Source organism: Gopherus evgoodei, chromosome 4 (assembly GCF_007399415.2).
Source record: "Gopherus evgoodei ecotype Sinaloan lineage chromosome 4, rGopEvg1_v1.p, whole genome shotgun sequence".
NCBI classification, from domain to species: Eukaryota; Metazoa; Chordata; order Testudines; family Testudinidae; genus Gopherus; species Gopherus evgoodei.
The window spans coordinates 29,405,039-29,549,217 of NC_044325.1; the positions used below are offsets into that span (position 1 = coordinate 29,405,039).

Consider the following 144,179-nt stretch of genomic DNA (forward strand, 5'->3'; position numbering starts at 1 on the left):
TGTAATCCGGCGGTTCTCAAACTTCATTGCACTGCTACCCCCTTCTGACAACAAAAATTACTACATGACCCGAGGAGTGGGGATGGAAACCAAAGTCCGAGTCCCACTGCCCTGGGTGGGTCTCAGGCTTCAATTGTAACCCTGGGTGGTGGGTCTCAGGCTTCAGCCCTGGGTGGTAGGGCTCGAGCTTCAGCTTTGGGGCCCAGCGAGTCTAATATCAGCCCTGGCAACCCCATTAAAATGGGATCCCAACCCACTTTGGGGTCCCAACCCACAGTTTGAGAACCACTGATATAATATTTACAAAATATATGTGTGAAATGAATGCATTTGATGAGATGTGACTGTGGCACAGCAGAAGGATAAAGATGGATTCAGTAACAAGAAATTATGTTCAATACAAACCTTGTTCTGGCAATCTTTCCAGAGTCAGTTTTTTTGGTGCCATGCCTCAGTCAGCTAGAATTCCTCCTGGGAATTATGGTTCTGGAGCTGCCCCCTCCAGCAAGCTTCAGGGTACCAAAGGCACAAAGTGGCCCATAAGGATTAAGCGTCAGAATAGAGCCTCCAGACAAAATTCTCCTCTCCAATTCTCAGGGTAGATCTCTTCTCTGGAGTATCTCTGCGGTTACTCTGCAATTCTGCATGTGGGATGTGTACAGAATAGGTAAAGAGAGAGAGATTTGCAGTGCAAATAAAGGAGGAGAATATTTGAGTGAACTTGCACCAAAGAATCATGCTAAATAATAGAGACTTAACATGGTGGCTTTCTTCCTGCTTGCACTGTGATAGAATGGGAACTTGCAAAGGATCTAACAGGAGCATTGTCTTCTTTTTATGCTAATTTTACCTCCCTAAAAATTGTATACAAAGTGGTGCTTATTTTGTTTAAAATGTACTTTCTTCAGTGCTTCCTTTCCAATTAAAAATTGGTGCATTGCAGCAGAAGATTTTCACTGAACAGATGTGAAGAAGCCCCTGGTAATTTCTCTGCATTGACTCATGGAAAATGTATAACTTTCCCAATGAACAAATCTTGTAATTTTCTCAAGCCGAAGACATTATGATTTTTGGTTAAGTTATGTCTGTAGAATATTTTGGCAAACAGCTGCTAAGACAAGGTTTGGAGGAGGACCATTATGCAATTGCTCTTTGGCACAGCTAGTTCCTGAGAAGGCTACTTTCCTTAGAACTAAATAACACACAGGAGAGATTACAGAGAAATTGGTTGAAAAGTGCAATATAATTCAATTTAGCACCTGGGGGAAGAGATTTATATCAAACACTAGTACTAAAGTTGGTCAAAATTATTCTGACAATGTTTTTCTGCTGGAAAATGCTGATTTGATTAAATCCAAACATTTCATGGGAACTTATCGAATGCATCAGAATTTTTAGTGAAAATCTATCAAAATGATTCATTTTAACCTTATTGAAATATTTCATTTTGACTTTATTATATTTTTGATTTGTTATATTACAATTTATAATACAAAAGTCAAATAATTTCAATTGTCATGTGTGATGGTGCTGCCTGTGGGAGCCAGCTGAGGTCACTCAATTAGGGTTAACTGCAAACAAAATGGGGCAGACAAACCCAAACGCTGGTGGTTATTCCAATACTTAGATTTACCAAGCCAGCACAAAACAGCTTCTATAGCACCTCACTGGTTACTTAAAGTGCCCAGCCTCAGGCCTCCGTCCAGATACACCTGTCAGATATGATGATGATTCCTGAAAATCTTACTTCATCATATAAAAGATGGATCAGCCACATACCCAGGTTCAATTAAAACTTAGATCTTACCCAAAATACACGCTATAGCCTATTGTTATTAATTAAGCTAAAATTTATTAGAAAAGAGAAGGGAGAGAGAGTATTGGTTAAAAGATTAATATACATATAGACTTGATTTCAATTCTTGAGGTTCAGATACATAGTAGAGGTGACCTTGTAGTTGCCAAAAGTCCTTTTAGAAATAGTCCATAGGTTATAATTCAATGTCCATATTCAGGGTGACTCCAGTCAGTGACTGGAGATCTCAATCCTTGTGGCTTAAGGTTTCCCCCTCTTGAAACCCAAAGCAGATCTGAGATGAAGAAGGATCGTGTCCCAGGCTTCTTATACATTTCTAGCAGCCTTTCGGCCTGAGAAAACAATAGGCTTAACTCCTTCTCCCAAACATCCTGGCAATTAGCACAGAGTAATTTATTTATTAAACAGTTCAGATACAGGTTACCACAACCTTCAAAGAGACACATAGACAATAATACTATTTCACTCAAGTATGATTAAATGCTAATATTCCCTTTTTTGATCTTTGAATTAAAACTATAGCAATAGACAAGACTTGTTTGCTGGCATCCCAAGACCTGAGCAAACATCTACCCTTCTACCCCTAACAATGCAGACATGCATTTCAAAGCTCTACTCATTTACATATCTTCCTAACCAGTTCTTAAGGTTCACCTATGGGTCAGGTCAGTCGGTGAGGTGAGTTAATTAACTCTTTCTGGCCCTGTCACCTTTTAATGAGATATTATATTATACTCATAACGTCACATCATGTCATAATATAATGTATATAATATATATATATATACATATGTAGCTCATGACATGACATAATATAGTAGTCAAGCTGAGAAAGTCAAAACTAAATGTTTCTACCTTATCTAAGTGATTTCAACCTTATAAAAGCAATTTTTGAAAAGGTCAAAATGAAATGTCATTTCAGTTTTTCCCAAACAAAATTTCAAAATTGATTATTTATTTGTTTATTTATTATTGTTCCAATTGAGAATAACAAAAATCAAAACGTTGGCATATCCTGTGGGTGGGAAATCTTGGCTCTGGCCAGCTCTAACTAGCACTGTGGCACAAAACTTTAGAGTTGAGAATTTAGAGGGGAAAAAAGAATGAAGCAGCTCACTCAAAACTCCTTAAAGTCAACAGTGAGGAAATCAGAATCTGTATACCTAACATGGAGGCTACTTAATGCCTTTGATAATTAGGTCACAGAAAGCATTCATACCCCTGTACTGAAAAGGAAGTGGTAGAATATTTATGATACTGACACTATCAAACTAAACTGGCGTATGCTACTCAGATCTGACAGACCTTTCGCTGTAAATGGATTGCTATTTTCCTCCTTGACTATTGAGGAGAATTCTCACTGCTACCTGAAATTAGCCTTCACACAATACATACCTTTGTTTATTTGTTTTATTTCAAATTTTCCACACATTTGTAAAAATTCAAATATGCAACCAGATTTCCACAATGGCAACAGCTAAATGAACGATGACTAGGCACTGCCTCCTGAAATGTAGTAACTCTAGTCCATTGAATGACATAATTCACTCCAGTGAGATTCATACTCACTGTGCCTGATAAGTATGAGCTGATCTGGGTTTTTATGAGTTTTAGCCAAATTTACCATCCATGCAGATTTGGGAGCAACAAATTAAGATAAATATTTATTTGAAACCATGTAAGGTGAGTTTCATAGCACTCCTTTCTGCCCTCAACAGAGTTGGACTTCCTCTCAGCCGGAGGACCATTAAGTCAGCCTTCTACCTGCCCTATCACTAACTCCTCTTAAGAGAAGATGGCTGGGCCACTTTCCACTTCATCTTGGCTCTTCAGAGAATGTCTACATTGCAATTAAAAACCTGCGGCTGGCTCATGCCAGCTGACTTGGGCTCAGGTTGCAAGGCTCTTTAACTGCAGCATAGACATTCGAGCTCAGGGTGGAGCCTGGAGTCTAGGATTGTGGGAAAGTCCAGAGGCTCAAAATCCTAGCCCAATCCCAAACCTCTATACTGTAATTAATCAACCCTGCAACCTGAGCCCCATGAGCCTGAGGCAGCTGTCACGGGCCAGCCGCAGGTGTCTAACTGGAGTGTAGATATACCCTTAGAGGCCAGCCTATAGGTCTGCTCCCCCATCGAGTATCATTGGCAAGTCAGAGAGCTACCCTTGTCCCATTCTGTAGCACCAAGAGAAGGACATGTTTCTTTAACTGTGCTACTGACATAGCTCAAAGCCCTTTATCTCACTCCTGGGATAAGAGACCCAAGAGTGCATCACCATGGCAGTAACTATAGTGAGGCAAAAGACCTTGAGAAGTGGTAACAGCATTGCAGGAGGAGCAGAATGGAGTTTAAGGACTGCAAGCAGGATTCCTATTACAGTGAACACAGGGTTGGTGGATAAGGCTAACCAACTTTCCAGACAGCTGGAGAGAGTGATCATCTAGCTGAGGTGTAGGGTGGGGATATAAGTGTGTTTACCTGTTACAGGGTAACACAGGGGCCGCGCAGGTCTCTGCCCTCTTAGCTCTGTGCCCTGTGTTGGCTGGTTAAATAAATAGTCCTCACACCTTCTTCAGTGCTTCACCCTTGTGTCTTTATTTACAGTACAACAGTAATCCACATTTAGACCCTCCCCAGGGTCTGCTGGCCCATGAGGTTCCTTTCCTGGGGTGAGGAGACAGAGAGGGTTGGTACTCACATTCAGGCCAAGCGAAAACGTGAAGAGCTGAGCAATGTTCTGGCAGCCATGAGGAAGGCTGCTGCCAAGAAGGATTAACCTGCAAAAACTCTTGTAACTCATTAAAGTATGTTCAGAGAAAGAAAAAAACAAACAAACAAACAAAACCCCTCCTGTCTCCTCCCCGGCTAAACGTTCCTCAGGGCTTTTATGGCCCAGCTGCTGGCATTCAACTCGAGTCATTGCTGTGAGTCAGCCCTCATTAGGGCCTGCAGCTAGGCGCTCTGCCGGCTGCCTGAGCCCCTGCATTGGCCTCCTTACCAAAAAGCTGGGCTTAGCAGGCATTTTAGCAGGGAATTCAAGGGGCTTACCCCGCCCTGCAGGGCCGGCTCCAGGCACCAGCCGACCAAGCACGTGCTTGGAGTGGCACCTTGGGGCAGGGTGGCACTCGGGGTTTTTTTTTTGGTTCGTTGGGGCAGCGCTGGAGGGTTGTTTTTTTTTGTTTTGGTGGCACGGCGCTCGGGGGGATGGGACTTTGGGCAGTGCAGCACTCAGGGGGGTGGGGCTTCGGGCAGCACGGTGCTCAGGGGCGTGGTGTGGTGCAGCGTTGGGGGGGTGGGGGCTGGCACAGCACTTGGAGGGGAGTCATGGGCTTGGGGCAGTGCAGCGCTCAGAGGGGAGTGGAGGCGTGGCATGGTGCTCTGAGGGAGCGGGGCTTCAGGTGGTATGGCGCTTGGGGGGGCTTTGGGCAGCATGGTGCTCGGGAGGGCGGGGGTTTCGACAGTGCTGGTGGGGGGTTCGGTGGCATGGCGCTTGCAGGGGGGTTACGGCAGGGCAGTGCTCTTCTTTTTTCCTTGGCGCAGCAAAAAAGTTAGAGCCGGCCCTGCTGCCCTGCTACATAGGGTGACTGGATAGTAAGTGTGAAAAATTGGGACACTTTTTTTAGGGGGGAGGAGGGTATAGTTGCCTATATAACACAAAGCACCTAATATCAAGATGGCCCTGATAATATTGGGATGTCTGGTCACCCTATTCTGTTATCAGTGTTGATCTACAGCCTTTCTTCTTGGTACTGTGTGTAACAGATAAGTAGTGCATTTATTTTAAATTGTTTTTTATTTTTAATAAATTCTCAGAGATTAACAAATAATGGAGATCTGTAAATTATAGGTGATTATTAATATATTGATAGACTCAATTTTAATTATAATCCAATCCCTTTCAAGTTAACTGAGAGCATTAAATAAAAATCATCCTGCTGTGGTCAATTTCAAGAACTTTATCAAGAAAAAGCACAAATGTAATCTTACATTAACAAATATTCTCATCATAGTAAAAAGAGTAAACAAGTAATAAGTAAATACATAGTGAAGCCAGTTAAATAACTAGGAAATGAATGCAGCAGAAGCTTAAAGGAACATTTTTCTGTTTACTATACCAGTAAGGATTACAAGAAATTATGAAAAATCCAATTAGACACAGAACAAACTTTATCTGTACAGATAAATCCACATTTCAAGAACAATTCATTACAAGAATAAAGTTTCTGTAAACCAACCCATACAATATAAAACAGTACAGTGAAGCCCCTTCAAAGCAAACCAAGCAGAGAAAAAACTAGCAGAGAGAAAGAACATGAGTGTTATATTGTCAAAGATTCTTAATAAAGATGGTACGAAATACCAAAGGACTCTTGTGAAAGCCTGTGACTTAAATAAGATTAAAAGGAAGGTTTAACTTCCTAAAACAGTGAGAGTTTGGGTGAAGTTTGGACAGCATCAATGGAATTAGTTTGAATTTTTGCAAAAATTCTGCAAGTGGTTGAAATGAAAAGCTAACCAAAATTGAAAAAAAATAAATACATTGCAAGCTAGGTAACAAAGCTACCTCTTTGACCTATTTACATCACCTACAAACTCTATTGAGATTTTGCACCCAATTAAGGGCTTGTCAACTTCAGAATTGAAGCAAGTCTTCACTTGATTAAGTTCAGACACTCCTCAAGCAAGCAGCAAAATGGAAGAAGGCAAGTTACAAATTTGCTATATTATACACCCCTCTGCCCCATCTATCAAAATTTTCAGATTTTCTATTAACCATTCATTTAAAAAATACATTGATCGGATTTCTTTTTAAATAACAAAGATTTTAGAGCTATAAAAGAATTTAAGGCCCCAGTCCTGCAAGCTATTCTGCACAGGCAGACCCATTTTATCAGCAAGAAACCTTTGTCAAGCCAATGGGGGCTGCACAAGAGGGCAAGGACCAGCTTGCAGCACTGGGGCTGTAGGCATTCTTGTGAAGGGAGGAGCCTAATAACCCAGTATGAATTTTAGGCTTAGATCTTGCAGTTTAATTTAATTCATATGAGTAATTCCATTGACATCAAAGAGACTACTCGTGTGAGTAAAATTATGCATATAGTTTAGCTGTCTGATTCCACGGAATCCAGTTGCAGCAGGATGAGTTTGTGTTTGAAGGTGTTTAAGGGGTTTTTCACTGCCTCGCTATTAAACTTTTTTTCAGTTCTGTCAGAAAGGTTCCAAGCAAGTTCCCACATCTATGGTTTTTGGTCAGAATTTGATTTAGGAATGATCACATATCATCTGCTGGAATGGAACCAAAGAGGCTCCAGGTTAAATCTCTGAATGGCCCAATCAATGCCCAACTCCCACAAAGGGCCCCAGAGATTCCAAGGTGGGGGAGGAGCTACCAGCTGTTCCTCTGCGAGTGTCTCCCTCCCTTGCTGCTAGGATTGTTTCTCTTCGCTTCTGGGCCCATGATGTTCCCCCACGTGTTGAAGCAGGTGGGTGGCCTTAGGAATGTTCATACATCTGCTTCAATCAACACCTGAAAGCAAAAGAGATCCCCAGGTTTTAAATATCTGTGGCTTAGGAGCTGCTAAGGTCAGGGATCATCTTTTTGTTCTGTGTTTGCAGAACTAGCACAACGAGGGCTTGGTTCATGACTACGGCTCTGAGGCACAACATTAATATAAAAAATAAATGATAATACTAGGACTGCAGAAGTATTTCAATTCAGGTTATTTTTCTTTAACTGAATGATACATGAGCCTTTTCTGGCCTCAATCCTGCCCCCATGTCAACATGAAGAACAGCCAAGAGGACAAGAGTTCATAGATAGCAATATCTGTATCAAAACTGGCTCATTTTTGGAAGAGGCAAAATTAAACACACTGTAAAATGGAACCATAGGGAATATTTAGGGACAGGTCCACATACCAAATGATGACATACAAAGACGTGTCTGATTTCACTACATCACAAAAAGTGTGTGTATTGAAAAGTCACCCAAAGAGACTGACATGATAGTTTCGTTGGATATGAGTGCATGGTGCAGTTTAAATCCATGACGATGGTTTTAGCATAATGCCGTATACTGGTATAAGGTCAGTCCTGCATCTTTGTCTCTGTTATGGAAAAGGTCCCATAGAGTCTGTCTGATCTATTTGTGCTACCCGCGCTGATTACAGCACAATGAAACACAATAAAGCATGAACAGTCTCTTCAGTAGCTTTCCCATAATGTTTTTTTTTTAAATATCACTTTGCCAGACACCTGGAAAAAAAGTCAAGATGACAGGGTATTAGACTTTGGTAGAAAGTCTCCATATTCTTGGGGCTCTGGATTCTCCTACTCCATAGGAGCAAGTCTGGATCGGTTTTTTGATACATAAATATTACCCCAACCTTTAACAGAAAGAGTTCTCTCCATATCAAGAAAAAATTGTATAAACTGTAGCAAATTACTGTATAAGTCCAACATTACATTAGCTGTGAAAATATGCATTTCCAGTGCTTGGTAGAATATTTAAATGCAGTATGATATTGGTCAATATTCAACAGTATTATATTGATCAGTATTCAACATCCAAAACCATTTAATCCTGGGTGCTAGAGTTCTGGTACTTATTGGAGATAAGATGGGCCACAAATACCCTGACAAGTGAGCTCCAAACACCTGCTCTGACCACAGATACACTGAGGAGTATGAGTTCACATTGGGTAAAATTCTGGCCCCACGGACGCCAATGGAAGTTTAGCCATTGGCATCAACATAGTCACGCATTAGTCTTAGACCAACTCTTACTTCATCAAGAATTTTATCCTCAGAACCCTTTAAACTGAATTGCTTGATGGGGAGCTCTTTTAATCAGTGGCTGTGTCTTTTTTTTGGTGTATGTACAGTGCCTAACACATTGTTAATGCTACCAGAAACAAACAAATAATAACAACAACAATGTGCGTATGCATAAGATTTATCCACTTTCTGGGATGCGGCTCTTAGTGCAACACCATCAGCCTCCTTTTCTCCTCCCCCCACCCCGTTTTCTATTAGTAAGCTAATACCCTAGTTCAGCTGTATAATTACCCGAGGACTGGGTTTTGAGGTTAAAAGGAGGCTGGTTACTAAAAGCTGGCTAGGTAGGAGCTTGCACTTGTGGGTGCCAGCTTGCTGTTAAAGGCTGAGCTTCTATTGACTCAGGCAGCCGGCATATTTAAGCTGCACAAGTATTGATGAGCATAGACGCTATAAATGCGAAGGTGTAGGAATGTAAGCCTGGCTTGATAATAAGTAATTAAATATGGGGAAAGCCTCATTTCTTGGAAGACAGGATTAGAGAGGGAAATTGATCAGCAGGCTAAAGATGAAATATTTGTGGTAACTAAGCTAAATAAATGGGTCAGTAGGCTAAGAGAGAATGTCTGAGATAGCTCAGATAACTGGGGGAACACCCAAGGAATCATTTACTATGAACAAGATAACAATGAACAAGATAAGTCAGGAATGTGAAGATGCAGTAAAGAGTAGGTTGAGCATGGACAAGACATGAACAGCGCATGCTGTCCAGGGATGGCTTCTACACAGTAACCAAGCCAATATAAAAATGCATGGTGCAATGTATAGTAAATACAATGGGAAGTGTAAACGTATAAAAAGGGTTTCTGCATAACTTTAGATCAGTGATGTACTCTGCATCCACCCCTGCTGTTTGAGTCTGATCAACTCGGCATAGTGATGCTGTGCCACATACAGATACCTGCATGACAAAGGTTGGAGTTGAACTAAGTTCTTGGGAAGCTGAGCAGAAAGAGGTCTCAGAGGGAATTGCAACATAGTGGTGCCAAGGCCCTCAAAGTATTGTCTGGCTTGCAGAAATATTGGGTAGTTTTGTATGGCCCTTGGTAACTAACACTTACCTCTGAGAAGGGAAGATGCTCTTGCTCCCCTGGACTTTCTCTAGCAGTGTTTGGAATGTCTGCAAAATTAAGAGAAGGGAGGAAGACTAGTTCTGGTTCTCAATCAACTGGATGGCTTGATTGGGAATTAACTCATGTGCCCCTAAGGGAGATTTTAAAAAGTGCCAATGGGGGAAGATAACAAAATAAAGGAATTGTGACATGTTGTGTTTGATTTGTTGTAGCCAGATACTTTAGAAGAAGGTGCACTTGAAATAAAAGAGTCAAGGAAGACAGTATGGCTTAAAGGACTGTGTCCTAGACAAGGAATTGTGAGCTCTCAGTTCTAGCCCTGGCTCTTCCACTAGCCTGCTGGATGATGTTGGGTAAATTGCTTCAGCTGTCAGAGACTCAGTTACCTCCTCTGTAAAATGAAAATAACAACCCTGACCTCCCTTATAAAGCACTTTGAGAGCTACCACCGTAAAGGTCTATATAACAGCAGGTGGTGTTAGCATTATGCAAATAATGCTTCCTCATTAACTATTTATGAATAAGAGATCCATCTGTTATACAATTTTCTATTGTTGTCTATATCTCTTTATATACAACATAGGGCTTTACATAATAAATTGTTCCTCAAACATTTTGCCAAAATTGGGAGGCCTCTTTTGCCGTTTCTGTACCTGAAGATCTCCATCCCCTACCCCGCCAGACACACCCCCTGGCATAGGAAGTACAGGACAGATCTAACAAAGGGGGCCTTTGGGGATTTTCCCATTTTGTTAAATCTTCCAGATGATGAGAGTACAAGGTTGTACTCATGTTAAAGGGCTAGTTGCCTTGGCAACATCTTGATAATGTCCATGAACCTCAAGGTGAACCTATCTTTGGGGCTGGACCCTGCAATAGGCTACGCAGACCTAGTGTGCTCAAAGGCTTTTCTGTTACAAGCAGGTTTTATTATTTAGGGGAGTCTTCCTGGCTAAATGTTATGATAGTTCCCAAAATGAGTGACTGCAATCGCAAGATCAGGAGAAAAAGAATTAATAAAAGAGGGAAAAAGATCAGTTTAAAGTGGCCTAAACGCCAAGCCATTCAGAAGTAAATATTTTCTTCCCTTTCACTGACTATTCAGCAACAAGTAGCTCTGATGTAATAGGCAGGCCTCAAAAACCATAGCCTGCAGGTTAGTTTTGACAGAGGTAAATAGTCCTAGTCAAATTATCGATCTATTGTGTAAACCTGTCAGGTTTGTTTTGGCTTCTTTTAGCCAATGCAGACATGACAGGCACACACAACCCATCACAAAATTGACTAGGATAATTGACATCCTCAAAATAACCTACCTGTTGTCACAGGCCAAGCCATATTGAATCAGTCTAAATACTCTGGCATAGGCTGGAACCACATAAAAATGTCACCCACTTCATTCTGTGAAGGCACTTATCACTCTTGATGTGGAAGGGTAGATTCTTGGCCTCACTCTATCCGCTTTGTGACTTTCAGCCAGCGCAAAGAGAGCAAAAACAATCTGCTGGGGATTCCTGATGTCTGTGGGAATCCACAGTCAACACAGAATCAGCATGGTTGCCTCTGACACCACCTCACCCCGCAGCCTTTGGTGCAGGGGCTATGTCAGAGAAAAAGAGGGATGAGGGAGATGGGCATGAGGAGCTCAATGTACTCCAGCAATGCCCAGCTAGGGGACCATGAAAGCTGGCATAGTTTAAAGCAGGCCACAGGATGCTCCAACCTGTGTAGGACATGCCCAAGGTTGGGACTAAGGCGGGACAACCCCTCATCTTCCATGCCCCGGATAAATTCTCCTATGCGTTTCCTGTGGTGACTAATCAAAGTGCACATAGCTCAATCTTGATCCCTGGCCACAGTTGCTAGTGCCAGCAGAGTGAATACAAGTGCTTCCCTCAGGAGTCTCAACAACAGAAATAGGGAGGAGCTGCTGTACACTATGTCCTCCTGGCATGTCCAGCTCTTGTGTGAACAGAGATCAGAGTAAATGAATTGGGAGCATAGGAACAGGATGCTAGTTAACAGAGCTCAGAATTCTGCATGGGACTTTATACCATTAGGTGAAACACGGGGTGCCCTTTATCTTCCTTAGCATTAGTGAGATGCAATTCAGTTATCAAAACCCAAAAGCTCAGAAGTGTTTCTACCAGGGGTTTTGATTTTGGTCAATTCTTTTTATTAATAAAAATCATATTTTTTTAACAAAATGTCATTTTCCAGATCTACTTCTGTGATTAACCACAGGAAACTCAGTAAAATTATACTTTGCAGGGACATGGTGTGAAAAGCAGAGCTGTGTTAAATTAATAGTTACTAGCTCCCTGCAGGAAAATGCAAAGAGGATATTAAGAATTTAATAACGGCAAGATATTAAACAGAAGGCTGCCAATAATAGAGAAAATATATAATGGCTCACTGAACAAAGACTGTGGCTGTATTTGGATTGGACTCAACCACAGTAGAAGCCTTCCAGATGTTTGCAGATGTTTGTCTAGCTTGTATCCTCTCTCATCTCATTCTTGAATGGTGCTGAGCACTCCTGCAAGATGCTGAGTGCCCCCAGCTCTCACTGAAGTTGGGAAGAGTTGAGGGGGCTCAGTGCCTGACAAGAGCACTGTTAAATGGTGATCTATATTGCTTGTAACACACAAGCCATCTCTTTCCTCCATTTTGCTTGTTGTTAGTTTGTTAACAAAGGGAAATAATTGATTTCAAACCACATTTGCTGGGAAACAGGCATGTTTTCCACTTCTCTCATTTTGTTGTAAAGGAATGTTAGTGCTGGGGGCATGTACTGGATTAACAATGATGGAGGCCAAAGAGAAAAAGGACAGCAGGGGCAGCTCTGTGAGCTTCCCCCATCACCTCTCCCTACTAACATGCCTCCTTCCAGACCTGGAGGAACCAGCAGTCTCCATACCTGTTCAATCCTTTGTCTCTTTGCTAAAATGCCAACAGCATTGCTCAGTTGGGATGGTGACTGCTCATGGTCAAATCATTCTAAAAATAGTGAAATACATGAGCACAGAGCCCTAGAACAGTGACTCTCAACCAGGGTACATAGAGGTCTTCTACAGGGACCATCACCTCATCTCGATATTTGCCTAGTTTTACAACAGGCTACATAAAAAGCACTAGCAAAGTCAGTGCAAACTACAGTTTCATACAATGCCTTCTTTATACTGCTCTATATACTGAAATGGTAAAAGGAAGAAAGGAAGCCATTTTTCAGTAATAGTGTGCTCTGACACTTTTGTATTTTTATCTCTGATTTTGTAAGCAAGTTGTTTTTAAGTGAGGTGCAACTTGTGGGTACTCAAGACAAATCAGACTCTGCAAAGGAGTACAGTAGTCTGGAAAGATTGAGAGCCAGTGCTCTAGAAGTTATGGAAGATCACCAGTCCATCTCCTTGCTCCTCTCAGCACATAAGCTTGAGGTACATTAACGACCTTGAACAGGCCAGATATGGTTACTACATGCATTTACCAGGTGTGGCATTTACACAGCTAGGGGTCTTATGCTAGATTTAAAAAGTATTCTGCCTTTTCCACTACAAAGGCCTAATACAACTACGAACACTCTCTGCGTGTCACTGAGTATCCCATTGTCATTTGCTTGTGTTACATGCCTCTACTTTAATACTGACCTAAACTAATCTTTGAGCTGACTCCTGCCTTGGGCGAGGAAGGGGGCCAAGGGAGAAGTGCAGAGGGGCTCCTCCGCCCCTGCCAAATAGCCATGTAGAATGGCTCCCCAGCATGCACAAATGCACAGGCAGAAATTCCTGATTGACATGCCGAAGCTCATACCACATCCCAAAGACAGTGAGGGCTGTTGGAAGAGGGGGCTACACAGTCCACAGGGGGCTAGTGGCTATTGTGCAGTAGGCAGTAAGTGCTAGCTGGAGGAGGTCAGGGCATAGCATACACCTGCTTAAGAAGAGCACTAAAATGCAGTCAAAAGTACAAGGATCCTAACAGAGTTCCTGATGCAGAAGCATCTGCCATGGCCCTACTTATTGTCCCAGAACTGCTGCTTTCACCAGTTAAGATTGGGAGGTGGGTCCATTTTGCAATATTTGGATGCAGAATTGAATCCAAACCTGAAATTCCCCAATACGAGGAGGTATTTGGATTCCGCCTTCCGGTTTGGCCCAATACAGAGAGAGGGCCAAGCACTGAAGTTCCAGTCCATAGCTGGATCTTAGGTTCAGGTACCACACAGAGATCCTGTTACAAATACCTAGACAGCTATCATCTAGTTCTGGAGCTACATATCCACCTAATTTGATGAGATTCAGCCTCAGAGCAAGCCCATCTAATATGCTTGAAAACACACTGCCCAGACTTTTCATTCAATAGTCCATACGTATCCCTGGAAAAGGCTATTTTTAATCATAAAGTTCCCATCATACCTGCCTTTATTTTGTAGAAATCTCCTGAATTCACAGTGCTAACTACACATTTACAATCTTTTCAAGTGTGAGATGTGGCAAGAGCAAATGTTTTCCTTAGATACCCTACTTTATATGTCACCCTCTTAAACCAGTTACATTAAGTTACATCAGGCCCCTCCTGGCAAGTCAACTCTGATGATGAAAAATATATATGAAGAGGACAGGGGGAGAACGTGTTCGTTCCAATCTTTCCTGCAATTCCTGTTGACTTCATATGAAAGTAGGGCATCTCTTTGCACAAGACTAACATGGCAGTGTCTCTCATTTTAAAAAAACTCATTCTCAAGTTTTTTTTTCATGGTTGACTGTACCTTTTCAATTTGGTCCAATACTTTGGGAGATTAAAGATAAACTTTGCTAATTGCAGTTAGATTAAAATCCTAAAAAGTTGAAGCAAAGCATTCTACTGGCAAATTCACAGAGCAGCAAAAGATTCCCATTAGATAAACACAACAGTGTCTAACTTATTTTAATTAGGGTGAAAATGCTTTACTATTAACCATGCACAAATAGTTTTACTGCACGAGGTAGCATCACTACAGAGCCTTATTGAGGTACTGAAAAATCCTATAAGTAACTAATTGATGCAATTATGATGCTAGTGACACACCTGAAATAGCTGAGAGCATGAAATTAACCTGTTCTACCACACGAGTGTCTTAAAACGGAAAGCCGAGGAGGCATACACACTTAGGACCAAATCTTTTCCCCTGCCCAAAGCCTGATTAGATGGGCCTTGCACTAAGGACTTCACTTGGCAATTGCTATTGGTGGTGGGGTGGGAGGTTGAAGTCTCCTTCACTAGGCTGCTCCATGGAGGGCTGTGCTCTTCCACTACATACACATGTACATGGGAGCGGGGAGAGGGGACTACAAATGCACTGCTGACATAACCCATCCTACACCCAAATGCCTCCTCTTTGAATCAACTGTAGAGGCTCTTCTGCACCCTGTCACACTAATTTCACTGCATTCAGGGCTTTACTTGGGCTACAGGATTTAGCACTTAATGGCTTATTCTCTTACCAGAATGCAGGGAATTTATGTATGTAACTCATATGAGCATTAATAGATGTTCCCCCTGCTAAATCCTCTGTCTATAAAGGAGAGAGTAGACATAGTAGCATGTCAATCATCTAAAATACCAGCTTCACAGGTGCCTGTCACAGATACTACGTGACTGAACATCCATACAGTCTAACCAGGAGTCTGGTTCCAGAGGTTCACTGCTATGGAATGGTACTGCACTTCCCTCCTGAAGTGGTAGCCATACAGAGTATGGTACGGCCCCTAGAAAAGGGCCTTGGGAATCCTTTCCTGTGAGTTCATGCATCAAGGATCTTTGCAGTTGACTGACAGTGAGCCAGCTGCAAAAGAACCGGGGCAGCTTTACAGGCCAACACTTTGACTAACAATAAATAAATGCAAAAGCTGAAATGCTCATTTAGGACATATTGTCTTGGATAGTGTGACTTATTCACCAACCCTGCAGGAAAATTGGTTTAGAGAGAAAAATAAAAGCAAAACCTCTCCATACATTTGCCAGCTCTTACTCCAGCCTTGAGCTGAGTGACAGAGAAGTGTCAAAAATAGCCACCATGCCTGCAGACAGGGCCTTCTGAAATCAGGGTAATAGATGTAGGGGACAAGAGTAGAGGGAGAACTGTCCAATACACAGAGGTTTTGTGTAAAGTATTTATCTGCTGCCATTTCTCTATGTTCACATCCATCACCTTTTTTAAAAGAGAAGGAGAAATGGGGCAGACTTTTACAGCTCAGATGAGCTTTGGCTGAAGATTCCTTCCTTTGGCAAGGAAGGCTACAGATTATTTTGGATGGATACAGTCCTTATAAATCATTGTTTACAAGATTAATACAACAAAGACATTACCCATTAATAGAACACTGAATACAAATATTTGTATAAAATTGCTACCACAATTGATTTTACATTTCCCCCCTCATTATAAGGCCTTAGAAACATATTAGTGCCTAAATGTAAACAGTTGTCAAGGTCTATCAGCAACTTCCCTTAAGCTACTGCCCTCCAATGCTCTGTATATCCCACCACTGTATGTAACTCATGTACCCAATTCACCATGGGAGGTTATGTATGTGCACAGTAGGGCTATCTGGTAAACCTTGTGATTCATTTATTCCCATAGATGAATCATTGGCAGTTAATTAGGCTGCAGAATTATTGCACTTTAAGTCATTTCTTTCATTCATAAATAAAGCTTATTTGACCCCATGGCTTTTGTGGGAAATTTGGATTTCAGCATAACGAACCAAAAAGAGCCACAGTCTTTATTTTCTAGAAGGGGTCAATCCAATGAACTATAATCATTATCATTTCTGGCTGTAAAGAGTCTGATGGAAATTGGAGCTTTTGCCCCTCCCATTTAAAACTCACTTGCCAGCACTTCATCCTCTGGAGTACAGGTTCTGGAAATATGAAGCAGATTCAGTATTAACACTCAGATTATTGTATCTGCTCACTGTCTTTAGAAGGGAAGTCCTAGTTAAACCAGCCATGCATCCACCTGCATGCCACTGCTTTAAGATTAATATCTATACTTTGCACATTGCCAACTGATCATGGGTATTTTAGTTCAACACACAAAAATCCTGAAAATCTGCTAATTACAATTGAGCCAATGCCCACCATCCAATGCATCTGCACATCTAGATAACTAGATTTCCATGGAGAATAAGATACAGAGCATTTTTCATATAATGTGATAGAAATACCAATCCCAAAAGCAGATTAAAAACTCAACAAAAGGAACAAACAAAAAACAGAAGAGCTACTAGAAAATCTAACCAATAGGAAAATAGCATTTTCTACATAAATCCCACTTTCATTTTGTATTTCGCATATCGGCATTGGCCTTTCACATCTAATTTATACATGACATATATTGACTGTTCTTGATTAAAGCTTTTGCCTCCACAAAATTTGCCAATGCATCCAAACTTTGCTACTGAAGTTCAAGTTTAATAACTTGCACTTCATTTCTAGTACGGTGGCAGCTTTTAATGAACAAAATGTGTCTACCTATATATATTTATATAGCTATACATGTATATATACACAAACACACACAACAAACACGCTTGTAGCCATCCACTCCTGCAGTATTCCAGTCTCCGGTCTTCTTAAAAGGTGAAGGCATACACCACTCCCACAACCACAATGTTTCCAATTGTTGCTATGATCGCAATCCATAACAATATGGCATCGTTTGAGGAGCGGGATGTCTCTTCTGGCTGGTTCTGCATTGAAGCAGCTGCATGGACATTGGCCGATGAATTAAACAAGGAGTATTCTGTACCAAAATCCTCATTGGGTGAGTCCATGAAGGCTCCTCCCATAACAGGAATCTGTGAAGAAGAAATTGACGACATTAGATTAAAGTTCAGGGTCAACTTTTTGGGGGGTCTTAATATGTTATTTATCTTTTCATACAAAGCAGTAACTACCACTCATTCTGTCAAAACTGCAAAGCTCTCACATGCACGATTTTGGGATCACATATGGAAGACTGTCCTTTGCCAGGCTGTTATAACCTTATTCCCAGATTCTGGACCTTAGCGTCCAAAATTTGGGGGTTAGCATGAAAACCTCCAAGCTTAGTTACCAGCTTGGACCTGGTACTGCTGCCACCACCCAAAAAATTAGAGTGTTTTGGGGCACTCTGGTCCCCCTGAAAAACCTTCCCTGGGGACCACAAGACCCAAATCCCTTGAGTCTCACAACAAAGGGAAATAATCCTGATTCCCTTCCCCCCTCCAGGTGCTCCTGGAGAGATACACAGACACAAGCTCTGTGAAACTACGCAGACTGAGTCCCCCTCTCCGTTCCCAATCCTGGAACAAAAGCACTTTCCTCTTCACCCAGAGGAAATGCAAAATCAGGCTAGCAATCCAACACACAGCTTTCCCCTGATTTCTTCCTCCCACCAATTCCCTGGTGAGTACAGACTTAATTTCCCTGAAGTAAAGAAAAACTCCAACAGGTCTTAAAAGAAAACTTTATATAAAAAAGAAAGAAAAAATACAAATGTTCTCTCTGTATTAAGATGATACAACACAGGGTCAATTGCTTAAAAGAATATTGAATAAACAGCCTTATTCAAAAAGAATACAAATCAAAGCACCCAGCACTTATATTCATGCAAATACCAAAGAAAAGAAACCATATAACTTACTATCTGATCTCTTTGTCCTTACTCTTAGAAACAGAAGACTAGAAAGTAGAAAGTACTTCTCCAAAGCTCAGAGGAAACAGGCAGACAGACAAAAGACCTCTTACACAAACTTCCCTCCACCCAAAGTTGAAAAAATCCGGTTTCCTGATTGGTTCTCTGGTCAGGTGTTTCAGGTGAAAGAGACATTAACCCTTAGCTATCTGTTTATGACACGCCCCCCAAATTGCAGACAGTGGGGAAGCTCACTGGCGGCAATTTCTTCTAGAACTTGAAAATAAACAGATTAATACAACACATGCACCTTTACATATACTACTAAGTATATAACTAACAGACTTTAGATTTTAAGAACACTTTTTAACTACTGGATTCTGGGAAACTTTCACGGGAGAGTGCATCAGCAACTTTGTTAGAAGCTCCTGTGATGTGTTGAATTTCAAAATCAAAATCTTGGAGAGCTAAACTCCAACGAAGAAGTTTCTTGTTGTTCCCCTTGGCAGTATGAAGCCACTTTAGTGCAGCATGGTCAGTTTGTAGTTGGAACCGCCGTCCCCAAACATATGGGCGTAGCTTTTCCAGGGCGTACACAATGGCATAGCATTCCTTTTCACTGACTGACCAGTGACTTTCCCTCTCAGACAGTTTCTTGCTGAGAAACACGACAGGATGGAAGTTGTGATCTGTTGCTTCCTGCATGAGCACTGCTCCTATACCACGCTCAGATGCATCTGTGGTTACTAGGAATGGTTTGTCAAAATCCGGGGCCCTGAGTACAGGATCAGACATGAGCGTTGCCTTAAGCTGGGTAAAGGCTTTTTGACACTCATTAGTCCACTTAACGGCATTTGGCTGGGTCTTTTTGGTTAGGTCGGTCAATGGGGCAGCGATTTGGCTGTAGTGTGGTACAAATCGCCTGTAGTATCCGGCCAAGCCTAAGAAGGATTGGACCTGTTTCTTTGACCTTGGGACAGGCCACTTTTGGATAGCATCCACCTTGGCCTGTAGGGGGTTTATGGTTCCTCGACCCACCTGGTGCCCCAGGTAAGTCACTTTGTTTTGGCCTATTTGACACTTTTTGGCCTTAACAGTTAGTCCTGCCTGCCTGATGCGCTCAAAGACCTTTTTTAGGTGTAGTAGGTGTTCGGGCCAGGAGTCTGAAAAAATGGCCACATCATCGAGGTAGGCAACTGCGAATTCTCCCAGTCCAGCTAGTAGACCATCTACCAGCCTCTGGAAGGTGGCGGGTGCATTTCGAAGGCCGAAAGGAAGGACATTGAATTCATACACCCCCGTATGGGTGACGAATGCTGACCTCTCCTTGGCAGGTTCATCTAGCGGTACTTGCCAGTACCCCTTGGTTAAGTCTATGGTAGAGATGAACTGGGCACGTCCCAACTTTTCCAATAGCTCATCAGTACGTGGCATTGGATAGTTGTCCGGACGAGTTACAGCATTTAGCTTACGGTAGTCCACGCAAAAGCGTATTTCCCCATCTGGTTTGGGTACCAGAACCACTGGAGATGCCCATGCACTGGTAGATGAGCGGATTATACCCATCTGTAGCATGTTCTGGATCTCCCGTTCTATAGCAGCTTGGGCATGAGGAGACACCCGGTAGGGTGGGGTTCTGATTGGGTGAGCATTACCTGTATCAATGGAGTGGTATGCCCGTTTAGTCCGTCCTGGGGTGGCTGAGAACAATGGGGTGAAGCTAGTGCACAGCTCCTTGATTTGTTGCCGCTGCAGACGTTCCAGGGTGGTTGAGAGGTTCACCTCTTCCACGCCACCGTCTTTTTTCCCGTCGTAGTAGACACCGTCAGGCCACTCAGCATCATCTCCCTGGACTGTAAACTGACAAACCTGTAAGTCTCTGGAATAGAAAGGCTTGAGAGAATTAACATGGTACACTTTAGGCTTTAGTGAGGAATTGGGAAATGCTATGAGGTAGTTCACAGCTCCCAGGCGCTCTTGGACCGTGAATGGCCCTTCCCATGATGCTTCCATCTTATGGGCCTGTTGCGCCTTCAAGACCATAACCTGGTCTCCTACCTTGAAGGAACGTTCTCTGGCATGTCTGTCATACCAGGCCTTTTGCTCTTCTTGAGCATCCTTTAGGTTCTCTCTAGCAAGGGCTAAAGAGTGTCGGAGGGTGCTTTGTAGGTTGCTTACAAAGTCCAGAATGTTAGTTCCTGGAGAAGGCGTAAACCCCTCCCATTGCTGCTTCACCAACTGTAATGGCCCCTTAACCTCGTGACCATACACAAGTTCAAATGGTGAAAACCCTAAACTGGGATGTGGTACAGCCCTGTAGGCAAACAGCAACTGCTGCAACACTAGGTCCCAATTATTGGAGAATTCGTTGATGAATTTTTTTATCATGGCCCCCAAAGTTCCATTGAACCTTTCCACCAGGCCATTGGTTTGATGGTGGTACGGGGTGGCAACCAAGTGATTCACCCCATGAGTTTCCCACAGTTTTTCCATGGTCCCTGCCAGGAAATTAGACCCTGAATCTGTAAGGATGTCAGAGGGCCAACCTACCCTGGCAAAGATGTCTGTTAGGGCCAGGCACACAGTGTTAGCCCTGGTGTTGCCTAGAGCTACTGCTTCTGGCCATCGGGTAGCAAAGTCCACTAAAGTCAGTACGTACTGCTTTCCTCTGGGCGTCTTTTTTGGGAAAGGGCCCAGAATATCCACAGCTACTCGCTGAAATGGGACCTCAATTATGGGGAGTGGCTGGAGAGGGGCCTTGACCTGGTCTTGAGGCTTACCCACTCTTTGGCATACCTCACAAGACCGGACATACTTGGCAACATCCTTGCCCATCCCCTCCCAGTGGAAGGACTTTCCCAACCGGTCCTTGGTTCTGTTCACCCCAGCATGGCCACTGGGATGATCATGGGCTAAGCTTAAGAGCTTCTCCCGGTACTTAGTTGGAACCACCAACTGTTTTTGCGGCTGCCATTCTTCCCGGTGTCCACCAGAAAGAATTTCCTTGTATAAAAGTCCTTGGTCTATAACAAACCGGGATCGATTAGAAGAGCTGAGAGGCGGTGGGGTGCTCCGTGCCGCCGCCCACGCTTTCTGAAGGCTGTCATCTGCTTCCTGCTCAGCCTGGAACTGTTCCCTTGAGGCTGGGGTCACCAGTTCTTCCTCAGACTGTGGACTTGGGCTTGGTTCCTCTGGAAGCGATGTAGGTGATGGGGTTGTTTCCGTTGCTGGTGAACCGCTCTCCGCTGGTGCACCTGAGGGTATTTCAGGCTCTGGCTGAGCCTTTTGGGTATGGCTGTCGTGTGCTTCTGCCAGTTCTGGCTCGCTGGCGCCCTCTGGCGTTGAGTTTGAAGATGTGGTTGCACTTGCTGGTGCTGGTTGCTGTTCCAGTTCCGGGCCTGGGACTGGAGATGCTGTGGCTGTTTCAGTGGTAGGCATGGAATCCGGGTCCACTACCTCTGTCTGGGTCTCTGGTAACACAGACGGGGCCTCTGTGGACGGCTCAGGAACAGGAAGGGGTCTGGAAGCTTGCCTGGTTTGGCTACGGGTAACCATTCCCACTCTCTTAGCCCGCTTCACTTGGTTGGCCAAGTCTTCCCCCAGTAGCATGGGGATAGGATAATTGTCATAGACTGCAAAAGTCCACATTCCTGACCAGCCTTTGTACTGGACAGGCAGTTCAGCTGTAGGCAAGTCTACAGCTTGTGACATGAAGGGGTAAATGGTAACTTTGGCCTTTGGGTTGATGAATTTGGGGTCAACGAAGGATTGGTGGATAGCTGACACTTGTGCCCCCGTGTCTCTCCACGCAGTAACCTTCTTTCCGCCCACTCTCAAATTTTCCCTTCGCTCCAAGGGTATTTGAGAGGCATCTGGGCCTGGGGATCTTTGGGGTGATGGTGGTGTAATGAATTGCACTCGCATGGTGTTCTTGGGACAGTTGGCCTTGATATGTCCCAGTTCATTACACTTAAAGCATCTTCCATCTGATGGGTCACTGGGCCGAGGTGAGTTACTGGAGACTGGTGAGGTTGAAGAGTAGGGTATCTGTGGCTTTACTTGGGTGGTATGGAGGGTCTTTGGCTGTCCTCGGTTGTAGGGTTTATGGTCTGTGTGCCCCCTGGGGTAATCGTTCCCCTTGACAGTAGCTTTTTTGCTTTCTGCCAGTTCCATCCATTTGGCTCCAATCTCCCCCGCCTCAGCGATGGTTTTGGGATTTCTATTTTGTATGTACCGTGTGATGTCTTCAGGAACACCATCCAAGAACTGCTCCATTTGTATGAGGAGGTTCACTTCTTCCAAGGTTTGAATGTTGTTTCCTGTTAACCAGGCCTCATAGTTTTTTGCAATGTAGTAGGCGTGTTTGGGAAATGACACCTCTGGTTTCCATTTTTGGGTTCTGAAGCGCCGACGGGCATGATCTGGGGTTATCCCCATCCTGTATCTGGCCTTGGTTTGAAAAAGTTTATAGTCATTCATTTGCGGCTTGGGCATTTCAGCTGCCACCTCTGCTAAAGGTCCACTGAGGTGTGGCCTTAATTCTACCATGTACTGGTCTTCGGGGATGCTGTACCCAAGACAGGCTCTTTCAAAATTTTCCAAGAAGGCCTCGGTGTCATCACCTGCCTTGTAGGTGGGGAATTTCCTGTGCTGGGGAGCAATAATTGGCGCCGGGTTGTTAGGGTTGGCTGGCACATGCAGCCCAGCTTTTGCCATCTCCAGTTCATGTTTTCTCTGTTTTTCCTTCTCTTCATTCTCTTTTTGTTGTTTTTCCATTTCTTTTTATTGCTTTTCCATTTCTTTTTGGTGCTTTTCCATTTCTCGGCGGTGGGCTGCCTCTTCTTCTTCTTGCTTCCTTCTGTGGGCCACCTCTTCTTCTTCTAGTTTTCTTTTGTGTGCTGCCTCTTGGGCTGCCTGTTCTCTTTGGAAGGCTGCCAGTTTGAGGCTTTCTTCCTTTTCTTTCATCTCCATCTGTCGCCTGTGTTCAGCGTCTTTGATTTGTTCTTCGGCGTCAATCCTTGCCTTAGAAGTCATGGTTCCTGTTTTCTTGTGTTGGGGTGCCCTCCGGTGTTTATCTTCTGAACTGCAGGCTCTCTGTTGCCTCCTGAAGTCTGCCTAGCAACAGTGCTTTTTTCCTTTTCTCTCTCTAGCTAATGTTCAATTAAGGGAAACCAGAAAAACCACTTAATTTGCATGCATATAAGTGCTGGTACTTGCCACCTAATGGGAGGGCTATTGCATGACAAAAGACCCTTAACAGTCTTCTCGCTTAATATGCAAACCACAAACTGCTAGAGAGAGCAGAAAAAAAAAAATTCTCTCTGGTTCCCTTTTAAAACCAAACTGTTTCTCTCTGCTAAAAAGCCCTTAGCAAAGAAAAATATAATATTCCTACTGGCTTCTGGATTCTGTCTATATCCCGCCGCTGCACACCATGTTATAACCTTATTCCCAGATTCTGGACCTTAGCGTCCAAAATTTGGGGGTTAGCATGAAAACCTCCAAGCTTAGTTACCAGCTTGGACCTGGTACTGCTGCCACCACCCAAAAAATTAGAGTGTTTTGGGGCACTCTGGTCCCCCTGAAAAACCTTCCCTGGGGACCACAAGACCCAAATCCCTTGAGTCTCACAACAAAGGGAAATAATCCTGATTCCCTTCCCCCCTCCAGGTGCTCCTGGAGAGATACACAGACACAAGCTCTGTGAAACTACGCAGACTGAGTCCCCCTCTCCGTTCCCAATCCTGGAACAAAAGCACTTTCCTCTTCACCCAGAGGAAATGCAAAATCAGGCTAGCAATCCAACACACAGCTTTCCCCTGATTTCTTCCTCCCACCAATTCCCTGGTGAGTACAGACTTAATTTCCCTGAAGTAAAGAAAAACTCCAACAGGTCTTAAAAGAAAACTTTATATAAAAAAGAAAGAAAAAATACAAATGTTCTCTCTGTATTAAGATGATACAACACAGGGTCAATTGCTTAAAAGAATATTGAATAAACAGCCTTATTCAAAAAGAATACAAATCAAAGCACCCAGCACTTATATTCATGCAAATACCAAAGAAAAGAAACCATATAACTTACTATCTGATCTCTTTGTCCTTACTCTTAGAAACAGAAGACTAGAAAGTAGAAAGTACTTCTCCAAAGCTCAGAGGAAACAGGCAGACAGACAAAAGACCTCTTACACAAACTTCCCTCCACCCAAAGTTGAAAAAATCCGGTTTCCTGATTGGTTCTCTGGTCAGGTGTTTCAGGTGAAAGAGACATTAACCCTTAGCTATCTGTTTATGACACAGGCACATTCCTTGTCTTAATAATTAGACCACGGGTGGGCCAACTACAGCCTGCAGGCTGGATCCAGTCCATCAGTGGTTTGGATCCGGCCTGCGGGATTGCCAGCCCCATGGCACCACTGGGCTAAGGCAGGCTCCCTGCATTCCCTGGCCCCGTGCTGCTCCCAGAGGCAGCTGGCTCCACGTCCCTGCGGTCCCTGGAGAGGAAGGGAGGGCAGAGGGCTCCACACATTGCCCTTTCCTGTAGACACTGCCTCCAGCAGCTCCCATTGGCTGGGAATGAGGAACCATGGCCAATGGGAGCTTCGGAGGAGGTACCCGCAGGTGAGGGCATCACACGGAGCCCTCTGCCCCTCCTCCCCCCAGGGGCCGCAGGGACGTGGTGCCGGCCGCTTATGGGAGCAGCATGGTGCCAGTGCAGGCAGGGAGCCTGCCTTAACCTCACTGCGTGCCGCTGCCACTCTGGAACTGCTCCAGGTAAGCAGCGCCAGGCCAGACTCTGCACCTCGAACACCTCCTGCACCCCAACATCCTGCTCTGAGCCCCCTGCCACACCCCTCCTGCACCCCAACCCCCTGCCCTGAGCCCCCTGCTGCACCCCACACCCCTCCTGCATCCCAACCCCCTGCGTTGAGTCTCCGCCACACCCCTCCTGCACCTCAACCCCCTGCCCTGAGCCCCCTGCTACACCCCACACCTCTCCTGCATCCCAACCCCCTGCGTTGAGTCTCCGCCACACCCCTCCTGCACCCCAACCCCCTGCCCTGAGCCCCCGCCACACCCCTCCTGCACCCCAACCCCTTGCCCTGAGCCCCCTCCTGCACCCTGCACCCCTTCTGCACCCCAATTCCTTGCCCATAGCCCCTTCCTGCACACCTCACCCCCTCCCATACCCTACACTCCCTCCTGCACCCCAACCTCCTGCCCCAGCCCTACATTCATGGCCCTGCATGCAATTTCCCCACCCAGATATGGCCCTCAGGCCAAAAAGTTTGCCCACCCCTGCATTAGACAATGGATTTGTCCATGCCTTGCATCACCTTCATGGGATCTTTGCACTTTTTGATAGTATAGCCAGATTTTAAATGTGTACATCATAAAGTTTCCATCAGCACTATTAACTTCATTTCAGGGAACCTGTGATATTATACATGGATCTGAGAAAGACAGTTTTCTTTCTGTACATCTGGGTACTTATATGATTCCCATCCACATAATTTCTGAGTGGAGGTGACTGAACTTTAAATTCAGTGTGTGATTGGGGAAACAGGCACTTTTAAGACCATGCCTGCATTTTTACTTCTCTCAAGCAGGATAATCTTATACTGTAAAGTAGCTGCTCAGCTCCTTTCTTTTGCTACTTGATTTTGCTCCTCTCTTTGGACAATCATCCAAAATGGGAGGGCTATAAGACGGGAGCAGCTGAAGAACCACCTTCCCTGCTGAAACAAGCCTCCTTTAAGGGCCAGCCAGCCCTTGTGACTAAGTAGGTACTTCTGAGCTTGGATAGGGTGATTCCACTCTAAGAGCAGCAGGAAGCGGTAGAGAGAGGGGCGACACTCAGAGAGAGACAATGAGATGAAGCTGTGGCAGAGGCTGCAGTCAGAAGAGCTGCAGTGAGCAGAAGGCTCTTGCCAGGTACCCTTGACCAGGTGGAAGGGTTTGGTCCTGGAAGCCAGAGGGCTGAAGAACTTTGAGGTCCAGGGAGAACAAACTCCATGGGAATAGAAAAAGACTCCAGCCAGACAGGGCTGACAGAGGCCTGCCAAGCCAGGGAAAAGCTATGGAGAGCAGACACAGGGGGAGAAGAGAAGCCCTAGCAGTGAGTTTTGTATTGTGTCTTATGGCAATAAATCAGACCTTGGGAGAGCGGGCATTGTTGGACCAAAAAAAAGAAAAAAAAAAAGCCTGTATGGAGTTTATTTAAGAAGCACCTGGAAGGGGAAAACACAGGCAGGCTGCCTGCAGAGCTACCATAGTCCATGAGCTGGCACTCAGGAGGTGACCGGCTCATTTACACACCCTACAGTGGGGTTGTGCAGTGGAAGGCCTTGCTAGGGTATCCCCAGCATAGGAGCTAAGGGCAATACAAAAAGAGTGGAGCAGGCCAGAGAATATGGTCCAGTGAGGCAGCACTAGGAACATAACTGAAGAGATCTGTGTGATGAACTGGGAAAGTTCTTAATGTTTTCTCTGAATACTGTGTTGGTGCCTCAGTGTCCCCATGGCAGTTCTTAAATATCTGGCAGAGCAAAGGGCCAGTGCACCTAAATGCCTGACACTCTGTCTCCTAGCAACTGATGGCCTGGGCCCCTCCCCTGCAAAGGTGCCAGCTGAAGGTGTTGGAGACAAAGGGATCAGGTGACCTCCTGGCCCGGGAAAGGGGCTGAGGAGAGAGGAGGGGCTGGGAGGGGTTGTTAGTCTGGAGCTGGCTGGGGTCAAGGGTGGAGGGCAGACCTGGGGGTCTGGCTCACTGCCCCCCAGAATGGACCCAGCCAAGGGGTCTGGTTCTCTGTACCTACAAGCTCTGTTTTAGACCCTGTTCCTGTCATCGAATAAACCTCTGTTTTACTGGCTGGCTGAGAGTCACGTCTGACTGCAAAGTGGGGGGTGCAGAACACGGTGGCTTCCCCAGGACCCCGCTGGGGTGGACTCGCTGTGGGAAGTGCACGGAGGGGCAGAGGATGCTGAATGCTCCAAGGAGAGACCCAGGAGGTGAAGCTGTGTGAGCTTCTTGCCCTGAACAAGTCTGCTCCAAAGGAGAGGAGGCTCCCCAAAGTCCTGACTGGCTTGGTGGGGAGCAGTTCCAGAGCATCGCCCGGTGACTCCGTGACAATCTGGTAGCCACTCCCATGTTCTAAATAAAAGATAACATTCCCTTCCTAGACAGAGAGAGATTATAGAGAAATATGTTCACTGGCATCATTGATATATCACGTAAGTAACAGTGTATTCAACTCCTTAGACAATTCATAACACAAACAATCTCAATCAAGGCAAAATTGTGTGTATGAAACCCACGTGATCTTGATGATCAACTATTTTAAAGACCTCTCACGGCTAAACAAACTCTACTAAAAAAACAAAATTAAAGTTATATGGACTTTTGAAGGAAGGCAAATGACCTTTCTAGTAGGGCTGTATATGCCCTCCAGCCACCCAGACGTCAAAATATAGGCAGTGGCTTACAGAATGGCTGTCACTTCATAACTAAAGTAAAAACTGTCAACACCAAGAAACCTAGCAGAATTGTGCTGCTTAGAGGAATTAAACAAGTGGAAGGCAGAAATAATGCAGAAAATTATATATGGTGTTCTTCCCCCACCTGATTTATAATCAAACAGTGAACAGGTAAATCACATGTAATAAAAGAGAACACAAAAGTCCCTACACATTCATAATTCATCTTCTTTTACCAGGATAGCTATTGACTGAAGTTCGTGTTTTGTCCTCCTGTGAAAGAAACCTACAAAAGCTTATTCATATACGCTCCCACTGGAAGTGGAACATACCCTTGTGGAGACAGAAGATTCATAAACTCAAACAAGTACACTAAAAATTCACTGAACAAGTTGCAGAAGACTTAATTGATGATAAAGGACCAGAGCCGTCAGGTAGTGTGAATCTGAGTAATTAATGGAGTTATTTTGACATTCTGGCCTAATATGTTCAGAAAGCAAACAGGACTACAGCACTGTCTGCTGAAAACATAGTCGGGGATTTCATGCTCCACCTTTCCTCCCCACCATATAGATATCCCCGATGCAGAAGACTTTGCATAGACAGGTCTTTTGCATATCCCCAGGTTCTGCCATCAGTATCCCCTGCTTATTTCACAGGGTGGGGTGGGCTGGTGCATGAGGCAAATTTGTCATTGACACCCACTCTTAACACTCTTTGGGGAAAGTATCATGAGGGGAGTCTCACTGAGATTCCCCACCCCCAAATCCCTCCAGTGGTTTTTCTGTGGGAGAACTGACTGATCACACAGCATCAAAACATGCTGTGCCCTGTGGATCAGACACCAAGTAGCATTTACATACATTTCTCTATTAACAGTTTATTACATGTGGGAGTAAAAAGCTCTATTCCAGAACTTTGTATCTGTTCTGACCTAATAAACATGACTCTGAGGCAAGCCTCAGAAAATGCAGTGCTTTTGATTTACTTGAGAGGACAGCAGAACCAAACCACATAAATAAAAACACTATTAATCTTTAGCTGGTTTTTGATTCATTGTAAAGAACCCAGAGCTTTAACTCAGCCTGGTTATGGGTCCCACCAAATGCTATCAGATAGGACCCACAATTTAAGAATGGTGGAAATTTTGTAATATTTTGATTATTAAGGCCCTGATCCTGTAAAAAGTATGCACACACTTAACTTTAAGCAGGGGAGTACAGTAACTCCTCACTTAAAGTTATCCTGCTTAACACTCTTTGTTGTTACATTGCTGATCAATTTGTTGTTGCATTGCTGCTCCCTTATAACGTTGTTTGGCAGCCGCCTGCTTTGTCCACTGCTTGCAGAAAGAGCAGCCCATTGGAGCTAGTGGTGAGGGTAGGGTGACCAGATCACCCAGGTCAAATATTGGGATGTGGATGGGGGCGGGGGCAGAGGAGAAAAAAATGGCAGCAGAGCAAAAAAAAAAAATCCCCCAACCCCGATTCCTCCTCCCTCCGCAAGCGCTGGAGGGAGGGCCAGGAGACTCAGGGGTGCGCGGGGCCGGGGTGAGTGTGAGTCCAGCCTGGCCCCGAGCAGGCAGGACTTGGGCGCGGTACCTGGAGGGAGAGTAGGGGGTGACCTGCGGGGCCAGGCGGCGGCTGTTCTCCTCACATGGGCAGTAGGACTGAGGAGCAGCCTCTGCTACAGCTTCCACTGCTGCGGGGGGAGGAAACGGCCGCTGGCCAAGCTCGGCTCTGGTGCCCACAAACCCCTCGAGCCCGGGCCTGCTGTGGGGACCCAGCGTGCATGCTGCGCGCGCCCAGCCCCTGGCCAGTCGCATCTGAGCTGGCTGCCCAGCTGGTGCAATCCCGCGGACGGCCCTGGAGTGGGGGCAGCAGGCCCCAGTCCCCTCATCCCGCTTGGGTCCCGCAGGGGAACGAACGGGGCTGGGCTGCCGATGCCTCCGCCGCGGGATTGCACTAGCTGGGCAACCAGCCCAGACGCGACCGGCCAGGGGCTAGGCACAGCGTGCGTGCTGCTGGGTCCCCACAGCAGGCCCAGGCGCAGGGGGTTCGGTCCCGGGCACCAAAGCCGCAGCCGCCAAGTGCCACGTGCTTGGCCACTTCCTTCCCCCGTGGCAGTGGGAGCTGCAGCAGCGGCTGCTCCCGAGTCCTGTTGGCCAGGTGGGGAGACCGGCTGCCGCCTGGCCCCGCGGGACGCCCCCTACTCTCCCTCCAGGTACCGCGCCTGAGTCCTGCCTGCTCAAGGCCAGGCTGGACTCACACTCACCCCGGCCCCGCGCTCCCCTGCATCTCCTGGGCATGGCATGCTTGGCAAGAGGCGGGGATCTGGGGAGGGAGCCAATGGGGGAAGGAAGGGGTGGAGTCAGGGCGAGGGAGGGCATGAGCCCTTCCGGGCTCGGGAGCCTTTGCATGTTTGTCGAGTGTCCCGATTTGGTCGGGAGGCGGGACAAACAAGCAAATATCGGGACAGTCCCGATAAAATCGGGACATCTGGTCACCCTAGGTGGGGGCTTGGAACTAGGGTGGACCGGCAGTCCCCCCATAAGCACCCCTAAGTTCACCGTGCAGCAGCCACCCAGCAGGCTAGCAACTGCCAGCAGTTCAGCTGTCGTCCCCACCCCCCGCAGTGTGCTGCTCCTGCCCTCTGCCTTGGAGCTGCTCCCGGAAGCCTCCTGCTTGCTGTGCAGAGGGCGGGGGATAGGGATGCTAATGTCAGGGTGTCCCCCTTCCCCCGCTCCTGCCCTCCAACTCCACAGAGCACCGTAGGGAGCATGACAGGGCTCAGGACAGAAGGATCTTGCTGGCAGTAGTTGCTGTCTCAATTTGCTGATCTAATTAAAAAGGCAGTGTACTTAGAGTGGAGACAGCATTCTTAAAGGGGCAATGCATGTCTCTCTCTCTCTCACACACATGGTGTGTCTCTCTCTCGCTCTCTGCCATGCTGTTTCCCTTTCCTCCATTCGTGCTGCCGTGCAGAGTGTGAGGCTACATTAACAATATGTTAACCCTTGAGGGCTCAACTGAATGCTAGTTCATCATTTAGCAGTAAGGCATTCCCTGGGAAATATCCCACCCTCTGACTTCACCACCTCAATCGAGCTTCACAATCATCATTGCTATGTACAGTATTAAATTGTTTGTTTAAAACTTATACTGTGTATATGTATATATAATATAGTCTTTTGTCTGGTGAAATTTTTTTTCCCTGGAACGTAACTCTCCCATTTACATTACTTCTTATGGGGAAATTGGATTCACTTAACACTGTTTTGCTTAAAATAGCATTTTTCAGGAACATAACTACAACATCAAGTGAGGAGTTACTGTAGTCTCATGGGCTTCAAATTAAGCACGTGCTTAAGACTGCATAGAAGAGTTACCTGAGAGTGAGCGACAACTTGGGTGGAATATTTTCCACGATAGAATGCTTGAGTAGATTGGGTCGGTTACTGGATAGAGAAAAGCCATACCAGTGAGAGAATAAGCTTATGCTATATTAATTAGTACCTAACTAATAACAATGAGACCAAATGCACCTGTGGTGTAACTACAAGGACCGCAAAGTAACTATTATACCAGCAATATATTTAGTTTAGTGTCTCTGAACTAAGACGTGGTATTATCCACAACTTCTCTCCTGGAGCAGCATGATACACAAATCTGATGTATGGGATAAGGCTGAAAAACATTAAAACATATGCTTCTTCATCCTGACTTGGAGAAGTGAAATGATCAGTTATAGCCTTTATATATCCGAGAACTTTAAATAATATTACTGTTAATGAATTAACCCTCAGGGCACCATTGTGAAGGAGGTCAGTGTGGCTATCCCCATTTTACATCCGTCTGGCCAAATCAAGGCAGAGAGAGGTGTGACGCTGGCAAACCAGGTGCCCCTAGGCCTCACTGAACACTGACAAATGCACAGCTTGAAACTAGACTGGCTGAAGAGTGTGTTAGTATTACTAAAACAGTTAGTATTATTAGAACAGCTTTAGTGTTTAGACAAACATTCCATAAAGTCTTAACACTAAAGCACGTTCTGATATAAGAGTTATCAGAATGTGCTTTAGTGTTTAGACTTTATGGAATGTTTGTAGGATGCCTTAAGCAGGGGGTTGGACTAGATGACCTCCTGAGGTCTCTTCCAACCCTAATCTTCTATGATTCTATGATGCTGCATGTTTTAAACCTACTTATAACATCAGTATCCCATGTTACAAGGTAATGTTTAAATGTCTGCTCAGTAACTATAAAAATGTTTGCTTTGGCTATGTCTACCCTACAGACCTTACAGCGGCACATCTGCAGCACTGCAGCTGCACTACTGTAAGGTCTCCCATGTAGCCACTCTTATGTTAATGGGAGAGCTCTCTCCCAGCAGCATAATTAAACCACCCCCAACGAGCAACCATAGCTATGTTGGCAAGAGAGCATCTCCCGCCGACAGAGTGCTGTCCACACCAGTGCTTTTGTCGGTGAAACTTATATCTGTCAGGGTTGTGTTTTTTCACATCCCTGACTGATAAAAGTTTTTACTGACAAAAGTGCTAGTTTATAAAGAGCCTAAAGCCTTGTCTATGCTACAGAGTTTTGTCGACAAAAGGCAGCTTTTGTTGACAAAACAATGAATGTGTACACACTGCGATGCGACTTTTGGCAGCAAAGATGCCCTGTTTTGGCAACAAAATAAAACTGCCCCAACACGAGACATTAAAGCTTTCTGCGCAAAAATTTTGTCAACGAAGTGCTAGTGTAGACATCATCCTTGATTTTATCACTTTAATTGGTCTCCAGGAGGTGTTCCACAATGTCCATCCTGACCCCTCTGGTCAGCAGTTTGAACTCCACTTCTGATGAAGTGGGCTGTAGCCCACGAAAGCTTATGCTCAAATAAATTTGTTAGTCTCTAAGGTGCCACAAGTACTCCTGTTCTTTTTGCGGATATCAGACAAGCCATTATTGACAGAAGACTTTGTTGACTGCTTCCCCCTCGCCCCTGAAGAGGGTACGTGCACAAGCCCATGTCTCATCACAGGTTGAAGCCATGGGAAGGGAATAAAAATGCCTGTTAAGGAGAAATTCGTATCTTTTTGCTGTTTGGACTCTGAGGGGCAAAGATTCCTAAATATAAGCAAGAGGTCCCCAAGCTGCTTGGCCTGGGTTAGCCCTAACAGAAATAAAAGCTTATTATAGAAGCTTCTATTACCTTTTGAACTTAAGATTGTACCTCACTTATATGTATGTTTACCTGCTTTAGCCTTGTAAATAATTCTTATTTCTTTTTCCTTGTTAATAACCCTTTAGTTAGTTTGTTACAGGATTGGATACAAGTGTTGTCTTTGGTTTGAGATCTCAATACAATTGCTCTGGCATAACTGACTGGTCCTTCGGGACAGGGAGTAACCTGAATATTGGTGTGATTTTTGGAGTAAGGAGCCATCCATCACAGAAGGCTTGGCTGGGTAGCAAGACAGATTGGAGTACCTAAGGGGACTGTCTGTAAGATCCCTATTAAGGCTGTTATAGGATATCACACTTGTTACTTTGCTGATGAAATCTAAGTATAGAACACACGACCAGACTGTGGTTCATGCCCTGTTTCTTGACAGTCTGTTCTGGGGTTGGCACTTATGGCACTGAGCCACACCAGACAGTGTGACAACAGGCTAAGTGACTTGCCCAAGAATACAGAAAAAGTGAGTGCCAGAGCCAGGAACAGAACCCAAATCTTCTGACTCAGTCCTGTGCTTTGAACACCAGAGCCAAAGAATGTAAACATGAGAAAGGCACACAGATGAATCAACGTGAGAGTATGGAACCTGGTTCGATATCACATATGTATAAACTGCTCTGTGCTTTTGAAATGAAATACCACAGCGATAAGGCAATTCAGATGTGTTTGGCTATGCCATATTAAACATCAACAAAGGCAGCAAAATACATGCTATAAAACACAATTCCAGAACACATTTATTATTCAAAAGGAGAAATAGCTCAGTGGTTTGAGCATTAGCCTGCTAAAGCCAGGGTTGTGAGCTCAATCCTTGAGGGGGACACTTAGTTGGGGATTGATCTTGCTTTGAGCAGAGAGTTGGACTAGATAACCTCCTGAGGGGGCCCTTCCAACCAAGAAATTCTATGATTAAATAACTTGTACCAAAACTCTGCTACTAACTTGATGACCTTTTTTGGGTCTAAGCAATCGGGGTAGCAGTGGCATATTGCTGGTCTGGATTGAACAGAAAGCAAATAAATGCTTTGCTCAGGTCCAACCCTGAACATAGGCTCCAGTGTGGATCAAGCCTTTTGCATTCTGCTGGGCTCTTTGAAAACACACTGCTGTTTAGGTAACTAATGTCAGGATACAATATCTTGAAATGATATATGACTAAACATTGTGTCTAGATCAGGGGTTCTCAAACTGGGGTCGGGACCGCTCAGAGGGTCGAGAGGTTACTACATGTGGAGGTTGTGAGCTGTCAGCCTCTACCCCAAAGCCCGCTTTTCCTCCAGCATTTATAATGGTGTTAAATATATAAAAATGTGTTTTTAATTTATAAGGAGGGGTCACACTCAGAGGCTTGCTATGTGAAAGGGGTCACTAGTACAAAAGTTTGAGAACCACTGGTCTAGAGCCATAGATCAAAGAGGCTATTAAACATTAACCTGCTTCATCATAGGTGATCCCTTTCTTCCTTTATAGGAATGAAAAGGAAAGAATAGATTTATTCTGTGAAGGAAACAAGAATGGATATTTATCTCACTGTACTGATCCTATTTCTTAAAGGATGATTACCATTAGCATCAAACAGGCTGATCCTGCAAGGTGCTGAGCCTCTCCCACTACCCTCAGCTCCCGATGGAGTCATTAGGAGTCGAGGATGCTCAGCATGTTGTAAGATGGCCACATAAAATATAACTCTTTCACATAAGGAGAATGGACTACAGCAAGGAAATTTAGTAAAAGGCACTTTTCAAAAAAATTTGTAATGAACTGAGTATTTCAGGGACAGAAAAATATTTTTATTACAAAAACGGTACCTAAAACCGATCACCAGTCATCCTCTGATCCTAAAATAAATGATTCACAAAATTCCAAATCAAGAAGCAGACATTTACAAATGTCTTATTATATTATCACTCCACAGTCTGATTTTCGTTCAACCCATTTAAAAATGTGGGGGCAAGATCATTGTTTGCTTTCCTACACATTTCCAGAGCATAATTTAAAAACCAGTCAGAGAACACTTCAACCTCCCTTGACACTCGATAACAGACTTAAAAGCGGCAATTCTTCAACAAAATAACATTAAAAACAGACTCCAACGAGAAACTGCAGAATTGGAATTAATTTGCAAACTGGACACCATCAAATTAGGCCTGAATAAAGACTGGGAGTGGATGGGTCACTACAAAAACTAAAAATTAATTTCGCCATGCTAATTTCCCCCTACTGTTACTCACATCTTCTTGTCACCGGTTTGAAACGGGCCACCCTGATTATCACCACAAATGTGATTTTTCCTCCTGTTGATAATAGCCCACTTTAATTGAATTGTCTCGTTAGCATTGGTAAGGCAACTCCCATCTTTTCATGTACTATGTGTATATATCTTCCTATCGTATTTTCCACTCCATGCATCTGATGAAGTGGGTTTTAGCCCATGAAAGCTTATGCTCAAATAAATTTGTTAGTCTCTAAAGTGCCACAAGTTCTCCTCACTGTTTTTGTTGATACAGACTAACACAGCTACAATGCTGAAACCTGTCCAATAATCATAGCTTCTTGGGTTGAGGCTAGAATGTTTGAAAAAGCTCTTGGGAAAAAAAAATCTTTGGTCAACAAATGAACCTTTACTTATGGGGGGAGGAGGGAATTATGTTTACCACAAACACCACACATCATTTGCAGGGGGAACTGGTGCTTGCTGTTCAACAGGCTCTCCAGGGCCTGATCTAGTCCTCTTTAACGTCAATGGAAAACATCTATTAACATCAATGGGAGATGGACTAAGCTTCAGTAACATGTCTGCTGCACCTTCCACCTTTTCGTTTTCAACAATAAATGATCATTTATTTCTGAATCAAGAACTTATTTCTCCATTATTTGAGCAGGGATGATTAGTGCATTATCCACCTTCAAAAGATGAAATGTGCAGTGAAGTCAAAGCTTTGAACAATCCTGTTATTCTCATATTAATCTTTACTCGGGCCTGAGCTTATACAGACAGATTTCTCAAAACGTCCCCAGGGGAGCATTAGCAAATGATGCTATAAGTATCAAGCAAGCCTTGAAATGGGGAGAGTGCAGTCTCAGGTTGGGATTACATTTTAAACACCTACTTTATTCAAGGCACTTCAGAGACAATCTTTCAGAAAACAAAACCATAGTGTTTTTAGCGAGAAAGGACCAGAGCATTAGAGTCTGCACCAAGAATTTGGAGCAAACACAGCTCTAACCTCTGCACATCCCAGGGAAAGAAGAGGCTAACAACTTCTCAAGGAATCCCATCCATTTTTGTGGGAACAGCCTCTGTAAAATCAATTATCTTCTAAAGATGATTTGGCTTCCTTTGCTCCAAAGAATACAGGGGCATATGCGGTTTAACAGGCTCTCTTCTGGGTGGCTGAACAGCATCGTGGGCCAGAGAAGAGTGGGAGGAGTGAAGTGATGGCCCCTGATGCTTATGGAGCAGGGCTTTATTAATCGGTTACCATGTTTCACTGGGAAGGTGGGTGCAGTGTACTTGAGTAGTGGGCTAGTGATTACTATACACGGTACCAATAGTTTATAGACTGAGGATCAAATTTTCTCCTTCACCACACCATAAAAGACTTAGAAGGGCAGGGCAGGCTTACACATCCTGCTGCTGTTAAACCATATCATCTCTTGTGGGAGGTGAGGCTTGCAGTAGAGTAGTCTTGCCATGGGGAGTGACCATCAAGAGGTGAAGAAGCTGAGATGCAGGGATGGACTGGTGGATTTCTGGCCTTCCATGTGTCAGGGATCTGTCTCTGGGAGTCCCCTGGCCCCTATTTCTGCTCTGCAGCATTGTCCTATAATGCTCTTGCCCTTCACTGTGCACATATTCTCACTACTGCACCACAGAGGGTTATTGCTTCTAGCAGCATTAACTTGCATTGCCTCAAATGTCCAGTCCCACTTACCTGCAAGGGGAACAAGGTAACTCTTCCCCCTCATTTCCTACCTATGTGGATTTAACTTCTCACCAGCACACCTAGCCACACCCCTCTTCGTCATGTACCGCTGAGCTCAAGAGAAGCAGCTTAGTGTGGAGGATAACAGAGCATAGCCACTTTTCCCCATGACAGGACCTCTACTCAACTCTGCTTTGCAGAATTTGGCCCATCATTTGTAAAGCATGTGAGGGACCTTTATGAAATGTATTTGATGCATGTCAACTGTTATCAATAGCACTCAAAGCTGTAAAAGGCAGACCCCCACCCCCGCTTCAGTGTGGCCTGCTCTAAAGGCTTCAAGTGGAATGTAAAGCATATTTCATTTTTAATGGTAAATAACCAGTGTAACATTTATACTACATCAGTGGTTCTCAAAATGTGGGTTGGGACCAATGTTCTCTCTAATTTTTTTCACCCATGTGTGGAATACATTTTATTATGTGCACCAAGTTAATGTGCGGATGTGCGCCACCAGTAGAAACAAAAAACCTAGATATAATATATATATTTTTAAAAGTGACCAATAGGGATAATTTCTCCAGCCAGAACAAACTAGGCATTTTAGAACTCACTACTCAAAGAATTAAATTTAAGTGTAAGAGAGAAATAAAAATTATGAAATGCATAGACCAGTCAAAAAATTAAAACACACTTTGAAAGAATAAAATTACAGAGAATATATGTGGATTACAGGAAGTACCAAGAAGTAACAACAACAGTGTTGTGAGGTGTGTGACACAGACTGTGTGTGGTCTGTGAGAGAGAGAGTGTGTGCATGTGTGTGACACACAGACTGTGTGACACAGAGACAGTGTGTGTGTGTGACACAGAGACTGTGTATATGATGGCTGCTGGGGAAATTTCTGAGAGACGCCTGTCCACTGTCTCTTTAAGGCACTCACTGAAAACTCTCCTCCTCCTGAACCATGTCCCTCTTCCCTGCTCTGCAGAGTTGGGGTAGATGGGCAGGGAAGAGGGGGAGAGACAGAGTGTGTGTGTGTGAGTCTGAGAGACTGTGCACTGTCTTTTTAAGGCACTCACTCACCTAAAGGCTTGTTCAGACTTCAGAGCTGCTGCGAGTCCTGAGCCCTATTCCCTCTACTCTGCTCTGTGGAGATGGGGTACAGGGGCTGGAGGAGGGGAAGGGAGCCACTATGACATCAGCACCATCCTTTCCCCCTCCCCAGCCCTGCTCTGCACAGCCAGCAGGAGAGTCCTGCAAGCAGCTGCAGAAGCAAGATGGCTGCAAAGCAGCGAGGGAGAGAGGCACCTGAACACACACTACCGTCTAGATGTGCGTGGCTCTGCTATTCAAATGCACAGCACTTGAATCTCTCCTGAGCAGCTGCCCAAGCGCGTGGCTTCCAGGGAACACTGGTCAGGATCCCAAAGTGGGTTGCGACCTCCTTTTAATGAGGTTGCCAGGGCTGGCATTAGACTTGCTGGAGCCCAGGCACAAAGCCCGAGCCCCAGGCCTGAGCCCTGGGCAGCACGGCTCAGGCTTGGGCTTCAGCCCTGGGCTCAGGTTACAGGCCCCCGCCCCCTACCCAGGGCTGAATCCCTTGTTCTATGACTTTGGTCCCCCTCTGGCCCGGGGCAGGCTTCAGTCCCCCTTCCTGGAGTCACGTAGTCATTTTTGCTGTCAGAAGGGGGGCACAGTGCAATGAAGTTTGAGAACCCCTGTACTACACAGAGTAACAGAGAGAGATGTTGTGTGAGTGTGCATTTGTAATGCTATCAGTAGAACACTTCATTTGAAGGACCTGCCTCTTACACAAAACATTTTACTAGACTTAGATTATTTATTATTTGAATCTGAGAAGCTGTAAGTACCATAAGACACATGGTGCTGCCATTTCTGTGTAAGTACCATTCAGAGTACATGGACAGTGTGGACATGCACAGCACTGCAAGTAATGTCAAGTCGGAACCCTGCAATACCACACACAATGCAATTGAATAGTTTTCAACATCTGGGAGTAGCACATGGCGAAAAAGCTCAGCTGACTTTTTGAAGGACTTGCAGTGACCCATTATGAAGTGTTGACTTTCAGCAGCTGGTACAGACATATTTCATAACACTGAGTCTCTCTATTTATAGGTTTGCTCTTCATCACAGATTAGTAGGCATTTAGTCTCTAATAGTTGCCTTCTGAATAAAATCACATCTCCCTTAGCACAAACACTTTGCTAAAATTGCCTCTCTCTTAGTCTGGTATCTCCTTGCCATATAGCAATGAGAGAGGAAAGACAGTTCAGTGGTGAGGCCTTTAGACTGGGATTTGGAAGAGCTGCGTTCAAGTCCCAGCTCAGCCATGGACTTCCTGGGCACTTTTGGGCAAGTCATTTAGACTTTCTGTGCCTCAGTTCCCCATTTGTAAAATAAGGATAAGCGCACTGCCCTATCTCACAGGGATGTTATGGGGAGAACTCAAAGACTGTGGGGTGCTCAGATACTACAGTGATGGGGCCCTCTAACAACCCAAGATGGACAGATTCACCTAGTAGGTCTTTAGGATGGAAAGCAGGAAATATGGACAAGATGCTCAGCTGTTGTAATTTAGTGTAGCTCTATTGAGTTAATTGAAGATGCATTGATTTACAGCAGCTGAGGATCTTGCCCATGTCATCCCACCATGGCAGACTGGCATCCTCGCTGTGCCAGCTCTGACTCCTTCTGAAGTCCAAGGGTTGGGACCCCCAAGTGGGTTGTGTTGAGAGACTTGGGCAGCTTTCCCTCAGCAGGTCTGTACCAACACTGACACCTTCTGTTTTTCCTGAAAGCGGCTGTAAATGACATCTCCTTTATTGGGTCAAGGTGCCCTGCTGTTAGCCATATCTATTGTGACCTGCCCTGTCTTCATGAATAAAGGGTGTGGGCTGGGAGAAGTAATGCTACTTTGTTTCAGAACACCTTTATCTTTATATTCCCCCTGCCTTCCCCCAATGTATTTTTACGTTTACAAAGGTGATTGGGCCAAATATATTTCTAGATCTTGATCTGGGTCCTAGGAAAGAGAGAGAATGTGTTCAAATTAAAAAATAGCTTAAGTAAAAGACTATAGAATACACATCACATATCCTCACCTCCTACATCATGTCTCTCTTTGATTCTGAAATAGCTAATGCAACATAAAGAGGAAGAGCAGGGCCACCGAGAGCAGGTTCGGGCCCCAGTGAAAAAAATTTTTCGGGCCCCCCAGCAAGGGTGGACTGGCTAAAAAGGGCCGACAAAGCCGGGCCCCCCATCTGGACAGCCGGGCCCCAGTAATTTGTACCGGCTCCCTGTCCCCCCATTGGCCCTGATGAAGAGAAAGGAAGAAAATAAATAGGGAAAGACAATGCTGAACAAAAATGAGTTACAATTCTTATGAAAACCAATACATCATTAGCAGTATTCTTACTCCCCAGTTATTGCAGCGAGTCTGAAAACATGTGGTTTTAAGGAAAATATCCATTAAGGAAAAAGCTGAGGCTTTTTTCCCTTTGAAGCATTTCCCTTTGAAGCATTCTCTTTGAAAGCCAGATATAGTCTTCCATTCCTGCATGTGTTTTCCCATGAGGGAACTAATATTTAGAATGGTTTAATATAATGATGTTATCATTAGGGTTACACCATGATAAGGGCACTGCCCTGCCTCTCTCTGGGTATATTTGAGGCTATAACCCTTACAGCTGTCTATTTTGTATCATTACCTACAGCAGAGCTGCTGTGATAGCAATTACTCCTCTCAGTAGGCAAACGTATCCCAGCCTGCCTTTGTACTACAACCAACACTATATAAAATGCATTAGGCAGATAGTTTGATGGATCTTCAATCTGCATGGAATAGCTATATGTTTCTTTGATGAAATAGAGCTAAGCTGTATTAGCTTGTTAGTGTGGCATAGCTAAGGCTCAGCTGGTTAATGTTTTATGGGCAGTGCAACTGAGTTTGAACTAGCCTACAAGATATTATTATTCCCAGTACAAGCTGGTGCACACAATGGTCAACATAGGCTACATAGTGGGTTTTAAAAAAATTCTTCATATTTTAGACCCATCAAGATTTACTCTCACATAACGGGTCCCTCTAGATTCAGCCCCTCCAACACTTGCCCTCTGAAATTCTTCCAGCCTTTGTCAGAAGCACCAAAACTACCTAAATCGGCATCAAATGTAGCCATTTTGAGTGGACAGAATTTTATTTTTTATGAACTCACCAAGCCAATCCGTAATGAGTTCTAGTCATTGAATAATAATTAGTTTTGAACTCAACCTGCATTGAGATTTACATTTCCCCTTCCATCTCTGCTAATGAGAGCCAAAGACCCTCATACCCTATCTAGTGATACAACAATAGACTAAACATCCTGTTAGGCAGATAACAACATATAGGAGTGACAAAACACAAAGTTTTGATCCATGGCCCATTGATGTCAATGGTAAGAATCCCATTAACATCAACAAGCATTGGATCAGGCCCCAAAAGCACATAAGTGATAAATCTACGAGCTAATTGAAAAAAATCATCTTCAGTGATTTCAGGAAGCAGTTGCTGTAGCATCAGAAAAACCTGTGTTCTATTCCTGGCTCTGCCAGTAATTTGCTATGTGACTTTGGACAATTAATAGGAGATGTCTGTGTCTTAGTTTCCCATTCCTTAAAAAATAAGATTAATGATACTTATCTACCCTTGTCAAGTACTTTGAGATCTTTTCATGAAAAACACTCTGCACTGCTAATTTTATACTATTTAATTATAATCAAGAGAATGAGACAGTTGACCCCCTCCCCATCAGTGTTTTTACACCAGTACCACATCCAAAGCCAAGAGAGGTGGTCATGAAACATTGGGGCTTTTACTTGGTAGAGGATTCCATTTGGCATCATAACCTGATTTATTTTTAAGAGAAGGATTTTTTAAAATATAAGGTGTGGCATTATGAGCTGAATGCATGTGGACTTTTTCATCTGACAGATAAACTTCCTCCTAGTTTTTCCACAGCATCTATTGAAACATTCCACTAATACAATGTAGATGGTATTACTAACTGTATTAAGTACATTTCCATGTGTCTGAAATGAAATGTCCTCCCAAAAGGCATTGTGCGCTGGGCTGTGTTGTTTTTTTTTCAGATAAAATATAATGTTGGAATATAGAAAAAGAGGAATTGCCATCCTGGATCCAACCCGAGGTCCATCTAATCTAAATCCTATATATGATGGTGGCCGACACCAGACATTTCATAGGATGGTACAAAAATAAGAAACCCTGTAGTTGGCAGATGCGGGCTAATATACCCCCCACTAAGGTCTCTTCCTAATCCCTAATAGGAGTGATTTAAACTCTGACCCTTGACTAACCAAGATTGGTTATTCCTTGTGCACCATGACATTCCTTCATAAGCAGGCATGGTTCTGTCAAATGAAGGGTATGGTTAGTGAGAATAGCAGGGCCGGCTCCAGGCACCAGCTGACCAAACAGGTGCTTGGGGCAGGGCGGCGCTTGGTTTTTTAAATTCTTTTTTTGGTTTCTCAGGGCAGCACTGGAGGGGTTTTTTTTTGTTTTGCACTTGGGGGGGTGGGCCTTCGGGTGGGGTGCTCAGGAGGCAGGGCTTTGGGGAGCGCTCGGGGGGGGCGGGAGCTTGGCGCGTCGCTTGGGGGGGTAGGGGCTCAGAGCAGCGTATCGCTCGGAGGGGGGGCAGGGGCTTAGAGCAGCGCAGCGCATCGCTTGGGGGGGCGGGGGCTTAGAGTGGTGCTCGGAGAGGGAAGGGCTTGGCACGGCGCCTGGGTGTGCAGGGGCTGGGCTTGGCAGGGCGCCCAGTGGGCAGGGGTTTAGAGTAGTGCAGTGCTTGGGGGGGGCGGCTGTGCCCAGGGGGCAGGGGCTTGGCGCAGCACTCGGAGGGGGGACAGGGGCTTAGAGCGGCGCTCGGAGGAAGGACGGGGGATTGGCGCGATGCAGCGCTCTGGAGGGGCGGGGGCTTGGTGCGGCGCTCTGGGGGGCAGGGCTTCAGGCAGCGTGATGCTCAGGGGAGGGGATTTGGGCAGCGTGACGCTTGGGGGCAGGGCTTAGGCGGTGCTGCGCTCATGGGGGAGGGAGGGTAGGGCGGCGCTCTTCTTTTTTGCTTGGGGCGGCAAAAAAGTTAGAGCCAGCCTTGGAGAATAGGGCTTTGATATATATACAGAATGAGTACCTGGAAAGTGCAATGGTTGAAGCAGCTCAAACGCACCTTTTGCATTCTGTACTGGTGGCACTGAACAACTGGGATGGCAATTCAGTGAATTGCTAGTCAGGAAGTACTCTAATGGCACTGTCAGGGCTGGCCATTGCTGTTAGGAGCTAACGTGTACTGATGTGCTTGGGCAGGATGAGATCCTCACCAGTCATGGTTTGTGACTGGCAAGCAGGTATCACAGACTGTATAGCAGTTGGTCTGGCTGTGACTGTGAGGTGCCTATGTTGCAGTAGCCAACTGGATAGTGTCCTGGAAAAAAGTGAGAGGAGGATGGGGAAGAGGAGGAGGAAAGAAGATGGTGCCTGGAATTTGGATGATGGAAAATTTACTTTACTTTAATTTTATTTACTCATTTTCTGACAGGGATTCAAACAGCAGGACCATTACTGGCCTTCTGAGAGGGAAGGGTTTAAAGGAGGGAGAAATGAGGAAGAGGAAATCCTTTTTCTCATGCTCTGTCTAAGAAGGAATCAGGGACACAAAAGACTGGAAAAGCGGGGGGGGGATGTTGATTTCAGCCCCACTGTCAACACAGGAAATGAAATCAGTGTTTGCTAAATTGAAAAGGGTAAGGGTAAGATTTTCAAAAACCCCTATGGAAATTAGAGGCAAAATTTTCCAAAGTATCTAAGTAATTTAGGAGCCATGCACCATTGATTTTTTATGGGATGCAGGCTTCAGGGTCACATCAGTGATTTTGAAAAATTTACCCTAAATCCAACTGAAAATCAATGAGACTTGGGCTCCTAACTCCCTTATAGTACTTTTGAAGATTACACTTGAAGGGCAGAATCAGTGATCTGTACTCTTCTTTTTACCACTCCCCCAATTTTTGTGTCATACACAAACTGTATCAGTGATGATTTTATGTTTTCTTCTAGGTCATTGATACAAATATTAAATAGATTAGGGCCAAGAACCAATCCCTGTGAGACCCTACTGGAAACAGACCTACTCAAAGACAATTCCCTGTTCAGGAGGAATTAAGGAGTCACCTTGGAGAAATGTGCAGACCAAAAGAGGTTGGTCGATGAGCTGTCTCTCATGTTTCCTAGACGCTGTGGTGATGTTGAGGATAGGTCCCTCAAGGGCTGTTAACCAAGCTGGTCAGGGATGCAATCCCATATTAAGGTGTCCCTAAGCCTCTGACTGCAGAAGTTGGGACTGGACGACAGGGTATGGATCATTCGATAATCACCCTGTTCTGTTCATTCCCTCTGAAGCATCTGGCACTGGCCACTGTCGGGAGACAAAGATACTGAGCTAGATGGACCATGGGTCTGACCCAGTATGGCGGTTCTTACATTCTTATAGACTTTGAATTTAAGGCTCTGGCTTTCTATGGAAGACGGCGCATTTTCACACCTCATTAATAATATATGGACAAAGGGCCTGATTCTCCTCTGAGATCACTAGACTTACACTGTGCCAAGTCAGTGTAAGTCTGAAGAGATTCAAGTCCAATATACAAACTAAAGCCAACATTTTCAAGCCTGTGTGCCCAAACTTACACATCAAAGGCCATACTTAGGCATCTAAATAAGCGGCTGCATATTCAGAGGTTCTGTGCTGCAGGTGTTTGACAGTTTATGTAAGTCAGATCACTGGTATTTCTTTTTAGCTATCAAGATTTGAAAATGTTACACTAAGGTCTCCATTTAAGGAGTATCCTGGGGGCACAACACAGCTCACAATGCATTTGGTTGGGTTTACGTTCCATTTGCTCTCCAGGCAATCTCATAAGCACATACATAGGATAACAATGAAGCATTTAGAATAAAGCAAGTCAAGCTACAGAGGTCAGGATCAAGACAGATCCTCTGGGAGGCACGCATAGCCATTTCTCATAACAAAAATGCAGCTCTTTCAGAGCAGTTCAACAGAAACACTTAACCTGGCAACGTGTTTTTGGAAGACTATTCCCTATGCCCATCCATTTTTAAGTTACTTTTAAGTTACTAACCAGCAAGAAATACATCTAAAAATTAGGATCTGCATGTACCTATCTCAAATGTAATTAAAAGGCCACTATGGTACATAGGAAGATAAAGAGGCTAGGAAGGAATTGTTAAGTCAATAACAGTTACCAGTAGTCATATTATTATTTCTTTTAAGCAATTGTATATTTTTCTCAGATATTTGGGAAGCACTGAATATATTATGGGCTCTGCTGCACAGGGCTGCCCAGAAGATTCAGGGGGTCTGGGGCAAAGAAATTTCGGGGGCCCCTTCCATAAAAAAAAGTTGCAAAACTATAAAATATTATATTCTCATGGGGGCCCCTGCGGGGCCTGGGGCAAATTGCCCCACTTGCCCCTCCCCCGGGCAGTCCTGCTGCTGCAATCTAAATTATAACATTGTCTTGATATGCTGAAATGGATTTTTTAATAAGACATAAAAGACTGAGAGGAACTGAGCCCAGACTGGCTAACATTGGGCTCAAGTTCAGTCAAAAGTGTATCTTCTACTTAGCAGGGAAGGAGAGCTAATAGCTGAGGATATCAAGAAGGCTGAGGTGTACAACACCAACCCTGCCCAGCGCCCCCTGCCCACAGCCGCACAACTGTCCAGCATCCCCCCTAGAATCCCCACTCCCAACACACACATCTTCCCCGCCCCCTCACAGCCCCCCGCCAGGTCCCTCAGAGACCCACTACCCCACGCCTTGCCTCCTAGCTGCACTCACCGGCCCTGCTGGGAGGTGAGGGCGTCTGCTGGGCTGAGCCAGCAGCGCAGCCAGGGCTGGTCCCAGGGCGTGGAATCGCTCTGCAGGGCCAGCTTTATGACCCACGGGGCCCGATTAGAATACTCAGCAGCGGGGCATCCACTCCGCACTTTCCGCAGTACCAAAGCATCCCCCACTGCAGAAATGCTGCCGAAGACCCCCGGAGCGGACGCCCCACTGCTGAAATGCCACCGAAGACCCCTGGAGCAGACCTCCACTGCCAAAATGCCGCTGAAGACCCCCAGAGCAGACCCCCCACCAACGAAATGCCGTCAAAGACCCCCAGAGCGGACCTCCCACTGATAAAATGCCACCGAAGAACCCTGAAGTGGGGCTCCCTTAGGTGCAGGTGCAGAGCCCTCTTTGGTGCAGGGCACAATTCCGGGGAATCGGGTGAATCGGCTTAAAGCCGGCCCTGTTGCTCTGGCTCCTCAGGAGTGATGCAATCAGCCAGGCCAGGGCCTACCCCAGCTGGGCTGCCTCAGGACTAACTTGCCTGGAGTGGCCCAGCCAAACCCCCAACACTGTCTCCAGCCCCAACTGACCAAGACTGGCCAGGCTTTTGCACCAGTCCCAGGCGGCTCAGATCTTGGGAGACAGGCAGGGCCCCACAGGTGGTGGGAAGCTGAGAATGCCCAGAGCTGGAGGTGCACTGGGATCTGGCCGGGGGCAAAGAAGAGACAGCAGGTGAGGCTAGGGGGCAGAGAGGAGCCATTGGCCAGCCGGTGGGCTGACCAAGAGGAGCAAGTGGTGGGCAGGGGGGAGCCAGCAGGCTGGCAGGGCCTCGGGGCGCAGTCCAAGCAGAGCAGGCAGGGCCCTTTCTGAACATAGCACCACAGATGCCATTGTAAACCTGGGACTGCTGAGGGGGACCTGATAGTCTTCAAACATATTAAGGCCTGTCATAAAGAGGACAGTGATCAATTGTTCTCCATGTCCACTGAAGGTAGGACAAGAAGCAATGGGCTTAATCTGCAGCAAGATTTAGGTTAGATATTAGGAATATTTTTCTAACTATAAGGGTAGCTAAGTTCTGAAATAGGTTCCAAGAGAGACTGTGGAATTCCATCAATGGAAGTGGGCTGGTCTTGATGACCTCTAAAGGTCCCTTCCAGTCCTACATTTTCACATACTCATAGAGGGTTCCAAAACAGGGCAATGTGTTTCATGTCTTCAGATTTCCTGGCAAACATTTTGCACATCAGTGGTTTCTAGCCCATAACACAAGAGAATGCAAGAGCAAGCATTTCATGAAGCATTTGACATCTAGATATCATCTTTTCAGTCTCAGAAAGCACTGATGCTGCTCTGAATGGTTCTCTACATGCCATTCATCATTTGAGTAAATTTACCCTTGAAATGAAATTGGGAACCATGATGTAACAATTTCATAATGTACTCTGTGAAAAGAGATATTGTAGAAAATAGAATTCTGCATTATAGTCTTTAAAAAAGAAGGTAATTTGTCTCAACTGTGCTTTGCTGCTGCCTAAGGTGTATCTCAGTTAAGTAAAGAAAGTTGTTTATTTATTGTCTATTATGTAAAGGAATCATGGAATTAAAACAAAAATGAAATACTATTCACCCACCTGTTAAACCATCAACATAGAAATATAATATATAACATATACATACAACATAGTAATATATTTAATCATTGTTTTAATCGCACTGGTAAACAATAGACTACCAACTGAAATGTATTAAATATTTGGGATTTTTTTTACATTTTCAAGTATATTGATTTAAATTTCAACACAATACAAAGTGCCCAGTGCTCACTTTATATTATTTTTATTACAAATATTTGCACTGTAAAAATGATAAATAAAAAAATAGTATTTTTCAATTCACCTCATACAAGTACTGTAGGGCAATCTCTTTACCATGAAAGTGCAACTTACAAATGTAGATTTTTTTTGTTATATAACTGCACTCAAAAACAAAACAATGTAAAACTTTAGACCCTACAAGTCCACTCAGTCCTATTCATGTTCAGCCAATCCTTAAGACAAACAAGTTTGTTTACATTTAAGGGAGATAATAATGCCTGCTTCTTATTTACAATGTCACCTGAAAGTGAAAACAGACATTCACATGGCACTTTTGTACCTGGCATTGCAAGGTATTTATGTGCCAGATATGCTAAACATTTGTCTGCTCCTTCATGCTTCGGCCACCATTCCAGAGGACATGCTTCCATGCTGATGACACGTTGAAAAAATAATGCATTAATTAAATGTCTGACTGAACTCCTTGGGGGAGAATTATATATCTCCTGTTCTGTTTTACCCGCATTCTGCCATATATTTCATGTTATAGCAGTCTCAGATGATGACCCAGCACATGTTGTTCATTTAAGAACACTTTTACTGCATATTTGACAAAACGCAAAGAAGGTACCAATGTGAGATTTCTAAATATAGCTACAGCACTTGATCTAAGTTTAAGAATCTGAAGTGCCTTCCAAAATCTGAGAAGGATGAGGTATGGAGCATGCTTTCAGAAGTCTTAAAAAAGCAACACTGCGATGTGGAAAATACAGCACCCGAACCGCTAAGAAAATCAACCTTCTGCTGGTGGCATCTGACTCAGACAATGAAAATGAACATGCGTTCATCCATACTGCTTTGGATCGGTCTCATGCAGAACCTGTCATCAGCATGGACACATGCCCTCTGGAATGGTGGTTGAAGCATGAACCTTTAGCGCATCTGGCACAGAAATATCTTGCGACACGCAGCTACAACAGTGCCATGTGAACACCTGTTCTCACTTTTAGGTGACATTGTAAACAAGAAGCGGGCAGCATTATCTCATGCAAATGTAAACAAGCATTTTCTGAGAGATCGGCTGAACAAGAACATGTAGACTCTAAAGTTTTATTTTTGAATGCAGTTGTTTTTTATACATAAATCTACATTATAAGCTCAACTTTCATGATAAGAAGATTGCACTACAGTACTTGTATTAGGTGAACTGAAAAATATTATTTATTTCATTTTTTTACAGTACAAATATTTGTAATAAAAATAAATATAAAGTGAGCACTGTATACTTTGTATTCTGTACTGTAATTGAAATCAATATATTTGAAAATGTAGAAAACATCCAAAAATATTTAAATAAATTGTATTCTATTATTGTTTAAAAGCATGATTGTGAGACTAATTACAATTTTTTTAATTGTATGATTAATCACAATTTTTTTAATCGCTTGACACCCCTAGATCATATGAATCTCATCAGTGGAAAGATACTGTCTAGCACAATGGCTTCACTTTCAGATTACCAGAGATGATAGAAGTAGTGAAACTTTAGTTTATTGAGAATATGTGACATACAAAGATGTGGAGTTTATAACAGGCTGCTAGGGAGAAAAGTACCATGTTTTGCAGACTGGGTAGCTCAGGGGATTGGCAATACTTTGTACAACCTCTCACTTACAGGTTGCTGATATGAATCTGAGCCAAGTCAGTAGAAAATGAAAACTCTGATCATTTGAAGGCTGTTTTGTGCCCTATGAAAAATGAATTTGGTGATCTTGGTCCAATTCAAAAGCCCATGTCACTTAGCCATGATCCAAACCACACTGAAGTAAATGGAAAGGCTCCTATTAAATTCAATGGAGTTTGGATCAAGCTTTTATTTATATTCTCAGCTGAGACAACAAGGACCGGAAAAACATGAAGCCTGACCTATCCTTTCTCTCCTGGAGGTGGTCAGTTCTGGTCAGGGCTGAGGGGATGAGAGGCACTAATGGTCCAGTGGATAGGGCGTTGGCATGGTTACTCGTGAAACTTGGCTTCTACTTCTGTCTCTGCCACTGACCTGCTCTATGACTTGAATAAGTCACTTTACGTTTCTTTGCTCTCCACTTTTATATCAATTCCTTATTTATATTTTAGCTCTTCATGGCAGGGACTGTTTCTTATGTTTTTAAGACAGTGCCTAGAACAATGAGGCCCCAATCTCAATTGGAGAGTTTAGTCACTTGTGTAATATAAATAATAACATAATTGTTTGCATTACTGTAGTTCTCAGAAACCTCAATCAAAAGTGGGTCTTTATCATCCTGGGCATTGAACCAACATACGTGAAGACATATCTGCTCTGAAGTGACTTAAAGAATCACTTCTGGTTCTATTAACAGTAGATATTTCAATCAGATGAATAGCAGAATATTTCAGAACCCTGATCCATCCCTTATTTTTTTCATTTCTGTTTTTAAATGGTGATTAGTTACACTTGGAAACGTTCTGTGGCATCATCACATTTTTTTACCTTTTTTGTTACTCATATTAAAAGAAATAAAGAAATTACTTTATCTAGGCTCAGTATCAACTGCATGTCACAACTACCAGTAATGCTTTATACCAACACATGTATTAACGTGTGGCATAGATGAGTGGGAGACACCAGCTGCTGGCAGTATCCACTCCAGATACCTGATCTACCTATGAGATTTCAAGTCATTGGACACAGAAGCTCCAATTCTCTCACACTGATTTTTCACTGGTATGACAACATTGACTTCAATAGCTTTACACCTGATTTACAGATGTGTAAGTGAGAGGAAACTCAGGCCCCCTCACTTTTTCCCCACTCACGCTATTATTTCAGGAAGTACATCATCTGGAAATGTTTCTAGGAATGGCAGCCATTTAGAGCAAGCTGAAGCTGTGATGTAATCTGTGGTTGTTTATCTGATATGGCAGCTCTGAGAAAGAAGAGATCCAAGCAAGTGGAGTCCACTTATTCTGCAATAGCAACAACCTGTGAGCTCCAAGTATCCTGGGTTACTTAGTCCCTGTTTGGCCTATATATGATATGAAATGTGCTTGCAGATTACACTGCAGGCTGTAGATGCATGATTGCATGAAATAGTAGGCCAAACTCTCAACTACTCAGGAAGTCCACATGAAATATGCATGTGACCCTAAAGAAAAAGGACCTATGGCTTGTGAAGTAGTTGTACTGTCTAATTAGCATGGTAATTTAACTTCCAAACATAGTATGGTTAAACTTTAATGATGTTGGAATCTCTTAAAACAGATGCTCTCAGACAGATTTCTGATTATCCACTAATGACTGTCATACACAATTATGTCTCTAGTTTCAAAGGTTACGGGGTTTACCTGCTGGTAAGTAAATGTTGACAAGTCACAGCAAACAAATGTACTTAAGCCAACACCCTGGTGAGTCCAACAGAGATAGTTGGGGTACTATTGTGGAGATAAGAGAACTAGACTGTGATGCAGTTACAATAATTCAAAGAGGTGGACAGTGTAATCACCAGCATTTGCAGTGTCTGCATTAGCTTCTCTGTAGAACACTGCCCTGCTCTGATCCCTGCTTGAAAAGTTGTGCTGTACGTCCTCCTCTAGGTTTCTTGGGTCAACAAGGAGTGTTGTCGGAACTTCACAAACTAGTTGAAGGAAATGGGGAAATTGCCACAGTCTAGAGTGTCACAGACAGGCAGGAGGCAGCTGTGGAGGAAGAGTGACATCATGGGTATATGAAGATTAGGGATGATCAGCTGGGGCCCTGCATACTTCACATTGGGCCTGATCCAAAGTCCACTGAAGTCGGTGGAAAGACTCATTGACTTCAGCGGACTTTGAATCAGGCCCAGAGGCCTGTACAAACCCTACAACAAGCCCTGGACTTTGGAATACCACCAACTTCCTGCAACATGAGTGGAAGGATCAAGGCAGGAAATACACGTTTATTCCCATACCAAGGAAATACAATACATGTGTATGGTTTACCAGCTTAGTTAAGAACATATGAAAATAGGAGTTCACACTGGAAATGCTAACAAGATCTGTAATTACAGAGCACTGCTGTCACAAGTGAGTCAGAGTGGGAAGTGGTTTTCCTGTCCCATGAAAATTCTCAAGATTTTAAAAACATTTCCCATAAAAAGTTGAAATCTTGAAAATTTTCACAAATCAAAAAGGCAAAAGAAATTAGCTCAGTCACTCAAAATGTTTTGTTTTAATAATTTTGCAACATTTCAGTTGTGAGCTTTCACATTCTTAAAAAAAAATTTTTACTATAAACTAACGAAAAGTCATTTTGAAATTAAAAAAACAGAATTGTGCATGTTGGAAATTTTTGACAATATGAAAACTTCCCCGCCCCGAAGACAGAAAGTTTCTAGAAAGCAGATAAGAGGATGATTCATTACCGAGGGAGCATCTCTGTAGCCTATCTGTCTTAGAACTGAACTGACATGTTTCAAAAAAGGAACAGTGCCAAAAAAAAATTTAATCCAGGTATTTATTGGAACCTTTACAGCACAGGATCAATTGAGATGGATTTTGAGTATGACACTACTTACAAAACACAGTAAAAACAAGACCTGAGAGCAACACGATTCTCACATCTTGATTTGTTTCACACCTGCAGGAGGAACATTGTGAAAATAAGCAAACTTTGCTTTTCTATTATATCCCTTACTTCTATCTGGGCCAGTCTTTTCAGAGATTTCCAAAGGGCTCCGCATCTCCATTTGAAAATTTTTAGGGATCCTGCAAATGAAAAGGTTGAAAACCACTGATATAGACTGTACGCCCTGCAAGACAGGGATGGTCTCTTACTCCATGTTTGTGCACTGCCCAGTACAATGGAACCTCATTCATGATTGGACCCAAGGTACTATCACGGTAGAAATATATAAATACGACTGATGCATCAGGATTAAAATAATGCACCAGCCAAGGTCTTCCATTCACATATTCCTCATTTGCCACCCATAATTTTCCCACCGGCAAATCAAGTGATGACAGCAGTAAGGGACGCCATGTTTTTATATCATTCCTCTTCCTGGTATGGGATAATTCCAGAAATGGCTGGCCAATCAGGAATTATACCATATAGATACATAGGGGCAAAATTGTTAAAAGTTAACTAGTGACGTTAGGAGCCTCAGGTTTGTGGATAGCTGATTTGAAACCCCTTAGTACTGCTTGATTTTCAGAAAGAACTGAGCAACTGCCTTCTGAAAGTGAAGCCACTTTTGCGTGTCTCAAACTGGGCACCCCCTAAAAGAGGTATCCGCTATTACTAGTCACTTTTGACGATCCTGGACCACAGATCTCAGACAATCCTCCAGGTAGTAGGTTGCCATTGTTCAGTCCAACTCTAATAAAAGATTAGGTTATTAGTAATTATTAGTCTCACTATAACTATTTTTGTTATCATTATTCTCACTAGTTTATAGAGCACCATTCTCAGTGAGCCTGTAGCTTCATAACATTAAACAAGCTAAAATGTAGCAAATAGTTCCACAAAATCAATCAAAAGAATAAATAAATAAATGTAGTTCTTGTGTGTAGATTAATGAATGAAGGTTGGGTCCAATAGTTTGGGGAGGAGCATACCAGAGGAGAAAGCGACGCTCTGTTGTATATCAGTATTGAATATCTTCATATGGAAAGGATGGGTTTAAAATCAGCTATTATGCAATGTAGTAATATAATTTCACATGGATAAATTAGAGGAAGAAATTCCAGGAAGGAGCTGCCAGTCCCAGGGACCAAAGGAATGGATCCCAGCAGGAGCAGACACAGAGGGACAGGTGGACATTGATGATGTAATCCGAGTGCTTTATAGCGTTTGGCTGGACACTCTCTCCCTACTGCTGACTGGCTGTTTGCTCCAACTCCCTCCCTCACATTCTCTGCACCCAAGCCTCACTCCACCAGCCCTGCACACCCTTCTTCTTTCTTACCCTACTATTTCTCCCCTGCCCTGCCCCCTCACAGCTCTCCTTTCTCTTGTCTTTCTGTCTAGCTAATCCCCTCCTAACTAAATCCCAGCCAAATAATTTTTTTAAATTGTGATACTCACATGGTGTTTGCAGACTCACTCTACTTCCTCTACTTGTGTATTATATCCCTTCCCTTACCCTTTACCTGTCTTGTCTATTTAATTTGTAAGCTTTCTGGGACAGGTACAATCTATTACTCTGTTTCTGAACAGTGCCTAGTCAATGGGATCCCAAACTCCGTTGATCCCTAGTTGTTACAATATTAGTTTATTAATTATTATTAATTAAAATCCTGGCACTGCACCAATAAGGAGATTGGAAATCCTTCCTCTTCTTCTCACAGATTCTCTTGTTCATATATTATCCCCTCGCTGGCATGGTTCTCCTCCAGCTGCATGGCCAGCATGGACCTGCAGCTCCTCCCCGAGACTGCAACAGCTATAGCTGCTTAAGTCATGCCAGAAAGCCTCAGATTCCACTTAGTTGTCTAGTTCTCTTCACTGTTACCACTCCCCTGTTTACATATCTTGACACCTCTCCAGAATAGTGGTCCTACAATTGCTGTACCCTAGTCCTGGGTTTCATGAACCTATTGGTTAGTGTGGCCTTGCTGACTGATCCAGAGGGCAGCTGGCTCAGTTCAGAAAAGAAGGGGAGCAGAAAGGCTCTGAACACATAGCCTGTATTCAAGGCTGATGGAACTGCTGGCAAAGGATTCTGAAAATGAACTCCTTGCTCCATACCCTGAACTCACCTTTGTTTATCCAGCTTCCTCTCTCTCCCACTTGCAGCTGTAGAGCCATAAAATCAAACTAAACCAAATGGTACCTTGAGCCACAACTCCTATCCTTGATACAGCTCTGGTCCGGATCTGTCACTTGGGGTGCCATATTAAGGAGGCATATTCCACTCATGGTTCCAACCAGCGGTTGCTCAGCTGTGCACGTGCTCCATCTCCTCAACATATCCTCCCAATGCCTAGGTAGGACAGAGTCTATTCTCATGGAGAAGTTGAGCATCATGAAAAATCTAGTCAGACACCAAGATATTCAGAATATGTTTCCCAATGGGAGGGATCATGCCTGATCTCTAACTTTTTGGTGCTCCTTGCAATGCCATGGCAATGCTTACCTACAAAGATGCTTTATTCTTTGATAGATCAGAAGAATACATGAACATTAGAAAGCCTAATTTCCAACAGTGCTCTAGGTTCCACATCTTTTGTGCCTATCAGGAAATAGTTGAATTTAAGTTATTGAGCTCAACATAATTAAAATGTATCCGACTGCTTTAAAACCTTGGAAAATGCACAATATTAGCAACAGAGTTGTGCAGGAATCAGAATCTCCTTTCTGCAAAAAAATTTCAATTTTCTGCAAAATATTTTGGGTTGATCAGAGCATTCTGTTTTGATCAAATCTAAATGTTTCATTCTGATTACAATATTTTAAGTAAAAAAATAATGAAATTTCAGGTCAAAAAGCCATTTTGAAACAAAAAATTGATGTTTTTTTCTGATAATGGATTTTTTAAAAGCTGAAAATATTACAAAATGAAAAATCAAAACATTTGGCCTTATCAAAACTCTTTTTTCCATTTTTTTAAAGAAACTTTTGTTGTAATAGACATGTTCCTTTAGACAATAAGGCATTTTCTGATGGAAATATGTTTTGTCTGAAAAAGTTTGACAACCTCTAGGTAGCATGTGAGATGAAAGAGTGAATCATTTAGCACTCACTATTAAATGACTGTTGAGATGTCTCTGTTATGCAAAAATAAACTATAGCAGAGAGAAGATAAGAAGAATTCATTCTTCCAGAGACAGCACTTGCTAACTAGCTTGTTCATGTAGCCAAAACTGAGAACTTCCTTAATATCCTTTATGAGATCATTTCAAACTAGAGTAAATCAAAACACTGAGTTTCAAACATCCCTCAAATTTCAAGGATGTTTGAAATACATCCTGAAGATTCAATGTTCCTTGCCCCATAGTCCCCAGGGGCAGCTCCAGGCACCAGCACGCCAAGCGCATGCCTGGGGCGGCAAGCCATGGGGGGCACTCTGCCGGTCGCTGTGAGGGCGGCAGGCAGGTTGCCTTTGACAGCATGCCTGCGGAGGGTCCGCTGGTCCCGCGGCTTTGGCGGACCTCCCACAGGCGTGCCGCCAAATCCGTGGAACCGGGGACCTCACGCAGGCAAGCCGCCGAAGGCAGCCTGCCTGCTGTGCTTGGGGCGGCAAAATACCTAGAGTCGCCCCTGAGAGTCCCTCATCTGTCCTTTATGTTTTAGATTGCAAGCTCTTTAGGACAGTGACCTGTCTTAATATATAGACCATGGCCCATTTTTGGGTGCTATATAACTAACAGTAATACTCTGAATCTGAACTTTGCAAACGTGCCACATCTAAGGTTGCCAGCTTTCTAACTGCTGAAAACCAGACACCTCTGTCCCACCCCTTCCCCCAGGTCCTGCCCCCACTCACTCTTCTTCCCATCTCCCACCGTCACTCACTCCCCGCTATCCAGGGACTCACTTGCCTCCTGCAGAGCTGGGCTGACATGGAGCCTGCCTGCCTGCCCAGTCAGGGGACAGTGGGGCAGAGGAGGGGGTTGGTCCCTGGAGGGGTCGGGGCAGGCACACAGCAATGCTGGCAGGGTTGGTACCCTGAGCGAGGGGCCGGAGTGGGAGCACAGCGGAGTGGGGACACACAGGATCCCCTTCTCAGGCGGTGGCAGCACTGGTACCTACCTCTCTGCCGGAGAGGCTGGAGCTGTGTCCAGGAGCCAGCCTACCACTTCTATCCCTCAGCAGCTGAGCAGAGAGCAGCTCCTCCAGGCTCCAGCAGCAGCTGCTGCTCTTCCTGTCTCTTGGCAGGGAGCCTGATTGTGGTTACTCCGGTAACCAGACTTTTAGTGTTTGGTCAGCACTGCTGAATGGATGCTGCCAGGTTCCCTTTTCAACCAGATTTTCTGGTCAAAAACCGAACACCTGGCAACCCTAGTCCCATCTTTGTCATGAGCCAATCCAGAAACCCAGATCAGAACACCCTTTTATTTTGATGGTGTTTGAAATCTGGATCCGAAAGCCGATTCAAATCCTTTGGCATGAAGCCATCTTTACCTTCAATACACAATCATTACAAATTTATTGTGTTTTTGCAGTATGGCTAGCTAGACAAAACTGGAAAAAGGCAAGCAGTAATGTGGTAGTTGATATGTGCTTGGTTGATATAGTGATATATGCTTGTGGTGCCAGTGGATAATTCAGGACTGATAAATGAAAGGCTAGCATTTTCTCACTGCTCCACAAAGGATGCAATGATATCAGCATTCATAAGAGTCTGGCAGTGATTGTTCTCTGTGCTGCCAGCAAGTTGGATGAAGAATTACTGAAACTCAGACTGTTTCAGGGGAAAGAAATCTCACACAAATAAATCTGCAAATGAATTACTCTTCTAAATGCAACTTTATTGACTGGATAATTCCCTAGCATTGTGGTTGAGACAAGGTGATTAAAACTAAAGAGGTACCTGGATTTGCCAGTCTGCTTAACTCCTTTAAGGGTTATTACTCGGCTAACCCAGAGTAGGAGGAAAGGGATGAGCATGAGGAAACTGGAATGATAAAAAGAGACTGAGCTCAAGTAGTGTAACTGATCTTTTTCTATTGCATGTTGTTTGTCTCTGTAGCTTTGCCCCAACAGCTAATAGTACGAACAAACCATTTCCTTTCCTGAGCAAGAACTGAGAGTTTATCATCAAAGCAAATGTGCTCGGGATATATGAAAAAACACTATGTGATCCAACTTGTCCAGTAAAATATGGTCAATCCATACAACATGAAGCAGGACTATGAGTAAGCAGCTACAGAGCACTGGACATTTTGAGGTCATTTTGAGAGGATCCACAGGAGGTCAACAGCTTTCAGAAGCATTTGGCTATATGCATGGGAACATACTATTCATGAGCTTTCAGCATTTCTGCCAACTGGATAAAATTTCATGAAGATTATATTTAACAAGCTGAACCCTTTGCAGTTCAATGGGCTAGAACTTGATTTTTTTAAAATTATTTTTTATTATTAACTATTATCTGTATTACCATAGTACTTAGGAGTCAGTCAAGAAACCCATTGTGCTAGGTGCCATACACATGCAGAACAAAATGGTGGTTCCTGTCCCCAGAGAGTTGACAATCTAAGTACAAGGCAAGAGAGAACAGATGGAGATAGAAAGACAAGGGTGGAAACAATGAGACAATATTGGTCAACATGACAGGCAGTGGTCTCGGCACACCAACAGCTGAACTGTCAAGTTTTTTGTAGGCCTCATGACAGAGGTGAGTTTTAAAGAGCGATCTGAAGGAGGAAAATGAGGTAGCTTTGTGGATGTTTACGGGGAGCTCCTCCCAAGCATGAGACGCGGCACGGGAGAAAACACGAAGGTGTTTGTTTGAAAATTTAACAGTGGACAATGGAGGCTGGCATTACTGGACAACCAGAGGAGGAAGTCGCCATGTCCATACTGAATGAGAGAGGATAGATAGGAAGTGAAGGGCTTTGAAAGTGAAGACAAGCAGTTTATGTTCGTTGTGATAGAAAAGGGGAGGCCACTGGAGGCATGTGAAGAGGGGAGTTATATATATAGAGTTTGATATACAGTTTGATATACAGTTGTCATTGGGAGGTTAAGGCAAACATGTGCCAGCCCTTGGTGGTGTGTGCAAAGAACAGGGGAAGTGTAAGAACCCTTTCCTTCCTTGTGCTCCCATACTATATATAATCATAGAAATGTCTGGCTGGAAGGGACCTCAAGAGGGCATCTTGTCCCCCCCGGCAGTGGAAGGACCAAGTAAACCTAGACCAGGGGTCGGCAACCTCTGGCATGCGGCTCACCAGGGTAAACACCCTGGCGGGCCAGGCCAGTTTGTTTACCTGCCGCATCCGTAGGTTCGGCCAATTGTGGCTCCCAAGTGATGAGCTAGGAAAATGATTTCTGCAGCAGCCTTCAAAGTGGATATGAGCAGAGCAAGACTGCATTTGTCAAGGCCAGAGAAATGGTTATGCAGACAAAATCTTCATGATTTACACATAGCCTGAATGTGAGGACCTAGAGAGAGATCCAAGTAGAAAATGATGCTCAGGTTAGAGGCCTGAGCAACAGGTAGGATGATGATGTTGTCCACAGTCACTGACAAAGAAAGTGGAAGGGAAGGTTTGGGAAGAAAGATTAAGAACTCTATTTTAGCTATGTTGAGCTTGAGCTGATGACTAGACATCCAGGAGAAGATGTTAGAATGAAAGACTGAGATTTTAGTTCGGACAGGCTCCAGTCTGGAGTAGGGAGGTAGATCTGTGAGTTGTCAGCATATAGAGATGGTAGTTGAATTTGTGTTTGCAGATGAGATTAACCAATGATGAGGTGTAGAGGGAAAAAGCCCTGTGGAACCCACACAGAAAGTTGAGGGTGGGGGATGATGAGGATTCTCCAAAGGACACACTGATGGAGCAACTAGAGAAGTAGGAGGAGAATCATAGAATATTAGGGTTGGAAGAGACCTCAGGAGGTCATCTAGTCCAACCTCCTGCTCAAAGCAGGATCAACACCAACTAAATCATCCCAGCCAGGGCTTTGTCAAGCCTGAACTTAAAAACCTCTAAGGAAGGAGATTCCACCGCCTTCCTAGGTAACCCATAACAGTGTTTCACCACTCTCCTAGTGAAATAATGTTTCCTAATACCCAACCCAGACCTCCCCCACTGCAACTTGAGACCATTGCTTCTTATTCTCATCTGCCACCACTGAGAACAGCCTAGTTCCATTCTCTTTGGAACCTGCTATCAAATCCTCCCTCACTCTTCTCTTCTGCAGACTAAATAACCCCAGTTCCCTCAGCTTCTCCTCATAAGTCATGTGCCCCAGGCCTCTAATCATTTTCATTGCCCTCTGCTGGATTCTCTCCAGTTTGTCCACATCTCTTCTGTGGTGGGACCAAAACTGGACGCAATACTCCAGATGTGGCCTCACCAGTGCCGAATAGAGGGGAATAATCACCAGAAGACGACAATGATAGAAGCCCAAAGTCTTGAGGTACGTCTTCAATGCAGAGTAGTTCAAGTTATCTCTTCTTGTGTTAGCCTAGCTTGAGTATCATTGGCCATACTGCAAAATAATACTGGAGCAGCACAGAGTGTTTGCAGGATCGGCTCTAGGTTTTTTGCCACCCCAAGCAAAAGAAAAAAAAAGACAAAAAAACCCTCTGAGAGCGCAAAAAAACAACCAAAAAAACCTGGTGCCTAGAGCCGGACCTGAGTGTTTGCATTGGCAGCATCCCCACTGCATTACTAGCTGGAGCATCAGCCCCACTCAAGCTTCAACCCACAGCCTCTGACAAGCCAGCTAGAGTTTTTAGAACTAGAGATTGTTTTGTATGGCTAAGAGCTGGGTTATGGGCAGCATTTGAATTACACCTTGAGCTAACACTCCAGTGAAGTCAAGACCTTAGCGGCAAAAATTACTGAATTTCAAGTAAGTGCTGCACAGAAATAGATTGGGCTCAAGAACTGATCATCCCTAACATTATTTTCATCACGCATGTTCCCTGGTTTCTAATATATCCACACTATATTAAAAAGAAACAACCAAAATAGCCACCAACAGCATGATATATAAAGCCCAGCAAATCTCTGGATATCCGCGGACCGTGTTTGCAGATCAGATGCAGATACAAATTTTGTATCTGCGCAGGGCTCTAATAATATGTTTCCTTTCCTTGTCTATAACAAACATTTATCCACATACATTATTTACTGACCTGTGCAAATCAATGCTGGCATCACCAAAAAGTGCAAAAATAATAAAAATATTGATCTGATTTTTACTAGGTGGATTCAACTTATAGATAAGCAAATTTGAGCCCCCTCCTGTGCACTGTTTTTCTGCCCAAAATTGCTTATGTGCCCAGGTGATCAAATTTGTGTGCAGAATACACTAAAGGGCTGTGCCCTTTCAGATTTAGCTTTTTTATCAATGCAGTGTGAGGAGACAGAGAATAATTAATTGGAAGGCACACAGACTGTAAGCACAAATAATTAACTTTTTAAAGTGTGAAATTCTTTGCCTGACAGTTAAAGTGTTCTGGAGTCCTTTGTAACTGTACTCTGTCATTACACTCTTTGTTGAGCTGTGTGAAACCACTTTACCAGTTTTCATTTTGATGCATACACTGTAATTAAGCCTCACAAACTCCATTTGAATAAGGTAGGGAAATATTATCCTCATTTTACATCTGCAAAAAGAAACTCAGCTCCTAGGGATCACATTCGGCCTACACATAAACTCAAAGAAATCAATGGAGTTTAACAATTAACAAGAGGTAAACTTGGCCCAGAGAAATTAAATAAAATAGAAAGACTTGTCCAAGGTCACATAGCAAGACAGTAGCAGAAACAGGAGTTCAGGAACAGAAAAACCCAGATCTTCTTACTCTTGGTCTTAACCTCTAGATTTGATAAGAAGTGAAATTTAGCCATATACAGCAGCAAATGCTTTTCTTCCCCTGAAAACATGAAGTTTCACCATGAGTTAAATCAGAAATACTCCCACCTCTGCAAATCTTTGTGTTCAAATGGCAAGATTTTTGCCTCCAAATAAACCACTTTTTGTTTTTATCCACAGAAAACATCAAAATAATGGAGCTGCAATCACTTTTCCATTTTTGTTAAAATGCAGAATCATGATTAGTTTTGCAGACAGATAGTTTCTCATTTGTATATCAAATACTATTGCAAACCACAGTTCTTGCTGAGTTAAAATTCAGAAAATTAAACAATCTAAGCCAGAGGTGTATTCAAATGAACCGTGGCCTTGATCATCTGTAAAATCTGGGGCCTTGGTTACAGAATCATGAGATGGGTTATGGGGGAGGGACAAGGTGTCTAGAAATATGTATGTACGGAGTATGGTGTATTTGCACGGAAATGTGATATTCATTCAGACTTAGAAATGTGGAAGCCTTTTCAGAGCACTGGGCCTTGATTGGTCTTTGCATTGGCTGCTATAAAGAGGACAGCGATCAATTGTTCTCCATGTCCATTGAAGATAGGACAGGAAGTAATCAGATTAATCTACAGCAAGGGAGATTTAGGTCAGATAATAGGAAAAAGTTTGTAACTATACAGACAGTTAAGTCCTGGAATAGGCTTCCAAGGGAGGCTGTGGAATATCCAGTCTTTGGAGGTTTTTAAGGATAGGTTAGATAACACCTGTCAGGGATGGTCTAGGTATATCAGCATGGGGAGCTGGACAACATGACCTCCCGAGCACTACATATCTATGGATTACATTTTAATCCTTCACAGTTTCAAACTGACTGATACGAGCATTGCATGTATCCTTTTAAAATGTCATTTTTGGAGAAATTTGCTATATAGTCTCACTTTGCAAAGTCTCACTTTGGAAAAAATTAATAGATATCTGCCTATTAAACTTTTAATATTTTAGCATGTAAGCTCTAAAATGCTCACTACTGTGGTCTTACAGACACAGCATTGTCTGGACAAATAGATTCAAAAGAAATTTGGGATGCAAGGAGTCAGACTCTATTAACTGGAAAGAGGAACAAAAAGAAATTGAAAGATTATTGACAATGAAAAATTTGAGGCCAAAGTTGAAAACAGTAATAACAAATGCAAGAGAAACAGATCCCTAATCTTGAGATTACATAAGCAGTATTGCTGTGTGAAAGTCACAATTTCCATCTAGGTTGCCAACGTTCTCATTGCTGAAAACTGAACACCCTTGCCTCATCCCCTGCCCTGCTTCTTCCTCAGATGCCCCACCCCTGCCCCACCTCATCCCCCCAAGCCTGCTCCCAATAACTCCTCTCCCCTCCTCCCTCTGTCACTTGCTCTCCAGCCTACTGCGGCTCACTCCTCGCTTTCCCGGAACTCACCAGCTGCCTGCAGAGCCAAGCTGGGAGGAGCTGATGCGGAGCCTGCCCACCTGCCCAATTGGGGCACAGCGGTCAGGCTCTGGCTCAGAAAAGGAGGATAGTTAGCACACTCGCAGCCTTTTTAACACTCCCCTTTCCCATTCTTTCTCTTTCAATGCATAACTGTATTGAGCTTTTCCTAATTTCAGTTAATCTTCTCATTGATTTATAATTAAATTAGAGCCTGGTAACATAGTCCGGTCAACATAGTACACTTCTGACTGCACAGGTCCCGTTAAATCTGGACTTTTAAAATTAATTATATTAATTAATGTACTATATTATGTTATATTTCATTATATATTATTCTCTATCATTTGTCATAAGCTATTTTTCTGTTTTCAGTGGAGCTATAGTTAACATAGGTATTTTGACCAGCTTGTGTAACATCTAATTTGACCAGGACATCTGTGTATATTTGCATCAGTTCAATTAGCACCATCCTGGGAACAGCACTAACTGATGTAACTAGCATATCAAATTTGCATGCTTACAGTTTCACCATTTTTCATGTGTCTGATGGCCCCATTCTCCCCTGAGGGCTGGGCTCCCTGGCAGGACTACACCTCCCATGATGCATCAAATGGTTCAGTCAGAAGGGAGACCATGTTGCATCATAGGAAGTGTAGTCCAGACAAGAGGTCTGGTCCATAGGAGAAAATGGGGGCATCAGATATCTGCTTTAATAACACCTATAAGACAATGCAGCATTATACAGAGATGCAGTTTAGTGTTGAACTGATTTGAAAAGAAGCACTTCAGATCGGTTCCACAAACTGAAATATTTCATTTAGTTTTCCCAACAGAAAAAATTCCACAGAAAATTTCACTATTATCAAATTGTTTTCGGCATTGAAAAATCTTTCAGATGGAAAATTCCCAACAAGTTCTAATAAGCAGTTCCTAAAATGATCCATCAATTAATGAGGAGAGAATTTTTAAGGGAAAATATGTAGCGCTGTGGCCTTTCATTTCATGCCTGAAAAAAGGCACACACAGGTCATTGCAAACAGATGTGTTTGGTGTATTGCAGTCTGACATGTGGGTCTATTACATCCATGAGGAAAAAATAAAAATGATGATCATTAGTTCCTTTGTTTAATAATTTCAATTTTCCAATTCATCATATAACATCCAGCATTCATGATGGGCTATGCTACCTGCTGAGTGCGGATTACTTGCTTTATTAAGCTTCTATTTTTTAAATTTCTGTGTACAAATGATTCATCGCATTTACTGATTATTTAGGTGCAGAGCTGTGAGAGGACACTACATTCAGATGGAAAACAGTAATGCCAAAAATAATAAAATAATTGAGCGCTGAAAGCAAAGTGTGTGTGACCGGAGCTGGTGATTAGAAGCAATGTGCACGTTCAGAATACCTGCTCATGACCCCTGCATATTTTACAAACCCTGCTGTATGTTTTATGCATGTGACAATTATAACATGTCTCACTGGACTCTTTTTTCTTTGGATGGGAAACTAGCTCTGTGCAGGCAGTGCCTGTTCCTGCTCCCACTAAAAGCCTAAGGCTAGTTTGTGTTTATAGCACTTAGCCTGCAGTTAGGGGTGGCATGGAGCTGGGAAAACCCAGGGGCAGCCTAAGGGGCACGGTGCATCAGTGAGGCACAATTTCTCTGGTGCTCCTCTATTGCTCTTGAGAACAGGGGGCACTTATCTCACCCTTTGAAAGGGTGCAGCTTTGTTGGCTGCTACGTGGGGGTGGTGGGAGACAGAGCTAAAGCTCCACCAATTATCCATCCCTGACTGCCCGCTTGCTCCTTAAGGTAAATCTGCACTGCACACCAGTGATGGCAGCATGTAGGCCATGTGTAGCTATACACTGCAGCAAAAAACAGGCTGCATCCACACTGCGGTGTGTAGCTAGAGATGGCAGTGAAAGGATTTTGCAGAGGGGAGGCAGCGAGAAAAATCCTCGCAGATCAGGAGCTGCTGGAGCCTCCCCCTGTCAGAGTCTGTCGCTGCTGCAGGGATCTGATGAACATTTCCTCACTGCCGGAGTCTGTCCCTAGAGCAGGAAAAGGCTCTGGCAGCTCCCTGAGGTGGAGAAGGGCTCTGGCAGTGGGACACCACACTGCTAAAATAATGCCGGTGGGAGAGGCACTGCTTGGGTGGGTGTGTAGAGAACAGTGTAGGGTACATACCTTAAGCCTATGTCTACACTGTAGACCTCTTGTGGCAATGTGTAGGGTATGTGTAGCTACATGCCACAGTGAAAAGCAGGCTAAATCCACATTGTAGCACGTAGCTTTGTCAGTGAAAGGCTCTGGCAGGGGGAGGAAGCAGGGAAAGGTCTGGCAGTGGGGATCTGCCAGACCCTTTCCCTGCTGCTTGAGTCCTTCACCTCTTCTGCAGGTCCCTGTGAGAGGAAAGACTCTGGCAGTTGGGAGACAGCTGAAGGATACTACACTGCTAAAAACAGCAGTGTTGATAGAGGGGCACTTCTTTGGTGTGTAGAAAGCCACACAGAGTACGTACTTGAGTAAATACCCTAAGGGTCTGGCATGTCTTTTTGCACCTAAGCAGCACCTCACTGTCTGCACTGCTATTCATACCCATGCTGGGTGAGAGGGGGGTGTGTGTCTATACTCTATATATTGCTGTATGGAGCATGCAGTGTAGATGTACCTTTAGCGTAGCATCAGGTAAACAGCTTCAGTGTTTGATCCCTATAGCCCTAACATGGTGGCCTATAGAGGCGGTGGAAGGTTTGGGGGAGACTTATTCCCCTACACAACTGCATTAGGGCTGGTACAGCCTAGCCCCTAAATGGCAGCAATATAAAGTGACATCATATCACTTCTGAGGTTTTCTGATAGTAAGAACACACACACTGCATCGCATTGAGATCGGTAGACAGGTTTGCGATATAGAAATATGCCATTACTAATGCTTTGGCCCATCTTTGTGCTCATCAACCTGGCTGTCTGGAGAGTTTGAAAAATTAACAAAAGATTATCATGGTGTAAATCTGGAGTCATTCTAATGGTTTTTATGGTGTTACATTGTATTTGTGCATTGTAACAGAGTAAAATTTGGACCTAAGCGAATAATTTAAGACAGGTTATTAAGTAAATGCTCCCAGGCAATACCAAATTTAAGATAGGATGGGGAACTGTATTGCTAGGAGAGTTGGTTACAGTGATATGGGCCTTGTACAAAGAGTCTGGTTTACTATCATTTAGAAAACTGCAAGAGAAATTTAAATTGAAAAATATTCAAGGACCTTGATTTTGTCAGTTGAAGGATTGCTCCACTTGGTCACTCCTGATGCCTTCTGGGAAGTGCCCTATTTGCAAGAGTAGAGGTAGAATTCAAAATGTTATTAAAGGGAAGGCTCAGGAACAGGCAAACAGAATCCTACATAGGATTATGCTTTTAACATCTTTAATGGGGAATGCATTTAACAACCCTAAAAGACATGGGCTGAATTAATTTGATACTAGCTGAAGTTGTGGATGGGAAAGGAATAGTTAGTTGTGTCACGTATCTCCTAATTCACATTAATAACTGCACGACCTATTGTGGCTTACTGAGTACACAAACAAACAATTATAAATGCAAATATATTGCATCCCATGTATTCTCTTCATTCATTTTAACAACTATAGCTTAGTTTTAATGATTTATGATAATACTTTAAGGCACTAGCCAGTATCCGTAGCACCAGCAGACAAGGGAGAATGGACAATCACCTTCACTGGAGATAATCAGAAGCCCATCTATCAGGAATAGGTCAGGGATAATTAATTCAATCTAATGTGGAGGGGTGGACTAGGCGTCCCTTTTAACCTGATCTTTGGCAGGAGTAATTAGTGGGCATCTGTTCATTTCATGAATCTGTCTATTCTATTGGAGGTGGTGTGACTGAAGTCCTGCAACCTGAGTGGGATTTTCATGTAACATAAATCTCCTAGGCTGACGATCCTATGGCAAGGAGCTTATTCAAGTGAGCTCAGAAAGGTCTTATTCTAAATGAAGTTTATCAATGTGTTGAAAACAAATATTGTAGAAAATGGTCCTGATCTTGAGGTGCTGGGTATACTCAAGTCCCACTGACTTTAATGGGAGTTGCAGGTGCTAATTTCTTTTGTTTTGTTTAACTGAGTCCCTTATACCAGGCATCAATTCACCCAAGTACATAAACACATTTTACTTTAAACAGCTCAGCTTTGCTGAATCGGGACTCATTGCATTATTTAGAAAAGAATGTATACTATCAACAATTTTGTTTGACTTTAAAAAATATCTAGTGACTACATGAGCTGTTATAAAATTGGTCTTGTGCCCATGTTTTTGGGGAGGATGAGCTGGAAAGTGTGATGCTACGTGTTCATTTTTAGGTTACCAGGGAGAAAGCATTAATTGGTTTCAAATGTTTTTTTCCCCTACTACTGTTTTCAAAAAACAAACAAAAGAAATTTTCAATTTGATTTTATAGTGACACAACTATGCATCCTCTCAGTCTTTTTATAGTAAAGATTGTGTGGCCATGTGCTGAATATTTTTTCATTTTAGCAGATTTGGAAAGCCTGAGATAACATACCCACTGAATCCAAGAATAAAATCTTTACTTTAAGGGCCAGATCCTCAGCTGGTATAAATTTAATCAATGGAGCTTTGTCAATTTAAATCAGCTAAGGATCTGGCATTAAATGCTTAAACCTCCTACTAATTTAGTATAGGAAGCAGAAGAAATTCAATTACCAACTTATACCGCATGTTGTCAATATTGTCTAAGCAACTAGCAGGGATATTACATTATTACTTGTGATTTAGTTTTTTAATGGTCTACTTTAAAAATAATTAGAAAATATTTTCATACTACTGAGTGAATATTGAATCCATTTACTCCTGTGTTTTTAGAACTTTCTGTGCCAAAAATAGGTGCACGTCTGGCTGACATGGAACAACAAGGTCTAAATATGACAGACAGTTGGAGTATTATCTCTTTTGTCACCATCTTGTTCCTTCTTTGAGAGAAGGCAAGGAACTTGCAGCTACCATAACTGAGCTGAATATGAGGTAACCCTCAATAAGTAGCCTTACATAAGCTGAATGTGGGTTCTCCTCCCCCAACCCTGCATTTGTTGCCTCTGAGCAAATCAACAATCACTGAGTTTCACCTAGTTCCTGGGATGTGTAAATGTACAGCCTGTTTCTGCCAGCCTGCCCTGGCTTTACTGAAAGATTTGCCCTCAGAGAGCTTGCGAGATTGGGCCTGAAAAGATTGCTTTTGCTTTCACAGCACAGAGATGACACTTATTGAAGTCACTTCGAATGAAAGGGGGCCCTAATAACCGATTGTGTTCGACTGCGGTGAGTGCAGCGTGGAAGGGCAAGACTTGCTTAAGATGGGGAAGGAGATTAGACTTCATCAATTTCAAAGAGAATCAGAGAGACAATGTTGGCTTTGAGATACTGGTTATACTGGATGGGGATATGCAGTAGTATAAGTTCCTCGTGTAACCCAGGCATGGGAAGAGGGGTAAACACTGGAATAGGACACATGTGCACACCACCACACCAGTCCAGCTGGCTCTCTGTGCATGACACAAGAAGTAGGAGAAACCTTCCTGCCCTCACGAAGGACTAGTCTCAACTTGACCTGGAGGAGAGGCAGTGTGTTCCACTGGACAGACCACCAAACGGCGAGTCATAGAATCACAAAATATCAAGGTTGGAAGGAGGTCATCTAGCTCAAAGCAGGACCAATCCCCAGACAGATTTTTGCCCCCAATCCCTCCTCAAGGATTGAATTTACAACACTGGGTTTAGGAGACTAATGGGCAAACCACTGAGCTATCCCTCCCCACAGGCCTGATTATGCTACTGATTTATTCCTTGACATCTTCAGTGAGTCACACCACCCTTCTGTGCCTCAGGTGCCCTGTCTGTAAATGATACTTAACTTCCTCTGGAAAGTGGCTTGAAATCAATGGGACTTAAGCACATAATTGAAGTTAAATCAGGGCCTAAAAATGGCAAGCATGTGTAGCACTTAGGAATTGGGTAATATGCTTTTAAATAGTGTGTGAGCCCCACAGTGGTCCCAACCATCTTCTGTTTTAGAAGCCACCAGATCTATGAGAGAGCAGCAGTGTATACATGTAGCTAAGCCTCGCATGTTATATATGTTTAGCAAATATAGTTACTGAGGCTTTAAGTGTGGTTCCTTCATATGACGTTTCTTGTACAAGAGCAATAATGCAGAACAATATCGCTATTAAAATGGAAATTAGAGAGGGAAGAAACATTTAATTAAATCATCTTGTCTGGCCTGACAAAGCAAGATTGCTGTTTATTCACTCATACAGTTTCTTAACATATTAACAATACTTTATTTATATAATTTTCCATTGTTTTTATTTTATTAAATTTCTTAAATAACATGGGTTAAGCAGCATAACAGGACTGATTTCATTTCACAGGAGACCTCGATAAATCCATAGCCTCTCCTCTAGCACTGAATTAAAATTTTATAACCTAGATGCAATTTTCTAATCCAACACTGCTGGAAATAATGAGCTGGCATCCAGACTACGGCAAACATACTCAAAATTAATTCAAACCATTCTATATTGTATAACCAATAAGGCAGACAGTAATCAGTGCCATTTTATCATGAAAGGCACATCCAGTTCTTATCATTCCAGAGAGAATGCACTGATGTGTTATTATACTGAGTATATAACACAACAGAGAGAAAGAGAGGGACAGATCTCTCTCTCTCTCTCTCTCTCACACACACACACAGCTGAAGCTATTTTTCTTGGTATCAGAAAGGTCCAGCTATCAAATGGCAGAATTTGGCCACTGCGTTTCTTCCATTTCCCATGTTCTCCTCACCCCCACTCCCTTTGCTTTGCTGAACAGAAATGGTTTGTTGAATTGGAGCCCTCAATGGCAACTTCTTTAGCATATTACCTTTTGCTGACAGATCACTAAATTCTCTTTTTATGGCTGTTGCATGTTCCAGGGAACAGTTATCACCAGGCAAATATTATGGAAATGGGATTAATTATGTAGTCACAACATCTGAAAAATACTTTCATTTCAAATTTTGTTAAGAATACATCATAACCCTTCATGCTGAGTAAGGAGATACTATCAAAACAAAGTGTATTCTATTCTAAATTCTCTCTGCATGCTAAGTCAGGGATGCTTGGGTAAAGATGAGGACCACGTGGAAAGCATAAAGCACAGTTGTAAAACAAAGTTCTCAAAGGGGGCCTGGTTCTGTTCATTCTCCATGACATTACACGGATAATGATTTGCAAAGCTACACAGGAAGGCAAGGCATCTGGGAGAAAAAACAAACTTATTTTCTGCTTTTTCTATCCCATCTACATGTTGAGTGCCAAAGAACACAACAGGAGAATAAACCAACTGTCACACTTTGACAATGAATCAGTACAGGATTTCACTGCCGTAGCCATCTGCATTTTCACAGCATGCCTGGTCAAGTGGTGCGAGGCCCAGAATTATGAAAAGGTAGCAGCACATTTGGCAAAAACTAGCACAGAAGGGGCTGCCAGTAATACCAAATGATGGTCATTAAAGTTAGGACATGACAAATAACAAGCATTTTTAGGTTGATAAAGTCCACCCACAATGTTGGCAAGCAAGGGAGAAAATTTGAGGACAGGTGAATAGGAAAAAAAAGGAGGTGTCTGAACTCATTCCCTTCCCCTCAATTGTTTTATTTTTACATTTTAAGCATTTTTCTCCAAGTGATTAGGTGTCACCATGTGCTGAAAATGGGATTCAGAGCCATTCAGATCTGGGTTGCTGGATCGATCAGCCCAGATTAAGAGTGACCACAATATTTTACCCTCTGATATTTTGATCACCTCTATGAAATGAGTGTGGTTGTTTTCATGCCAGGTGCATTAGATTCTATATCACAATTGACACTAACTGGCACTCTGGTTGTGAGACTCGGCAGAGAAGCCAAGAGAAGAATGATCAAAGACAGGAGTATCTTTTCTCTTATAAAAGTCAAAGGCACACTGGTACAGAGCGGCATGGGAAAGCTTATGCAGGTGCTGCCTGTATTCTATGTATTCAGTGAACACAGGAGTTCAATCTGCTGGGCTGCTAATCCAGCACATTTCACAAACAGTACAACCACATGGGAAAACTATGTACAAATATTATAAAAATCCTCCACCTAAATAATAATATATAGCACATTTAATTCAAAGTGCTTTGCAAGATAGTGTTTATTACCCCTATTTTACAGATGGGGAAATTGAGCCATGGGGAGATGAAGTTATTTGCTCAAGTTCACATGCTGAACCAGTGTCACTATAAGGACAAGAATCCATGTCTGTTGGCTCTGAGTCCCATAGGCCAATAAAGATGCCCTCCTAATCTGTGCTACTGGTCGCCTTGGCCAACCTGAACTTTGCAGCTCTGCCACAAAGCAATGGCTCTTGTTAGTCCTTCCAAAAGGGCTGTGTTAAAACATGAGAGAATTTCATCTTTTGGCCCAAATCTTTCAAAGACCCAAGCATGGGTATGAATGTAAGACTCTGAAGATCGGGGCTTTAGTTTGTTGTGTACACTAGAGCAATGGTTCTCAACCAGGAGTCTGGGGTCCCCTAGGGGGCCGCGAGCAGGTTTCACGGGGGCCGCCAAGCAGGGCCAGCATTAGATTTGCTGGGGCCCAGAGCAGAAAGCCGAAACGCCACCACACGGGGCTGAAGCCCAGGGTCCTGAGCCCCGGCACCCTGGCCAAAGCTGAAGCCTGAGCAATGTAGCTTTGCAGGGACCCCCGTGGCACAGGACCCCAGGTAACTGTTCTGCTTGCTACCCCGTAACACCAGCCCTGGCCTTTATATGCAGAAAACCAGTTATTGTGGCACAGGTGCGCTGTGGAGCTTTTATAGCAGCGGTGGACAAACTTCTTGGCCCAAGCCACATCGGGGTTTCAAAACTGTATGGAGGGCCGGGTAGGGAAGGCTGTGTCTCCCCAAACAGCCTAGTGCCCTCCCACTTCCCACCCCGACTGCCCCCCTCAGAAGCCCTGACCCATCCAACCCCCTCCACCCGCTCCTTCTCCCCTGACTGCCCACTCCCGGGACTTCCTACCCCTAATTGACCCCCAGGACCCCACCCCCTATCCAACCCCCCCTGCTCCCTGACCACCCCAACCCCTATCCACACCCCAACCCCAGACACACACACCCCCGACTCCTACGCCTATCCAACCCCCTCTGTTCCCCATACCGACCGCCGCCCCCCCAGAACCTCTGCCCTATCCAACTGCCCCCTCCCCCCGTCCCCTGACAGCCCTCTGGGACCGCCCGCTCCCCACCCCCTTACCATGCCGGAGCCAGCCACACACTGGTGGTGCAGCAAAGTGAGGCTGCGGGGGACAGGGCCGCTCAGAGGGGAGGGCAAGAGGTGCAATTTGCCCCGGACCCCGCAGGGGCCCCCACGAGAGATTTTCGGGGCCCTTGGAGCAGGGTCCTTCACTCACTCCGGGGGCCCCGGAAAACTCTCGTGAGGCCCAGACCCCCGGAGCTTCTTCTGCTCCCGGTCTTTGCCGGCAGGGGGTCTTTCCGCATGGAAGGAACCCCTGCTGGCGAATTACCACCGAAGCGGGACCTGCCACCGAAGTGCAGCCGGGTCTTCGACTGCACTTCGGCGGTGGGTCCCGCTTCGGTGGCAATTCGGCCGCAGGGGGCCCCCACCGCGGGTCTTGGGGGTACTTGGGCGTCGGGTCCCAGAGCGGAAGAACCCCTCGCCACCGACTTACTGCCAAAGCGGGGGCCCCCCGCCACTGAAGACCCCAGGCCCCCGGAATCCTCTGGGTGGCCCTGGCGGGGGAGGGGGGACAGCAGAGAGGGGCCAGGGGCTAGCCTCCCCGGGCGGGAGCTCAGGGGCCGGGCAGGACGGTCCTGTGGACCATAGTTTGCCCACCTCTGTTTTATAGCATGTTGTGGAGAGGGGAGGTTCAGAAAGAAAAAGGTTGAGAATCTCTGCACTAGAGCACAAAAGCTGAGTTGGGAAATGAGAGTGGGAAATCCAAAAAGTGCCAGGCAGATCTGTGGGACTCCTTTCTCAAAGAAAATTTTCATACAGTCTGAAGACACAGGCATAGAAAGGTAGATTATGGGACAGGCCTAGCAAATGCTAACAGTGTGATATTGGAAGCCTGGCTCTGGAAAATGACCTTTCTCCCTCTGGTCTGATTGTCCAGATAGCCTACATCCACTTTGAACACAGGGCCGGCTCTAGGCACGAGCGCTCCAAGCATGTGCTTGGGGCAGCACGTTCCAAGGGGCGGCACTCCAGATCTTTTTTGTTTGTTTGTTTGGGGCGCAAAAAGCTGGGAGCCAGCCCTGAGCGGAAGTGAGCTGCGGCTGTAGGGGGCATGGGGAGGGAACAGGAAGTAACCCGGGGGGGCAGAGGAACTGCTCTTCCCCCTCCAGCTCACCTCCGCCTACTCCCCTGAGCGCGCCGCCGCTCTGCTTCTCCCCCCTCCCTGAGGGAGTGTTAGGAGGGGAAATGCAGTGTGCCCAGGGAAGGAGACAGGGCTGGGGATTTGGGGAAGGGGTTGGAATTGGGCATGGATGAGATGGAGTTGGGGCGGGGCCAGGGGTGCATGGGAAAATTTTTTTGCTTGGGGCGGCAAAAAGCTTGGAGCTGGCCCTGCAGGCCACTGTATCACAGCAATCACATGTAGCCCCAGAATTGTGAGCCAGTGACCCCAAATCAGCAAGGCACTTAAGCATGTGCCTCACTTTAATCACAAGAGAAGTCCATGGGGTTGCTCACAAGCTCAAAGTGAGGCACATGCTTAAGTATTTCACTCAACTGGAGCCATAGATCAGCTGCAGAGAACCAGCCCCTCTGAGTCTTCAGCATCAGATGCTCTGTCTTGGAAACTCTTTTATTTGGGGAGACTCTTTTTGATCTGCGTCATTCTCCCGTTACTCCTCTCTGCTCCAAGCATGCGCATGCTGCAGCGCCCTCCAGAGGGGGGTGGCTTTAGTGATCTCTTAGGTTCTTCCTCCTCCCGCAGGACTGAACATGCTGCTTCTATTGTGCGACCAGCTCCTGCCAGCTCCAGGTTCCTGCAGCCCAAATTGTGATGCCTAGCAGGGGAGCGTGTGCCTTACTGATGCTCGACTGGTGGGTTGAGCAGAGAATAAATAATGTTGTAAGTATTATTGTTTAAAAAGCCAAACATAATTTCGGAGATGTTTCCCCTTTTTATAACATTATAACCACTTCTCAGAAATAAGCAGAACAGCAGCAGCAGCAAAAAAGCCAGTTTTGGGGTCAAAAAATGTACTATTTGATCATTCAACACACAGGAATCAGCTTGTCATATAACAAAAGAACTGGCACTTGGTCTGCCTCTGCCTCCCAACGTCTGTTCCTAACAGGCTTCCAGCTCATTTGGAGTGACTGGAAAACTAATTTTTTCTAGTTAAGTAGACGAGTGCAGAATTCAATGCTGAATGGGAGCGATGAAAGGTTCAGTCGAGGAGCAGGAATAATTGTGGTTTCAAACTTGCCTTGCTGGGAGACATACATAAAAGAAGCTGTGCGTGGGTGTAAGCCTGTGTGTAGGCGTACAGTAGCTGCAAGTAATAAACCAAATTATGACTATCATGCACCCAGAAACTCACGTCAGAGTATTTGTATGCAACAAGGTATCACAGTGGGGAATGTTTTCCTCTGCTCCTGGTTTTCTCCCAGAGCTGTGGAGAGGACATTCATCAAACATTCAGCACCAGACATCTTCAGGCCACGTGCTGAGGTTGCAGGGAAGGAGCATTAACTATTTGTAGGTTAAATTTACTCTTCCGCAGGTGAGGGCAGTGCAAGGTCTGCGCATCACTTAACTCTCCAAAATGCACCCTTGAGTGTATCTGGCCCCTGGCCTTACAATGGGAATTACAGACATCCCAGATATGCAAGCTATTTGTGCTTCTGGCATGAACAACATGCAGGCCAGATTCTGCTTTCACTTATACCAGTTTCACACAGGTGTTACTCCATTCATGCCGATGGAATTAGTCCTGATTTAGCCCTGAGTGTGAGAGGAGAATCAGGCCCTTAGTGAATGGCACAAATGTTGCCAATTTACTGCTGCTCTGGGTGGACCTCCAGTGAGATGACAGCACTCGTCTGTTGAAAGCACTTTTTTATTAAGAGCAACACTGATTTACCTTTTCTCTTTTAAGGCATCCGGTTACATGGTGGTCTGTGTAAGCCATTTAGGGCAGTGGTCCTCAAACATTCTATCTCACATCCATCCCTTACCCTGTCTGTCTCCCACTCCTACCCCGTCCCAGGAGCCACGGCCAGGAGTGGGGCCGCAGCTCTGGAAGAGAAGGACACAGACCAGGGTAAGGGGACCGAGGTTGGGCCCATGGCTAGGGACAGAGCCTTGGCCCGACGCCAGGGGCTGGGGCACTGGGCATGGAGCCAGCAGCCAGGGCCCCAGGCATGAGTCTGACAGCCAGGGCTGGCAGCCGGGACCCTAGAAGTGGGCCAGGAGCTGAGCTCAAGGCACGGAGCTGGCAGCCAGGACCGGGGCCAGGAGCAGAGCTGCGTAGTGTTTCCTCCCCGTGCCCCATGGGGGCTGGCCCAGCCTCACCCTCCCTGAACGTTCCTCTGTGCCCCCCTAGGGGGCATGCCCCAAAGTATGGGCACCTCTGATTTAGCAGGTTCTTTTTATATTATCTCACCTAGTCAAGGGACTATGTGAAATCATAGCAGTGCCAGCACTAGCCCATTCAGGGTCCTAAGTAGGAATATTTTTGACCTCCTCAAACGCATAATAATTAATAGGGGGCCCCTTGAGCTGCCTGAGGCCCTAAGTCAGTGGCTCCCAACCTTCCAGACGACTGTACCCCTTTCAAGAGTCTGATTTGTCATGCGTACCTTCAACTTTCACTTCACTTAAAAACTACTTGCTTATAAAAATCAGACAAACACACAGGAGTGGCACAGCACATTATTACGCAATTTTTCAGTATTTCTAATTTTTACCATATAGTTATAAAATAAATCAACTGGAATATAAGTACTGTACTTACATTTCAGTGTGTAGTATATAGATCAGTATAAACAAATCATTGTCTATATGACATTTTAGTTTGTACTGATGTTGCTAGTACTTTTTTATGTAGCCTGTTGTAAAATTAGATAACTATCTAGATGAGTTGATGTACCCTTGGAAGACCTCTGCGTACCCCTAGTGGTACGTTACTCCTAGTTGAGGAGCACTGCCCTAAACAATTGCTTAGTCTGCTTATGCTTAGCGCCCTCAATGGGTGGCATCGAACCTGGAACCTCTGGAGTTTAAAGCAAACAAGCAGTAGAATGGATTCTCATTTTGTAGCTCTACGTCTCCTACCAAGTTTTGGTTTGTTTGGGGGTTTTCTGAGTAGGGTGGAGAAATAGTTTGCTTTAAAAAAAATAAAATTGTGTCATTGGGCTAAACTCTTCTATGCTGAGTGTTGTCCTGCACAGGAATTGGAGCAGGTGCATCAAGAGCCGGAACTGGCTCCCTAATTCTCAACTGCATCTCTACCACAACTGAAAGATTCTGCCAGGCAGTTTCTCCCACTGGCAGACTGGCCTTAGGGGGGATGCTGTGGTGGAGAAGTGGTGCAAAGAGAACAATCACAGGCCACAGAATCTTGTCTAATACCTATAGCAGCCACACAAAATTCTCAAGAAAGTGTATCAGCCTGCAACAGAGTACTGAGCAACAGCAGCTAAGCCAGCACTCTGGTCACTGCAGTGCTAACTGCTGTGCTTTTTCCAGAGCAGACCTCATTAAGAAGAGCTAGGCCTAATTGATGGGCTGAGGAGAACTAAAAGGCTAATTAAGCTGGGGGGCTCCCTATGTGTAAGGCTGTATAGTATACAAGGGTAATGGGAACCAGCAATGTAAATAAACTGCACTAGGTTTTTTACCAGCATAAAGGTCTCTGAGCTGTTTGTGGAATTAAACAGGGACAGGAGTGAGCCGGCCCTACCACATGGTCCATAAAAAATCCTTGTAACAACGGTAATGATTATTATAATTAAAACAACTAATGATAACTTTCTAGCCCACAAAGAATGTTACTTGCCAATAAAGTTTGTCAGTTTATTCATTCTTCATAAAGTGTCTGTCTAATTTAGCACACTTTTCTGTTTGCACTTTATCCCTGCATTGTGAGATTCAGTCTACATCCATTAAAAAGAGATCTGCATAAAACTCAGGGCCAAATTTTCTAAATAATACAGGTTGCAACTCTGTTTATGTACACTTAGAACACAATAATATAAGAATGGAGGGAGTACTCCAAGAATTCATTTCCCATTGATTTCAAAGGAGTTGACAGTGCTCAGCCCATTTAAGAGTGCCCAGAACACGGCAGTACTGGGATCTTAGGGCAGGGGAAAATATGCACATAAGCATGAACAGTATATTCAACCAGCATGTGGTGCTTCTTCAATCTTGGTTCCTCTCCACACTTCCACCTCTTGCAATTTCCACTTTACAATGGGACCCCGACAGAGCTCCTGCCATAACAATGCTGGGAAATAGTCCTTTTTTTTTTTTTCTTTAAAGAGTGTTGATGGATAATACCAATGTCTGTTTCCAAATATTTTTATCCACTTCATTTTTGCACTAGCAGGAAATTTTAAAAAAGACTCGGATTCTAATTGTCAACGATTCAAAATGTAGTGACAGGGGATGTGGTGATTCATAACAGACTCAGAAATAAAATCGTAATTGTAATGCTTCATAAAATTCAGTTATTAGCTGATTGCCACATAAAACTGACAGCAAAGAGAGGCACTGTTCTCACTAAACTGTGTATACATGCACATGTACAAAACCCCACACAAACACAAACTAATGAATGGAAAACCCAGGTGTCCACAATAAGTACACACATACACCTACCCACCCACCTTTCCTTCCCTAAAAGTTTTAGTAATTTCCAATGAGACAAGGTAGGTAAGGTAATCTCTCTCTTTGGACCAACTTCTGTTGATGAGAGAAATAAATCGCATATGGGATCAAATCCCAAACAGGCCAAACCAAAGACTACTCACACCAGAGCCCCTAGCAGCAGATAGCCTTTTATATAGTAATGGGCCCAACAAATGTCCTGGATCTGAACCCGACTGACTTCTGTGGTAAAGGGGAATAGGATGGAATTTGATCTGTACCTAAATTTCCCAAGTGGCCCATATCTCTATAATGGGCCATATCAAAACCCCTGATCTTAAAAGATGCCCTGAACTTTGAGAATTTGAAACCTGGGTCTGGACCTGAATTTTGAAAATCACTTTAACTTTTGGAAAATGGAAAAGTTGGTAGAGGAATTTATCGTGCCTTATTATATTGTAAATGTTTATGCAAGTTTGTATTGAAACCATTATGTTTTCATATAAGGGAAGGTCTGCATCCACTTGGTAGCATTATTAATGTTGGATGTCACAAGGATCAAAGAGGATTTGGCTTTTAAGTCTAAAAAGCTGACATATGATACTCATGCATCTTTAAATCACCTTTTCTAATCTGTTTTCTTCCACATGATATACTGTTTTGAAGCTCAGAACATTTTCCTGAACTTGTGCCAAACAAGAACAAGTTCCCAAGTGTGATGCTTTCCTGAATATCAGACACACCGATTCAAGGTACCAAGCAAGTCAACAGGATCTAACTCTTTAAGCTGATATTGAATCCAGGTTTCAACATACACATCTAAAATCAGTAGTCAAGATTCTGCCTTATGCAGGGACCACTTTATGCTGCTGTAAAGGGGCCATAAAGGTTTTTAAAGGCCCCTATGGAATAATCTCATTGTTGGAGGTTCTTCAAATAGCATAATGTCTTTATAATAGCTATACACTGGCATCACTTCCTGGACCCTCTGGTAGGGGTTGATTGGAGAGGTGGGAACATGGCAAGATCACACTATGATCTGGCAGTCCTGTGCTAGCGTAACAGTCCATGGAGTATATTAACAAGCTGGCACAATTTAGAGCCCTGGAGTTTCTCTAAGCTGCACTGGGGATAAAGAACACATTCCTGTGAAAAGGACCTGATCCACACCTATTAAAGTCAATGGAATGACTCACATCCTACACAGAATGTGGGAACAATTAAAATAGAATCTGCTATATATTATTTTAAATGTGTTTCTTTAACCTCCACAGTGCACTGCTGAGCTGCACTTTAATGTCTATGGAGCACAAAGTACAAGATGTACCTAGCCCTAGCATAAATTCAAGGTTAGAGGAGTCACTCTAGCAACCTCAAGAATTTGTACTTTATCTGAGCAAACTCAAATTGCAGCCCTAAGAGTTAACTTTAACTTGACCTTGGATTCTCAGAAGTTGTACAGAAAAATCTTTTGAACCAGGCAGAACAGAAAGATAATTTAAATTTTGTAAATCACACTTGTGTCAATGAACTTATTAAAAACCTTGACCACATTCTCCAGAGTCTTAAATGGCTTAGTTTTTTCCTTACCAGGTACTCTTTTTGTTGGTACAATGCAAAGGACATTGATGGGGTTCAGAAAATAGCAGTTTACTTAGCACTTAGTGCAATAAAAATACAAAGAAAGGAAAGCAGGATTCCCCAATTTTCATTTTCACTATGGAGCAAAAATTACTCCGATCTTTTCTATTCTTTTAATCATTGTGGGAGTAGGGAATATTGCAAATGTAAATCCTAAAAAAATAACTCACTGGAACTAGTTATACAATTGGCATGTACCATCACAATGATATGTTTCACACTGAAGACCATATAACCATTCTTTTTCACCAATTGTTTGTAATCGCTTAAAGCTGTTGTCTAATTACAGAGTTTTTACAAACAAAAAACAAAACAAAACCAGAAAACATATCTTTGCCTGGTACTGGGTTGTGTTCACTGACAAAATAATTCGTAGATTCCAAGGCCAGAAGGGACCATTGCGATCTAGTCAGATCTGTATAACACAGGCCACAGAACTCCCTAAAATAATTCAAAGAAAATACCTTTTAGAAAAATATCTAACCTTGATTTCAAAATTGTCAAGGATGGAGAATCCATCACAACTGTTGGGGTTAATTCCCTCACAATCAAACATTTACACCTTTTTTTGCAGTCTGAATTTGTCTAGCTTTAGCTTCCAGTCATTGGATTGCATTACATCTTTATCTGTTAGTCTGAAGAGCCCATTACTAAATATTTGTTCTCCATTTAGGTACTTAGACTGTATTCCAATCACCTCTTAACCTTCTCTTTGTAAAGCAAAATATATTGAGCTCCCCAAGTCTATTATTTTAAGGAACATTTTCTAATCTTTTAATCATTCTCATGGCTCTTGTCTGAACCCTTTACAATTTATCAACATCCTTTTTGAACTGTAGGCACCAGAATTGGCCACAGTCTTCCAGCAGTGGTTGCACTAGTGCCAAATACAGAAGTAAAATAACCTCTCCACTCAAGAGTCCCCAGTTTACACATCCCAGAATTACATTCGCTCTTTGGGTCATAGCACCACACTGGGAGCTCATGTTCAGCTGATTAGCCACCATGAACCTCCCTCCCAATCTTTGTCAGAGGATAGGGTCCAGGATAATGTCCCTGATCATGTAAGTATGGCCTACATTCTTGGTTCCTCAATGTATATATGTACATTTAGCTGTATTAAAATGCATGTTGTTTACCGAGCAATCCAGATTGCTCTGAATCAGTCACTTGTCCTTGTCACTGTTTACCTCTCCCCCAATTTGTCTCATCTGCAAACTTAATTAGTGATGATTTTATGTCTTCTTCTGGGTCATTGATAAAATTTCGAATAACCTAGGGCCAATAACTGATTTCTGCAGGATCCCACTGGAAACACACCTGCTTGATGACAGTTCCCCATTTACAACTACATGTTCAGACTTATCAGCCAGTTTTTAATCTGTTTCATGTGTACTATGTTAATTTTATATAGTTCCAGGTTTTTTTAATCAAAATGTCATGCAGTGCCAAGTCAAATGACTTACAGAAATCTAACACTATTACCTTTATCACCCAAATTTGTAATATCATTAAAAATATATATCCACTTAGTTTGACAGGCTCTATTTTCTATAAACCCATGTTGATTTCCATTAACAACATTATCGTTCTTTAATTTTGTATTAATTAAGTCCCAGAACAGCCACTCCAATATCTTACCTAGGATCAATGTCAGGCTGACAGGCTTACCCATGTCATTTCATTTACTCTAAACTGCCACAACAGTCACCTTCTTTCAGTCTTTTTGAATTTGCCCAGTGCTCCAAAACTTTTTGAAAAATCAACATTAAACTGTCCTGTGAGCTCCTCAGCCAGCTCTTTTAAAAATGTTTGGATGCAAGCTATCTGGACCTACTGATGTAAAAAATGTTTAACTTCAGTAGCTTCTGTTTAATATCCTCCAGAGATACTAGTGGAATGGAGTGTTATGAACATTATATGATGAGACTATATCACCTGTTTTTCCCCAAATACATATTTATTGAATAATTCTGCCTTTTCTACATTATTATTGATAATTTTACCATTTCCATTTAGTAATGGACCAATAACACTGTCACGATTCTTTTTGTTCCTAATATATTTTTAAAATTCATTATTGTTCTTAACTCTGCTTGCCATAGATTTTTCCTTGTGTCCTTTTGCTGCCCTTATCAATTTTCTTCGGTTTCTAACTTATGATTTATAGTCATTATTATCAATTTCCTCTTTCTTCTATTTGTTTTTTATTAGTACAGCTGCTTTCACTTTCCCCCTAAACTAAGTCAGTTTTTTTAACCAGCACAGCCTTCTGATATGTAGTCAGAATTCAGGGCTCAGTCTGCAAAGTCCCACATGCCCTCAGCTCCCATTGGGCACTGAGGGTGTTCAGCCCCGCACAGAATTGGGCCATTATTTTGAAAGACTGAATCACTATGTAAAATAAAGAGAAGCCAATTTTATTTCTAAGATTATTTACAGTACAAATGTGCTCCCAGGTGAACACACAGCACACAAAGGTAAAATATATATACTAACAGCACATAAAGGTAAAATATAGCTCAAAACTTGCATGCCAACATATCTCGTATACTGTTTTTCAGTAGTACATAACTATACTCTTTGAAGTCTATATTAAAATGCAAAACCCTATTAGCATGAGTCACCCCACTGAAATTAATGGGAATGTTTGCAAGAGTAATGATTGTTCGGGTCTGCAAAATTGGGCCATAAGTGAACACATACAGTAAGAAAGCACGGACACAGACTCACAAAACATGTTTGTTTTTACAACTGTGACTTAGTTGTTGTGATCAAGTATAGTACTTCAGAACATAGGAATAATGCACTAGAACCAAGATTTTCTAACTATGGGTGTCCAAAGTTAAGCGCCTAACTCTGTATTTAGGAACCTAAACAAAAGTAGTCAGATTTTCAGAGGTGCTGAGCATTCAAAGCTCCTATTGATTTCAATAGTTTTGGGTGCTCAGCACTTCTGAAAACCAGGAGTCTTTTATACAGATGCCTAAATGGCAATATAGGTGCCTAATTTTAAAGATGTACAAGTTTGCGAATTTTGGCCAACAGCGTATTCGGTACGCTCCAGTTACACTGGAGTCTGAGAGGGAACTTCACTACCAGCATTACATTTTCACTGAGACATGAAGAGAAAGAGAATTTGTGTAAATTAAATGAGGCCAGATCTTATGTCAGTGTAAGTCAGCCTAGTACCACTGAGGTCACTTGAGCTAACCCATTTTATACCAGCCACCAAAGTATGTAGATCAGAGAAGCTCTGAGGTATATACTATTGTTTCATGGTGTTTTACAGGCCTTCACCCATTCAGGCTTTGGCTCATGCTATATGGTACATGTGGGCAACTAGCCGTATCCAGTACATCAGATCATTTTATTTGTCCCACCCATAGCAGGGTTGCAGCCTCAGAGTTTAAGACTAAGTCAGGTTGCTGAGAGGTGCAATCTTTTAATAAAACTGCTGGTGCCTCATAGCGCTCTGTTTGGCTCCATTTACCAATCAACGCAGACTCCAGTGCCATCTCATACCACCCTGCTCCATTTACTGTCCCTCACTGTCTAATTGCTTGGGAACTGAGAGCTAATCAGATTCTGGCCAGGCTCCCTTACAAAGGGCTAGGGCAGGGCACACCTCTGCCAACAGGGAGGAAAAATTCAGAGCTGAGTGGCATGGGATGAAGCTGGAGCCTGTGTTGATGGGGAACAGAGCACAGCCTAGGACTAGGCATAGGAGCCCATGTGCCAAGTCACAACAGCACTCATTGGCCCAACCACCTCTCCATCACTTACACGGGGGAGGGGCTCTGTCCCATGCCTCCCGACTTTGGTTACGGCCTTTCCATTGGCTCTCATCCGCCCCAGACAATCTGACGATGGCCAGCCCCAGTCTGCCGTCCCTCCTCCCCCCCCACACCTCTCTCTGCCATGGTTGAGTCCAATGGGGAGGCAATAACCAGAGTTGAGTAATGTCAGATTCTCTTCCTTGCTGGCATGACGAAGGGGTGGGGCTGGGTCAAAATTTGAATGTCTTTTTTGAACCAGCGCATGGGCACCTGCTCCCAGGGTGAAGCCCGAGTCCATGGGGAAGCAGAGCAGAGGCAGACTAAAAGCAACAAAGACAAAAACATCTTTCACAATTATTTTTTGTTATTTTCATTTACAAAGGGGCTGTCCATAAATGACATAACATCTTTTCTAGTCATTTTTCAAGATCTTCCTCTCACTCTTGTAACACTGAAACAAACATGAAAATTAAGGATCCACCCTTAATGTGTTACATAATTAATGAAAAACTTCTAATCTGCTGCTCTTCTGCACACTGAAAAAAAAAGATTCATGAAAGATTTGTTTAAACTTTGTTTTATTTAATTAAAGGTTGATCTGTAAGGGGCTTTTATATTTAAAAACACTTCAGTTTTACACTCTTAGTATATAGTTATTTGTTTGGTCAACATGCTATATGTAGAAAACGTTTCTGAGTTATGCAATATGTAGCCTAAAAACAAAGTGTTTTAATGGTCCTCTGTACCTTAAAGTTGCCCATCCCTGATGTATTGTGTGAATGCATTACTTAAAGATCAATATATAAAGCCTCTCTCACAGAAATATTGATGGCCTGATGAACTCACAAGAGCAAGGAAATTCAGTTAAGATTTAACCCTTGCCTTTGTGGCTAACTATGCTCTACACTCATAAGCAGTGCCTACCTTGTCATAAAATTCAGGTATAATATTTATGCATTGGGCATTTATGCAGTAAAGTGGCAAACACAATCTTACTGGATCTCCTCCTGCCCCCATTTCATCTGCTGTCCTCACACATCCTCCTCCTTTAACCACCAACTCCTCACTTTCCTTGTCAAGCAGGACCAACTCAGTGCACTATATGTCATCACAGACGCTATGGACACAGATGGTTCCAGCCACACCAAGCAGATTGAAAGCCAAGGGGTAGTTTGAAAAATGAAGAGTTGCGTAAATACTGTAGGTGACATGATGACAACACTAAGCATTGGAACCCCTAGGATAAAGCCGTTATGTCAAACAGACCATACGTCTTGGCTTTGAATTACAAAAACAGCAGGAAAAGGGGGCCGGAAAAAGAAGGGCAACAAAAATTTGAGACGTGTGTCTGTCTGTATGAAATTCCACTTGGGGAAAGGATTGTTTCGTTCAGAAAGAAGACAGAGTAAGAGGTGCTGTGGTAAAGGTCCAGTGAAGGCTAGTTGGGCATCTCTACTTAACATAGCAACCCTTAAAATGGATTTACATAATATGCACATAAGACCCCCGATCATCCCCTCGTATGCAACAAGGGTTTTATGAAGGGAAATCTGCACAAGGATCTCCTCATGGAGTTCCCCCTTTTTCCCCAATAGGCAGATCCCTTGGAATTCATTTGGCTCCTGGAAAAAAGCACAGAAGGCCCATAGGGGCCCTCTGCCTCTATACTGGCTCTGGTCCCTGGCAGCATGGCTTTGGAGCTGCACTCCCAGGGACTCCTTTGGCCATGGCAATTTTCGGGACCGGGGGGGCCATGTGGAAAAGATAATACAGCTCCAGGTTGTTTAACCTTTTCCTCCTACAGTCCATTGAGACAATCATTTGTCCCTGTCTAAGTCCACTCACCCAGAGACTATGGTAATAGGAACCATAGAAAACCCTGTAACTAAAGAAGTATATTTCCTCTTAAACAAGGACACTTGGCATGCATGACCATTTTCTTTGAATAATCCAACACGGAACTCTGTTGAAGGAACGAGAGCAGATTAGATGAACCACTGATTCCCGCCAGCCCCACCCCCACCTCACCCAGTAGGGCATTGCTTAGAAAATATTCTTATTATGGACATTCCCACTAAACAGAAAAGACTACTTCACTTTTGGGCAACAGGGTCAGCCCTCCTTCAGGAGGACATAGCCCGATACCCAGATCAAGAAAATGCAGGCTGTAGAGAGGGAGAGGGAGAGGATGCATAGAAGAGAACACTACCATTCCATTAATGAAATACAGCATACTTGGGACCAAATTTTGCTCTGTTACACTCATAAAATGAGTGTCCAGGCCATTACACTGATGTAAACTGAGACCAGAACTGGCCCTTAGTATATTTCTAAAGAGAGATGGGCTGAATCCTTTGGCAAAGTTCCATATTTTGCAGATCATACCCACCTCTCTGTAAAAACCAAACCAAACAAACAAAAAACTTCCACTAAAAATGACCATAAAGTCTCCTAAAAGTAAAATCTATTGAAGATGCCCTATTGGCATAAAAACCTGTGTTTTCATAGCATATCTTAGATACAGCTTCTTTCTTCAAAACAAAACAATACAAAAAACCCATGTCTGTATCGCACAGGTCACAGACTTTTCTTGGCCTTGAGGATATCTGGAACCACTCAGTTGCTCTCCCCATAGCAAATGTTTATTTCATTATACATTTATAGGACTACCCCACAGAACTCAGTTGGCAGCTTGTCATACGTTTGCACACACACGACATATACAGAAACAGTTTTCAGAATCAGAAAATAATATACATAAACACCCAGACATTCACAAACGCACACTTAAAGAGAGAAAAACAAATTGTACACTGTACTCCCATTAATATTTCAGGGGATAAAATAATCTCTGGCTCTGGTGAAAAATACTGTTCTCACTCCAATTTGAAAACAAAATAAATATAATAGAAAGCAGGGCTGCATAAGGAGATGACCATTGATTTTATACAACCATATTTCAGCCTTGGAGGCACCCAGCAGACATTAGAACTGGAAATATTTCATGCTTCCTCCTCCCTGAATACAACATAATCCAATATAACATGAAATCACCTGGCATAAACTTGAAGCGTAATGTAATATAAATGAATGGTTTGGCAGCCAGCTGAGCCCCAATAGGCATCTAAAAAATAAGATTTTGCTTCTAATGTTGCTGCTGTTGTGCCCCTGCAAGAATGTAAACCTAGCAGTAGAGAGGCAACTATGAAACTATTTATAGAGAACAGCAGCTCCATTTTCAGAAGTGCAGCTCTGTTCAGTGTAAACAGCTGTTGTGCTGTATGCTGATTTGTGCATAAGAACTCTTGTTAATATGGTGACTACTGATATCCTGGAAGGTCTTTGAGAAAATAAAGCGACTGTACTGGGTTTTATTAATGATTGTTATGAAACGAATTGTGATTAACTGTTTCTGTGATCAAGTCAGTAATTTTTTTTTATTTATATGAAAGGGTGCCGGCTGGCATTGAAATCTTGCTGGTTTTCTTTCCCCAGAGAGCACAAGGAGAATCCCTTTGCCAAATAATAACATTGTACAATTTAAATGATCATTAAGCACGATTGACTGTACACAAAACACTCCCTCTATTGCCAGCTGTTTGGGTCAGTGCTCGCCGTTCGCTCTGTTCTAAATAGAGCTTCAGAGTCACTCGGAAAAGGACCCTCCCTGCTGGGCAGGGAATGGGGGAAGCTCAGTTACCACAATGCATCCTCTCCGATCCACCTGCCCCGCTCCCTCTCGCAGCCTCTGGCAATACAGCAGCCCCTGCCCGGCGCGGCCCACCCCGGAGCCTCAGGGCCAAGCAGGAGCAGCGGGGAGAAAGCAGCATCTTCCCCCCGTGTCCCCCCCGCGCACCTGCCAAGCTCTCCGGACTGGAGGCTAAGGCCGGGCAGCCCCTGGGGGCGGGAGGGGGTGGAGTTTCGGGGGAGGAAGGGGGCTCAGATCCTGTGGGGAAGGCAGAGATGGGTGGGGGCTAACCAGGCACTGAGATCTGGTGCCTCTGGTGGGACTGGCCACTTACCTGTGCAGCCATGAAGGAAAGGTCCATGGTGCTGCTGCTGGTGGTGCTGCCGCTGCTGCTGGAGAGGCTGCTGCTGCTGCCCGGGGTCGGCAGGTCCCTGTGGCGCTGCGGAGGAGGAGGAGGAGGGGGGAGCTGGTCCTCCCCCAGCAGCAGCCGCGGGCACGTTAGCAGTTCCAGCGCAGTGCGATCGCGGCGCCCCGGCAGCAGCCCGGCTCCCCGCAGCCTCCTCTCATGGTCTGCGCGGGCAGCGGCTCAGGCAGCGGCAGCTCCCAGCACTGCAGCCGCCGAGCAGCCCGAGCTGTCATGTGATCCCCGCCCGCTCCCCGCCTGCTGCTCCGGCAAAGCCCCGCAGCAATGCCCGGGCTCTCCCTCGCTCGCCTGCCCGGGGAACAAGGCCGCTCTGCTGCCGGCCGCGCGAGCCTGGCTGAGCCCGTCACCGCGATTAGCTGCGTGCGGGGGCTGCTCTCCGGCTTCCCCGCTCCAATCCACCCGCCCTTGGACAGACATTGCGCCTTCCCTGGCCCCGCACTGCCACCGGCTTCACCCCCACTTACTCCTGCCGGGGCAGCGGGAACCAGGCTCACTGTGTCAGGCACAGGCAAGCCTTCAAACCTGGGGCGAGGGGATATACTGGCCTCTAAGGGGATCCCCCCAAGACCACTCCCAGACTACTAGTGCATGCAAAGCTTAACACTCTTAGGCCTGAAGGAAAGAGCAAGCCCCCTGGCTTGCAGGAGACCAAGACCTCAACTTTGCTAGAAGTGGCATCCATCTCTTTCCCTAGCCAGGAAAAATCAACCCCTGAAAGCTACATTAATTAAAAACTACCCATCATTCCTCTGTGTTGTACTGTAGGGTAATAATGATAACTATCAGGGTGCAAGCTTCCTTTTCTGGAAGTGTTTGAGATGCTCATACAATTGGTTACAATATTAGAGGCAGGTCTGGTAGACCATAAGGCTGCCTGACACTTCCCATCATAAGACCCTGTTTTCAGTTGCTTATAACTTTGCCACACTTATTTGGACTAAAAATTTCCATGCTGGGTTCTGCCTCGGGCTGAAATATTAGTGGAAAATTTCAGCCCAAATGATCCAGCTGTTTCTAAGAAGGAAGCTAGAGAAAAAATATTAAAATATTGGAGACCCTGCCTCTGAAATGTTCTAATACCCCCCCTTGCTTCGGAGTGGAGACTTGAAATTGGGCAGGTGGATAGTTTAGTGTCAGGGATGATTTTCATCTCCATGAAAATCCACCCATATTTGGCTGAGATATAAACCTTTGAAAAAAATCACAATTTGCACATGCTTGATAGAGATGTTCTGGAGCTTAACAACTAAAATCTCAGAAGTTTCCATCCTCACTGCTCATGCTATATGGGACCAGACTGAATCTGCCGGATCCCCATATTCCAGAGCAATTAAGCATATTTCAGCCCAGGACTACACTCAGAAGAACTATCCCTGTTATATCTGCACCCAGCGAGATTGGGCTGGGCACTAGGACTAGTCCATGCACACGTTCCTGTAATATCAGACATTCCGGCACTTATCAGAATGACGTGAGCCTCCATCATACATGCAAGGTCATGCTGGTGTGTATGAAGTCAGGCTGCCACAAGGCGCCATTTTTAAGAACATACTACCCCACCTCAACTGGCATGACCTTGTAAAAAAAAATCAAAAACTCCTGTCCGATACCAGACAAAACCATGTGTGGGGAGACTGGCAATTTTGGAAGAGAGGCTGGAACTGGTTGGGTGGAGAGACTGGAACTTGGAGCTGGGTGGGAGGGGAGGCAAGGGCTAATTAGACAAGGAGACTGGGAGTGAGAGCCAGCAAGGGAATGGGGGATGACTGGTGCCAGCCAACTGGGACTGGCTGGGCAAGGAGACTGAGATGGGGTGTGGGGAGTGATTTGGAAGCAAGGACAGTGGAGGACTGGAGCTTGGACAGTGAGCCCAGATGGGTAAGGACTAGCTGGGTAAGAAAACAGGGATGAAAAACCCAAGCAGTAGAGTCAGTAACTGGGTAGGCAAAGAGAATGGGACTGGGACAAGAAGCCAGGACTGGGGAAGAGAAGGGACAGGGACAGGATGGAGGGAATGGGATAGGAGGTGTCAAGCTTTGGGGAAACAGGCAGGAGATTGTGTCCACTAAAGCTCCCCTCCAGAGCCTTGGATGAAATTCAAGATTCCTGAATCGCATCATTCCTTTGCTGTCAGCAGACATCTGTGAATCCTGCCTGAAAAGTGGGAGCCTTATCCCCTCTTCTAATGCTGGTCTACACAGAGGGTGACAACCTACTATTGCTATCAGTTACCCTATCAGTTCAAGTGGCAACAGTCTGCACGGTGGATCTAAAGACTCAAACTAAGGTACCCATGTGGGTGTCAATATGATGTCACCTGATGGAATTTGTTTTTTTTTCAGTTTGCTTTTTTAAAAACCTAGGGAGTTACACACAGACAGTTAAAGCAGCAAAGAATCCTGTGGCACTACCCCTCTGATACTTGACACACAGAATTATTATAAGAACACTAAGGTTACAAAGTCATGCACTCAAAAGTTATGAAATTCCAAAAAATAAACTTGCCTGTGCTTGTCATAACCTATTCCCAGATTTGGACCTTAGCGTCCAAAATATGGGGGTTAGCATGAAAACCTCCAAGCTTAGTTACCAACTTGGACCTGGTAAAGCTGCCACCACCCAAAAAATTAGAGTGTTTTGGGGCACTCTGGTCCCCCCAAAAACCTTCCCTGGGGACCCCAAGACCCAAATCCTTTGAGTCTCACAACAAAGGGAAATAAACCATTTCCCTTCCCCCCTCCAGGTGTTTCCTCCCTGGGTTCCTGGAGAGATACACAGAAGCAAGCTCCGTGAATCTAAACAGAGGGATTCCACCCTCTCTATTTCCAGTCCTGGAAACAGAAGTACTTCCCTCTTCACCCAGAGGGTATGCAAAGTCAGGCTAGTAAATCTAACACACACAGATTTCCCCCTGACTTCTTCCTCCCACCAATTCCCTGGTGAGCACAGACTCAATTCCCTGGAGTTCCCCACGAAAGAAAAGCTCCAACAGGTCTTAAAAGAAAGCTTTATGTAAAAAGAAAGAAAAATACATAAAAATTGTCTCTCTGTATTAAGGTGACAAATACAGGGTCATTTGCTTAAAAGAAATATGAATAAACAGCCTTATTCAAAAAGAATACAATTCAAAACATTCCAGCAACTATACCCATGTAAATACAAAAGAAAACAATAGAAACCTTACTGCCTTACTATATTTGTACTTACAACTTGGAAACAGAAGATTAGAAAGCAAAAGACAGAAATCCTCTCATAGCCGAGAGAGAGACAGGCACAAGACAAGAACAAAGGACTCACACACAAACTTCCCTCCACCCAGATTTGAAAAAGTCTTGTTTCCTGATTGGTCCTCTGGTCAGGTGTTTCAGATTACTTCTTTCCAGAGGTGAGACTTCAGGAGAGATCCAAAAGTGGATAAAATAGCAGCTGTATGGGCGATTTTTTTCTCAGTGTGTAAGGGACAGCATAAGAAAAGGTGTGAAGATGTTTGAGGATGAAGCTGCCTATTGAGTGGTATATTTAGGCTGGTGATGCTGGGAGAGTGAGGGCAACAGTAGATGTCATGATGAATGAGGGTGGCTAGGTAAGGAGGGGCTAAGTCATGGAGGGGCTTAAAGATGTGATGTGGTGGAGCAGAGGGAACCAATGCAGTGATGCAAAGGGAGGGGTTATGAGGCCAGAGTGAGGAGCCAGGAAGATGACTGCAGCAGCATTTTTTGGATAGACTTGAGGGAGGCAAGTTTACAGCCGTCTGTGAACCGGGATGGATTGGTACAATGTAATATAAAGCTCTGTGAGTGAAATGCAGGCAAACTGGAAACTCATTCTATTAGCTGGTCTGTCTTACTGGGAGTTTTACAGAACTCAGCACTCACTCCCACGATCATAGTGCATACACACAAGGAGGCTGAATTAAGGTAGCACTGTCATAAACAGATAGCTAATCAGTAGACGCATCTTATACAATTTTTTTCAATATAATTATGTACAGTTTTGCAGAGGGTGATGATGGAAAGAAGATGATGTATTAAAAAATCAATTCTCAGTTACTTGAATGGCTTTGTTTGTGTCCCTGCCAAACATTCTCCTACGTGTCAAGATTCCCATTAACTGAAAGGAAAAAAATAAACAAACCCACAACAGAATCTAAATGAGGCTCTCTCATTTTAAGATTTTAAATTAGATTCTATGAATAATAGAATTGTCTCACTTTGGGAAGTCCTCCAAAGTCTTAAAAGGTTTAAAAGGTTATTGACATGCATCACAAGCCATAAGGTAATTTCAAAGCAGTTGCAATAATTAATTGTCTTGAGATGACTTTGCATGCATTTATAGCCATTCCTGTGAGTGTAATAGGGTCATTTGGCTCCCTCCACAATAAAAGCTATAGCAATATCACTTCAGTAGGAAAATAAAGTAGCAAAGGCCCTGATACTGCAATTACTTACACACTTACTTACCTTTATGCACTTTCAGCAATCTAACTGAAGTCAATAAGCTACTCACAGTGCATAAGGTTAGGCATGTGCTTAACTCTCTTCAGAACTGGGGCCTAAAGGAGGATATCATTTGATCTGTGTATTAAGAGCTGTGCAGGGCATGGCTCTGGCACTGACACTCAGCCTAACTCTGCATTAATTCCGTGAAAGATGGGCAGAAATATGCAGGAAGGAAGGAAGGAATATAGCTTAACCTATGGTTTTCTCTCCAGTTTTGATTTTGGAAAGGTGCAGTGAGTTTCCTGCAGGTTTATTGGACAATCAAATGATGCTTAGGTGGTTAACAGGCAGTCGTTCAATCTGCTCATTAAGGTCTGAGGGGCTGGGTTTTTCTGTCCCTTGTGCTCCTCCAATTCCCCTCCCCTCCCCTCCCCCCAGTGGTGTAGGACTAGCATATTAGAAAAGACGGTTACTCACCTTTGTAACTGTTGTTCTTCGAGATGTGTTGCTCATATCCATTCCAGTTAGGTGTGCGTGCCGCGCATGCACGTTCGTCGGAAACTTTTTACCCTAGCAACTCCAGTGGGCCGGCAGGTCGCCCCCTAGAGTGGCGCCACCATGGCGCTTGATATATACCCCTGCCAGCCCACCCGCTCCTCAGTTCCTTCTTGCCGGCTACTCCGACAGTGGGGAAGGAGGGCGGGTGTGGAATGGATATGAGCAACACATCTCGAAGAACAACAGTTACGAAGGTGAGTAACCGTCTTTTCTTCTTCGAGTGATTGCTCATATCCATTCCAGTTAGGTGTATCCCAAGCCTTACCTAGGCGGTGGGGTCGGAGTGAGAAGTCGCGGCATGGAGCACTGCAGAGCCGAAGGCCGCGTCATCTCTGGACTGCTGGACCAGGGCGTAATGGGAAGCAAAGGTGTGGACTGATGACCAGGTCGCTGCCTGACAGATCTCTTGGATGGGCACACGGGCGAGGAAAGCCAGCGACGACGCCTGTGCCCTGGTAGAGTGCACAGTCACATGGCCCGTAGGAACGTGAGCCAAGTCATAGCAGGTCCTGATACAGGACATTACCCACGAGGATAACCTCTGTGAGGAAATGGGAAGCCCCTTAATGTGGTCCGCTACTGCCACGAAAAGCTGGGAGGGATTTGCAGAACGGTTTGGTCCTGTCCACATAAAATGCAAGAGCCCGACGGACATCAAGCGAGTGGAGTTGTTGCTCCCTGCGTGACGAATGAGGCTTCGGGAAAAAGACGGGGAGGAAGATCTCCTGGTTGACGTGAAAGGCTGAGACCACCTTGGGGAGAAAGGCAGGGTGCGGTCTCAGCTGTACCTTATCTTTATGGAAGACTGTATACGGGGGATCTACCGTGAGGGCCCGGAGTTCCGACACCCATCTAGCTGAGGTGATGGCTACTAGAAAGGCAGTCTTCCAGGAAAGATAGAGCAGGGAGCAAGTCGCTAACGGCTCAAAGGGGGGCCCCATGAGCCGAGCCAGAACCAGGTTGAGATCCCAGGTAGGGGCAGGGGGTCGGACGTTGGGGTATAGATGTTCCAGCCCCTTCAGGTCACCGTCGGGTGAGAGAAAACCGAGCGGCCATCCCCACCCGGATGAAAGGTGGAGATAGCCGCCAGGTGAACCCGAAGGGATGATATCGCCAGGCTCTGTTGCTTGAGGGACCAAATGTAGTCCAAAATATTGGCGACCGAAACTTCCATAGGGAGGAAACCCCTCTCCGTGCACCAACAGGAGAAACGCTTCCACTTGGCCGAGTACGTCACTCTGGTGGAAGTCTTCCTGCTGCCCAGGAGTATCTCACGTACCGGGGTAGAGCAACGTAACTCGGATCTGGTCAGCCACGCAGGAGCCACGCCGTCAGGTGCAGCGACTGGAGGTCCGGGTGACAGAGACTGCCGTGGTCCTGGGTGATCAGGTCCGGGTGAAGGGGCAGGGGGACTGGGTTGGCTATGGCCAGGTCCAGCAACATGGGGTACCAATGTTACCTGGGCTACGCCGGAGCTACCATAATCACGCGGGTCCTGTCCCTGCGCACCTTCAGAAGGACGTTGTGGACCAGTGGGAACGGAGAAAACGCGTAGAACAAGTGGGTCGACCATGGGATAAGGAAGGCGTCCGCTATAGACCCGGGTTCCTGGCCCTGAAAGGAGCAGAACGCCTGGCATTTCCTGTTCCCCCTGGACGCGAAGAGGTCCACGCGGGGACAACCCCACCTCTGGAAGAGCGAGAGGGCGACGTCCGGGTGAAGGGACCACTCGTGTGAGAGGAAGGATCTGCTCAGGCGGTCCGCCAGCGTGTTCCGTACTCCGGGGAGGAAGGAAGCCGTGAGGTGAATGGAGTGGGCTATACAAAAGTCCCAGAGCCGCATCGCCTCCTGACATAGGGGAGAGGATCTGGTGCCGCCCTGCTTGTTGATATAGTACATGGTCGTCGTGTTGTCGGTGAACACCGCGACATAACAACCTCGAAGCTGATGAGAGAACATTTGACAAGCAAGACGGACCGCTCTCAACTCCCGCATGTTGATGTGTAGATCCACCTCCTGCGGGGACCACAGGCCCTGTGTCCTCAGGGTTCCCAGGTGGGCCCCCCAGCCGAGATCTGAGGCATCCGTTGTTAGGGACACCGAGGGCTGGGGCGGATGAAACGGGAGCCCTGCACACACGACGGACTGGGCTAGCCACCAGCGGAGGGAATCCAATACCCCCTGGGGGATGGTGACAAGCGTGTCCAGCGAATGTCTGGCCAGCCGGTACTGCGCGATGAGCCAAGATTGGAGGGGCCTCATGCGGAGCCGCGCATAACCTGTCACAAATGTGCAGGCCGCCATGTGGTCTAAGAGGGTTAGACATGTCCTTACAGAGATCAGGGGGGCCACCTGCAAGCGCTGAATGATGGCCAACAGCGACTGGAACCTGGGCAATGGCAGAAGGGCCCTGGCCAAGGTGGAGTCCAGAACGGCCCCGATGAACTCTATCCTCTGCGTGGGGAGCAGAGAGGACTTGTCCACGTTGATAATGAGGCCCAAGGCAGTAAAGAGGCCGGTGATCCTGCGGACGTGGCTGCGGACCTGCAGCTCTGATGTGCCCCGAATCAGCCAATCGTCGAGGTAAGGGAACACTTGAATGCGACTGCGCCGAAGATGTGCGACAACGACAGCCATGCATTTGGTGAATACCCTCGGGGCCGTAGAGAGGCCAAACGGGAGGCCCGCAAATTGGTAATGATGGTGGTCGACCACGAACCGAAGGAAACGTCTGTGTTGTGGCAATATGGCGATATGAAAGTAAGCATCCTGCATGTCGAGGGCGGCGTACCAGTCTCCAGGATCCAGAGATGGGATAATGGTCCCCAGGGATACCATGCGGAACTTCAACTTCACCAGATGTTTGTTTAGTTCCCGCAGGTCGAGGATAGGTCTGAGGCCTTCCTTGGCCTTGGGATGAGGAAGTAGCAGGAATAAAACCCCTTGCCCTTCTCGTTCTCCGGAACCGCCTCTATGGCTCCTTTGTCGAGGAGCGTCTGCACCTCCTGGCGGAGGAGTTGCTCGTGAGAGAGGTCCCTGAAGAGGGACGAGGGTGGGGGGGCGGGAGGGAGGGAAAGACGTAAATTGCAGACGGTATCCCGTCTGCACAGTGCGTAAGACCCAGTGGTCGGATGTTATTTGGGTCCACGCCTGGAGGAAAAATGAAAGGCGGTTGGAAAACGGGGGGGAAGGATCCGTGGGGGAAACTGGTACTGCGCCCTCGGGCACACCTTCAAAACGAAGGTTTGGGTCCAGATGGGGCTTTGGAGGAGCTCTGGTTCTGCCCCCCTTGGTTCCCCGACTGTCTGCGCCTGCCATTTCTGCCGCGGCGCCTATTGAGGTCCTGCCACTGGCGGAACTGGGGGTATGGTCGGTGCTGCTGCTGTTGTTGCGGCTGGAAGGGTCTGCGTTGTGTCCTGGGTGTGTGCATCCCAAGGGAGCGCATGATGACCTGATTGTCCTTCAGACTTTTTAGTGTGGGGTCTGTCTTCTCCGAGAACAGGCCCTGGCCTTGGAATGGTATATTGGAGCTCCGGTGGAAGGCCAGAAACCTGAAGCCAGGAGATGCGGTGCATTGTAACCCCTGAGGCAAGGGTACGAGCGGCCGAGTCTGCTGCGTCAAAGGAGGCCTGCAACGAGGTTCTTGTGACCTTCTTGCCCTCATCAAGAATTGCTGCAAATTCTTGACACGCCTCCTGTGGTAACAGCTCTTTAAACTTATCCACTGCCACCCAAGAGTTAAAGGCGTAGCGGCTAAGGAGGGCTTGCTGATTGGAAACCCTGAGCTGAAGGGCCCCCCGAATAGACCTTGCGGCCAAGGAGGTCCATACGCCTGGCCTCCTTGGACTTGGGAGCTGGGGCCTCTTGTCCATGACGCTCCCTCTCGTTCACCGACTGCACGACGATGGAGGACGGCGTCGGGTGAACATGGAGGTACTCATAGCCCCTGGAGGGGGCCAGGTACTTCCGCTCCACGCCTCGTGCAGCAGGGGGGATGGAGGCTGGTGATTGCCAGATCGTATTGGCGTTGGCCTGGATAGTCCGAATAAAGGGCAGGGCGACCCTGGTGGTAGCATCAGAGGAGAGGATGCTCACCACGGGATCTTCGATCTCGGAGACCTCCTCAGCTTGTAGGTTTAAGTTCTGCGCTACACGCCTGAGTAGGTCCTGGTGCGCCCTGAGGTCGAGTGGGGGAGGGCTGGTGGAAGAAGTGCCTGCCACAGCCTCATCGGGAGAAGATGATGGGGAGACCCCTGGCAAGAGAGTGTCCATAGGGGGGTCTGTCTGAACCCGCGCCTCTGACTCCAGAGGGAGCTCAGGGTTCTGCTGTTTGGACCTGTCCTCCCTGTCCGGAGAGGGAGGGGGGCGAGACAGCGATGCCTCCGGCGCCCTGTGCTCAGTCGTCGCAGGCCTAGGAGGAAGCTGTTGGGGGCCCTGGGCTTGGTGGTATGCCCAGGGTGTCCAGAACCCCCACTGCTGCGGCCCCTGGTCCTGTTGAGGAGGGTCTTGAAAAAGGGCCGCGTGCGTGTCTGTGTCCAGTGCATAAACACTGTCTGCCTGTGACAACACAGACGGCTGTCTGGAAGGCCATGGAGGGGCCGAACGCGGCTGGTAGGAATCCCTTCGTCCTGACGCCGAAGATGTTCTCGGTGCTGGGGACCGGTACTGGGAGTCATACTGGTGCCGGGAGCGGGACCGGGGCCTGTCTTGGACTCGGTGCCGGGACCGGGACCTGCCACCGACGCGGTGCCGGGAGGTCGACCGGGACCTACCACCAGCTCGGTGCCGGGAGATCGACCGGGGAGTTGATCGACGGCGGGAACGGCTCCTAGAGTCCCGGTGCCGGTATTGGTGACTTGAACCAGACCGGGACTTTTTGGAGGATGATCGGCGCTGCGAGTGCGACCGATACCACCGAGGAGAGTGGTGCCGGGACTGCGAGTGGCGCCGGGATCGGGAGCGTCCACGGTGACGGGGCCTCGACAGCGAACGTGAGTCCCGAGACGGCGCTCTCATCGTCGGCTTGCCTCTGGACACAACCCGCACCGGGGGTACCGGGGGTGGAGGCTGAGTTGACTCTGTAAGAGCGATTAGGTCCCGTGCCGAGGCAAAGGTCTCCGGCGTCGATGGGACCAACAGCTCAACCCCAGATCTTATGGGGGAGTTAGGAGGGACCGGACTTGACGGACCCTCCGGGCCCAGAGTCGACAGGATCCCTGCCGGTGGTGCCTCGGCCGAGGTAGGTGCCGGGCGCTCCACTCGAGTCTGCCTGGATGGAGTGGCAGACTTCGAGGGCCTTGCTTTGGGTCCCGGTGCCGGGGAAGGACAGTGCCGGGGTGTCTTTCCGGTGCCGGCGTGGTCCGGTGCCGGTGTAGAGGTGACGGTCTGCGAAGCTGCCGGGTTGAGTGCCGCTTCCATAAGGAGAGTCCTCAACCTCTGGTCTCTCTCCTTTTTTGTCCGAGGCTTAAAAGCCTTGCAAATGCGGCACTTGTCCGAGATGTGTGATTCCCCCAGGCACTTTAGGCACGCGTCGTGGGGATCGCTGGTCGGCATGGGCTTCTTACAGGCCGCGCATTGTTTGAAGCCCGGCGAACCAGGCATGGGCCCGGTGCCGGGTGCCGGGAAGGGCTACGGCCCAAACCCGCTAACAAATATTTACAACTATTTATAATACACTAATTAACTAACTATACTTAACAACTGTTTACTACTAACTACAACTATGAACTGTAAAACGAAGGAGAGCTAGGGACGTGGAGGACAGCAATGCCGTGCTCCACAGTTCCAATGACCGACACGGCGGTAAGAAGGAACTGAGGAGCGGGTGGGCCGGCAGGGGTATATATCAAGCGCCATGGCGGCGCCACTCTAGGGGGCGACCTGCCGGCCCACTGGAGTTGCTAGGGTAAAAAGTTTCTGACGAACGTGCACGCACGGCGTGCACACCTAACTGGAATGGATATGAGCAATCACTCGAAGAAGAACCAAGTTTGTGATTTGGTTCTAGGCTCAAACTGCTGTTATTCTCTTATTCGTTGTAGTCTTGATTCACAAGAAACTTGTCCAACTCCTGAATTCCACTGCAGACCTATGTAACTAAGGTCAGGGAGAATACAGCTGGGCTAGCACAATATGCAGAACGTTAATCGACAGGTACATTAGATCAAAGGCTTATGAAGGAATGTCATACAACACACAAAGACAAAAACTCAAGCAAAAGGAAATCAAGGTGACAGTGTCTGGTTTTGTGCAGTACTCATGGGAGAGGATACTGGACCAATGGCCCAGACCCTAGACTGGTCTTCCATTTGGAATCAAATTTCAAAATTTTCACTTCCATGGTGCATATCCCTTGTGGAATGACTTCTGATTTAGACCCTTGTAGGTGAAAGCCATTAGTAGATTTAGTGGATTTAGTAGAAAAACTACTTAATATAAACAATTTTTAACATTGTGGTGCTTAGCACAGAAGACAGCAACTCAGCCCGTTTTTTCCTACTCTGAACCCCAAATGCTTAGCTTCATTTCTTCTTCTTCTTCTTCACTTCCACAGTTTGGATTATGTAGAACTTTGCTTACATTTATTTCTTACATGCTCTTCTACTATCTGAGAAGGAGAAGAGTCTCATTATATCCGGTGCCATTGGAATATGGTGCCAGTATTATACTTCACAGTATATCCATTCATTGGATATGCAGCAGGTAAATCATATCTTTTATTTGCTAAGCACTCTAGAAGTGGCAGAAGTGGCAGCAACTGAAGTGGCAGATGGTAGAGGAATAATAAAGTAATAGATTATTGCAGGTTCAAAATGTACTCCAGTACGGGATCTAGCTATAAGCAGCAGTGAAGTCCAATGGTTACCATTGAGAATTACTTCCTGAATGGCTTGACCAGAGATAGAACTTTGTCTGTTGGGGCCCTTTCTCTGACAACACAGTTTAGGCAGTCTGTTTTATGGGAATAATACCTGGGCAGAATTCGCCAGCATTGCCTGGGAAAAACTGCCTAAGAGAACTTTTAACTTCCAGCTTCCTTCTTCACCACAATGGAGGTTACCATTTCAGATGTCATTCTTTTTTGAAAGAGGTAAATGTACTGTTTTTGTTTATAATGGGTATGCTATTTGGTCATGTTTTGTTCTAAAAGGAAATAATAATCTCCACATTTTAAAAACAAAATGTCCTCACCTCCCTTACTAACAAGGCCTTAGATGATTTAAGTAAAATAATTTGACAGATAATTTTTTATATGATTTACGCTGTTTGTTTACTTTTTGCATTTCACTCTGCTTGTCTAGTGGAATAGGCTAGTCAATTTTCACTTCTATTCATTGTCAATTTCTCTTCTTGGCTCCTGCAACAGCACAATACGGAAATGTTTGAATTGCAAATGCTATGCCATGAAAAATGAACAGCTTTCATTCCAAAAATTTATTAGAAGAGTATTTATAAACACTTTTTCCTAATGCAAAACTTAATTTTGCATCTAAACTACTCTATAGTATCATTCAAATTCTTGTATCAGAGGAGTAGCCATGTTAGTCTGGATCTGTAAAAGCAGCAAAGAATCCTGTGGTACCTTATAGACTAAAACGTTTTGGAGCACGAGCTTTCGTGGGTGAATACCCACTTCGTCGGATGCATGTCACATGCATCCAATGAAGTGGGTATTCACCCACGAAAGCTCATGCTCCAAAACGTCGGTTAGTCTATAAGATGCCACAGGATTCTACTCAAATTCTTTAAATTCTGCTGTAAAATAAATCTGTGGGCTGCTTCTGTCTTCTATTAATGATGGTGTAAGGTGCGAATAGAGGTCCAGTAACTAGCATGCCAACCATGGGTCTCATGAAGTAGATTGACAACATTTAAATAGAGTTATGATTTATTAGTGCCTTTGAAAAATACAGCATAAAAGCACCTAGCTTAACATGCAAATACAGCTGTGTAACATTATTGCATTCCAAAACCAAGCTACAATTGCCTAACGTGCTTCTTAATTTGCTTTAGAGCTGTTTATTAAAAAGACCACATTTTTCAGTGCAGTGGAACATAAGTCAATTAGAGAATAGTTTGGTTTGTTAGATTTCCTGGGGCATAGTAGGAAATCCTTTGTTGCACTGAATGCATACATAAGCTCTGTTTTTGCTTCACAACGCAGACTTAACAAAACTTGACAATTGAGTCTTGCTACTGAAAAGGATTTTAAGTGTGCTTGTATCTGTACAGTCATATTTATTGTGTGTTGTATTTTACTACCAAAGCAGTGCTGTAGTATTCCCAATTCTGCCTCCCTTTGATCTCAAAATTTACATTTACATAGATAATATTTCTCCATGCTGGAGAGAAGATGAATCCGAGGTTTTTGGTGAATTTGTGATATAATTAAACTATTCTCTTCTGAACCTCAGTTTTAACCTACTCTCTTCACTGTACCAAGCCTTGTTCATTCACAGCTGCAGCTGACAGTTCTCTTCAGGAGGAAATATTCAAAGCGGTGTGTGGAACCTTGCCTGAAGACTGAGTGCATTGTTTCTGACAGACCCCTGTTGTTACAATACATCATAATTTAAGCAGAGGGATTCTGATTTTTTAATACAGAGCCTGATTGGATTGAATTACCAAAGGATAATTCACTTAGAAATGTTTTCCCTTTATCATTCTTTTTGGTGCCATTCAGGGAACTGAATGCTTAATCAGTAAGGAGAATAATGTTGTTTGGTAACACTTTGTATTTATAAATTAATGCATTATAAGTCCAGTAGGTACCATTATGATAATCTTTACTGACCTCCTTCATAACATAGGCCATAGATTTTCACCCAATACTTCCTGAATCAAGCCGGTAACTTGTAGTTGAGCTAGAGTATGTATCTTTTAGAAAGACATTCAATCTTGATTAAAAGACTTCACCTGATAGAGAATCAGCCATATCCCTAGGAAGTTGTTCTAATGGATAATTACCCTCACTATTAAAAATGTATGCCTTATTTCTTGTCTGAATTTGTCTAGCTTCACTCCCCAGCTATTAGATCTTGTTATGGCTTTGCTAGATTAAAGAATGCTCTACTATTAGAAATCTTCTTCCTGTGCAGAGACTTATTAAACTGTAAATCATTTCCTAGCCTTCACTACTGTAGCATCTTTCATAGGAGGGTCTCAACCATTTTTACAGACATTTACTAGCTCTTATCTTTACATCGCTCATTTCAGTTGCAAAGCCTGGGCATTCCTCCATAAGCTGGGAGCTGCTGGCTCAATATAACGCAGTCAGCTGAAAGTGTCGTCAAAGGCTATCGCCTCACACCTTCTCCATAATTCTAAGACCAAAAGTGACAAGCTGGTTAGATTGAAGGCTCAGAAAGAGCTCATTACAAACATCTGACAGAGCTCTGCTACTCCACCGCGATCATCTCCATATACTATAGAAGAAATAAACAATGCAGCTAGCTAAGTAGCCTGCATCTATATGTTCACAGATGGAACATTTAATAGATTGAGAGATTTAAAGGCCAGAAACATCACAATCATCTTGGCTGACTTCATCATAACATGACCCATAGAACCTCACTAAATAATTCCTACATCAAGCCCCTAACTTCTGTTTGAGCTATAACATACAGTCTTGATTGAAAGAAGTCAAATTACGGAGAATCCACAACGTCCCTAGGTAAATTGTTCAAAAGGTTAATTGCCCTCACTCTTAAAAATTGTGTGCCTTATTTCTAGTTAGAATTTACTGATCTATCATAGATTATTATTAGGGTTGGAAAGGCCCTCAGGAGATCATCTAGTCCAACCCTCTGCTCAAAGCAGGGATAATCCCTAAATGGCTCACCTCAAGGATTGAGCTCACAACCCTGGATTTAGCAGGTCAATGCTCAAACCACTGAGCTACCTCTCCCTCTTTGTCTTTCTGCAGCTTCCAACCACAGGATATCATCATGCCTTTTTCTGCTAGCTCTACGAGCCATCTCTTCTCATAAATCTCTTCCTCATGTAGGTGTTTGTAGGCCACGAACACTGCTTGGTCTAACCCTTTCTGAAATATATGATATAGCTCAAAACAGAAGTTTGGGGCTTGTCTATATGAACACTTTGTTAGTAACAAGTTGGAGTGTAAGTCTACTTCGCACTGGCCTGCTATGCACTAACTGTCTATGTGGACCCTATGGCCACTCACTAAACATTCCCTAGTGCACTTTTATCTACACCTGTTTCAAAGCAGAGTAGGGGTTTGGCTACACTTGAAGGTGTGCAGCGCTGGGAATTAAAGCTGTCTTTGTACAGCTGTGTAGGGAAAGCACTGGAGTGTGGCCACACTGACAGCTACCAGCGCTGCAGTGTGACCACATTTGCAGCATTTGCAGCTGTGTTGGGAGTGGTGCATTATGGGCAGCTATCCCACAGAGCACCTCATGCCATTTTGGCCCCGTGTGTTGTGGGAAGGGGGCAGAAGGTGCGGGTTATTCTGCTTCCTGTCCCAACGCCCCGTGATGAATCACTTCACATCCCAGCAATCCCTGTTTTTCCGTCCACATTTGGTGCCATCTTGACTCTCCCAACTGTTTCTGTGCAGCGTGATTTCTGTGGGAAATGGAGCCCAAACTGCTGAAGAGTATGCTGACGAGTCTCGCCAGCACATCACGTTTGGCAGTTGAGTTATTCCTTAAGATACAAAGTGATGAGGAGTCTGATGATGATAGCAAGTCGCCTGACGCGTATGACACTAAATTGCTTCTGGCATTCACGGAAATACTCAGCACCGTGGAACACCGCTTCTGGGCTCGGGAAACAAATACTGAGTGGTGGGACCACATCATCATGGAAGTCTGAGATGACAAGCAGTGGCTGCAGAACTTTCGGGTGAGAAAAGCCACTTTCATGGGACTGTGTGAGGAGCTCGCCCCCACCCTGCGGCGCAAGGACATGAGATTGAGAGCTGCCCTGATGGTGGAGAAGCGAGTGGCTATTGCAATCTGGAAGAAGGCAACTCCAGACAGCTACCGATCGGTCGGAAACCAGTTTGGAGTGGGAAAGTCAACTGTTGGAATCGTGTTGATGCAAGTTTGCAGGGCCATTAATCACATCCTGGTAAGAAGAACCATGACTCTGGGGAACGTGAAGGACATTGTGGATGGCTTTGCACAAATGGGTTTCCCTAACTGTGGAGGGGCGATAGATGGGACGTATATTCCTATTCTGGCACCATCCCACCTAGCATCCAAGTACATTAATCGGAAGGGGTATTTCTCTATGGTTCTCCAGGCGCTTGTGGATCACCATGGACATTTCATTGACGTTAACACAGGCTGGCCTGGAAAGGTGCATGATGCACGCATCTTTCAGAACACTGGCCTGTTCAAGAAGCTGGAGGCAGAGACTTTTTTCCCAGATGGAAGATCACAGTAGGGGATGTCGAAATGCCCAATGTGATCTTTGGAGACCCCACTTACCCATTAATGCCTTGGCTCATGAAACCATATACAGGGAAGCTTGACAGGAGCAAGGACTGGTTCAACTAAAGGCTGAGCCGGTGCTGAATGACTGTGGAGTGTGCTTTTGGCCATTTAAAGGGGCGCTGGCGATCTCTGTATGGGAAGCTAGACTTGGGGGAAAGCATCCCCACGGTTATATCCGTGTGCTGTACCCTCCATAATATTTGTGAAGGGAAGGGTGAAAGATTCAGTCAGGCATGGACCTCCGAGATTCAGCGCCTGGAGGCTGAATTTGCACAGCCAGAGAGCAGGGCTACTATAGAGGCCCAGTACAGGGCTGCAAGGATTAGGGATGCCTTGAGGGAGGAATTTGAGGCTGAAAACCAACAGTAATGTTTGGTGCCTTGCACGGGAGTGAAGTGCAGTGGTTACAATGTTAGTAGGAATCTGTTTTTCCTAAAATGATTTGCAGTGCCTGTTTCTTTCCTGGGCTAAGGTATCTTTGACTTTCTGCAATAATAAAGACTGTTTTCAAAGCCAAGAATTCATTTATTGAAAAGAAATTAACTTTATTGATACAGACACACAACATTTTGGGAACCTAAAAGGGTAGGGGGGTGGGGTGGGGAACTGCACAGTCACAGGTTTGAATATGTTCTGTCTGGAGTGCTGTGCAATGACTGCTGCACTTCAGGATGGCTATACTGCATGGTGATGGGGATTGAGTGCAGAGGGTAAGGGTCGTAGTTCTCAGGGCTGATTGGTGAACGTACAGGTGTTGGAGGCAGCTGGTGGTGGTAAGAACCTGGATGCTGGGGAAGGGGGTTTTGAGCTGACATTGGGGCACAAGGGAAAGAGCTTTGGGATGAGGGGGAGCCAGCACGGTAGTGCTCTGCCTGCATGACTTTGAACCCCTGGATAGAGTCCGCTTGGCGCGCCAGGATGCTTATCAGCTGCTTTGTGCTTTTCTTCCTGGCCGCTGCTTTTTTCTGGCGGATCCTGCTTTCCTTTTCCCTCCAGTCCTGCACTTTTTGATTCTCTGTGGCAGAGTGATCCATAACTGCTTGCAGCAGGTCTTCTTTGCTTTTTCGCGGCTTCTTCCAGAGGTTTTGGAGTCTTTGAACTGTTGATAACATGGGCAGCCAAGAACTCAAGGTTGCTTGTGGAAAGGCAAAAAAGGAAACACTTAACAGAGGCAGCATTGTTTATATCTCAGGCAGTTATTCCCACACAGTGAGAGTAACATTCTTCACAATAGCATAATTTTCCCATACCAAAGAGAGCGCACATAACCCACAGGAGCCCCGAAATGGTGAGTAAGGGGGACTGATTGCTTCAGGGCTGTAATGCCCTCGGGGTTTCTGTGCGTTGGGGAAAGCAAACAGCTGCAGGGGGCACCTACACTGAACACTCTCCCAACATTTTCCACAGGAGTTGATCCTGGAACATATCTTGCTGCTGCGGGTCACCTGGGAAGAGCAGGAGGGTCTTCTACAGCAATGCGGATTCCGCCCTGGCCCCAAGCAGCTTCCTGTATGCAGCAATGGTCCCCCCGCTCCTTGCTATTCCACATCTAGGCATGCATGCATGCATGCAGAACCCTCCCTCCTCTCCCAAAAATTTTCCATCCTGAAAATAAAAGCCGCTTACCGAGAACCCACTCCTCTGTTCTCCCTCCACCAAGTACTGGCTGCTGCGACTGGCTACCTTCCTCCTGGCTTGAGAAGAGCTCCTGGCTGCATGCCTCCAGGGACTCCGGGGTGTCTCCCCCCACCCCAATACCCTCACTCTAGGTTTCCTCCTCCACCCGCTCTGAAGTGTCCATCGTGGTCCTCGGATTGGCGGTGGGGTCACCCCCAAGTATCGCGTCCAGCTCTTTGTAAAAATGGCAGGTCGTGGGAGCAGCACCATAGTGGCGGTTTCCCTCACGGGCTTTGCAATAGGCACTCTGCAGCTCCTTCACTTTAACCTTGCACTGCAGCGCATCCCGGTCATGGCCCCTTTCCAGCATGGCCCTTGATACCTGCCCAAAGGTATTGTAATTCCTATGGCTGGAGTGCAGCTGGGACTGCACAGCTTCCTCCCCGCAAACACTGATGAGGTCCAGCAACTCGCCATTGCTCCATGCTGGGGCTTGTTTAGCACGTGGAGGCATGGTCACCTGGAAAGATTCACTGATTGCATTCCACACCTGGCTGAGCAAACAGGAAGGGGATTTTTAAAATTCCCAGGGCATTTAAAGGGCGGGTCACCTGAGGCCAGGGCAGTAGAGTTCGAACTGATGAGCAGAATGGCTGAACAGGCATTCTGGGATACCTCCGCATTCCTCTGGAGGCCTATAACAGCGCTTTTGGTGGCCACACTGGCGGAGCAGCGCTGCATCACCAGCGCTGCTGCAGTCGTTATTCCCCAGGCCGAGGAGAAGTACAGCCAATACTGTAGCCAGCGAGATACAGCGCTGTATGTGCCTTGCAAGTGTGGACGGTGAGTGAGTTGCAGCGCTGTAAAGCCACCACCAGCGCTGCAACTCTCCAGTGTAGCCAACCCCTAGATCTAAGTGCACTAGGGAACTTTTAGTGCACGGCAGCAGGGTCCTCATGGAAAATCAGTATGTGGCAGGCTAGCTTAGGGGAAGATTTATACCCCAACTTGCCATGAATTAAGTGTTCCTGGAGACAAGTCCTTCAATGCCTAACTTTAGTCAAACAAATTTAAAGATTTTGGCTTAAAATGTAAGTATTTTGCACTATATTCCCTAATTAATACATCAAAAATGCTATAGAAATGCAAAGCAAGGATTTTAGAATGCTTTACAAATATTAAGAAATCTAGCCTCATGACACCAAGCTAAGACTTATTATACCTATTTTACAGGAAACGGGGGGATAGAGTTATGACTTGCTCAGTGACATGCCAACTCTAAGTGGCAGTGGCAATAGAACAGAACTCAGAACTCTTTCTCATTTCTTGGCATAAAAACTTGATCTTCCTTGGAAATACAACCCAGGAATTAGAGTAGGATTCATTATTGCTTCTTTGGAGCTTTTATAGATGGACATCAATACACATAAGGCTTTTTTGTATGAGTCACTTCCTTGACTCTTGCTTACGATACATTACAATTGCTGTACTGAACTATTGGGTTTTCTGCCAGCTCAAAATATCTTTTGCAAACCTACCACTTCTGTTTAGCTATGTGTAAAAGCAGCAAAGAATCCTGTGGCACCTTATAGACTAACAGACGTTTTGGAGCATGAGCTTTCGTGGGTGAATACCCACTTCCTCAGATGCATGTAATGGAAATATCCAGGGGCAGGAAATATCCAGATATCTCCAGATCAGTGGCACTGCTATGGGCACCCGCATGGCACCACAATATGCCAATATCTTCATGGCCGACCTGGAACAACGCTTCCTCAGCTCTCGTCCACTCACACCCCTTCTCTATCTACGCTACATTGATGATATCTTCATCATCTGGACCCATGGGAAGGAGACTCTGGAAAAAATCCACCATGATTTCAACAGCTTCCACCCCACCATCAACCTCAGCCTGGACCAATCTACACGGGAGGTCCACTTTCTTGACACCACGGTGCAAATCAGTGATGGTCACATTAACACCACTCTATATCGAAAACCCACCGACCGCTATGCCTACCTTCATGCCTCCAGCTTCCATCCCGGGCACATCACACGATCCATTGTCTACAGCCAAGCATTGAGGTACAACCGCATCTGCTCTAACCCCTCAGACAGAGACCAACACCTACAAAATCTCCACCAAGCATTCTCAAAACTACAATACCCGCACGAGGAAATAAGGAAACAGATCAACAGAGCCAGACATGTACCCAGAAGCCTCCTACTGCAAGACAAACCCAAGAGAGAAACCAACAGGACTCCACTGGCCATCACATACAGCCCCCAGCTAAAACCCCTCCAACGCATCATCAAGGATCTACAACCCATCCTGGACAATGATCCCACACTTTCACAGGCCTTGGGTGGCAGGCCAATCCTTGCCCACAGACAACCTGCCAACCTGAAACATATTCTCACCAGTAACTGCACACCACACCATAATAACTCTTGCTCAGGAACCAATCCATGCAACAAACCTCGATGCCAACTCTGCCCACATATCTACACCAGCGACACCATCACAGGACCTAACCAGATCAGCCACACCATCACTGGTTCATTCACCTGCACATCCACCAATGTAATATACGCCATCATATGCCAGCAATGCCCCTCTGCTATGTACATCGGCCAAACTGGACAGTCTCTACGGAAAAGGATAAATGGACACAAATCAGACATTAGGAATGGCAATATACAAAAACCTGTAGGAGAGCACTTCAACCTCCCTGGCCACACTATAGCAGACCTTAAGGTGGCCATCCTGCAACAAAAAAACTTCAGGACCAGACTTCAAAGAGAAACTGCTGAGCTTCAGTTCATCTGCAAATTTGACACCATCAGCTCAGGATTGAACAAAGACTGTGAATGGCTTGCCAATTACAGAACCAGTTTCTCCTCTCTTGGTTTTCACACCTCAACTGCTAGAACAGGGCCTCATCCTCCCTGATTGAACTGACCTCGTTATCTCTAGCTTGCTTGCTAGCACACATATATATACCTGCCCCTGGATATTTCCATTACATGCATCTGAGGAAGTGGGTATTCACCCACGAAAGCTCATGCTCCAAAACGTCTGTTAGTCTATAAGGTGCCACAGGATTCTTTGCTGCTTTTACAGATCCAGACTAACACGGCTACCCTCTGATACTTAGCTATGTGTGTTTTGCAAAAGCTTCTAGGGAATGAGTCTTTTAGCTTAGTTCAGCTTACCAGAAATCAACTAAGAGAAAGTAAACATCGAAATATTCAGCTGGAAATAAAAGATAGTTGTATATATCTGGTTGGACTGTCCCTACCTCAAGCAATATTCACAAAGGACTTTGAGCCTATTAAAATTCAGCCCGTGCTTCCTCGCAGTAACATACACCCTTTTGACATCAATAAGCTTGCCTGTGGCATAAATCAGTATGCTTTCATGTCATCCTGAATTTTCACATTCCAATCGTTGAAAAGACACCACATAAACCTATATTTTGAAATTTTAAAAACTTCCAGACTACAACTGTTATTTGTTTTTTTACCAGTACACAGCCATGTTCCTGGCTGAGTCAACAGTGGGGAATCAAACCCATTACCTCTAAATCCAAACCATGAGCCTCTATTGCCTGAACTAAAAAAAAAAAGCTTTCTGTTAACCAAAGCTGTCAACTTCTGTGTGTTCTAATCACCACTAGAGGGGAAACAGAGCATCACATTGAGTTGATGTAGGTTTCATTAGCATCCATAACTTGCTTTAGATTTACATTATCAACCATACTTAATGGGCACAAGTCTATCAAGGTACATCTACACTGGAATAAAGACCCAGACCACCCAGTCAGGCTATGGTCAGCTGGCTCAGGGCTTACAGGACTTGTGCTACAGGGCTAAAAAATTCTGTGTAGAAATTCAGGCTTAGGCTAGAGCCTGGGCTCTGGGACCTTCCCCCATCATGGTTTACCAGAGCTCAGCCTCCAGCCCAAGACCATATGTCTACACATCAATTTTGCAACCCAAGCCAGCTGACCTGGGCCTCCAGTGGGTGTTGAGGGCAGTAACTGTGCAAATCCAGGGCTGAGTGATGGGCCTTATGTATGAACTACTTACAATCTGATTACATGCTATAATGCTGCTGTAGTCTGAAATGTAATGAGGACGTGACCATACACTTACATGTAATAATGGAAGAGAATAGGAAAACTCAATGTCCATGAGTGCCCAGCTTCTGCCCTCCTCCTGCAATCACCAGAAATCGATCACAAGAGATATGTCATCATAGGCTCTGAAGGAAAGCAAACATTCCCAGCCTACCCTCCACAAATAGGCCTGGACTATGCACCTGAGGAAGGGGATTTCTTTCAAACCTCAGGTCAGGTTCATATGTTAAAGCTGACTAAGACACTAACATTGAATTATGTGCCATAGAAAGGAGTGTTTTAAGGTGGTAATTTTATCACAAAAATTACCAAGAATTTACAGTGTTGTGGTATCTGTGTTGGTCGCGGGTTAGTAGAGATACAAGGTGGGTGAGGTAATATTTTTTATTGGACCAACTTCTGTTCGTGAGAGAGACAAGCTTTCGAACGTACACAGAGTTCTTCCAAGCTTGTCTCTCTCACCAACAGAAGTGGGTGGCATGGATCAGCTTTCATGTCGCACTCCCAGCCAGTACCCAGCCCAGACTGGGGAAGCTAATGATCCAACTAATGGACCAAATTTGGTGATGAATCCTGGTCATGTGCCACTCGAGGTATGTTGTGCATATGCTAAGAACACAACCAACAGAAACTGGTCCAATAAAAGATATTACCGCACCCACCTTATCTCTTTAAAAAATTATAGTCTAGAGAAACAACAAATAGTCTGCCAAATCTTATCATTATTTCTTTTAATGCCAATTCAAAGATATTACTCCCTCTATTTTAGTCATATAGGTTCTTGGCATGGCTGAGGGGACACCATGATTAAAAAGTGCCCCAGCCACTAGGCTATTACCTATTCTCGTGCGGTGGGGGGAGTCTGTGTGTGTGTCTCTCTCTCTGGTTTCATTAGAAATTCCATCCTGGACCAGAGGAAATTTCCCAGCAAAAGTATCATCAACATTTTTTATTTTATTGAATCACCATTTTCTAACAAGCAATTCTGTTGAAAATTCCTAACTAGCTCAGAGAAACTGTCAATGTTTTCTAAAATCTTAGTCCAGTACTACAAATATCTCCAATGGACACAGTTCATGAGAATTATAGCCACCGTTTACACCTTCAATCCCTTTGCAAAAAGAGACTGCTGAATGGGAAATGAAAGGTTCTACACATGCTTCTATATCTCAAAAGAATTTATGCTTCAGTAAGGACTCACAGGACACCATGCACTAAATTACAAAATCTGAATGGTTATATTTCACGGCATCAGAGGGTCACTACTCTATTGAGCTACTGCACCATAGCAACAATTGTCAAAAATGGCTAGTTAGTTCAGGTGACTGCATTTTGGGTGCCCAACAAGAAATATCTGAGTTCAGAGGACAGGTGCTGAGCACTTCCTGAAAATCAAGCCCTTTTAAGATGCCTCAGGTTGGGCATCCAAAATCACTAGTCACTTTTCTGAAAATCTTGGCCAAGGCTCTTTGAGGACTAGGTATAATTTTTTCCTATAGAGAACACACATGTTCTTGGATGTATTTTGAGTATGCCTTTCAGTGGGTTACTATCTCTTGTATTCATTTATCAATACAGGCTAGTGGGGGTAGGAGTTGGGGAATCACAGCCTATTAATTGTGGCTAGATGTTACGTCTCCTCTTGTGCCAGCATCTGATGAATGTGCACTAACTGGTTATTGGCTGGGGGAAGGTGGCAGAGTGAGTTGTGGACAACTCTCTAATTGACCATAAAGTAGCAAATTGACAGGCAAAAGGGGAGCAGTTTTCTGTTTTCTTGTCCATGGGCTGCTCCCTGTCCCTTAAGACGTTGCATATCAATGCACAGGATACTAGGATTCTCTGATCACTTGTGCTCCCTCTTCAGCCAGAGCAAATACAATAGCAATGGAGTGGCATCGAAGATAAGACACAGAGAGTGTCTGGTAAACTCTCTAAAATTACAATCTCACATCCTTTTAGGATTGAAGTTTCTGTTAAGCCCTGCAAAGTCAACTCAAAAGAAAGAAAAGTGCCCTTTTGTGAAGAGGAAAAGTAAGCAGAAGCCTTTCTCTCTGTAGTAGAGATGGGAAGAGCATTAGCAGGGAGCAAAACTGTCTTTTTCTTCCTCTGAAGCCTGCAACTAGAAATGATGTGAAAGGTGCTCATTAAACCAGAAGCTCCTTCTCAGATTCTCTCCTGCTTACTTTCTGTTCTCTGCTTTAATGAGAATTCTGGAGGATGTGCTGTGAAAATACATTCATTTGTTCTCTTGCTTTTCGGGATTAATTACCTAATGTCAGAGAGGCTGGAGGGGAGAGCGTTCCCAAACAATCTCCTTTCTTCCATTCATATTTTAGTTGCCACGCATCCCCAGGGCTGACACTGCCATTCAGGCTGAAGAGGGGTGCTTAGGGATGTATAATACTAGGGACAGCAAACAAAGTTTAATGCCTGTTCATTGGATGAGTGACTTTGGGTTCCGAGGAGCTAGATGTGTTGCAATTTGCTTAAAGTGGAACAAATTATAGAGTCAATGTTGTATAACCCCTCAGGAGGCCCTGCAGTCCTATAATTTCTCTTTGATTGCATTAAAGTGTTTTAATTAAAAAGGTGAATGAATTTGCCCATGCAAAACACTGTTAACTGAAAGGAAGAAAATTGGCTTCTTTGGTAAATGGAGGCCGTTTGATACTTTTTGGACGAAATAGTACTGAAGTTTCTTGATGGTAAAAAACTGGGAAGTACTGATGTGACTTACCTGTTTCTTCAGTAAACTGAAGTATTTGTTGCATTTACGTTTATATTTCAGCTAGACATTTTTTTCCCCCTGTCCTGAAAGTTTGGTGTCACAGAGCTCACTGGAAGGTGATACAGTACCACTGTGATGGCTGTGGTATAACTAGATTGATCCACAGGGCAGGATTTGAGCCACTTCAGGAAATGCTAGACAAATGGGAATGTTTCTTTTTTGAAAAAAAAAATTACGAACACTTTCTATGCTTTTTAGTATTCACTAATGGTTTGGAGCAAGATATCCTCTACTCCGTGATAGCATGAGCAGAGGCAGTGCAAGATTTCCCCATGCTGCTCTTCCATTGTAGCTCATCCATGACTAGGAGGGATCACCTCTAGCACAGAGGGTCTCGCGTTTTGACACCATATAATGATTTTTCTTTGTGTGCGTATGTCCTTCAGGCAGTAGCTCTGGACCCAAGAGATGATCCAATCAGAGATTCAGGAAAAGAGGACAAATTTACTGTCGATAGGCACAATTTCTAAAATGAACTACCAAACAGCTCTTGTAGCACTGGTAACTGTTAACTCTGATACATTAAATAAAAAGAACATATTGTATAAGACCGTCCATAATAAAACCATCTGATCACTTCTACAACAACTTTACAGGGGTGAGGAGATGCTATAGTATTCATTCTTTATTTAGAACTTGGGCTCTCTACTGAGATTGCCAACTGGTGGTGGATTTTTTGACATGAGGGCCTGTTCAGAGGGTGGGGTGGATGGAGACCTGCAGACTCCTCTCACATAAAGAGGTAGGGCTCAAAATGTTGCCATTTATTGAAGATATATGTAGCCACCTATAATTATTTGAAGGTTGCAACCATCACTGAGACAGGAATAAAATGGTGTACACAATGGAGGAATGGGATGAAACGGCAAGAAGGAAAACTTAGGTTCAATGTCAGGAAATAAGTCTGGAAATAAGGCATACATTTTTAACAGTGAGTAACTACTGGAACAATTTACCAAGGGTTGTGGTGGATTCTCCATCGCAATCAATTTTTAAATCAAGATTGCATGTCTTTCTAAAAGATCTGCTCTAGTACAAGCTCCATGTCCCTTGTTTCCCCAACTTTAAAATGGGGATGATGATACTGACCTTCAAAAAGCGTTCTGTGACTTACACATGGGCAGTGCTACATAGGCGACACAATGGTATCTGAAAAACTGTAGTGCACCATGAGCCTCAGAAACAATTATTGTTAGATAAAGAAACCAATTCTAAGGAGCTCCCAGGCTCTTGAATAACCTAGTCTTTACTTTCAGAAATCAGTTCAGTGATTTCTGCATAAAATCAGGCAATATCCAAAATGATGATGATGGTTTAACATTTATGTTTCAGTAAGCAAACTGATTGGAACTAGATGTTATACAACTAACATATAGTGAAAGACAGTTCCTGTCCCAAACAGATTACAAATATTGCATATAACATTTCAGCACTGACTAGAAGCAACTGTAGGAAACTTTGTAGCAGTCATTAACAATACCTTCATATGGTTTAGTTATAGTTTAGATAAATAAAATACTTCCTTGCATAAAGCTCAGGGTGCACATACAACACATAATGAAGATACTGTCATTACACACAACTCCACTACTTTCAGAAATGGATGTAAAGGAGCAGACTCCTGCAGTGAGTCAAACCTTATTCCCCAATCCCTGTCAGGCAAATGCCTTTAACAAGAAAGGTTTGTGATGCCATAAAGATTCACTACAGAAAAAATGTGAATAGACTACATATTGAAATTAATTACTAAAACATACACCAAAAGGGTAACCTGTATTGCCTTGTACATCACTAACTTGATGTGCAGAACACATCTTCTAGTAAGACTTATGCTGCTCATGCTGCCAAAAACCATTACCATCTGACAAAATAAATCTATTGTTCCCTGACAAATATATAGCACCTGCCAAGTCAAACACACCATGAACTAATCAAATCAAATACATTGCCTGTATAATGAAACAAATCACCTATCAAATCAGACATTGAAGGGATGTAATATATTTAACTACTGAGTTAAAACTCTGATGTAACTTGTGGTCTTCATCACAGTTCAGAGAAACTACACTTGTATTCCCCCTCTAAGGTCCTGCAATAGCACCCACCCTAGGTTCCAGGTTCCTCATCCATCACTTCTCTTGGTGAGAGACCTGCATTTATCTCCCTCTGGACTAGGGTATTTAAATATAAAAATAAATATATGGAGATATACCTTATCTCATTGAACTGGAAGGGACCTTGAAAGGTCATGAGTCCAGTCCCCTGCCTTCACTGGTAGGACCAAGTACTGTCGCTAACAGTTTTGCTTTTCTTTTTGCCTGAGATCCCTAAATGGCCCCCTCAAGAATTAAACTCACAATCCTGGATTTAGCCAGCCAATGCTCAAACCACTGAGCTATCCTTCCCTGCTTTCCAGACTGCATAGCTCCCTTCCTATGCTGTGAACTCCTAAGCAAAGTCAGACTGCCTAAGCAGGCCTGCTTCACTTCGGAGAGATACTAAATAGTGTAACTTCCTGCAGTCTAACTACCACACAAAACTCTTTCTAAGCAAGCACATTTGTTCTTAAGGTAAAAGCATTACAGAGAAAACATTAAAAACAATAAAAGAACCACATACCTTCTAATAAGTCCACCACAGATGATCATTCACTCTGCCAAAGACTCTGGTTGGTAATTATTCCTTCAAACCCCACACACGAATTTTTCTTGTGGTAAAACGTTTATCACAGTTTCAGCTCAGAACATGCATGCTTAGTCTTGTGGGGTCTCAGGAGGACAAAGTCCTGCCAATGCTTCTGTAAGGATTGAGCCCCACCTGGACCAAAGGGGCTGTCCATTTACAGGATCAGAAAGAAGGCCCTGAGTTAGTTAAATAGCTACGAAGGGCCAAGGAGGTGTACAGGGCCAAAGGGGAAGCGGCCCAGGAAGGAAAGCGGACAGGAGGGGGATGAAGGAGGGCAGAAGGAGGCTGCTGCTAGAGGGCCCCTGGGTCAGGACCCAGAGTAGCAGGTGGGCCTAGTCCTCCCCTTCCCCCCGTTATACTGCAGCTGGCCACAGAAGACTGTGACCAATATAGACTGCAACTTGCCCCTGAGTTATGGGGCTAGATTCTGGTTGGCCATGGAGGCAGGTGCAAGTCCCAAAGATTGCTGTTAACCACCTGCCCCCTTCCTCCCGGAAAGGGGTGAGTCTGGAATAGTGGGCATTGCCGGAGAGCAGTGTCCTAAAGAGGACACCACCGAGCAGAGAGCAACGTGGGTTCCAAACTGGCAGAGCAGAACGGACGGCGGACAAGACACCACACGCCGAGAGCACTCCACAGTGGACAGAGCTAATTCCCAAAGCAACCAGCAGGAGGCGCCAGTGGTGGTGAGTCTGAACCCCGTCACACCATGCCATAGGCTAATGGAGAACTCTTGTGGCTCTACAATAAAGACTTTTGGAGGATGGAATTGATACCCCCGTTGACAAACCAAAGTCCATCTCCTTCAGAGGTCCCTTCTCAAGAGGCATCCAGCATTGTGATACCACCACCACCAATGGCCTTCATCATGAACTATTAAAGGGAGGACAGCTTTTCCCAAAACTGATTACAAAGATTTTTTTTAAAATGATTAAACTGCAGCCTATAAAGATTCATTCCATTTTCATCCCTTGGTTCCTTCTAGAACTGTCTGAGGCGTTTACAGGCTGCTGGATTCTGTTCTAAGTCTTTTATTTTATGACAGTCTCTCTCTCTCTGTGTCTCTCTCTTTCCCTCCCCTGTGCCCAGATTTAAAAAAAAGCTTCAGTCCTTAGTGCTTACTGACTCTTTCTGCATCAACAGCAGTTCAATCACCAGAAAGATAAACTTCCCTTCCCTTTGCATCACTCAGCTTCTCATTGCATAGCAACAGCAGTCAACGCCTACTTTGTGCTCTCATGTTCAAGTGGGATTCAGTAGCACAGGAAACAGAGATATCAAAGTCCTGAGAAACAGAAGGACGTAGGCGCTGAAGCAGCAATCTCTGATGCCACCATAATGAGAGCACAGCATGGCAGCTGGTTTCTGTAGACTGCTCATTTGTGGGCTGCATATATATGATTTGCATGTTTGCTCAGCATTGTCATTTTGCATAGAGTACTGTTAATAAGTCAAAGGTTCTGACACAGACATTTTGTTCTTCCCTTTCAATCTGAAATAGGTCAAGACACAAAACACAGATGCAGATTTCAATCATCCTAACATTCCAGGCTGTTTTGGATCTGGGCTTGTAGTTCAGCCTACTCTAAAGTTAAGGGCTATTTGAAATTTAGACAATTATATTAATTTCACAAAGCCCTTGGCCTTCAGGTATGTTTATTCATAGCCAAGGTTTTGATTTGGGCTACATGCTTAAGCACTGCTCACAATCGGTTAGATTTTCACGGAATTTGTTGTTCAAAATTATCTAAGTCTGTCTGTAGATTGTTTATGACAAATGAAAGAGGCTAAATTGGTTGAATAAGTTGTTCACTGCAAAGTTTGTCAAGCTCAGCTACAACTTTCCAGTTCTGGCTCTGACTGTTACTCACTGTGTCACCTTGGGCAAGTCACTTAGACTCAGATCCTCAAATATATTGTGGCATCTAACTCCCATTGAGACTGTAGGCCTTGCTGGAGCCCTACGTATAACTAGCAGTGTGAACCAAAGGCTGTGAACCAGAATAGGCCTGGCCTTGGCAGAACAACAACACATTAGGTATTAGCTAAGAGCAAGTAAGCACATTCCTGACTGGAAAAGATGGTACAAAACCACCCAGATCTCTCAAGTAACTACGTAAACACATTCCTAAGAAAAGATACAAGAACACACCAACCCCTCCTAAAGAGAAGGAGGCGATGACAGGATAATGGATGTTTTGTTTGAACTAGCAGGTACAAGGATAACTAGCAACATCTGGAGTGTAATAAACTCAGGCTCCCTGTACAATGAATAGAGGAAGATGGGCACCTAAGAATGGGATTCACAAAAAACAGCATACTATCCAATGGGAAATGCCAAGAGGAGGGGTGTGTCCTAAGCTCCACCCCTCTCAGGGAGTTTAGCATCTAAATTCTGGTTGCAGAAAGGTGCCTCCCTCTAGTGGGGATTCTCAAATCAAAACCTTCAGCCCAGTGGTTAGGGAACTTTGCTGCGATATGGGAGACCCCTGCCTTGTTCAAGTCCCTTTTCTACCAGGAGTCAGTAATCCAACTTCTGAGCTTGGAACATTGGTGTGAGATACTCTCAATCTTTCCTGTTGAAACTAGTCCACTGTGGCTAAATAACTAAGGAGTTATTAGGCCAGAGAGAAAGCGAGCATGAGCGCAAGTATGAGAATGATGCTGTAGGCTTGTGGGTAGGGCACTCAACACAGATGTGGGAGGCCCAGGATCCACTGCTCTTCTCTACTGACTCTAGTTATCCACAATGATGAAATAGCTTCAACAGGAAAGATGGAGGGACATCTGAATATCCCATAGCTAAGTGACTAGAGCACTCACCTAAGAAGTGGCAGAACCCTTCTCCCCATGTGGTGGAGGGGAGTATTTAGCAGGGGGTCTTCTACATCCCAGGTGAGTTCTCTAACCCCAAGGCCTAAAAGTTGTGAGGAAGGTCCTCTTCCCTTTGCCATTTTGTGAGAGCTCACCTGCAGGGCTCCAACTAGTAGGTGGGAGCTGAGTATGCTTGCTGGATCAGACCCCGCTGGTGAGCTAGGCATAGAAACACCTCTCTTTCCCCAGTCTGTGCATTGCACTGGGACTTAAGCATTCATATGCCTGGGATCAGCAGTGCACATGAACAGAGACAGAACACATGTTTTTACCAGAAACATTTAGGTGCCAAATGAGTTTAGGCCTCTAGAGAGTTTGGCCACAGCTGAGCGGGAGCTTTGTGTATACCAGTGGTGCCTGATTCTGGCATTTAAACACCAAAAGTGACAATTAGGTGTCTAAGTCCCTTTGTGACTCTAGCCCTAAATGTTACTAAAATAAGTGAAGTGTTAGGTTGTTGACTATTGAGGGGCCATAACTATTTATTCAAATTTATACCATGTGTCTAACAGTCCTCTACACACATTTACAGTAAAACATACCAAAAAACCAACTACACTGACAAAGTGCAAACAATACTAGAAGAATGCCCCACATAGCTTCCAAAAGACAAGAATCACCCATGCCCTAGAGGAAGAGCCAAGATTTTCAAAAGTGACTGGTCATTTGGGAGCCCCATCTTCCAGTTGACTGTTGGCAATTCCTTTAAGGGCAATCTTGTCTGATCTTAGAAGCTAAGCAGGGTTGGGCCTGGTTAGTACTTGGTGGGTTTTCAGAAATTGCTGGGCATCCAGCTTTTGAAAATCAGGCTCCTTTATGATGTCTCAAAGTGGATACCCAGAATTACGAATACTTTTAAAAGTCTTAGCCAAGCCACAATAAATGGATTTGCTTTTCAACATACCCTGGAAGTCAGACTATGAATCTGTGAAACTCTGGCTCTGCTGGGAAAGGAAGCCCCAAAGTTGCAGACCCTCCAACTGAAAACATCCTGGATGTACAAATTTAGGTGCTGTCTGCTTGAGCAACCCAGCCATCATCAGCTGTCAAAAACTGCTTTAAGGGAGCCAATGTAGAACTATAATGTGCTTGTGCTGCATATGTGGGGATTTGTGCATATATACTGTATGCTAAAGCTTGTTTCACTGTCTCTTGCTCTCTGAAGTTGATCATTAACAGAGTGCAATTACAATCCTCTCATGATAATAGATCCCTCAGCATTAAATATCTTTAATGTGTTCAAATAAAATATTTGTATATTTTGTAAGATAAATTATCTTGTTCATTGCCTCATGCTGTAATTTGAAATAGGAATTATTGGGCCTTAATTATTGGACTCTAAGTGGAATCATTGGACCTTGAAGGGTCTTAGTTTCCAGAGTACTAGAAATTGTTGTGCAATTGTGCCTAACAAGAGCATCATATGTCATAACATTGAAATGAGCTGGTTGAGCCTATAATTCAAGTAACATTTTTTATTTAGAATACGATGACTTTCAGCTGCTTTGTTGCTGTCTACACCGTAATGGAGTTCAGTGTCACCGAAGCACACGTTCCTGCATTTGATATGGTGCTGGGAGCTTGTTTAGAGTATTCCTCCTGAGCAATTTGAGTAATAGCCTGGCAATACACAATCTTTGGCTGTTCTAGCCAAGTGATGTTTTTAATTCATTTGGAAACAAGACTCTGAATATCATATCAGCATATTGATAGCAAGATTTCTAAGTCATCTGATTCACATTCCCCTCTCTGATTTTCTCATGTAGTTACAAATGGGCCACAGTTTTGTTACAGGATCTATTCCATTGTGTGGGGTTCTATTTATATGAATTACTGTTAGAGACAATCTGCTGAACAAGCCAGGATTGTCTTGTAGTGCTATAGGCAGAGAGCTTGGGGAGCTGCATTTGGGTTCTGGACCAATAGCAGAAAGTCACAAAGTCCAACTGACAGAGAAACCTGGCCTTCCAAATAATCAAACATTTCCATTGGCAGGGTTTAAACTCTTTCTTCAGCACAGCCTCAGACTCTGCTCAAGCAAAGAATTTTCATGAGTATGGTCTATCAGACTCAGTGCAGTAAAATTTTGATTAGTATGATATGAAGCAACTCACTTTGTATTTACCTCCAATTATTTGGTGTCTATGCATTTACATAAGAGTTCAAGCTGATAGGAAAGGAGAATGTTGCCCTAAATTTTGCCTTCTTTACTTTGCAGCCTTGATTTTTCAGGCAAGTGAAGAGAAAAGCTGTTTTTACCATATCAAGAGTTGCTACATCAGGCATCTGTATTGCAAGATTTTGCAAGAGTTGTTCCAGGAAATGTTTGCTATTTTTAATGTCTGTGTTTATTTTTGAGATGCATTATCATCACATGAAGTAGATTAAATTCTCTCCAGATAGATATTGATAAATGGGTAAAAGGCTTGATGCAATGTGCGACGTATTCCATTTGGTAGGTGAAAAATCCAGTTCTCTGAGTCTTTTTCATGAAGTGATGGACCGTTTTGTTTCTAAAAGTGGTATATTCCCTGTTAGCTGTATTGATTTTATCATGCAGTGCTGCTCTCATTTGGCTTTGTCCATAATGTACCTTTTAGTAGCTAAGTTATTCATTTATATGCAAGACAATCAGACCATTCAGAATTTTAAATTGAAGGATTAGTCTTATTTAATATTTATGTCAGTTTCATCCGGAGGCCCACTTAAGAAACACAGCTCCATTCTACTAGGTGCTGTACAAATATAGGCCCAGATCCTGCAAGCTGCTCCATGCAGGTAGGTGTGTTTGCGTGGAATAGTTACTATGGTTGGGTTTGGCTGGCAAGTTCAAAGCTGCCAGTCAATTCAGGATTGCTGATCAGACCAGAGGGCTGCCTGCTGAAGTTAGGATCAGGCTGTGCTTTGGATGCCATTACATGGCTGTAAAATTAAAAATAAAAGAGCATGTTTAACACAAGTTTGCTCAAAATCAGTTGGGCTCTCCATTGGTGTGAGAGCTCTGAAAGAGTGGGGCAGCTTGCAGGGCCAACTCCATAATGGTAGCTACAATCTCTGCATAAAAAATTATCTGCAGTGCAAGGCCTTGAACCTGCAAATTCTTACACACTGTGAATAGTTCTCCTGGAGTCAGTGTTCAAAGCTAAGCATGTTAAAATGTTTTGCAAGATCTGGGCCTAAAAGGACGAGCATACAAAAATGGATAATGGGAGAAAGTCACATACAAACAAAGTATGTGTATAGACCTCATATTTGTTATTGAATTGGTAAGTTTTGTAATTACTTTTTCTAGGTGTAAAACCAGGCTTTCTGCGAGGTTTAAAAGAAAGTGTTTTCAAGAACTTCAGCCAACCAAATGCCCACTCCATAGCCCCACACTCCCAGGAAGCCTGATCTTTAGGCCTTAACTTTTAGGGGCTGTTAATCAACCCCCTTTGCAAACATTTTTCAACACGGTAATAATAATAAACCCCAATTGGGTCATCTGGTGTACTTTTTATGAAATCCTATACTCACATTTTTGCTCTGGAGGCATTTTTTCAGAACCTAAAACCAGAAACTATTGTAGGAGAATTTACTAGATATGAGGTAGGCCACCTATGGCACGTGTGCCAAAGGCAGCATGCGAGCTGATTTTCAGTGGCCCTTGCATTGCCCAGGTCCTGGCCACCAGTCCAGAGGGCTATGCATTTTAATTTAATTTTAAATGAAACTTTTTAAACATTTTAAAAACCTTATTTACTTTACATACAACAATAGTTTAGTTATATATTATAGACATATAGAAAGAGACCTTCCAAAAATGTTAAAATGTATTACTGGCACACAAAACCTTAAATCAGAGTGAATAAATGAAGACTCAGCACAGCACTTCTGAAAGGTTGCCGACCCCTGTACTAGATATAGCCACTATTAGTGATACATTCACTACTTATCCTGAGCTGCTTCTGCCCCCTTGTGACTATTATGACTCTTTTTTAAAGGTTTTTCCAACACTAAACAGATAAAATAGTATGTCACCAGCCATCTCCTGCTATGGTAAAATCAGCAGGACAGGGTCTCAGAGAGAATAAGTGCTGGTGATGATTGCATGTGGAGACCCATTGTGCCCCCAGTGTGAACTTTGTCTTCCCACAGAAAAAGCCCCAAAAAGCTCTGTGTGAATCCTTGGGGATGTGTGGGCGGTCAAGGTTATTTTGCACTATTGTACCTATTCTGGCTCCCACCACAGATTCCTAACAGTACAGCTCCATTGAAACTGTAGGCCCACTTTTAGCTATAACTGCTTCTGCCATCCTGATGGGGTAGATCTCCATAGATGGGACAATACAGCTGCTCCAGGCTGCATAACAATTTAAAAACAATTTCCATAGTGTTGGGGTGGGAATTACTTCATATCCCCAGCCTCTTCCCCAGCACAGAGCCCAGAATACAGAGAGGGAGGATTGGTGCCCCAGAGCTGGTTAAGCCCCTTACTGCATCCGAAGTAGGGCCTTTTGTTTCCAGGGTTTTGTATTCCATTTTTCCCAGGAATTTATCAGTGTTTATTACCACAACAACAAAAACAGGTGAAAATCAGTGCAAAAATATTAATTTTTCTGGGTAAATATCAGAGTTTATTTTGGTGGATGGAAAGACGGGGGGAAAAGTAGTAAGTAGATCAATGCTTTGAATTCTGTTCATCAGTGTGGTTTGCTGCAGAACTAAAACAGAACTCAAAACACAATGCCACTTCTGTGTTTAAGAAAACTATGTATCTCTAATCCCCAAATAAAACTTTTCATTTGAATAAACAGTTTACTGTTGTAGACTTAGAATTATTAGCCTCTAAATATTTACATTTAATAATTTGGTCACACCATTTGCAGCTCACACACTCAACTTCAGCCTTTTCTCCTGTTTGTTTTTTTAAAACGTTTGATCTGATACAGATTTTCATTTTCTTCCCATTTTAGTTTGTCAAAACTTTAAACTGTTACCTGCTATCAGGGTCAAATGTGTACGTGAGATTCATATATGGTCAGATCTACGTTCCCTGTAAGCTGCACAGCCACGCAGCAGCCTATTTAGCATTGTGCAGGCGCTCCGGTAACCCGCCTGGGGACTGGCACAGCCAGGGGAGGGGTGCCTCTCCCCTGGCTCCAACCCAACCCAGTCCCCACCCTGCCAGGGCACCACTACCCCAGCCTGAACCCGGGTGGCATGGCCTGGACCCAGCCATGGCCCAAACGGCTTGACCCAAACTTGTCATGTGGCACCCCTTCCCGAACTCAGCCCTGGCCTGGACCTGTCATAGCCAGGGTGCCCTTACCTGAACCCAGCCCTGGCCCGAACCTGTGGAGGCGACTATCCTGTATCCCCAGCCACGGAGATGCCACTGCGGGGAGAGGCGCCTTTCCCCCACAGCCCAGGTGCTGCTGTGGGGAGAGAGCTAGGAGGAAGTCCTCTCTTCCCGCCATAACCCCTGAGCACCCTTGTGCACCCCAAACTCCTTATTCCTGGCCCCACCCCAGAGCCCACACCTTCAGCTGAAGCCCTCCCACCACCCCTAATTCCAGACACCTGCTTGCCCCGTAGTCCTTTGTGGGAAGTTCCACACAATACATGGGTAAACATTTTGCATCCCACCTCAGCCCTTCCCCTATCCTCAGGGTGATCATGCATTTAAGAGAAGAATGTCTTTTTAGTAAGTAAATATTTATTCATGTCTGACTATCAGTGACATCATAGCAGAATTTTTGGAATTCTTTACAATCAATTGCCATCTTCAAGCACTTAGCAGCTGACTTTCTAGTGATCTGCCGCACAACCTTCCATGTCCTTTCTAGTTTCCCCTACTACGATGACCTTCCACCATTCCTTCCCTAATAACTTTCTCAAGGTTATTCTCATTCTATACCTAGCGTGACCCAAGTATACAAGTTTGCATCTGGTGATTTCTGATGTCAGAGCCTGCTTGTCTCCAATAATACTTCTACCATAGGCATTCATTTTTTTCTCTGTCAAGGAAAGATGCAAGAGTCTTTGCCAGCACCCCTTTTAAAAGCTTAAATTTTCTTCTTGTCAACAGCATTAGTTTCCTATGATTCACATCCATAAGGCTTTTACCAGTCACACCTTCATACATGTCAAGATGTCTTTTAGGGGTGCTAATTAACCTCCTTTCAAAGTCTTATCTCCTAGATCAGACAAACAGCTTCTAACCTGTGGGGTAGGATCATTCAACATCTTTTTGTCAGAGTTTAGAAATGTTACTTGCAGACTTCCATTATTCATTTTTAAATATACTTCTACTTCATATTCAATTCACAAGCAGAAAATTTCATTTAATATTAGTTAAACATAAGCACAAAACCCAAGGAAATACAAAGTTTAGGACTGAAAGGTTGAAAAGTCAAGCACTCGCAAGAAAACACCAGCACGAATGTTGGCCAAATAACTTTATTTCAGCTATCATGTGAATCCATTATGATACACTCTTTAGTTACATGCAGAAGTGATTACCTGTTAAAAATCTGGTGTAATCAACTTCCCCAGCATTGGAACTCAGTGGCAGAACCAGGGGAAGCATCCAAGTTTCTAGGATGTCTACAAGATCATCCTTTCTGTTCCTACAGTCTCTTTGCTCATTCTCTACAAACCTTCCAGCTTCTGCAACAAATGAGGCAGGGGTCCTACAGACAACGAACTCCATCACTACACAGCCTGGATTCTTCTCCAGAGCAGATGTGTCCTGTGCACTAACTGAACCAGGAATCCTATGTAATTAAAGGGTGCATTATGATACATATGTACAAGTCATACGCTGAATGGGCAATAAAAGCAGCAAAGAATCCTGTGGCACCTTATAGACTAACAGACGTTTTGGAGCATGAGCTTTCGTGGGTGAATACCCACTTCCTCAGACTAACACGGCTACCCTCTGATACTTGAATGGGCAATGTTCATTCTGGCATTTCCTAGGTTGAGAATGTTTGACTTTTAATCCTCACCTTTATACTTCCTAATTTTTACGGTTTCATTTATTGATGAGAGCATCCTTAACTAATATTAAATGAAGTTTGTGAATTTCCTTAGATATTTTTTTTAATCAGAAAAACTTTTATATCTGTGCTTTTTAAAGAAAGCGCTTACACATTTGTTGTCTTCAACGTCATTTCTATTTTTAAATCATACCAGAAAACTTAAGAACTTGTATCGATAATTTCCCACTTTTTAAGAAGTGTGAATATTCAAAAAGCCACAGCCCCCGGTTTGTAAGATGGACATAAACAGTCTACAAGAAAAGGAGCTAGAACAGAGGTTCTCAAACTGTCGTCCGCGAGCTCCATTCAGGTGGTCAGCGGATAGTTCCCTCTAAGGTTTACGCCTGGGTGGCCCCACATGAGAGAATGAAGGGCCACCCAGGCGTGGCTCCACTAATTAGGTGCCTGGACCCTGGAGAAGACGCACATGTAAGGTGAGGTGGTGGCCTTGGGGGGGAATAGGGGGCAGGTGGGAGGGGAAAGTGGGGTGAGAAGAGGGGGTGGGGGGGAATTTGGGATGTGCAGGGCTGTGGCGAACAGAGAAAGAGTCAACTTTCCCCAGCTCCAGGGCTGTGGCTGCCATGGTGCAGGAGAGACACCCACCCACCTCTTTCCCAGCCCCAGCTTGGGGGCTGCCGCAGCAGTGGGGGAAAGAGGGCACATCCATCGCATTAGAAAGGTAAGACTACTGGCTGCTTTCATTGCATTTCCCCTGGGACTCTCCTTTGTAATAATGTTACGGTAATCTGAGAGACATCAGTTATCAAAAGCAGTCATTCTTATGACAGCCAGGGCTATAGAAAGCAAATGAACTAGAGGAAGGGAGCGATGAGTGGCTGATTATCTCTGAAGTCATAATGTTACTGCTCAGGCAACAGTAAATGTGCAGTGTGGAGTAAAATAAATAAATAAATAAATATCAAGCTCTCTCACCATTCCAGTGTTCCCAAATTTCCTTTTAATAAAACCTCAAACACCACACAAACACAATACACACTGGAGATCATTCCTCACACATTAATTAGTAGCTGAAATTTGGTTCAAATCCCCCATGCCATGTTTACAAAAAAGTTCTGAAAAAAGGTGGGCCACTGAGATACAGATCTGGTAAAAGAGGAAAATTCTGACACAACCTTAATTGTGGTTTTCCTACTGCACTTATTGACAGATACCAGAGCCTCTGCTACAGGCACGTCTTGACTGTCACCTCTGGATGATGATGTAATGCAAACAAATAATAAATATTCTAGCAAAGTGTTCCTACTTTCTCTCTCAAGCTGTGATAAACTTCAGGTACCTCAGGTGTACATATGCTTACTGAAAGGAAAGTGGAAGGATTGCAGAATTTGTTCCCTTACTTTCCCATGTAAGCATTGCTATAACCACAACCAAATATTTAGGGAAATGCCACTTTAGAAACAAACTGACTTTACCCTGCACTTCTCTAAAAATTTGCTATTTGAGGCAGTCTGATCCATTCAAAACACAAAACACCCACCGAATTGAAGCTTTTCTTTCATTTTTATGAGCTTCAGAGATAAGTGGTAATGTTTAGCAGCTTTCATAGAAGGGAATGACTCCATCAGAGACAGGAATCCAACTCAACCCTCCCTTCAGCACTTTACCAAGAGGAGCTCACAAGAGCACCCTCTTGCTTATCTCACATGATTCTGAACTCACATGCTTCTTCTGTCACATCCAGCAGGATGTGCAAAATTACTGTTATACCAGCAGGTGTCCCTAATGCATAAGAAGTTAGCAGTGACTATTGAAACTGAATGAAAAAAAATCCAATTTTTGTTTTCTAAACAACGTTTCTTCAAGGAAGCACCTAAAAAACATAAAAATATTAAAATATGAACATCATGCTTCACCCCCAAAAATATTGATATGGGTGTTGAGTAATAATTCCAGGGTTTAAATGTTCTGTGTGAATGTCTGGGTGCGTTATGTTATACTGTCAAGTATATACACACAATATAAACATTCTGCTAAGACTCCCTTTGCAAAATGTCTTCAGATAACACAAATACATGCAGTGAGAAAATATTCTCATTGGATCTTAGAATATGAGCCAGTGACAGCCCATCACTGTCTGCCATCTTCTCAGACCAACTCATATGCTTTTTCTGCTCTTATGTTTTCCTATTCATTGTCTGAAAGGGCCATCTCTAAATGGGCAATCCAATGCTACAGCTACAGAAACTAGCAGATGCAGCAGCTGAAAAAGTGAATGATTTAAAGCCATTTGTGACAGAAATAATTTAAAACTCTCCTTCTAGAGATGGGCAGGAAAGATTGTGCTTTGCTTTTGACTAATTAAGATTTTGGCTCTGTTGTGTCAGAGCCAATGTTCTGATAGAAGTTTGAATTAAATATTTTCATTTTGTCTCATGTGGTTCATAAGCAAACTTGCACAACCAAAACCAAACTTAGGGTGGGTTTGGAAGGATCTAGAGTCTGTTTGATTACAATCAGAGCTCTGTGGGATGGGGGAAGGAAATGAGGATAAAACAGGCTGGTTTCAGCCCATACAGCATGTTGAATTTTTCATACTGTGGTACCTGTTTTAAGCGACTCACTTAAGGTATTAGCAAAGATCAAATGCTTAATGGAAGTGGTCTTCTAATAAAGATGTGGGTGAACTGGGTGTAATACATTTGGAGTGTTTTGGGACAGAATGAAGAGACACTCATCTCTTGAGCACCTCCATGCAGCTGTGTGCAGTATTACAGTACTTCTCTCGCCCCTGCTACCTCCTGCAGGCAGCCAGCTGACATTCGGGGGTCTTCAGTGGCTTAGTCCTCCAGCCAAGTATCACGGTCCAAATGAACCTCTTCTGCAGGTTCATGCCACATTACCCATAGGGGAACCTGAGTGTGCTCACTACTCTGGGCTTCAACCCAGGAACCCTATACACAGCTGCCACATGTTGCTCCATTTCAGTTCTTTGCTGCTTGTTCCCTGGGCCTCATCCGACATCGCCCCTCTGGCTTCACCCTTATCTCAGAGTTAAGGTTCTTCTGTCCTGTCTCTCCCTGCAAACCCACCTATGCAAAATGCAGCCAGACCCAAACTCAGGTTATCACTCAAGCGCCTTTGCCCCCCTCATCCCAGCCAGGAAATGACATGTTAAGGCCGTGCAGCTCCTTTTATCAGGGCCAACAGGGCCCTGATTGGCTGTTGCTGACCCCTCTAACCCTTGGAGGATGAGGTCTGTGGTTTCCAAAATGGCCATCCCAGAGAGCCCTTTCTAGACAATATTGGAGAACCCATCTTTGCTGCTCTTCTCCTCACAGCTTGTTGCTTTTTGAGGCAGGGTGTTAGAATGATTGTAGGGGCCTAACAGGGAGCTGCAAAGGCAGAATACATCCTGTCCAAGGCAGTCTCTTAAAACACAAGGTTACCTGTGCATATTTAGATAAATATATATTTATATTTGTTCTGTTGGTAAACATTGGGCCAAACACATTCCTAATGAAAAAAAATCATTGACATCTGGACATAATTTAGTGCATCCTTTTCTTTAAATGAATTCTATTGTGAAATTGTTTTGTAGGATGCATTTTATCAGCTGTTTGTGGTTTTTTGATAGATACATGTAATGTAATATTTAGAGATAGGAAAGACATACATTAGATCATTCAATCTAAAATAAGTAAAAACAAGTTAACCTCTTGCAAGAATACAGACCAGAGACAAAAGAGAGCAATTTTTCAATTTAAAGGATACATATATGAAGTAGATGCATTTTAAAATTATGGCACAACAACAAAGTTGTTTTCTGATACATAATGTAGTGGGCCGGCGTGGCTCCTGTCCTCCCCGGAGAGGGTCGAGGCCCGGTAGAGGCCATAGTGGGCGGAGGTACAGAGCTCTGAGCCCGCCCCTCAAAGGGTCAGGCGGCGACCTGGAACTATAAAAGCCGGCCCTCAGAGCTCAGTCAAGCCCCAGCGGCCGGAGAGAACAGACGTCCCCCTGGGAGCTCGAAGTCGGGAGACTCTGGTGACCCAGGGAGCCGCCCGGACTGGCTGGAGCTTCCCCGCGCTACCTACCAGGAGAAGCTGCCAGAGCTTCCCCGCGCCTACTACCCAGAGAAACCGCCGGAGCGTTCCCACACCTGCTGCTACCTGGAGAAGCCACCAGTGCTACCGTGGCCCACATATCCTGAGGAACTCCCGGACCTACCACCCAGCCCCGGTCGTGATGAGCCTATCCTCCTGGACCCCGCTGAGGCTGACATTAGGACCCAGGTAGGTCCCGAGGGGGAGTACAGAAGCAGCCCGGGGGCAGCCGACCCCAGTCAGGCTGCGGAGTTGTCGGAGCCTATGTCACTGTGTTGCAGCCAGGATCCCCACTGATTGACCAGAGGAGTGACAGCCACTGTTAGGGCCCCGGGCTGGGACGCAGTGGAGTGGGAGGGCCTGCATCTCCCCTGGTGGCAGACTCCCCCCTCTTCCTGGCCTGAGGAGGCCAATAACTGTTATTGCTGCTCAGTCCTGCCCCAAGGCCTGAGCTTACTGCCTCAGCGTTTGCTGCCTGCCCTGACCAAGGGCTGGGCCTTTAAACTGCTACTGTTGCTCAGCCCTGACCAAAGGCCTGAGCCTACTGATTCAGCGTTTGCTACCCACCCTGACTAAGGGCTGGGCCTTTAAAACTGCTATTGTTGCTCAGTCCTGACCCAAGGCCCAAGCTTACTGACTCAGCGTTTGCTGCCTGCCCTGACCAAGGGCTGGGCCTTTAAAACTGCTGCCGTTGCTCAGCCCTGACCCAGGCCTGAGCTTACTGATTCTGTGTTGCTATCCATCTCGACGTAGGAACCGGCGCCTCGCGGTTGTTACGGCTCAGCCCTGCTGGAGGGCCTGAGCCCCTCGTCCGTCGGGCGGACAAGTACCGCAAAGACTGCCGGGCTAACTTCCCAGGCCAACCGGAGCAGAGTGGGCCGGCGTGGCTCCCTTCCTCCCCGGAGAGGATCGAGCCCCGGCACCCCCTCGTTTACAATAATAATAATTTGCATTTCTATTTCTCCTTCTGAGGACTTCAGCATCAAGCTGGTTGGAAAGTAGTTTTATTCCTGTGGAAAATTTAAAAAATGAAAACCAAAACTCTTTGGCTGAAAACTACCAAAAATGGCTGAAACATACCAAACCTTTAGTTTTCCAGTGAGGGGAAAAAAAATTTTTTTTTTCTTTGAAAGCAGATACTTTCTGGGGAAAAACAAGTTTAGTCAGAAGCCCAATTTTCTGTGTAAAAGAAGTTTACATAATTTTTTCACCCAGACATACCTTAAAGTGCTTTACAAACATTCATGAATAAAGCATCCCCATGAGGTCGATGCTGCAAGTATACTACATTATACAGATGTGGAAACTAAAGCCTATCAAAGTTTAAGGCCTAAATGCACAAAAGGAGTTAGGCCCTGTGTCACAATGCTTAACTCATAGGCACCTGGGAAATTCACTGATACCCAACACCTGAGTTAGGAGTTTAGGTGCCTATACAATGACTGTAGAGAGAGAAGCACCTTAGAGTGTGATTCACAAAAAGCAGCATGGTAGGGGGGCAGCTGCCTAAATCAGCCAATGGGAGATGCCAACCAGAGGGGACTGTGCTAAGCACCACCCCTCTTACAGAATTAGGCACCCAAATCTCAGCTGTAGGGAGGTGCCTACTTCTGCCTATGATTCACAGCTGGGAACCCTCTTTGGAGTCAGAGGCCTTATGCCATTTTAGCAAGAAACCGTGGGGAGGCTCTTTCCTCATACTCTTTAGACCAGTGGCCAGGGCACTCACGTGGGTTGTGGGAGCCCCCAATTCAAGTTTCTCCTCCACCTGAGTTATGGGATATTTTCATGTGGATTATCCCTCAATCTCTCCTATTGAAGCTGTCGCACAGTGGCTAAGTAAGCAGGGGGATGTTTCCCACATCCTGGGTGACTGCTCTAACTAGAGGGCTATAAAGACATTTTCTCTTGTACTTGCTCACTGCCTCCCTGCCTCCCCTAAATAACTTTTTGGAACTTTTACTGCAAAAGCATAGGCCCTGAGTGAATTTAGTGCCTACAGGGTTTCAGCAGGAGTTTTGTGCATCACAATGGTCCCGAAACTGGGACTTGGGTGCATAACTCCTTTTGTGCATGCAGGCCTAAGTGACTTGCCTACAGTCAGGCTGGAAATCTATGATAGAGGCAAGAATGAAACCCTGATCTAGACCTGATTTTCAAACAGGTTAGGCATGATGTCCTACATGTGCAATTTGTGCATGCAGTAATGATTGTACATGCAAATATGCCCAGATATCTATTTGAACGCACAGCTATCTGATCTCTGCATGCAATAATTGCTTGCACAACTGCATGCATATTTTGCATGTGTAATTGCACACCTAATCTGTTGAAAAAATCCACTGTAACTAAAAGATTAATTTGTGTGCAAAAAACTAATACCTTTGAAAAGTGAAATTTGAAGTGAGAGCATTTTTCTACACTATGCTTAGAGCTCATAGCTAGTTGAGTCAGGGATTCTCTGAAAGCTGAAACTGGGCCAAGGACTCTTTCAATGCATCTCATTTTTGCTTGCAACCTTTCGCAGAGTTTTAACAAAAGAATGAGTCAGAGAGGTTTCAAACTGCATTGGCGCTCATGTCCCAGAGGTAAAAGTTTAAAAAAGGAGATATAGAATATGGGATATATCCATTAATTCCAATTTCTTCAAGATCTAGTATATTTCTTATGTCATCGAGCTTTTATAAGTGTTTTCAGAGCATGTTATTCCTTTGGGTGCTGTAATGACATTTATAGAGTATGAAACAAAGCTCAAACATAAAACTTTCAGCATGGGTGTTTTAGGATACAGAGTAATTCTGAGCCATTTGAAGAGTTTATCATTGGGAAAGATCAAGGCATTTTGCTAAATAAAGCTAACCTTAAAAACTGGAAAATACCAGCTTTAGCTTTAATTTTAATTATAAATTTTCTTTAACATGGTCAGGTGCAATTTTTTGAGATTGTGCTTTGCGGATTATTTCTAAGACACAATTCACTGGATGGTATTAACTTCATCATATGCCAATTCCTCAGGTACATCAGAGCTTAATAATGAGAGACTTTGGAAAAGACAATGACTCAAAACCTTCTTGTTCCTTTTTAAAATCTTTTAAACAGGTCCTTGATACCTGCTGTATGACTGAAGCACATATATATGTTTACATTGTAAAACCATGTCACCATGAGCCTCTGTCACATAGGTACTACAATTAAAAACCTGCATAATGGGGGACAGGAAGATAAGAGGTTTGTGGTTACTTAAGGCCATCTAGGAGACAAGTTTGAATGTAGAATTCTCCTAGGAAACGCATTGAATAACATGGAATAGCACAATACACAGCATGTTAATCAACAGTTACAATAGCTCACAGGCCACATCTATGAAGGAAGGTCATACAACAGACAAAGGCACAAACTCAAGCAAAAGGAAACCAAGGTGACAGTGTCCGGTTTTGTGCAATACTGATGAGAGAAGCTACTGGCCCAGACCCTAGACTAGTCTTCCATTTGGAATCAAGTTTTCAAACATAGCCACTGGAACAGAGTGTATAGGACTAAAACTTACTCTCAGTTATACCCAGGCAACATCACTGCGGTTCACAGCCTTCGAACACTACATGCATAAAGTAGAAATAATGGACCAGGTTCTCAGTGGGTAGAAACCAGTGAAGTTCTGATGAAGTCAGTGGAGATACACCAATTTACAGCAGCTGAGAATCTGGCTCATCCTGTGCAAAATCACCTTTCTGTGCACACATCTTGTGTGTGCATCCTAGGTACACAAGATAGTTGCAAGATCAACAGGTGCATCTGCAAATGTACATGGTCTCTCACTGGGGATGCACATATATGCATGGGGAGGAAGGGCAGTGCAGGTGCAACAGGCCCTCATGCATTTTTGTGGGGTACCCACTGTGTATGCAGTAAAAATCTTGGGGGCTTTAGGGCCATATTCATTGCTGAGGTGAAGTTCTTTGGGGATGACCTTTTTGTTCTGTATTTATACCGCAGCTAGCACAACTGGCTTCTGGTCCATGACTGTGGTTTCTAGGAGCTATTAATAATAATAAATAAAAATAAAGAATTCATGTTTTGCATCTACATGGCTAAGGGCAAAGAGAAAGTGTGCATTGGTTGGATAGTGCACATCTGATGAGACAAAAGCTCAGACTAAATATTTAGACTGTAAAATCAAGACTGCAGATTTAAATTAAGAGTTAAAATGTATATGTTAGAATGTAAGCACTGAGGAAGGCACCATATTTTTGTTATATGTGCGCCTTGCACAATGGGGCCCTAACTGGGCCTCTCAGCTCCAATAAGTACAAATAATAAATCTTATTATAGGTGAATGGTCATAGGATTTTGACCATGAGGGACAACGTAGCTCAGCTAATGGTCAAAATCTGCTATGTTAGGCACTAACCAAAACCTCTTTATTTCCTTTTACAGGCAGAGGGCAGCAGTGCTGTTCTGCCCATCCCTTAGGATACACTCCCTGTTTAGTGTGTTACCTTGTGTCCAGGTTTCTGAATGGACAAAAAGGAAAGTCACTGGTCCTTGGTACTCAGATTGTGAAGCTGGAGGCAGGTGTCGAACTCTAAAGGAAAGAAAGAAAATAAGCTTAGTTCCTGGATAGAAATCAGCCCATGAAAGTCTGAATATTTTTATTTGTTACTGAGTCAAAACCCTTCAAATAGTGCATCTTTTCCTCCTGATATAAACTCATTGTTCTCTGGATGTGAAAAAAATGAATTATGCCTCTTATCTGTCAAAAACACGCTGACTATACCAAACCGTATATGTAGTGTTTGCATATAATACAGAAAAAAGTAATCAGTCTTCAGTTTAAATGCTCCTTTATCCTGCTGCTATGCAGAGGTCCAGCCAGTTCAGTGGCAACTACATGCGTGGCAGCTCCATGGATCGTGCACTGTATGGCACAAGGCTAGGTTTCAGCAGAAGTGTGACATCTGCTTTCCTAGATCAGGCATCTACCCTCTTCCCCTCCCTAAACCAGAGGGAGTGTCTCTTTTCTTCCCCCATGGCCCACCACCCCTGGGTCTGGCTTTCCAGGCATGGCTTCTTTCTCTACCATTACCCTGGGAAAAGTTACACAGGGATGTGTCTTCTCCTTAGTTTTCCTAGAGACTGAAAGGAACGTGTGTATGGAGGTGCCTGATTACACTTAATGACCTGCTTGCTGATTGGGCTATGGAAACACTGCTAGGAACACTGAGTATTCAAATAACAGAATATCAGCAGAGAATATCTGACCATATTTATCTGGCTGTTAGTGTCATTTAGGAAGTATCGCACGAGTAAATTTGCATAATCACTGCAGTGAGGCCCTTATCCAATGCCTATTGAAGTCAATGAGAGTCTTAACATTGTCCTAACAGTTATACCCAACTTTCCTTTGCTGTGCTAGAGTAATTATTTTCCTATCTTCAGATGCTGTAAACCAGTCACTTAGGACACTTCAAACTATCATGAAATACTTGCCTTTTGCTTCTTGTCTAATGTAAACTGGTAACTGAGAGTAAAGAGTGAGAACTGCTAACATTCTTTTTATTAGGTCTTGGGCTATGCAAAATTCATCATGACTGTATATTTATACGACGCCATCAAACAGAAGCCCATTATTTTCTTTGCACTGCACTAAAGCTATTGCTTTAAAAGGCCTGATGTTCACTCTGATTTGTGGGGTTTTGTTTTAACACCACCTCCTACTGGGAAAGCTTAGGAACACCGCATGTAAGCCAAACAGGGATTTTCCACTGGAGGGACTTCCTGATATGTGGCCTACATACACAATACAGTTTGCCATCTCTCAGGTTGTACATGACTAGTGCTATTTTTAATAGCCCTAGACTAGCATCTCAAAGCTCTGACAAAGAACAGGGTGTACTATGTATATACACATAGTAGGTAACAGTGCTTGCCTGGAAGAGCATACAGTCTAAATATACAGGACAGACAAAGAGTTGAGGGCAGAAACAGAGGTGAAGTGACTCTCCCAGTACTGGAAATAAAACCCAGGTCTCAACACTCTAGTCCAGTGCCTACCCACTAGACTAAATGCAGGTAATTTCTCTCTGCAAATTGCTCTGCGATGCACCATACTCAGCAGATCTGAACCAAGGATACAGCAGTTTTGGGAGTACTGCTATGAAGAGGAAGCTGGCTAGGAGAGCAGGGTAGCAGGATCAACTAGGGGATTAGGTCAGGCATGGGGAGCAGGTGACCATCAGCCAGTCGTCCGACATAGGGTAGGAGCTGCAACTGTGTGTCAGCCATTCACAGTAGAGGAGATATGTGTATGCTGGCTGGAGATAATGGTGGGGAAGAAGGGCCTTGGTGGAGATGCTGCAGAGGTAACTCAGGAGAGGTTACTCTGTTAAAAGTTGCATTGCACAGAAGCGCTGCAACTTTTGCTCCCTGAGCTTAGTAGAGCGCTGTTCAAAGACTAAAGGCTTTAGAGCATGTCTGTAATTTTAGGACAGATGGGTGCTCTTTGAGTTGCTCTGACCTGATTTTAACATTTTCACCATGCATCTTTTAAAATATGAAGTTCTTCTGGCAGTCCACTCTGAGCTATGGGAAAGAAAACCAATTCTGCTTTAAAGGGAGCTGTCATCGGGGAGATATGGCAGCCTTGTGGGAGTCTGAAGGAGCAGCTGGCTCGTTCCCTCCTCCCATCCCAAATCTTTGGCTGGGCAGACAAGCCCACCTCCACTAGATCTACTAATGGACTAGCAACGCAGGTACACTGTTTTACAGCAGGAAGACTGGGAAACACTTCTCTGGTCCCTTCACTATAAGCCCTCATCTAAGGCCACAATGCACCAACCACTAAAAAGAAATCCCTCATTTCAAGGGATGAGTTGTGCAAATTATCACCTTCCACTCCACTGGGTCTAACTATCTTCTAAAGCTTCCCATTGCCTTGCTGCCACAGCTGCCAACATCCTGAATGCTCAGATAAGGGCAGAAGGAAGCAAGTCAAACAATCTCCACTACAGAGTTAGAAGGAGATGGGCTTGCAAGCCAGCAGCCACCCAGAATTCCATTGTTGGTGCAGGAGGGATTATGTATATGCAGCTAAGGGGAGAGAAGAAAGATCCAGGATGGCTTGACTCTTCTGCATTTTTTAAACAACTATTCCATGTTCAAGGTCTTTACGGTTATTATCATTTGATTTGGTGAGTCTCTTTGCCCTCAATTTACAAATCCAAATCTTTATTTAGGCTGGAGCATTGCCAGAGGTCCGTAGGGCATGGAGCGCAAGCCAATCTTAGCAGATGGGCAGCCAATGGGCCAGCTGGATGGACATGGATACCAATGAATCTATCAAGAATGTCAAGGACTAACTCAATTGGACATGAGATGGAGGCAATTTGTGGCACATGATGCTCCATATGTTTTCCCCTTTAGTTTATCAAGCACAGAAGGATTGTGTGGCCACTTACTTGGTTAGGTTTGTTCTATGAGGGAAGAAGGTTTGCAAATGGCATATTCTCAGGTTTATCAAAATATCATCCTGATGAATTTTTTCTCCAGTTTCTTTGAGAAATTTCTGTAGGTTAAAACTTAATTTCTCACACTTTTAGTATTAAGCCATCTCAGTTATGTCTAGCAGAGTCAAACCGATGCAGTTTGGCCTGGATTTTCTCCTCCTGCATTTGTAAGGGACTCATAGAGATACTATGCATGGCATGAATGCTGTCTGACAAGTGAGCGCAATCATAGCCCATCAGCATCCACTGCTCCAGAACTAGACTGCTTTTTAAAGCTACTTGCATGATCCACAGTACGTGCACATCATTCAGTTCATCGACATAGAAACTGTACTGAATCTCTGGTTAATTTTGCTTAGTTTTGTAACAAGGCTGGGTGTAGTCCACAGCATGTAACCAGAATGGTCACAATACCACAATAGTTGGAATTGTGGTAGAATGCCCTTCTCTTTTAGGTGGGATAACTGTAACAAAGCTTGCTGTTAACCTGGCATTTTGGTTGGCTAGAGACTGATAAGTGGGGTTATGCCGTGGAATACCAGAGGGAAAAGCTGGTTAGTATTTTGCAGACCTGAGGGTTTAGTTTGGTTCAGTTCAGTCATAGCCTCATAACACCCTAGTGAGGTAGAGACATCTGATCATCCCATGAGAACAGATGAGGAAAGTAAGTCACAAGCAGAGTAAGTGACTTGTCCAAGATCATACAAGATATATGTGTAGGTCCATCGACAGCAATTCCAGGCCCCCAGGGCAGAACAGTCACTGAGCCCCCTAGTAAGGTTTGATTCATGCAGGGTGCACCGAAGCCAGGTCCCATGCTGCTGCTGGCCCGGCATGGTGTCACCAAATGGGTGTGCGGCAGCTGCTGCCCACACGTACAGGCCGCAGATGTACTTCGCCTGACAGTTGGGCAGTGCTGTGCCTGCATTCATTGGTGCCCAGCAAGCTGGTGCCAGCTGCGCTGCTGGGTGCACTCTTCCGGCACAGCCAGGGCTTCCACACGCCCGCTTGGCTGCCTTCACTGCCACCAGTACCACCCTGCGGCTCGCCCGGCTGATTTAAAAGAGCCTGGGGCTCCTGGCTGCCACCAAGGGCCCCCAGGCCCTTTTAAATCACCCGGGCCCCTGGGCAATTGCTGCCTTTCCTCTCCCCATCAGCAGGCCTGTATCTCTGGCAGAGTGGGCTGATACCCACAGCTCCACTGAACCCTGAAAGTGACTAATGGTAGATCTAGCTATACAGCACGAGAGCAGTTGGCAAAACTGCAGCCTCTCAAGCACTGCAAAGACTGATTGGTATAGCTTGGTAATTATTCCCTCTATCTACTTTCTCTAGCCAACAACTTGAAATGCATGCGGTTATCTAACTAGATAATGAGATGTCCTCAAATGGAATTGTCCCTCACATAACACTATAATGGAAAGGGATAGCTTCCCTGCTATTCACAAATATGCAAACTTCCATAAGCCATCTGAATTAGCTATGAAGGAGTTACCAGAATTCTTTATTGTTCCCTAGTCTTTGCCATTGTTACCACTTCTCAAAAGTTCCAGTACCATTTACTTAAGGAGCCTGGGTGCACCATTTGCTTATGTCTTCCCATCATACATATTGTTGCACGTCTGAGTTAATGACTCAAGATTGTTGAATAATAGGCTCAACTGGAATTATTTAGTCTAAGATCATCAATCAGAGATTAGCACAGCACTATACAGAATACAGAAATAAATAGATACATTACCAGCCTGTGTTGTCAAACCAAGAGCTGGCTCTGTGTCTCTGTATGTGTTGTCAAACCAAGAGCTGGCTCTGTATGTGGAGGGATGCACAGTTTTCATTCCCCCACTAAGTTCCCATATCAATCTCATTATATAGGGTTGTAGACAAAGAACCCCTCTTTGCCAAGAATATTCTCCCAGAAACATATATTCTGATGTCATCTCTATACATTCTCAGTTTACCAGATTAAAATATGAAGGCACAATTATTTACAGCTGAGAGGCCTAACAATTCTTCAAGATAATCTCTCTCACTGGGTGTGTAGCAGGGTGCACTCACCTCTTGTGAATGCCCCCTGGGCCAAATATGCACCTGCACACTCTCTCTCTCAGATTGTCCCTCCTCTGAGACAGAGCAGCGCCCCAGGGCTCCCAATGTCTTACTCTTCACCCTCCTGGGGCTTCCTGGCCACAGCTTTCCAGCTGGGCCACTATAGCTCAGTTTCCCCCTGTGGGGTGCCTCAATGTCCAGGCGACTTCTCCCAGTGGCTAATGAGGGTTGGGGGGAACCCAGGCCCACCCACTACTCCGGATCCCAGCTCAGGGAGCCTGTAGGTAGTAGCTGTCTGCTATGTCCCTTTATCTAATCACGCTGCTGCTCTAATTCCCTGGTCACTTTCCCATCCCCCCAGCCCTGTGCCGTTTTCACCCTTACCTCAGGACCTTGTCTTGATGGAGTTCCCGCAATCAGTTCAGGGCTCTTTCTCGCTCTTCCTGGCAGCTTGCACACTACACCAGCCACATTCCTACAGCTCCAGGAAGAAACTAAACTCCCTCTGACTCTGCAGCTCTTCTTAGGCCTGGTCTACACTGGGGGGCGGGGAGGATCGATCTCTGTTACACAACTTCAGCTACGTGAATAACCGCGGTGAGTTGACTGCTGCCGTCCCCCCGTCGACTCCGCCTGCACCTCTCATGGCGCTGATGGGAGAGCACTCGGGGGTCGATTTACTGTGCCTAGACTAGACTAGACATGATAAATCGACCCCTGCTGGATCGATCTCTGTCCACCGGTCCACCTGGTAGTGCAGACATAGCGTTATACTAGGCTACTGGGCCTTGATTGGCTGAGTCACAGACAGACAATAGATGAATTTATCTGAAAAAGTGCTAGCCCCTGCTGCACACAGCAGCCTAAACACTACAGCCATCATTATGAACCACATGGGAACACTGGCCATCTTTCCATTGACTTCAATGGGTTTCGAATCAGGGCCATTCAATGAGAATCAATGAAGGCAGTAGCCTGCCCCTGTAAAATGGAGAAAGAGGGTCAGGTTTCAGGAGGGACCTAGTTAGCTGTGACATCTGGAGCTCAGAGATGCAAGCTGGTGGCCAATCCTCTACTAGACAAAGACAGCCTCTTAGCATGTAACGCTAGTCACTATGCATGCTTGATAAAGATCACTTTCCTACAATTTGCACCTGCCTGTGGTATTATTTATTGCCATTAAAACAACATTCATGTCCCAGTGATCTTTTGGTAGGTAAGATTGCCTCTTTCCCTTTTGCGGAGGAAAAGGCCCTTATCCTCTCTTCCAATCAGTACCAACAGAACCCAGAGTGTCTCTCTTTCTCTCACTGTGCTCTTTTGTAGGAATTATTATTTCCCCCCCACCTGAGTCATACTACACAAGTATCACCTGGGGCGCTTAGTGGTTTAATGCACAAATATGGTAAATTGTTTAGCAAACAATAGGAGGATGCAGTGCAAACAGACTCACTAATTTCCAAAAAGTATCTTTAATCAGTTGGTACAGGCTCAGAATCCCTAGCAAATATTAAGATAATTAATCACCGTCAACATGTCAGTCACATGAAAAGCACCTTCAATTAATTATGCAGACGTGTTTCTCATACTGTAGAATGTGTGAGCACAGCTGAATGTTGTCTCTGCCAAGGTCACACTTTGAATTCAGGAAGATGTCCCCATAGGACAGAAGTTCAAGCCTATTTTAATGGCTCCTTTAGGATTTTCTTTTCCTAGTTCAGCAGCCATTATCAATGAATGAAATACTACCTTCATATCTCAGCTGTACACTTTAAATGTAACCTTTGAATAACCTCCAGTAATTGGTTGATGGATGACTTTCATGTGAGTCCTTATAGATATTCTTAGAGTCATTTTGTTATCCAAGCACAAAATGTAGAAATGTTGTGTTCAAGAACAAGTCAAACTTCAGGGCATTGTGCCAGGAACAACTTGGGCAAAGACTGTAGTTTTTAAAGTAAACCTTGCAAATTATTAAATTTTAAAAATAATTACAGCAATTTAAACTCCTTAAAAAGTATAAGCCACCAATAATTTTTCAAGTTATTAGATATGACTAAAACATAGTGAAGAGACAAAGCTGTTTAGCCTGTCTGCTGATATAGGGCTCAATCCTGCACAGGGCATATTGTGCACAGCTGAGCATATGGTGTCTTGCATGGATTAGCATAAGAACCAGAATTGAGCAGGACAGAGTGTAGAAGAACCCAGCCTTTCATTAATGAGAGCACTGCTGTGCAGTTGCCAAGTTACTTCTATCCTGTAGAAGGAGTGAGGTGTCAGGGGAGGAGGAAAGCCCATGGCTTGTTGACATAGTGAGGACTATATTTAAACTCATGACTCAGACACACACCCATTCTCTGTACATACACCACTTTTCTCCTGTGCCCTAGCAAGCAAGGCAGACTTGAGATTTTTTTTACTTCCACTACACTTAGTATTTCTATCTGTCTCTGTGTCAGACTAGGCCCATAGACTGTGCCTATCACTGTGGAATCTCTGAGCATATGCTTCCAATCATACCCAGCCTCTGCTTATTCTGGCACTCAGCTATCTGATATACTATAGAAGGATTTATAGTATTGAGCAGGGGTGCTGGAATGGTTTCAGTAGTGGGATTCCTGAGAGCCATGGAACCAAACTGTAAACCCTGTATATGATGGAAACAACTTCAAGCCAGGGGGTGCAGCAGCACTCCTAGTTCCAGTATGTACGGGTTTCAGCCCATCTCAAATGATAGCTGTTGCCAAAGGATGTGGTCCTAGTACCCAAGTGCATGAGATACTGAAGACTTTCAGTTTTATAAGTACTATTATAAAGTTCTATTAGTTATTAGATTTCACATTGGTTTTACCGATGAAAATTGGCCAGTGAAGACACCTGAAAAATAGCACTTTTTAGGGGGTCAGAATACACATGGTGGACATTGAATATCCCATTCTGAATGGTACAGTTTTAACGCTACTGCTGTAAATTGGCTCTGAGCAGACTGGAAAATTCACCCCATAATTTTACCTACTAAAAATGTCACCAGGCAAATTTCAGTTGGTGTCTCTATTCTTGCAATCATACAGGGTTTCTATACTTACTAGCTAGAAGCACTATTTGAGGATTCAGTTGCAATCTATGTTTATTTTTCATGAGTTCCACCATCAGAATTTTAAAGCCCTTCAAAGGGAAAGCCACCATCTGATAAGAATATTTTTTGAATGGTGGTGCTGACTTTGCATTTTTGAAATTAGATCTTCTCACATGTAATGTATGACAACTTTATGCCCTGAAATGGATTTACTGAAAGATCTTCTGTCAGGGTGAAAAATAATTATGACTTTAAATGAGAGAACACAGCTTTTCAGCATGTGCTCTTGTAAGAAGAATGTTAAAGGCTCTCAGGAGATGGGTTTCACTGTACATTAATTTCTACAGCATGCCAACTTTCCTACATTGTTGGAAAAAGTACCCATAGTAACTCAGATCTGGAGGACAAAGTGTGTGTATAGGACATGCGGCTCTTGAGAAGTTAATATGCGGCTCCTTGTTTAAGCACCGACTCCGGGGCTGGAGCTACAGGTGCCAACTTTCTAGTGTGCTGGGACGTGCTCACTGCTCAACCCCTGGCTCTGCCACAGGCCCTGCCCCTACTCCACCTCTTCCTGCCCCATCCCCAGAGCTTGCTATGCCCTCGCTCCTCCCCCTCTCCCTCTCCCAAGCATCCTGCATACCATGAAACAGCTGATCGAGAGGTACAGGGAGGCAGGGGGAGGCACTGATTGGCAGGGTTGCCGGTGGGTGGGAGGCACTAGGAGTGGGGCTACTGACGTATCTCTATGGCTCTTTCACAATGTACATTGGTAAATTCTGGCTCCTTCTCAGGCTCAGGTTGGCCACCCCGGTATAGGAAAATAGAGTTGTGTGGGAATAGCTGGTTTGAGCTGGACCCAAAACCTCCCTGAGGGAATTGGCAAAGAAATGGAGCAAGGCAGGATGAATTAACAGCATGTACTGCAACAGTATCAAGAATTATAACTATCAGAGATTGGCCTAATCCAAAAAAGCTTGGGTCCCTAAATTTCAGATCCTATGTTTTTGTTCAGCTGATCGTGGAGATATGGTTCAACTGTGAAATCCAGATCTGAACAAATTTCAGGAGGGTTTGAATCTGAGGGATTTGTTGAGTCTTTTCTCTAGCAACAATGTAAAGACAATGTAGGCTAGGTCTATACTATAGTCCTAGATTGGTATAACTATATCACTCCAAAGTGTGAAAAATTCACTTTTGTGAGTGTCATAGTTATGCTGACCTAACCCCCCAAGTAGAGACACTCTCCTGCCTCTTGGGGAGGTGGGTTAGCTATGCCAATGGGAGAAGCTCTCCTGTCAGTATAGTAACATCTTCATGAAAGTGCTGCAGGCGGACCACTGTAGCACTGTATGTGAAGATAAGCCCATAGTCTTGTTTTGAATATCTCTTGTATTCATGTATCTGCTGTTGACAGAAGTGAGTCGCTCAGTGAAGGAAAATGGTCCAATCAGAAAGCTCTCCTGAATTTAATGACACCATCCAGTCAGTAGCCAAAAACTGATCTCTAAGCACATAATCACCTGAGTTTGCGTTTATCCCCAGTTGACTTTGAGAAAGAAAGAGACAGATACAGAGCAGAGATTAAGAGGGGTGGAAAGAAAGAGAAAAGCAAGAGATATGAAATGAGAAGACTGACAAAAGAAAGAGGGAGCTAGAGGATATGGGAAGGAGTGCCATTGGAGAGAAATAAGGCAGCTGACTTCTTGTAAACTCGCACAATAATGTGATCGTGTACCCTTGCAAACTGGGAATGTCTCTGGTATGGAAATGAAGAATTGATTGAAGTTCTCTGTAAAGGACCACACTTCTCCTTCTTTTCCTCAGTTACTTAAAAACTTGCCCTCTGCTTCTTCTGCTGCAGCCTCCTACTCCTTCTCATTGCCATGTGACCATGATGCTGGGCCATTCTTTAGACTTTGATAACAAGGGAAGGTCTTTGAGAAAAGGAAAGTCTTGCACCTTGCTCTGAAAATGGTCATGTCTGTGATCATTCTGCTTTCCTGACACTTGGTGAATCACAGATGACTGTACTATGGTGAGAATGCTATATGCCCCGGAGTCTATTACCTCCACAATGCTCCTGCCTCACACAACCATATTGATGGGTCTTGGATGGAGAGACAATTTCTAAGTGGCAGATTATGACAGCTTTACTCATACTGAATAAGTCCTTACCCCACACATAGTTGCACAGGAGTGATTGGGACTACATTTATGTAATAAGGAGCTTCTCTGAAAGGAACTCAGGATGAGTAATTGTCCCAGAGCCTGCCCTTGTAATAACAAGTCTCTAATCAGTTACAGGCATGAAAAATTATACCAGAGACCTCAAAGTGTCTGTTTTGCCTCCTGTAAATGCAAGCTGCTATTACAACTACGGATAAATCTTAAGAAACAGCAGTTTAAGGTATTTCACACTGCAAATAAAGTGAGTGTAGCACAGATAGACATGAGTGTGCTAGCTTTATTCTAGCTAGCCCAGGTAAGTTTTCTTCCTGGAACTTTCTTTCTGGAACTTTTTTTATGGCAGCCACCCATGTGTAGGTCACAGTGTTAACTGCCTCACAATTCTGCACAACCACAACCCTGACAGTGGACTTTCCAACTCTGAAGTGGTTTGTAACAGA

The 144,179-nt window shown here is 44.4% G+C and overlaps 1 protein-coding gene across 1 annotated transcript; it reads right to left on the minus strand.

Moving 5' to 3' along the window:
- Window positions 1–13,028: 13,028 nt before the first annotated feature.
- On the minus strand, window positions 13,029–87,385 carry C4H14orf132 (chromosome 4 C14orf132 homolog). The gene is made up of 2 exons (XM_030558811.1): window positions 87,170–87,385; window positions 13,029–17,569 (listed from the first exon to the last, which is right to left on the minus strand). The coding sequence occupies exons 1-2, from the start codon at window positions 87,194–87,196 to the stop codon at window positions 17,345–17,347; spliced, it is 252 nt and encodes an 83-aa protein (XP_030414671.1). The 5' UTR covers window positions 87,197–87,385; the 3' UTR covers window positions 13,029–17,344.
- Between the last annotated feature and the right edge of the window lie 56,794 nt (window positions 87,386–144,179).

What these genes read in the sequence shown, in the direction of transcription:
- C4H14orf132 (XM_030558811.1), bottom strand. Translation starts at nt 87,196, where the DNA reads ATGGACCTTTCCTTCATGGCTGCACAG. An exon ending in TTTCCTTCATGGCTGCACAG is followed by an intron (nt 17,570 to 87,169) that starts GTAAGTGGCCAG and finishes TCTTCTTCACAG; the next exon opens with ATTCCTGTTATGGGAGGAGC.